Source organism: Octopus sinensis, linkage group LG7 (genome assembly GCF_006345805.1).
Source record: "Octopus sinensis linkage group LG7, ASM634580v1, whole genome shotgun sequence".
In the NCBI taxonomy this organism is placed as follows: Eukaryota; Metazoa; Mollusca; class Cephalopoda; order Octopoda; family Octopodidae; genus Octopus; species Octopus sinensis.
In genome coordinates this window covers 7,046,769-7,182,564 of record NC_043003.1, presented here as the reverse complement: position 1 = coordinate 7,182,564, position 135,796 = coordinate 7,046,769, and the positions used below count along the sequence as shown (strand labels likewise).

The 135,796-nt window shown below is 38.6% G+C and overlaps 3 protein-coding genes across 7 annotated transcripts in view; 2 read left to right on the top strand and 1 right to left on the bottom strand.

The window, feature by feature from the left end:
• LOC115214202 (protein SPT2 homolog) overlaps positions 1-12,950 on the top strand; it is a 22,049-nt gene extending 9,099 nt beyond the window's left edge. For all 3 annotated transcript variants that reach the window (XM_029783304.2, XM_036504481.1, XM_036504482.1), the window contains exons 3-7: positions 4,236-4,608; positions 6,695-7,573; positions 8,758-8,896; positions 11,167-11,244; positions 12,065-12,950. In XM_029783304.2, the coding sequence (XP_029639164.1) occupies positions 4,236-4,608; positions 6,695-7,573; positions 8,758-8,896; positions 11,167-11,244; positions 12,065-12,167 (1,572 nt within the window). In that variant the 3' untranslated portion in view covers positions 12,168-12,950. The remainder of the gene's footprint in view (positions 1-4,235; positions 4,609-6,694; positions 7,574-8,757; positions 8,897-11,166; positions 11,245-12,064) is intronic.
• Positions 12,951-25,148: 12,198 nt separating this feature from the next.
• Positions 25,149-71,477, bottom strand: LOC115214111 (DNA damage-binding protein 1). The gene is made up of 28 exons (XM_029783168.2): positions 71,298-71,477; positions 61,787-61,935; positions 60,809-60,925; positions 59,660-59,802; positions 58,076-58,151; positions 56,957-57,071; positions 56,386-56,483; positions 55,487-55,639; positions 53,279-53,362; positions 52,246-52,362; positions 49,489-49,591; positions 47,731-47,803; positions 46,956-47,064; positions 45,449-45,627; positions 45,132-45,295; positions 44,159-44,266; positions 41,454-41,661; positions 38,471-38,566; positions 37,269-37,507; positions 35,870-36,034; positions 35,132-35,226; positions 34,228-34,398; positions 32,159-32,268; positions 29,975-30,060; positions 29,220-29,303; positions 26,841-26,943; positions 26,493-26,631; positions 25,149-25,815 (listed from the first exon to the last, which is right to left on the bottom strand). Exons 1-28 carry the CDS (start codon positions 71,356-71,358, stop codon positions 25,732-25,734), a joined length of 3,429 nt encoding a protein of 1,142 aa, XP_029639028.1. The 5' UTR covers positions 71,359-71,477; the 3' UTR covers positions 25,149-25,731.
• A 5,326-nt stretch (positions 71,478-76,803) lies between these two features.
• Positions 76,804-113,337, top strand: LOC115214087 (X-ray repair cross-complementing protein 6-like). Of its 3 annotated transcripts, XM_036504479.1 has the most exons (21): positions 76,804-77,078; positions 79,178-79,244; positions 80,654-80,752; positions 86,648-86,722; positions 89,254-89,301; positions 91,670-91,724; positions 92,581-92,674; positions 93,366-93,444; positions 94,574-94,678; positions 95,948-96,027; positions 99,464-99,547; positions 101,335-101,431; positions 101,899-102,013; positions 103,133-103,221; positions 103,975-104,103; positions 104,263-104,371; positions 106,427-106,588; positions 110,534-110,634; positions 111,352-111,444; positions 112,237-112,397; positions 112,430-113,337. In XM_036504479.1, the coding sequence occupies exons 2-20, from the start codon at positions 79,182-79,184 to the stop codon at positions 112,360-112,362; spliced, it is 1,803 nt and encodes a 600-aa protein (XP_036360372.1). In that variant the 5' UTR covers positions 76,804-77,078; positions 79,178-79,181; the 3' UTR covers positions 112,363-112,397; positions 112,430-113,337. The 3 variants fall into 3 exon arrangements, with proteins under 3 accessions (XP_036360372.1, XP_036360371.1, XP_029638998.1); XM_036504478.1 differs by having other exon boundaries at positions 112,237-113,337; XM_029783138.2 differs by having other exon boundaries at positions 79,172-79,244; positions 112,237-113,337.
• The last annotated feature ends 22,459 nt before the right edge of the window (positions 113,338-135,796 follow it).

Genomic DNA, 135,796 nt, shown 5'->3' with positions numbered 1-135,796 from the left:
ACAACAATATATATCTTGTTGAACTATATTATATATATATATATATATATATATACACACGTACGTACATACGTTAGACATTCACATATGTGCGTGTGTGTAATCTGGGCCGTTGTCTGTTTATGGTAAACGGCATCCCTCCTCACATTCAAAGATATCTTCGAACCACCTTAGTAAAATCATTCTCTTTTCTTTTCTTCCCTCCATCAAAAGCCGATCTAGTTCACAAATCACGTAATTTGTTTTAATTTGATGTTATTGTACAATATATATATATGTGTGTGGGTGTATATATATGTATGTATATATGCATATATATATATATATATATATATATATATATATATATATATATATATACATATATAATATATATATATATGTATGTATATAAAAATATATACATATATACACATGGCGGTGCCCCAGCATGGCCACAGCTCGTGAGCTGAAACTAGATAAAAAATTTTTTAAATACATATATATCTATATATACGCATATATAATATATACATATATAAAATATATATATAAAAAGTATGTGTGTATGATAGATACACACACACACACAAATATAAAATTAGTGTACATTTAAACACGTAAGAGGTGCCCTGACAGGTCACCTAACATGTTAGAAGGACCAGTCAAAATCCAAACTATGCTAGGCCACTGGTAGAAAAAGTTCTATAATTTTCCTACCCTGTATATATTTTTCCTTATATAAAAATATATCTATATAAAAGGTGTATATATATATATATATATATATATATTATAATATATATATAAGGTATGTGTGTGTGTGTGTATATATATATATATATATATATGTAAGAAAAAAGCAACAAAAATGTTGCTTATAATCACCCCACATTATCTTATGGCTAATACCATATAGATTTCTGGTGCATCTAAGTTAAGTACCTCATTCATGTGAATTCAACAGAACTCACTTGAATCTTAATTACTTTTACGGAGGCGCATGGCTCAGTGGTTAGAGCGTCGAGCTTACGATCGTGAGGTTGTGAGCTCGAATCCCGGACCGGGCTGCGTGTTGTGTTCTTGAGCAAGACACTTTATTTCACGTTGCTCCAGTTCACTCAGCTGTAGAAATGAGTTGCGACGTCACTGGTGCCAAGCTGTATCGACCTTTGCCTTTCCCTTGGATAACACTGGTGGCGTGGAGAGGGGAGGCTGGTATGCATGGGCGACTACTGGTCTTCCATAAAAACAACCTTGCCCAGACTTGTGCCTCAGAGGGTAACTCTCTAGGTGCAAACCCATGGTCACTCATGACCGAAGGGGGTCTTTACCTTTATATATGTATGTATGTATATATATAAAAGGTGTATGTGTGTGTATATTTATATATATATACACACACAAACGCAGTTAATGAGACATTCTGATATTGCTACCTATAATATACACACACTCACACACACACTTGTGCACACAAGTTGTAGTCCCAACTTGCCTAAAGAATTTGTGTCTGCAGGTGAAACTCAGAGTAGTGAGAGACTGACTCAACCAAAATAAAACATACACAATTATGTATATTATATGTATTATTACTCTTTTACTTGTTTCAGTCATTTGACTGCGGCCATGCCAGGGGGACAAACACACACACACACATATATATATATATATATATATATATATATATATATACGACAGGCTTCTTTCAGTTTCCGTCTACCAAATTCACTCACAAGGCATTGGTCGGCCCGGGGCCATAGCAGAAGGCACTTGCCCAAGGTGCCACGCAGTGGGACTGAACCCGGAACCATGTGGTTGGTTAGCAAGCTACTTACCACACAGCCACTTGTAACTTTTAATCGTATATGTGATTATATATGTATTGTATGTATGTGTTCTGTGTTCAGTCCCACTGTGTGGCACATTGGGCAAGTCTCTTTTACCACAGCCCCAGGCTAGCCAATGCCTTGTGAGTGAATTTGGCTGAAGAAAACTATATGGAAGCCCATCATGTGTGTGTGAGCTCCATCCTTCCTTGACAGCCAGTGTTGGTTTGGTCAATATTCCCATAACTTCAGTAGCTTAACCTAAAGGCAGACAGTGGGAGTACCAGACGTTAAAAAATCTGTAATGGTGTTGATTTATTCAGCTAAAATCTTTCAGGGTGGTGCCCCAGCATGGCCACAGTCCAATGACTGAAAGAAACAAATAATAAAAAGATTTATATGATGGCATATCATTTGCATTTGCATAATTTATGTAAGCACTGGAGGTTTTCTCTTTGTCTCTTCTGGCCAGAATTAACCATTAAGATTAAGAATTTGTTTCTCTCTCTCTCCATTGCAAGTTTAATTCTAATTTGACCCTTTTGTTATCCTTTACTTGTTTCAGTAAATTGGACTGTGGCCATGCTGGGGCACTGCTTTGAAATGTTTTTAGCCAAACAAATCAAGCCCAGTACTTTTTTTTTCTCTAAACCTGGTATCTATTCTGTTGGACTCTTTTTGCCAAACTGTTAAGTTACAAGGGTGTAAACAATCTGACACCAGTTGTAAAGCAGTGGTCAGGGACTAACACACATACACATATACATATATATATATAGAGGAGTAGCTTGCTTACCAACCACATGATTCCAGGTTCAGTCCCACTGCATGACACCTTGGGCGAATGTCTTCTACTATAGCCTTGGGCTGACCAAAGCCTTGTGAGTGGATTTGGTAGACGGAAACTGAAAGAAGCTCATATGTGTGTGTTTGTCCCACCCACCCCTCGCTTGACAACCGATGCTGGTGTGTTTACATCCCCGTAACTTAGCAGTTTGGCAAAAGAGAGCAATAGAATAAGTACTAGGCTTACAAAGAATAAGTCCTGGTGTCAATTTATTCAACTATAGGTGGTGCTTCAGCATGGCTGAAGTCTGAAACAAATAACAGTAATATATATATATATACACACACACACACAACAGCTTTCATCTACCAAATCCACTCACAAGGCTTTGGTCATCTTGGAGCTATATTAGAAAGCACTTGCCCGAGGTGTCAAGCTGTAGGACTGAACCTGCAGCTGTGTGGTTGTGAAGCAAATGCCATACCAAACAGCGATGCCTGCACCTGTTACCATATTTCTGTTTGAATTAATTTTGAAAATAATGAAGGAATTCGGTAAAATAACTTTGTCGCTATTAAATTGGTATTTGGAAGAAATTAACATGGGAGATTCTAATTTAGATCTCTTTAAGACAGGACGCTTGTGTCAAAGAAGTAGAGGCAGTCTCAGGTAGGTAGGTATCAAAAGACTTCACTTTCTTGGCTCACTACATTATCTAAGCAACCAACTTACTGTGTGGCAGGCGACTATGGTCAAACAGGAATTAATTAGTTAAGGTCTTATATTGACAGGTGAGTCATGAGATCATATTTCATTAAAGGAACTGTGCCTCACTGGACATTTCTTCTCAACTTCAGTTTGTCATCACCATTATTTTTGACATCTGATTTCCATGCCAGTAAAAATTGGACAGTTTGACAGAATCAGATGAACTGCAGGCTTATGCCAAGCTCCAGTGTCAATTTAGGCATGGTTTCTATGACTGGATGCCCTTTAGGAAGGGCATCCAACCATTGTTACTGTCAAAGATGATGCTGGAACTCGGCACAGTCCTGCAGCTTGCTAGATCTTGTTAAACCATACAACTTATACTCTTTACTCTTTTACTTGTTTCAGTCATTTGACTGCAGCCATGCTGGAGCACCGCCTTTAATCGAGCAACTCAACCCCAGGACTTATTCTTTGTAAGCCCAGTACTTATTCTATCGGTCTCTTTTGCCGAACCACTAAGTGACGGGGACGTAAACACACCAGCATCGGTTGTCAAGCAATGCTAGGGGGACAAACAAGCATACACGCACACACACATATACATATATATACACATATACGACGAGCTTCTTTCAGTTTCCGTCTACCAAATCCACTCACAAGGCTTTGGTCGGCCCGAGGCTATAGTAGAAGACACTTGCCCAAGATGCCACGCAGTGGTACTGAACCTGGAACCATGTGGTTGGTTAGCAAGCTACTTACCACTCAGCCACTCCTGCACCTATATGTTAGCATGTCCTTATCAAAAAGTACCCATGAACCTCTAGAATTTTTTTCAAGATTTTGAATGCTTAAGAAGCTGCAAATATCAATAATATTATCACTGCTGTCATCACCAGTCTTTTATTTTTCCTTATTTTACATTTTAGCTTCCAATTTCAAAGAAGTATAGTACACAGTGCTCAGCTCCAAAGAAGCTACCCAAACCCAAGGTAGAATCTGATGTTGTAAAGCGGTTAAAGGAGGAGAAAGAGAAAGACTTGATTAATGATCGCATTACAAACAGAATCAAAGAACAGAAACGGTCCGCCGACATGAAGGAATTGAAAAAACACGACAGAGAAAGAGATCGGCTAAAGAAAGAACAGTCGAAAGAAAAGATCCGTTTAGAGAAACAGTCTGACAAGAGTTCCAAACTGAAGACTGTTGATGAGAAGCTTCTGTCACCAAAGATGAAGGAAAAACTAAAAGAGGAACAGTTGAAGGATAAATTGAAAAGAATCAAACTTCAAGAAAAAGAAGGTTGGTTTACTTACTTTTACTTTACTTGTTTCAGTCATTTGACTGCGGCCATGCTGGGGCACCGCCTTTAATCGAGCAACTCGAACCCGGGACTTATTCTTTTGTAAGCACAGTACTTATTCAATCGGTCTCTTTTTGCCGAACCGCTAAGTGACGGGGACATAAACACACCAGCATCGGTTGTCAAGCGATGTGGGGACAAACATAGACACACAAACATACACACATACACACACATATATATATATATATATATATATATATATACACATATATACGACAGGCTTCTTTCAGTTTCCGTCTACCAAATCCACTCACAAGGCTTTGGTCGGCCCAAGGCTATAGTAGAAGACACTTGCCCAAGGTGCCACACAGTGGGACTGAACCCGGAACCATGTGGTTGGTAAACAAGCTACTTACCACACAGCCACTCCTGCGCCTATAGTTAGCTTTTTTTTTTGAAAATTTTATTTTTCTTGACTGTGTTATTAAGAAGTTTGCTTTGGAACCCCATAATTAGGGGTTTGGTCCCTCTGTGTGGACATAAGTTAATATCCTATATTATTCTTGTGAGTTAACCAGTACCATCATCATCATCATCATCGTTTAACGTCTTCCATGCTAGCATGGGTTGGACGGTTCGATTGGGGTCTGGGAAGCCAGGAGGCTGCACCAGGCCCCAATCTGATGCAGCCTGTAAGTAAAATTGATACTGACACTCTCTCTCTCCTCCCACCTTCCTCTCCTCTTCCTTGTCCTACTGAGGTAGCAAAGTACCTCCTCAATGATAATAGGGCTACATCTGTCCCCCTCTAATCTCCTGGATCCATTCCGTCTCTCAGCTGAGAGGTCCTTCTCTTGCAAGCTCATAGGTGCTGGTGCCACATAAAAAAATAACCCAGTACAATCTTTAAAATGGTTGGCATTAGGGCGGGCATCCAGCCATAGAAGCTATGCCAAAACAGACAATTGGAGCCTGCTGTGGCCCTCAAGCAAAACAAGGAAACAGTAACATCATCATCATCATTTAACGTCGCTTTCCACGGTTGGGCGGTTCGACCGGGTTCTGGGAAGCCAGGAGGCTGCACCAGGATCCAGTCTGATCTGGCAGTGTTTCTACAGCTGGGTGCCCTTCCTAACACCAACCACTCCACGAGTGTAGTGGGTGTTTTTTACGTGCCACCGGCACGGGTGCCAGGGGAGTCTGGAATTGGCCACGATCGGTTGGTGCTTTTAACGTGCCACCGGCTCGGAAGCCAGCCAAGGCAGCGCTGGCATCGGCCACGTTCGGATGGTGCTTTTTATGTGCCACCGGCACAGAAGCCAGTCGAGGCGGCGCTGGCATCAGCCACGTTCGGATGGTGCTTTTTATGTGCCACCGGCACAACCCTAACACACACGTATATAGATAGCTACATATACAACAGGCTTCCTTCAGTTTCCATCTACCAAATCCACTCACAAAGCCTTGGACTGTCCAGTACTATAGTAGAAGGCTCTTGCCCCAGATACTATGCACGAACGGATGGTGCTTTTATGTGCCACCGGCACGGTTGCCAGGCGAAGCTGGCAACGGCCACGAACGGATGGTGCTTTTTACGTGTCACCGGCACGGAGGCCAGTCGGGGCGGTGCTGGCAACGACCACGAATGGATGGTGCTTTTTATGTGCCACCGGCACGGGGGCCAGGCGAGGCTGGCAACGGCCACGAATGGATGGTGCTTTTTACGTGTCACCGGCACGGAGGCCAGTCGGGGCGGCGCTGGCAACGGCCACGATCGGATGGTTCGCTTACTTGTCACCGACACTGGTATCACAACCACAATTTCCATTGATGTTGATCGACTTCGATTTTAGTTCTGCTTTCTGATATCTGATTTGATTTGGTTTGATTTGATTTATATATATATATATACACACACACACATACACAACAGACTTTCAGTTTCCACCTACCAAATCCACTCACAGGCTATAGTGAAAGACACTTGCTCAAGGTGCCATGCAGTAGGATTGAACCAGGAAGCAGCCACAGCTGCACCCATTTTCTGAGTTTTAATAAGTAATTTTCTGTTGTTCATTTCAGCTGAATCCAAGAAAGAAACATTCAAAATACCAAAGGGAACAGGAAATTCTAACAGTGAAAAGGGACCAAAAACCTCTCTAAGTAATAATAATAATAATAGCTCAAAAGATTTAAAACCAAATAAGCCAACAGCATCAACAGTTCTTAGTGGGTCCAAATCTGCTTCTGATCCAAGTGCCAGTCGTCCTACCATTTCTAGCAAAACGAAAAAGCCATTTAATTCTAGCGCTGGGGCAGCTCCGCTGAAATTTGATGAGTTAATGAAATTAGCTCTAGAAAAAGCTGCTGACCCAAAGCAAATTCTCAATTCCAATCGTCCCGCTGACCGTCCCATGACACAAGATGAAAAAGACAGATTACAGAGACTGTCTGCAAAGGAATACAAACATACCAAAAGCTCTGACTCTTCTAATTCCCGTAACAATAATTCTTTAAAAAAATCAACACCTGAAATTAAATTAAAAAAGAAAGAAATCTCAGAAAAACCAAATAAATCTCAACGGACTACAAATATAACTTCTGAAAACAAAAGGACTAGTGATTCTGTAATAAACCAGAATAAAAATGTACAAAAGAGCAAAGAAACAGGGACAGATTTTAGCAGTAAGTACAAAGATCTTGAGAGCAAATTGAAGGCTCTGCAAGAAGAAATGAAACAGATGAAGAATGAGAAGAAGAAACAGACCAATCCACCAAGCAAGCCTCAAACTGCCAAACACAAACCAAGCCCTGAAAACCATGGTAACGCTAACAAATACGCAGCTGAGAATAATAACCTTCTCATCTGTCGTCCGGCGGCAAAACCGGAAGAAAAACCAATGTCCACTTGGGACAAAATATACAGTGGAATTCAAAAACAAGATCCTATTAAGAAACCAGGTAACGAATTTCAAATAATTTGTTATTTAAACCTCTTGCTTTTTAGTATGTTGTTTAACCCTTTTGATACCAGCCCGGCTGAAACTGCCACTGGCTCCGTAGTACAAATGTCTTGTTTGCGTAAGTTTCAAATTAAAATCTTCCACCAAACCTAAGTCACAATTTATGTTCCTAGCACTAGCTGAATGGTAACTAAGTTATTTTACTAAATTCTTTGTTATATTTAAAATTAATTGAGAGAAACACAGAGCATCTCAACAGAAATATGGTGACAAAAGGGTTAAAATATATAATTGAGAAACAATTCTTAACCCTTTTGATACTAACCCCGCTGAAACCACCTCTGGCTCTGTAATACAAATGTCTTGTTTTCATAAGTTTTGAATTAAAATCTTCCACCAAACCTTAGTCACAATTTATGTTCCTAACACTAGCTTAATGATAACTAAGTTATTTTACTAAATACTTTGTTATATTTAAAGTAATTGAAAGAAACACAGAGCATCTCAACAGAAATATGGTAACAAAAGGGTTAAAAATGCATTTGTTTCTGTTATTTTGCACTGAATTCTTTTTAGCGTTCAGATTATTCTGTAAAATGTAATCCTTATTTATCCACATTGTTTTGAATTAATCATGGATTATCTCGTAGCTTTGAGAGTTTGATGATGTGATCGTATATTCTTAGAATGACATTGTAGGGTAGGTGTGAGAGACTATATCTGGCCAATTTGCTCGTAAAACAATATTTGGGCCGGATATGGCCCAAATATACAGACATATATAGGCAAAACATAAATATATACAAATGCACGCACACACACACACACACACACACACACAAAACCTCCTGGCGTATGCTTATACAACTAAGTTGTTATTGGCGAAAGAAAGAAAAAAAATAGTTGAAAGGACCAATGAAACAAAACCATTTTCAAATGTGTATCTATCAAAGTAATTGTATTTCTGCATAGAATTTTATTTTGCTCCATTCTAAACAAAATTCTCTGACGAATGGGAATGTGAAACTCTGAGTAACAATTTCTGTGGTATTTTTGCTGCTTTTTAATAAAGCATATTACTCTACCTCTGGTATTTGAGTACTATTTTTCCCACCTTGTTACACATTTAGGTGCTTACTCTAGTATATATATTCTTATTCCTTTTATTTGCTGTTGTTCTAGTAAAACGACGGAGAGTAATCGAAAGTGATGAAGAGGAGGAGGATGACATGGATGGTTTTATTGATGATGAACCAATTGATGATGACTGCCAAAGTGTATCCAAATATATTCGAAGTATCTTTGGCTATGATCGACGAAAGTAAGTACTCAGCACGTCCTTTCTTTTGCTTGTCTTTTAGAATGCTTTTACATATAGAGCACAGTGTCTTGTTTGTTTGTTTGTTCCTTCTCGAGCCATGCCTGGCTCATAAGGGCTGGTTTCCCATTTCCTTGGCGTATAGGTTCCCCACCTGAACAGGACACCGGCTCGTCACAGGTAAGCTGCAAGATGCAGGAGGAAAGAGTGAGAGAAAGTTGTGGCAAAAGAATCAGCAGAAGTTTGCCATTACCTTCTGCCGGAGCCGCATGGAGCTTAGGTGTTTCGATCATAAACACACACATTGCCCGGTCTGAGATTCAAACCAGCGAGTCCACTGCTCTAACCACTAGGCCACTGCTAGTGTCTCGGGTGGCATCTGGTGTGCTGTTGGCAGCCCTGGACAATCCAGATTCATTACAATTCACAGCTCTTGTGTTGGTCTGTACCCACCATCTGCAATTTGTATCTGAGGTGTACAGCCTCTCATCAATAGTACCAATACAGGTAAGAGATGTTGGATCCAAGCATTTGGAAGAAGGATTGGCTCCGAGGAGCAACCCCATTACCTGATTACAAATATCTTGGGTCATACATATCATCATCTGGAAAAGACTTTCTAACTAGAAAGGGTATGGCCTGGTCAGCCTGTAATGACATGCATAAGATCTGGTCATCAAATCTAAGTAGAGACTTCAAACTTGAAATCTTCAAAGCCACAGTCGAACCAATTCTACTATATGGCTCAGAAACCTGGATGTTATCAAAGAAGCTTGAGAGGCAGTTGGATGGAACCTACACTCGCCTCCTTATGAGAGCTCAAAATCTCTTGTGGAAGCGCCATCCAACCAAAATGCAAATATATGGGAAACTACCACCTGTGTCATCTCTTGTGAAAGGTAAGAGAGTCCAGTTTGCTGGACATTGTTGTAGAGCTGAAAAAGAGGTAATTTCTTCTCTTCTCCTCTGGAAGCCATCTACTCGCAATACCAGAGGGCGCACACTCTCCTACCCTGATGTAATCTCCAGGGATACAGGCATCCAGCAACAGGACCTCCATAATGCCATGATGGACCGTGAAGTCTGGCGTAGCATGGTAAATTCCATTGTCTCGACCACGGTCGAACAACGATGATGATGATTACCTGTGGCTCAGTCATGCCACCAACACAGGTACACATCTCCATGCAAAGCAGCAGACTAGTAAGGAGCTGTAGTGTTGATATCAAATTTGTCATCCGGATGCCTTTCTGGTCACTGCCACTGTGGCTGGCACCCTCATTTTTCAGTGCACGGAGTTTCAGTCTCCCTGTGTGGTCACTCCTGCTGCATCACTGACCCTAGTTTTGCACCAGTGTCAGTTACGGTGGACATTGTATAATATCTTGGAGATATAATCATATCTTTTATAAAGTCTTCCTGAAAATTTAAGGTAGGCCCTGGCATATCCTCACTGCCATCCTCCTTCTCTTCCAACTGGGGTAACCATGTATTTCCCCTACAGCAAGACACTTCTCATCACCTGGCCATAAAGCTGCCTCCCTACTTTAATACTACTCCTTGGTTGAGAGGTTTTTTGTCTTGTCTTGTCTTGCAAGTTACATGGCAACCTCTCTAGTGCTGGTGCCACATAAAAAGCACTCAGTGTACTCTGTGTGCAAAACCATTGGCATTAGGAAAGGCATCCAGCTGTAGAAACCAAGCCAAAGCAGGCATTGGACCCTGGTGCAGCCCTCAGGATCACCAGTTCCTATTGAACCATCGAACCCATGCCAGCATGGACTTAGTGTTTTGGTAATGAGTACACTGATGTAAATTATGACCTGTAATCTTTATATATAAAAGAGAGGTTGTGTGTCTGTCTCCTACGATTTAGATTCCTAACTACTCTCACATTTTGCGGTGCAGTTTAACCAAAACCGGGTATCTTATAGTCGTGATTCATATCGAGCCCTTCTGGGTATTAGTGTGCGTCTACGATGAGTCTACGATTTTAAAAATAATTTACCATCATTTTTTTCCATTTTAATGCATTTTTTCGCTATTATATAAGGGAAGTAACTCTCTAAAAATGTCTACGATGAGTCAACGATTTAAAAAGAAATTTACCATAATTTTTTTTTCCATTTTTAATGCATTTTTTGGCTATAACTCTCTAAAAATGCTTATATAGTTATTTCCCTTACAAATCCAAGCAACGCCGGGCGATACTGCTAGTTAAATATATACCAAATTTTATGGTTTGAAAATTGTTCAAATTTAATTTTCCTTAGATTCAAAGACGAAGATATGTCAGATATCGACAAGATGGAAACGACATTTTCACAACAGATGAAAGAAGAGATTAGAAGGTAAGTTTAAGATTTGCAGATCAGTTAATGCATATAAAATCTCATTTGTCGGATTAATTACATGTTGATAATTGCAGTAAATTGTTTTAAAAGGAGGTGCGGCTGTGTGGTAAGAAGGTTGCTTCTCAACCACATGGTTCTGGGTTCAGTCCCACAGCATGGCACCTTAGGCAAATGTCTTCTATTATAACCTCAGGCCAACCTAAGCCTTGATTGGAATTACTAGACACAAAGAAGCCCATTGTGTGTGTGCATATGTATGTATATACATGAGTGGCTGTGTGGTAAGTAGCTTGTTTACCAACCACATGGTTCTGGGTTCAGTCCCACTGCGTGGCACCTTGGGCAAGTGTCTTCTACTATAGCCTCGGGCCGACCAAAGCCTTGTGAGTGGATTTGGTAGACGGAAACTGAAAGAAGCCTGTCGTATATATGTATATATATGCGTGTGTGTGTTTGTGTGTCTGTGTTTGTCCCCCTAGCATTGCTTGACAACCGATGCTGGTGTGTTTATGTCCCCGTTTATGTGTGTGTATACGTATAGATGTATGTACATATACATATGTATATATGCATATATATATATATATAAAGTGTCAACGCACAAAATCATTGGACATTGAGTTACTCTGTTGCTTCCACTAAATATTAATAAAATACATCCACGCACACACACACACATTCATATATAAAACTGACGGTGCTCCAGCATGGCCGCAGTGAAAATGACTGAAACAAGTTAAAAGAAAAAAAAAAGAAAGAATATAATGTGTGTTTGTGTGTTCTTCATGATCTAAGTGTGTCTTCTTTTCTTTGCCAGTGCCAAAATCGGAAGGATGGAAGATCTTGAGGACATCAAGCGGGAACAGGAGGAGTTGATGATGCTTAAGAAACGCAAGGGCAAACCGAAAGGGGTGCGGTGACAGCAGTGAACCATATTCCTGGCTTACATCGTCTACGAGAACTTTTGACATCATCTAAAGCAACGTTTAATGATTAAAAGGAAAACAAATGAAATTACTTCCGACGACCAGCTGAACCCTTTTCCTCAAACTCTTCTGGCATAGCTCTCCGCTTTAGTTTGACATTATATCCTGGATTATCTGAGTGAAGGGCATTATTGGAGCCAGTCTCAGAGATAAGCCACTTCCAGAAGATTTATTTATTGAACTATTTCAGTCACTGTTTACATCGCAGCTGCTGAAAAAGGGTGGGGTTGGATAGGTACGCTCTTTATTGGATAGACTCTATTCTTCTGTTATTTATTATCATGTTGCTATTGGACCGGTTTAAATTTAAATAGCAACACCATTCCCAACGTATCAGATGTTGAAAACGTTATTGTTGTTGTGCTCTTTCAAAGCAAAATAGTCCTTCCTTCATTTCAACTCCCAAAAAAGCTTTATTCCTTGTCTTTTATGTTTTTTGTCCCCCAGTTTAGTCCTTCTTGGAGCAATACTTCCTTTGCTGGCCTCATATGTCTTACGAAAAAATGATACTCCAACAGTTACCATTCTCTCTACTTGTTTGTCCTTCTTTCCATGTTCTCAGGCTCTTTTCTTTAGAATTGTCTCACTTCTCATCTCATTCAGACATTACACAACAACAACTATCTTGTTTTTAATCGCCATAGTTTTTCTGTCTAAATCTCAGGCCATGGGATTGCCACAAGCTTAGAATAAATGAGGTCTTCTATTTATTTAATATATCTGCCCTCGCTCGCCCCCCTCTCTCTCTCCTTCTCCTTCATAGGAACGACTTGGTTAGCTGTTTGCAATGACAATCATTAAATAGTTAATGTAATCACCACTCTGCTACCGGAGTATCAACTGGTCACAAATGGTACCGTACACATTGTTGTTGCAGTCACTAAACAAATACATTGAGATGCTGATCCAACAGCCAACATCCAGATTACTTATGCTTTAACTCAAAGCTAAAACTACTTCAGGTTTGATTGTTTAATCGTTTAGGAAACGAATCTACATAGATACATAAGCTCACCACATGCAGACACTCATCATTCCAAATTCTTCTTTAAAAGGAATCTCTTCCTTTGTTTCACGCCAGAAACTTGTTACATAACATTGCAAAGACTCAAATATTTGTGTATGCGTTGCGTGTGCATATGTATGGTATTATATGCACACACCCACACGTGCACAAGTATGCATCTGTATGTACTTATATTATCTATGTAATGCTGCTTGCCCTCCCATGACCGATTATATGCAGAGCCAAACTGTATTGGTAGGGCCCCAGCAGAATGACTCTAAGCACCACACTGCCCTTGTCTGTCTTGTGTGTAGAAACCCTGCCAAGGCAGGGAGTAGAGCTTGGCACAGTCCCCTCGCTCACCAGCTCCTGTTAAGCTGTCCAACCCATGCCAGCATGGAAAGAAAACAGACGTTGAATGGTGAGGATGTACACGCACATGGCAGTTTTATAAATGTTCTATAAAAGTATATTTTTTCATCAGATCAAACACTAAAACTTTATATGTAAATGTGTATGTGTATGTATATATACATACATACACATACCTTATATGTCAACTGAAAGATGACTTAAATTGTTAGTTATATAGGTTTGAATGTAAAAAGGAAAGACAAATTTACTACCTGTAAGTAGGAACTGTACGTTCATTTATTACTCAAAGTTAAAGCCTTATTGAATCATTCCTTGCTTCAAATGATTAAGCATACATACATACATATATATAGGCACAGGAGTGGCTGTGTGGTAAGTAGCTTGCTAACCAACCACATGGTTCCGGGTTCAGTCCCACTGCATGGCATCTTGGACAAATGTCTTCTACTATAGCCTCGGGCTGACCAAAGCCTTGTGAGTGGATTTGGTAGACGGAAACTGAAAGAAGCCTGTCGTATATATGTGTGTATATATATATATATGTGTGTGTGTGTGTCTGTGTTTACGTCCCCGTTACTTAGCGGTTCGGCAAAACAGACCGATAGAATAAGTACTGGGCTTACAAAGAATAAGTCCCGGGGTCGATTTGCTCGACTAAAGGCGGTGCTCCAGCATGGCCGCAGTCAAATGACTGAAATAAGTAAATGAGTAAATGAATATATATATATATCAAGTATTGTTATTAAATATGCTTTGGATGAAATGCTGTGAGCTAAATATTTTAATCCAGCATATTTAAGATACAATGGCAGGAGGTGTTGGGGTTTGGTGCACATTTTGCTATGGATTAAAATTCACTTTGTGACCACGTCTGTGGTACTTTGGGTGTCAAGTACCACCCCACTGTGTGCTACTTTGAGTCCAGTATCTTCTGTAGCTTCCATTTGACTTTTACCTTGTGGATCTTATTTACTAGATTGAAACTGCACCAAAGCCCACATCATAAATATACACACACACACACATATATATATATATAAATCGATCAATGGAAATTGCAGATGTGTTACCAGTGCCGGTGGCATGTAAGAGAACCTTCCGTTTCGCGACCGTTGCCAGCACCGCCCCGTTTCGTGTCCGTTGCCAGCCTCGCCTGGCCCTTGTGCCGGTGGCACATAAAAAGCACCATCCATTCTTGGCCATTTGCCAGCTCTGTCTGGCACCTGTGCGGGTGGCACGTAAAAAGCACCCACTACACTCACGGAGTGGTTGGCGTTAGGAAGGGCATCCAGCCGTAGAAACACCGCCAGATTTGACTGGGCCTGATGAAGCCTTCTGGCTTCACAGACCCCAGTAGAACCGTCCAACCCATGCTAGCATGGAAAACGGATGCTAAACGACGATGATGATGATGATGATAAATGATGTTATGTGTATACCAATGTAGGTTCTTTGCAGTATTAAAGTCTGCAAAAGAGAGATAACTTTCAAAAAGAACATAACTGCTATGGACTTAGCTATTTGACTGAGATTGATTAGATGCTGGGTGGGGGCAGATAATTAACTAAAGAGCCTCTTAAACATGGCCACAGTCCAATAACTGAAAGTACCTAATATGGGAATAGGGGTAAATGCTTTAACACGTATCCATAACTTTATATGATTCTCTGTCACCAAAACTAAGACCAAAACAAATAGAGTTTATTAAAGATCTCCCATTTATTCGTCTTGTTTTAGTACATGTCTTTAAGCTGTGTGGTTTGAACATTTCATTTCTAGCTCTCTCTCTCTACATGTCTGTGCACATAATCAGTGTGTACAGATGTGACTAAATGGTAAAAGAAGTTGGCCTTACAAACATGAAGCGTTGGGTTCTATCTCACTATGCATATATCTATATATCTATCTATCTATATATATATATATGTAGTATTTTTATATAAGCTTATGGCGATCACCGTGCAATGAGTAAAGAAAATAGTCTAATAAAGGGACACATAAGCCCTCGATGGAAAAAAGGCTTTTCTATCCATATATACACCAGAGTAAGCACATAAATGTTAAACAAGGTGGAAAAAATAGTACTCAAATACCGGAGATAGAGTAATATGCTTTATTAATAAAGCTGCAAAGACATCATAAAAACTGGTATCAAGTATTGTTATTAAATCAGCCTTGGATGAAACGCTGTGAGCTAAACATTTTGATACAGCTTATTCACCTTGGGTGAACATCTTCTGCTTTAGCTTCAGATCATGCACCCCAATTGAGAAGACAGAAACTGCATTGGCATTGGGTAGATAGACTGTACTTGCCATTAATTCAAGAGACCAAACCGTGTCTGATTCTGCTGGAGGATTTCATTAAAAGTAAAGATGTCTATAAAATACTCTACCACTCATGCTGTGATATGTTGAGGTGGCAGTCTTATTAGTCAAACAACTGGAATTCTCATTGTCAAAACTGTCAAAAGACCTATTGTCAAAATAATAGATTTCTAAATGCAGTAGCAGCACGATAAAGCTATAGTATGTTGTCAACTTAATGTGACAGTCCCATAAAAGGGAAGAATGCTACTGTTGTTTAGCCATAGGAAACACCGTTTCCTGTTGGACTTGACACATTTCCGGTGACCTTATGTTTTCAAAGTAGAGACAAATACCTCCACCCAGCAAAATCAGCATCCAGGGACTATTTTTCAGAGTCATTGCTCATCATCAGATCTATTGTCATATAAACACTATATATAGGGCTTTTTGTCTTCTTTTCTGTCTGACATTCCATTGTCATATGTATGAAAAGGGGGTAAAATTCATTCAAATTTCAAAAGCGTTAAACAAACGTAATAAAGATTGTTTGCCAACATAACATGGCATTACTGGTTTAGGACGAATGTTGCTGAAATTTATCCCCAGGGGACATCGTCTCCAGCTGGCTATACAACACAATCTGTGTCTGTGTCCTTATATTTTTAAACAATCTAGCGCCCCCACTCAGCTCAAAATAATATCTGTATCACTCAGCTCAAATAACCCAGAAATCGCAATACACAGTTATTGTTTTGAGCTGATTCCCTTGTTTGAAAATATAAGAACACAGATCGTGTCATATAGCCAGCTGGAGACAATGTCTCCTGGGGCTAAATTACAGCAACATTCGTCCTAAACCAGGACTGCCATGGGATGTTGGCAAACAATATTTACTCCAAAGTACTGTTGTTGAATATCTCTCATTGTGAAATTTAAAAATAGTAATTTTCTAAACAAACGTACAGGAAAATAGGGCTATAAAGAAAATCCCATAAAACACTGCAATAAAAATATTTTTCGTGTAAATTCGAATAACATTGGAAAGGGTTAAAGTAAATATGGAGAAAAAGCAACAAATGAATGCATCTGACTGTCCAATATATATACATATATTCTTGTTTGTCATTTGACTGCGGCCATGCTGGAGCACTGCCTTTAGTTGAGCAAAGTGACCCCAGGACTTATTCTTTGTAAGCCTAGTACTTATTTTATCGGTCTCTTTTGCCAAACCATTAATTACAGGGACATAAACACACCAGCATCAGTTGTCAAGCAATATTGGGGGGGACAAACATACATATATATATATATACACAACAGGCTTCTTTTAGTTTCTGTCTACCAAATCCACTCACAAGGCTTTGGTCAACCCAAGGCTTTAGTAGAAGACACTTGCCCAAGGTGCCATGCAGTGGGACTGAACCCGGAACCATGTGGTTGGTAAGCAAGCTACTTACCACACAGCCACTCCTGCTACATATATATAGGTGTGACTGTGTGGTAAGTTTGCTTTCCAGCCACATGGTTCCAGGTTCAGTCCCACTGCATGGCACCTTGGGCAAGTGTTTTCTACTGTAGCCTCAGGCCAGCCAAAGCCTTGAGTGGATTTTGTAGATAGAAACTGAAAGAAGCCCATAGTATGTATATCTGTGTATATGTTTCCCCCACCACTGCTTGACAACCAGTGCTGGTTTGTTTACATCCCATAACTTAGAAGTTTGGCAAAAGAGTCTGATAGAATAAATACTAGGGTTGATTCCTTTGACCAAAAATTCTTTAAGATGGTGCCCCAGCATGGCCGCAGTCTAATGACTGAAACAAATAAAGAATAATATATATATATATATTTGTTGAATTAAAATCATGAGAGATTCCAAAGTAAAATGTTGTCTATTTTTGGTAGACTCTTTGATAAGTGCTGTTTCTGCTTTGCTTATAAAAAGGCACTGAAGATGGTTAAACTAGTAGAATATTACAAATTTTAAGTTAGATTGTTTTTCCTCTTCCTTAATTCTGAATTCCTATCTCAGAGTGAGGTACTTTCAGTTCTCCCAAAATAAATAAAAAATATGGACTAGGTACATATGCACAATGAAGACAGAATCGGAAGGGCATTGTGATCAGCAGTGTATAACAGCATCGGATGAGCCTGGTTGATACTGATATATGCCAGTAAAGTCTATAATCTTCACTCCTCCTTCTTACTGGTAGGGATCTTAAGCTTCATCAGAAAAGATATTTGTAATAGTGTGTAGACATGTTTCGCGTACATGTTGAAAGCCTTATTAAATTGTGGGATTTGCCTTGAGAAAGTATCTCTTAAAGACACAGAAGGTTAATAACACAAATCTCAGCAGCACTAAAAGGTTTACCTAGCACTGGTGGGGAACTTGCTGGCTCTAGATTGCTTTTTAGGTTATGGATGTCATCTCATCTCAAGCAAATATCAGCTGCTAGTTGATTGAAAGATCAGTGATTTAAAAATTAATGATTACTTGTTGGTAAGGCTGCAAGCTGGCAGAATCATTAGCAGACCAGGCAAATTGCTAGTGACATTTCATCCAAGTTCAAATTCTGTAGAGACCAACTTTGCCTTTCATCGTTTTGGGTCAATAAAATAAATACCAGTTGAGTTCTGGGGTCAATGTAATTGATTAGCCCTTCCCTCCAAAATTTCAAGCCCCGTGCCTATAACAGAGATGATATTATACTTGTTGATAGATACTCTTAAACAAAACTAGAAGTTAGCTTCCTGTCATCTGAGTTTAGGGTCTGACTTTCATTTCTGTTTAAAGCCAAATCACTCCATTTTTATGTCAGCACTGACACCTCTGGAAGCAGCATAATGCTGCAAAATCTCATTCTTGTCCATTACAAATTTGTGGCTTTCTACTTAATTAGGAAATCTGTAATTGCGATTATTCAGACACGAATTTTAACAGCTGATATTTTCTGGAAATAGATTTTTTTTTAGTATCAAGTACAGTGTTCAGTAACTTTCAGCATTTGTCAAAATGGTGGGATTTCAAGACCAGTATCTTTCTGCTAGAAAGCAGTTTTTAGAATTCAGTTAACAAATAACGGGTTTTGTATTTTGGGTGTTCATGTTTAAACAAATTTACAAGGTCAATCAACCGGTTCCAAATATCTATTTTCATTTTTAACCTGCAACTCTTCATTTTCCACTCTCAACCTGAATCTTGATAAAACTCAAAGGGGATTTCTCTTACGAAATAAAATCCATAGGGCAGGTGTGAATCTAGGCATTGGACAGGTATGGCTATGTGGTAAGAAGTTGGCTTCCCAACCACATGGTTCTGGGTGCATTGTGATTGGACACCCTGCTGGAATTTTATTTAATCCTCTTACTTAAGCCTTTCATTCTCTGAGAAGCATGAGCCATCGATAGCTTTTCTCCACTGTACTTCACCCTGGGCTCCGTTCTTGGTTTTGTTTTTGATTTGTCATCAATGCTTCTGTAACATTGCATTTTTTTTTTTTGGTGGGGGGTGCTTTGTTTTTTCAGCTCTTTGTTTCTAGGAGTGTTGACCCCCACACAAATCCATTTTTTTTTTTTACTTCTATGAAGAGAGGGTCCATATTAGTCTAGCTTCTATCCTTCTATCCTCTGACCTGCCCCACACGGGGAAACCTTACCAGGAGGTTGCACTCCACCAGCACAGTTCTCTGCCATTGAGGCATGCAAGCCTCCACATTGCAAGGACTTCATCTTTTGGTGGATAGAAACACAATTCCAATTAAAACCCTTCATCCCCCACCCTCTATGCAAATGTGAAACAGCCTGTGGGTGGCTTAGTGGTTAGGGTATGTAACTTGCATTCATAGGTTTGACTCCCGGTGACACATTGTGTCCTTGAGCAAGACACTTTATTTCTCAATGCTCCAGTCCACTCAGCTGGCAAAAATGAGGTAGTACCTGTATTTCAAAGGGGCCAGCCTTGTCACACACTGTGATTCACTGAATCGCCCTGAGAACTACATTAAGGGTACATGTGTCTGTAGAGTCCTCAGTATGTTAATTTCACGAGCAAGCTGTTCCGTTGATCGGATCAAAGGGAACCCTCTTTGTCGTAACCGAGGGAGTGCCAGTGTCCATTATAACTCACAATGAATTTTTTTTTTGTTAAAAATCAAATATATTTATATATATATGTCTGAATTTATCATATGTAAATTTATATAATGGGATTAGAATGAGAAGGTAGAGAAGTGTTATTGTTAAATAGGGACATGAATCAACAAAATTATTATGGATATAAAAGAAATTGTAGACAAAGATATAATAATGGCTGTACGAAAATCAACTCCAAAATAGGTTCCCACTTGTTACATCTGCATCCACCCCAACCCCAAATTTTTAAATAATCCTAGAATATACAACTTATTAAAAGATTATGTTTGCATGTATCCCAATGTGTGTATGGCACGTAAAAAGCACCAACTACACTCTCGGAGTGGTTGGTGTTAGGAAGGGCATCCATCTGTAGAAACACTGCCAAATCAGATTGGAGCCTGGTGCAGCCATCTGGCGTGCCAGTTCTTAGTCAAACCGTCCAACCCATGCCAGCATGGAAAGCGGACATTAAACGGCAATGATGCTTTTGCAGTACATTGACACAAGTCCTTCCAATTAAGTGCAAGTTTACCCCCATTGGAGAAAGCCATAGATTTACTTTGTTCTGACTTTCTCTTAGCGTTTTTTTTTTTCCCTTGGCAAAGATATTGGGGTGGTTTACCATTGCCTTTCTCAACTGGAAAGGCATTGGCCCACAAGAAACTCATCGACAGGTCTTCTTTTAGTCCTGCTCGATGTCCAATGCAAAAAAAACTTGCAACTCCCAAGTCACTTCTGTCAATTAATAAACACACATATATACACACACACATATATATATATATACACACATATATATATACATACACACATATATATATACACACACACACATATATATACACACACACATATACACACACACATATATATATACATACACAATATATATACACACACACATATATATATACACACACACATATATATATATACACACACACACACACACACACACACACACATATATATATTCACACTCTCCAACACTGACACACATATGTAAATATACATACATACGTGATACATGCACAAGCATTTTCTGTTAAGCAAATGAAATTTTAGCAGCATTTTTCTGTTCCCTGGTACCATATTGGTTACCAGTGCTGACTTTGCGTCACTTTCAGCTGGTCCTGAACAATTTCAATTATATTTGGAATGTGATAGTCTCAAAACCTTGTCAGGTTTTAGCAACTATAAGTGAAAAAAAACAAAAAAAAAACATAAGAAGAAAACATTTAAATATTCCTCATATCATGGTTCTGAAATGCTTTCCCGTGATGGTCTTGTTCTCACCAATTCCTCCAACAGTCTTTTGAAAAATGTCAAATTCCTCACTGTAATAAATACGGTCCATGTCTTTGTGTTTATGTCTTATGAAAGATAAACTTTCAATTGAAAATAAAAGAAAAATATAAAGAAAAATTATTTGTAAACTTCAAAGTTTTTGTTTTTTGGTATAAGTTTTACTAAATGTCTTTCATCATCATCATCATTTAACATCCGTTTTCCATGCTGGCATGGGCTGGATGGTTCGACCAGGGTCTGGGAAACCAAGAGGCTGCACCAGGCTCCAGTCTGATCTGGCAGTGTTTCTACAGCTGGATGCCCTTCCTAATGCCAACCACTCTGTGAGTGTAGTGGGTGTCTTTTACGTGCCACTGGCACAGGTGCCAGGGGAGGCTGGCAACGGCCACAATCAGTTGGTGCTTTTTACATGCCACCGGCACGGAAACCAGTCAAGGTGGCGCTGGCATTAGCCACGTTCGGATGGTGCTTTTTACGTGCCACCAGCACAGGTATCACAACTACAATTTCCAGAATTGTTGGCAGGCTGGGCAAAATGCTTACCAGCATTTCATCCGTCTGCATTTCTGATTTCAAATTCTGACAGGGTTGACTTTGCCTTTCATCCTTTTGGGGTCAATAAAAGAAATACTAGCTGAGCACTGGGGGCAACTGACTTAGCTCCTCCAAAATTGCTGGCCTTGTTCCAAAATTCGAAACCAATATTAATAAAATTTCTCTATGGTCCAAGTTTAGCCCTCTTGCATTAAACCAGCCATATCCAACCAAAATATTCTATTTCATTTCACACTCAAACTGGTCACATCTGGCTTCTCACACCAACCCTACAATGTCATTCTAAACAAAGACCTGCTCAAAATCTCAAACCTACAAGATAATGCGGGATTAATCCAAATCAAAGAGAATAAATAAACATTACATTGTTCAGAGTAATCTGAATGCTAAAGGGATCAACTAGGCCCTTCATCTCTGTAGGCTCAGTAAAACAAGTGCCAAGTACACACTGGGTTGTTTTAATTAACTACACTTAGCCCTATGAGCTAACGAGGTCTTGTCAACATTAAAAAAAAAATTATCATCAACAGCCAGGTGCCCTCGTTATACCCAGGGCTCAGACCCTCCAATTCCCTGTGTTGAGCTGCCATGCAATACAATCAACCAGATTCTTGTTTCCAGTCCATTCTGTGACATTGTCAGTCTACAAACATTTTGATGGCTTCTTCCTCTCTTCCACTCCACATTTCCTATCAAAATAATCTTGATCAGTGACTCATTGCACATTGTATGCCAATAATATAATAGCTCTGTGGACTTGATCCTTGTGTTTGCTACCTTCTCTTTCCAGCATGACTTGGGCACAACAACAAATAGATAGCTAGATGGAAATAGATGTTTACAATGGTCACATTTATTTTAATAAACTCGTCGTGGCAGAGTTGGGTAGTTTACTACCCAACAGAAAAAGAAGAATGATTTTAAAAGTTTGAAAAGGTTCTGAGATAATCCTTAAGTTAGGAGGAAAAGTGCTTAAGGTCCTAAAAAAGATAAATCCCAATCTTGCATTTAGATAATTACCAGAATTGATGTTATTCACAATTAGCCTCTTTTCAGCTGTACATAAGTTGCATGTTTTAGACATTAATACATACAAATAAATGGTTTCTCTGTAAAAGCATAACAATTGCATATAAATAAATTATATTTTAAACCCCATAAACTAAAGGGCCAAAATTCGTCATAAATGACAAGAGTTGAATGGACATGCTCTTTACACCTCATCCCCACTCAACTCTGCTGAGAACTGTATTACATTCAGAGACCAGGAAATAAAGATCACAACGCACACTAAACAATTATTGCCTTGTTTGACAAAGCCCAATGAAAACCAAAAAGAAAGACAAGACATCCTTTGGCAAAGATAACTGAGACATGTAAGACCTCTCAGTTATCTCTACATTTTACATGCGTTAGACACAAGATTCAGGATTTGAACTCAAGACTCAGAGATGTAGCCAAATGCCACAAACCACTTTGTCCAATCTTGTTGCTGTGGAGAAAAGAGAAAAACTAAAAAATGACAAATTTTTTTTTGTTTTAAATAATCACAAAAACAACAACAAATAAATTGAAAGCAATAAAATGAAAACAAAGTTAATTTATTATTGTTGTTGTTGTTGTTATTTTCAATATTTCCTTTTATCTTTAGTTGTTTGTTTCTTACAGTTCAAATTGTAGCATGACAACAAGATACACACTTCTGGATGGTAGTAGGTGGAGTAGCAGAAGTGAGAAGTACTATTTTAATATTTAAAGGGGAGGAAGGGGGCAGGGGGGCACTGGAAGAAAAAAAATTCTTTTAAAAAAATGAAAAGTTAAAGATATACTTTAAAACAACAGAATCCTACTCAAACAAAGATCATTTTATAAACATGGAAGGAGGTAGGCTTGAATAACCTCTGCTGTTTCCAAATACAAATTGACAATAGCAACTTAGTTTCTCATTTGGCAGAAAGGAAGTCAAAGTTTGTGTTTGTCTGTGTGTCCGTTCATGTCTGTGTGTCCGTTCATGTGTGTGTGTGTGTGTGTGTGAGTGATTAAGGGGAGTGGGGATGAGGTAAGAAAAGATTGACGGAGCAAAGTGGGTGATAAACACCCGGAAAAAAAAATGTTAGCTTTGAATGACAAACTCTGATTTACAATATGTTTAATCAATAGAGCAAAAGTGAGAGAGTGTCATAGAATGAAGTAGGAGGACAAAACTAGTTCATTTGACAAGAGAAAGTATTAAATGCTTTTTACAGAAGGACTACACAAAGTGAAGCTGGATGCATTATCTAACTGGTGTGTAGTATTTTAGATTCGTCCGTGTTTTTTTTTTTCTCTTCTTTACAATTTACTGACTTGAAACAAGGGAGGTAATCTAACAGTTAAGGTGGACTGTGGTTAAATGTGCAAACACACACTTATAGGCTAAGCATTAACGTTACATAACTATTACCAGGTGTATGGATGTCTGTGCATGTACACACACACACACACACACACGTGCATAAATGGCAAGGTGATGTGGCCAATGATAATGACTGATATATTTATTAAATAAATGATCCTTATCAAACTAGTTGTCTTACTAGTCCTATAAGTTATTTTACACACACACATATGTATATATATATATATATATATATATATGTATATGCATATATGTATATATATATATAAACCAGAGTAAGCACATAAGTGTGAAACAAGGTGGGGGAAAAGTAGTACTCGAATACCGGAGGTAGAGTAACATGCTTTATTACTAAAGCTGCAAAGACATCACAAAAACTGTTACTCAGAGTTTCACATTCGTAAATATATATATAGCACAAAGTAAGGTAGGGGTTATGAGTGTAACCCACTATGGGATATCATTTATCATATATATTGTTGGTAAAGTACCCAAATTCTTAATACATAAATGTTTTTAATTGCAATGCAATTAATTCATTTATTGTATTAAATGGGTGATGGTAAAAAAATATTTTTACCGGTAATAATTTACGGTAAAAATATTTTTACCGTAAATTTACAATACAAATAAGAAAGTGGAGAAACAAATTCAGTTTGTTCATCAACTTACGGATATTAGAATGTTACTAATATCCGTAAGTTGATGAACAAACTGAATTTGTTTCTCCATTTTCTTATTTGTATTATATATTATATATATTTATGCATATAACCATATTTTGTTCCGTTCTCAACCAAAACTGTCCAACAAACAGAAACATGAAACTCTGACTAACAGTTTTTGTGATGTTTTTGCAGCTTTATTACTGAGGTATACACACACACATACACATCTGCATGTATATAGATGTAGGCTTGTCAATAAAACTTTTGTGTGTGTGTGTGTGTTTGAAGACAGATTGTTCAATGAAGTATAAAGAATGGTGAGGGAGCTTAGCAGAGACGAGAGACGGGGGTGGGGGAGAGGGAGTGAGAGAAGGAATACAAAGACCTACTGCTAGTTTAGACCTCCTACTTCATATCCCTACCTACCAATACTTAAGAGGAGAGCAAATGAGGGACGAAAAGGAAGGGTTTTAAGGTGAAAGAAAGAAACAAGATGAAAAAGAAGACTACTTCAATCCAAAGAAAGAAACAAACAAAAATTAAGCAAGGGAGTGGGGAGGGGGTCTGATTGGGGATGGAGTTAGTTACACTATTTAGTCTTGTGATAAGACTGAGTAACAGTGGTTGATGATGATGATGGTAATGAGGATGATGATGATGAGGATGATGCGGGTTTTGGATGAGGAAAGGGGAGTTGGAAGAAAGAGAAAGAGAGAAATGCTCCTTTTCCTTAAGGCCAAACACTCAGTGAATCCGTGTCAGTTCCTCCACTATCTTGATGAGGTCGTCAGCTGTGGCATCCCTCGACATGCCGCTACCGTCATCAAACTGAAACGGAGAAAAAGAAAAAGAAAAAAAAGAAAAATTAACGTAAAAACCAACCGGATGATATACAGCACAATAAGAAAAAAATTTACTCATGTCAGTGTCACATAAAAGCACTGAGAACATTCTGTGAAGAAGCTGGCATTAGGAAGGGCATCCAGCCATAGAAACCATAAAGCAGACACTGGAGCACAATGCAGTCCCTGGATCCAGAGACTACACCATTGAATCTAGGGGCTGCATCATCCAACTTATTTCTTTACTACCCACAAGGGGCTACACACAGAGGGGACAAACAAGGACAGAGAAACAGATTAAGTCGATTACATCGACCCCAGTGCGTAACTGGTACTTATTTAATCGACCCCGAAAGGATGAACGGCAAAGTCGATCTCAGCGGAATTTGAATAAAGTCGACCTCAGCGGAATTTGAACTCAGAACATAACGGCAGATGAAATACCGCTAAGCATTTCGCCCGGCGTGCTAACGTTTCTGCCAGCTCACCGCCTTAACCCTGCATCATCCAACCCACACCAGTATGGAACATAGATGTTCAAATGATGAGGATGATAAAATCCAGTATATTTGTGAGTTTAATTTAAAGCACAAGCTTTATGAACCTCCATCAGTTCATAAGAAAGAAATTATTGTATCTTGTGAAAATAAGGATATAACTTACTTTAGTATGTGAACTCTGCAGTCCTTGCACCACCTGGTCAATCTTGTCTCGGTCAAGATCAAGAAAACTCTCCATTAGATCTCCATCAATGAAACCTTCGGCTGGTTCTGTTTTCCGTTCTGTGTGAAATGACCTCCATCTGAAAGATCCAGTTAAGGACAAAAACCACACAGACATATCTGCACAAACACCCACACAAAATATAAACAAATAAATATCAAGGCACAGACACGGCTACAAGCATAGGTGTAGCTATAGGTGCAGATGTGGCAGCATGGTTAAGAAGCTTGGTTCCTAACCAGATGGTTTCAGGTTCAGTCCCGTGAGGGGCATGGCTTAAAAGGATACAAAGAATGTTCAATCTTCCCAACACTCTTAATCACTTTGGCCAAATTTTTCTGTACTTCAAGTAGAAAGTTGTAGAAATCTTGAGGCAGCTGCGTCACGAGACCTGGTGAAGAGGAGGAGGAGGCGGCGAAAGAGGAAAAGAAAAGAGAGAGAGAAATGAGAGAAATGTCATGAATACAAACATGGTGACTCTGCAAAAATAAACTGAAAGCCTGAATAAATAAATCGGCAGAAACCATTATACTAAAAGACAACATGCAAACACATACACAGAGGAAGAAAAGAGTAGTTGTAGTAAGAGAGTGTATCGACAGTTATATATTTCTTTATTGCCCACAAGGGGCTAAACACAGAGGGGACAAACAAGGACAGACAAACGGATTAAGTCGATTACATCGACCCCAGTGCGTAACTGGTACTTATTTAATCGACCCCGAAAGGATGAAAGGCAAAGTCGACCTCGGTTGAATCTGAACTCAGAACGTAGCGGCAGACGAAATACCTATTTCTTTACTACCCACAAGGGGCTAAACACAGAGAGGACAAACAAGGACAGACAAATAGATTAAGTCGATTACATCGACCCCAGTGCGTAACTGGTACTTATTTAATCGACCCCGAAAGGATGAAAGGCAACGTCGACCTCGGCGGAATTTGAACTCAGAACGCAGCGGCGGACGAAATACCGCAAAGCATTTCACCCGGCGTGCTAACGTTTCTGCCAGCTCGCCACCTTGTATATATCGACAGTTAACCTTTGATGTCAGCTGCCCGCAAACAATCTCAAACCCTTGAGCAAGTTAATCGCTCAGGTCAGATGGTGGGGGGGGGCATTGCAGTGCATTGCTGCATTCACCATTTGTGGGTATATCCTCAGGTGGGATGGTGAATGGGTGGGAATTCGCAAGAGTCGGGGCGGGGAGATGGGGGTGGGGGAGAAATGGGAGAGAGGTGGTGGAAACATCTGAAAAAGTTTGCTTGCGTTTGAATTGGAGAAGACAGAGGAATGCAAGAAAAGAGTAGGGGAGAGCAGCAAAAGGAGAGTAATGATGCTACAAATGAGAGGAGGAGGACTAAAACTGTCAAATGCTTCTTATTTAGATTTATGTTTAACCCTTTAGCATTTAAACCAGCCATGCCCAGCCAAAATGATCATCCAGTTTTAGGGTCCAACTTCTCACACCTACTCTATAATCATCATCATCATCATCGTTTAACGTTCGCTTTCCATGCTAGCATGGGTTGGACAATTTGACTGAGGACTAGGGAACCAGATGGCTGCACCAGGCTCCAGTCTGCTCTGGCAGAGTTTCTACAGCTGGATGCCCTTCCTAATGCCAACCACTCCGTGAGTGTAGTGGGTGATTTTACGTGCCACCGGCACAAGGGCAAGTCTGGCGGCACTGGCAACAGCCACGCTCAAATGCTGTTTTATACATGCCACCTGCACAGGAGTCAGTCCAGCGGCACTGGCAATGACCTTGCTCGAATGCTTTGTTCACGTGCCACCGACCCAATGCCAGTAAGGCGACGCATAATTCTAATCATAAATAATCACATCATTGAAATCTCAAGGCTCCAAGGCATTGCATAACTAATTAATATCAATATGAATAAATAAACATTACATTTGACAGAGAAATCTGAATGCTAAAGGGTTAAAAATACAAACAACTCCAAAATTTACATTATTTACATTCGACGGATATTTGTCCTCATCTTGTTTGTTGTTAACACAACCTTTTGGCTGATATACCCTCCAGCCTTCATCAAGTGTCTTGGGGAAATTTCAAACCTGGGTTCTCATTCCTAAGGTATTTTTCAATGTTATTACTGCCTGGAATCAAACTAGGAATTTTGGGGTTCGTAGCCTGCACTCTTAACCGCTATGCCATATGCCACGGCGTAGTGGTTAAGAGCATGGGCTACTAACCCCAAGATTCTGAGTTTAATTCCAGGCAGTGACCTGAATAATAACAACATAGAAAAATACCTTAGGAATGAGAATCTAGGTTCTAAATTTCCCCAAGACACCTGATGAAGGATGGAGGGTATATCAGCCGAAACGTGTTAATAACAAACAAGATGAGGACAAATATTCGTCAAATGTGAATAATATAAATAATGTACATAATTCCTCATCTCTTAAATATAGAACTGTATTATCTCCAAAATTTATCATTTATGTATATTTATCCATAAAGTTCTCTTCTAAATTCATAACATTTTGGTTTCTCTAATGGAAAACCATTTTTATTCATACATTTATTCCAATACGATGTGATGCTTTCATAAAGTGATGCTTTATGAAATGGTTGTACTTAAAAAGCATCAATCTTCCATGAAGGAATTGCAACAATGAAGAATGGTAATACTAACCAACAGCACCACTCACAGTACCAAACAACACAGATCCTTGAGTGGGAGTGGAATTTTCCCCAGCATGCTGCATTACCAATGAACCTGAAGGAGCAGAAGAAAACAAGATAACATAAATTCAATCAGAGGCCATCAATTATCTGCAACACAATCATAACATCTGTGAGAAAAAAATGTACATTGTTTATAAAGAGAGACAGGCATAAAATTAGGAATAAAGAAATAACTATGTTTCTTTATTTGCCACACAGGGCTGCACACAGACGGGACAGATTACAAAGTAGAGCTTTTCTTTTTGGGGAGAACAAAAAAAAAGTGGGGTAGGTTTTCGATCAAAAGGGATCGTAATTCATAATAGGGGAAAAAAAAAACACAAAACAATCAATAGGTATCGTGTATCACAGAAATGTCATGATGTAAAGTGCAAAGGGGGAAGCAGATAAGGTTTATCCGTGGAAAGAAAAGCCTATGGAAAAGACCACAGTAACCTCGGTCAATAATGTCACATGTTAACACATTTGTTTGCAAGTAAGTTTTAAATCTGTTTTAAATCTAAGAAAGGTTAAATAAAAAATATGTAAGATAAATATATAAGACAGTTTCAGTTCAATTAAGAGGAAGACAACAAATAATTAGAATGCTCAAATTCTGTACAAACAACGACCAATAATGACATCAATAATACATCAATAATGAAACATATCAACATCTAACTTGTAAAGACTTGGTTAAAACAGAAGAATCTTTCAACTCACCATGTCTAAAAACATTCACAAATTCTCCAAGATGGTAAAGGCCAACTTCCTGTAAATGTTGTCTCTCTTCGTCTGTGGTGGCAGCACTGACAAGAACAACAAAATGAACAGAGATCTGGTTATTTTATCGTTTTTTACTTTGTTTCAGAAACTTTTTTCCATGCTCGCAAAGGTCAGATGGAATTGGTTGATGTCCTTCCTACTACCAACCTTCACCTGTTTCCCTCCTCATACTCCAACCTCTCACCTGGCACATGGCCCCTTTTCTAACTTCTTCTCCTCTCCCTCTCTCAACTAAGACATCCTTGTCTTGTAAGCTATTTTGGCAACCTCACGGGTTCATTTTCCATCTACCAAATTCACTCACAAGGCTTTGGTCATCCCAAGGCTGTAAAAGACACTTATCCAAGGACCCACACACAGCAGGACAGAACCCAGAACCACGTGGTTGGGAAGCAAGCTTCTTAGCACAGAGCCAATCTTGTTCATTTTTTAAATAAAACTGAAATTGTAATAATCTTCACACCAAAACAATCAATTATATTAAACTAAATCTTCAAACTCATGAGAATAATTTGCAAGATACAGAGAAAAGGGCTATAAAATATCTTCACAAGCAATTTGTTGAAAACAGACTGGTATAAAAACAAATAGAAATGTGAAAGAAACAGAAATAATTTATTCTCAAACGCATGATAATGCTAACACAACAGCATGAACAGGATAACCTATCCATATATTGCAGAAAAAAATCGTTACCGGCCAACCATGAGAGTCGAATTCATATCCTTGTGATTACGCGTCAAGTGCTTTACCTTTAAGCTAAACTGCCCAGTAACGAATTGTTCTGCAATTTTAAGATTTATAAATCTAGCTTTATAAGATGCAAACGTTAAATTCAACTTACGATGAAAGTAAACAAAGTTTGCTTTAGAAGCATTGAGACGTATTGAAAGATACAGAAATAGTTTATTCTTAAACACAGGATAATGCCAATACAATATCATGAACAGGATAAACTACCCATATATTGCAAAAAAATTTGTTACCAGCCAGCCGGTAATTGTAATCCTTCATGTCAAATTGTTATAATGCCCACTTCAATATAGCAGTATCGTTTTTAGACCAGTAAAGACACGACTAATCTATCACCATCTACTTTGTACTCTCTGACTGACATCACATTTACAGTCTCATGACTCATGGTTGGCCGAGGACGAGTTTTTCTGCAATATATGGATAGTTTATCCTGTCCGTGCTATTGTATTAGCATTATCCTGCGTTTGAGAATAAAAATTATTTCTGTATCTTTCAATACATCTCAATGCTTCTAAAGCAAACTAAAAATAGAAATTTGTTTCAGTCATTGAACTGGGGCCATGTTAGAGCACTACCTTAAAGGGTTTAGTCAATCACATTAACCCCAGGACTTATTTTACTTTTTTTTTTCCATTCAATGACCCTAGTACTAAAGTGAGATTTGGTGTTGACCTTCTCCCACCCCCGTCTTTTTCTTGCTGCATTTTTAGGAATATGGATTTACTAGGAGAGGATTCCCAGTCCCCTTGCTCCTGTCCCTTTAAGTTGCCTCTTATATCACGCAGGGAATACAGAGACTGCATTCTACCAATCCTCCTGCCAGTAGAAGGGGGAGGGGGTGCTAGTTAACCCATACTTACAGGCACAACCACTCCAGGCCAGAGTAGACCTGGGAACAACAGTGGCTAAGAGAAGGTTCCACACACCTCAAACCCTGAAACCAGGGCCCAACTACCGGATGCACTTTATAGTCATACCCAGGACTTTGAGCTGAGAAATGAATGGAATGCCTGGTGTGTGTCACGCTGTGGCTACCCACTCCTTAAAAAAAAATGGGGGGGGGGGTACGCCCGGGTATATGATATGACATTTTTTTTTAAAGTCTGGTAATCATTCTATCGGTCTTTTTTATCCAAACTGCTAAGTTACAGGGACATAAACAAAATAACACTGGTTGTGAAATGGGGAAGGACACACACACACACACACAATATGTTTCCATGCAGTTTCTGTCTACCAAGTCTGCTCAAGGTGCCGCACAGTGGGACTGAACCCAAAAAATCCCGTGAAGTTACAAATCAAGCATCTTAATCACACACCCCTTTTCCATTTTTGTAGATTATTCTAAGATTCCTGCAAACTTACCTGTCTTTTTGGCATGTAAACAAATTGAAAGAGTTCTCAGCTCCAAGAAAATTCTCATCATCAAGGATCTCAACAGCTGTCATCCAGTTCGGATTAGAATCTCGTGCAATCTGAACAGAAGTAGAAACGATTAAAACCCATTTGATTTCTACTCAAAGATTAATATAAATTAACAGCCTCCTTCAACTTAATGCCTGACACACATATAAATTATTAATCCAGCTAATAAGGGCTTTTGATAGGGAAAAAAAAAATTCTATATTATTGTATACTCTTTACTTTTTTACTTGTTTCAGTCAGTTTGACTGCGGCCATGCTGGAGCACCGCCTTTAGTCGAGCAAATTGACCCCGGGACTTATTCTTTGTAAGCCCAGTACTTATTCTATCGGTCTCTTTTGCCGAACCGCTAAGTGACAGGGACGTAAACACACCAGCATCGGTTGTCAACCAATGCTAGGGGGACAAACACAGACACACAAACATATACACACACACATACATATATATACATATATATATGACAGGCTTCTTTCAGTTTCCGTCTACCAAATCCACTCACAAGGCATTGGTCGGCCCGGGGCTATAGCAGAAGACACTTGCCCAAGATGCCACGCAGTGGGACTGAACTCGGAACCATGTGGTTGGTTAGCAAGCTACTTACCACACAGCCACTCCTGCGCCTGTATGTGTATTATTTGTGAGGAGATATTATTCGTTTGTTCCTCTTGTACATACTTTCAGTGTCAAACTCAATTCTTACTGGCCAAGTAGGTGGAAGAACACGGCATAATGGTTAGGGTGTTGCACTCACAATCGCAAGATCATGGTTTCAATTCCCAGACATCCGGAGCAGTGTTCTTGAGCAAAACATTTCATTTCCTGTTACTCCAGTCTACTCAGCTGTAAACGAGTATAACCCTTTGACGGATTAGCATTCTGTTCAGAGGAAATGTTGTAACCTCAGTCACTTATTCGCCATGGAAACCAGGTTACAAGCCCTAAGGAGTCCTATGGAGTCTCAAGACTGGTTACTAGTAAAATAGTACTTATCATCTCAGCATACTTACTAAACAAAAGCTTCATAAGTTTCATAAGACATCATCATCATCATTTAACATCCGTTTTTCCCTGCTAGCATGGCTTGAATGGTTTGACAGGAGCTGACAAGCCACAGAGCGACACCAGGTTCCAATTGTCTGTTGTGGCAAAGTTTCTATGACTGGATGCTCTTCCTAAACCAAACCACTTTACAGGGTGTATTGGGTACTTTTTGCATGGCACCAGCGTGGGTGCTTTTTGCGCGGCACCAGCACAGGTGCTTTTTGCAAGGCACCAGCGCGGGTGCTTTTTGCACGGCACCAGCGGGGGTGCTTTTTGTGCGGCACCAGCGCGGGTGCTTTTTGCGCGGCACCAGCACGGGTGCTTTTTGCGCAGCACCGGCACGGGTGCTTTTTGCGCAGCACCGGCATGGGTGCTTTTTGCACGGCACCAGCACGGGTGCTTTTTGCACGGCACCAGCATGGGTGCTTTTTGCACGAAACCAGCACGGGTGCTTTTTGCACGGCACCAGCATGTGTGCTTTTTGCACGAAACCAGCACGGGTGCTTTTTGCGCGGCACCAGCGCAGGTGCTTTTTGCACGGCACCAGCACAGGTGCTTTTTGCACGGCACCAGCACAGGTGCTTTTTGCACGGCACCAGCACGGGTGCTTTTTGCGTGGCACCAGCTCAGGTCCTTTTTGCGTGGCACCATGACTTACAGCAATTCCCTGAGAAGTTTCATTATAGTTTTATTGCATCAGACAGTGTTCCCATTTTGTTTTCTATTTATTTTATCATTTAGATAAAGAGAGCAAGTATTGTCCAGGATGCTTTTACAGGGCCTCTGACAATGGTGAGCAGACAGTGGAGAGGAGCCATAGAAACCGAGCCAAAGAAAACACTGGAGGATAATACAGCTCTCGGGTGTCAGATCTGTTGAACAATTCATCCTAAGCCAGCATGCAGCATCACAGTAAATGATGATGGTGATGATGAAAATGTAAAGATTAAAATTAAAAAATACTCACTTCTTCAAAGTTCTCTTCAAGGGGTTTGTAAGCCAACAAAGTTATTGATCGCATCAGATCTCCAACAAGGATGAAGTCCCCCTTTGTTTTTAAATAAAGAGCAATGATATTTGTGAAGTGGCTACATTCAAGGCGAAGTTCTTTCTCTACTGTCCATTCAAATAGACGCACCTAAAGCAAAAAAATGTAAAATATTCAATGGAGATTATTTATATAGGGGGATTGAAAAGTAACTCCCTATCTTAAAATGCTTATAAATGATTTATTAATTGTTTATTAATTTATTAATTATTTATTAACTGTAATTTTTTCTCAAATTTTTTGTGTTCGTTTTTTTCAAGTATGAGAATTTAACCTATAATCATGTTATTCTTGTCGTTCATGAATGGCTGAATGTCCACTTCCCTGGGAGGTGGATGGGTCATCGTGGTCTGCATGAGTGGCCAGCCAGGAGTCCCGATATAAAACCCTGTGACTTCTTTCTTTGGGGTTGGTTAAAGGAACAAGTCTACTGTACCGAACCAAAGACTTTGGAGGAACTTGGAAGGTGAATAGGAGAAGGTATATGTCTTCCATCCCACAAGAGTTCCTGGTTAAATCAGTTGATGCAACTCAAGAAGCTGGCAGCAACATCTGGAGCCCAAATATGGGGTTTTAATTAAAAACACACACTAAAAGCATTCTTCTCACATTCCTTTCTTTGTAAAAATTACAATTAATAAATAATTTATAAGTATTTTAAAATAGGCAGTTAATTGTCAATTATCTTGAAGATGTAAATTATTTTTATAAAAATACAGTTTGAGAATAAGTAACATTGTGAATCGAAATAAAATTTAAAAAAACATACTGCAAAGTTATGATGACTTTTGAGTGAGACAAATATCAAATAGATTTCACTTACTGTACTGTTAATGCTTGCCAATAATTTGCCATTAAATTCAACTAAACTGTAGGCTGCACCTTTGATTTCCTTTTCAGCAACAACAGTCAGTTTACCTGGAAAAAGAGAAACAGAAAATGTATTTATTTACATTTCACACAGCCAGGTGTACATCCATATGTACACACACAATATACAGGCACCATATATATATATATATATATATATATATATATTATATATATATATATATATATATATATATATAGACACACACTTATACACTATCATCATCATCATCATCATCGTTTAGCGTCCGCTTTCCATGCTGGCATGGGTTGGACGATGCAACTGGGGTCTGGGAAGCCAGAAGGCTGCACCAGGCCCAGTCTGATCTGGCAGTGTTTCTACGGCTGGATGCCCTTCCTAACGCCAACCACTCCATGAGTATTATATATATATACATAAGTATATATATATATATATATATATAGACACACACACACTTATACACTATATATATATAGACACACACACACATATATAGACACACATACACTATATACATGCGTGCACACACACACACACATTCTCTTTCGTATATATGTCCACACGCAAGCATTTATTTTTTTAATATAGTTAGAAAAAAAAAAGGTAGTTGTGTAAGAAAGCCACCTGAAAACCTGCCACGGCTTGAAAGAGAGCCAGACACAGCTGGAGAGGCGAGCAGAGAGTGAGAAGGAAATAAACAAGACTTACCATCATTATAATGAAAAATGATGATTCTGCCCTGTTTCGGTTCAGCTTCCTCAGCATTAACCATTGCAGTTCCAACAATGTAGTAGGTATTTGGATCGTCTCCAAGTCTTGCCGAGATTAAACTTGATGCAAACTCATTGGCCATTAGCTGGTGGGCATGATGCACTGAAGAATAGACACGTCATCTTGTTTATAAGGTAGGACAAGGAAGTGGAGGAGAGACAGCAGTAGAGCAATAGCAATGAGTAATGTGTAAAGGGGAAGAGACAGGGAAAAAACAAAATGGAATGCGTAGCTGTTAGAGCCCATGGCTAGATCACAATCCCAGATTTGGCAGCCTTAACCCTTTTTATATCAGCCTGGCTGAAACTGCCTCTGGCTCTGAGTACAAATGTCTTGTTTTCAAAAGTTCTGAATTAAAATCTTCCAACAAACAATTTATGTTCCTAAAACTAGCTTAATGATAACTAGGTTATTTTACTAAATTCTTTGTTATATTTAAAGCTAAATGAATGAAACACAGAGCATATCAACAGAAATATGGTAACAAAAGGGTTAAAATATATAATTGAGAAACAATTCTTAACCCTTTCGTTACCGACCTGGCTGAAACCAGCACTGGCTCTGTAGTACAAATGTCTTGTTTTCATAAGTTTTGAATTAAAATCTTCCACCAAATCATAGTTATCATTAAGCTAGTGTTAGGAACATAAATTGTGACAAATTTATTTTACTAAATTCTTTGTTATATTCAAAATTAATTGAAAGAAACACAGAGCATCTCAACAGAAATATGGTAACAAAAGAGAAATCAATGCTTCACTGATTGCAACTAACATTCAATAAAGAAAAAAAAAACAGAGAAACTGAACTCAGGGCTTGGCTGTGTGGTTCAGAAGCTTGTTTTGCAACCACATGGTTTTGGGTTCAGTCCCACTGTGCAACATCTTAGACAGGTGACTTTACTGTAGCCCCAAACCAATCAATGCCTTATGAGAGAATTTCACAGAAACTGTGTGGAAGCTTAATTTGGCGGGGAACCCAGCATCCACTTGACAACAGATGTTGATTTACTCTTTTACTTGTTTCAGTCATTTGATTGCAGCCATGCTGGAGCACTGCCTTAAAAAAAAGAATTACATTCCCATGCCAGGAATCGAACCCGGGCCGCCTGGGAGTGTGGCCTACTTATTTGTTAATGTACCCATGACATAGCAGTCCAACAAAAGAAGGAGAGGTGTGGTTGCTTTGAAGCAGACATAAAAAGGGGACAGAAAGACAATCAGCTCCTCAAAAGCTTTTTCTCCATGATGCAGTAAATGGGGAAATTGGTGTAAAATGGAAAAGTTGCTACGAGAGAAAAGACAGACTGTGAAACCAAAGGAAATGGATAACGTACCTTCAAATGTATGCTGATCAATAATCAATAATGAATGGACTTCAACTTGGTCGCCGTACATATACTCGGGTATGGCACTTGTGCTACCGGTCATCTGCTTAGTGTTGGTACTGTAAGATGTGTTAGCTGCACGGACACTGGCACTGATACGTGAAAGTCGAGTCCCACTTGCATCTTGGATGTCCATTCTCATAGAAATCACCCCAAATGTTTGAGAGGCCTCTTGGTAAGCAATCCGACTGAAAGTAAACAAATGTCCATGACATCATCACAATGTATCATCATCATCATCATCATCATTTAACGTCCACTTTCCATGCTAGCATGGGTTGGACGATTTGACTAGGGTATGGCGAACCAGACTCCAATCTGATCTGGCAGAGTTTCTACAGCTGGATGCCCTTCCTAACACCAACCACTCTGAGAGTGTAGTGGGTGCTTTTACGTGCATGAGGGCCAGTTTGGTGGTACTGGCAACAGCCACGCTCAAATGGTGCTTTTTATGTGCCACCGGCACAGGAGCCAGTCCAGCGGCACTGGCAACGACCTCACTCGAATGTTTTGTTTTTTTTTAATAATAATAATGACCCCTTTTCTATACTTGCATGGGTCAGACAATTTGCTGAAGTGGATTTTCTACGGCTGACTATAATTCCTGTCCCTAACCCTCGCCTGTTTCCAAACAAGGTAATATTTCCCCCATGGCTGGACATGTTCTCACAAAAACTGAAAATGAATGATACTGGTCGTATGACAGGGACCATCACAAGATATCACGATGAGAAGACACAAACACAGACACACTCACAATCCCTCTCACTCACTCACTCAACAGGTTTTTCTTCTTCTTTTTTTCAGTTTCTGTATATCAAATCCACTCACAAGCCTTGGGTGAGGGCTAGGGCTATAGTCAAGGACACCTGCTGAAGGTGCCACACAGTGGGGTCGCATCCAAAACAATGTGATTAAGAAGCATACTTCTTAACCATACAGCTACACCTGTACCTTTAACTTCACTAATTGAACTTTACTGGCTTCAATTCCTCCCAAACAAAACCAAATTGTTAAGTACTCATCTGGTTAAAAGCTATTTGCTGCCGCATGGGTCAGTTAACCCCATTCTTTGCGGTATGCCTCGATTTGAGAGCTATTGGTTAAACAAGCCGATATAATAAATACCTGAGTTGGTCAGTGGAACTTACCGTGGAGACTCTGAAAGTGCAATTGTCCGTATATGTAGCTTCTGGATTTCATCAATTGTTCCAATAGTCAAAGTGCTATCATTGGCCAGAGCAAGACTGGATTGAATATAAAAGAACACAAAATTAGTCGTATGAAATTGAAGGAATGCAAGCAGTCCCAAAGCTTTTCAAGAAAATAGGATTGGCAGCTAACAGAAACAACAGCAGCATAAACAATCAGTAACAATAGTCACAGATGGCACATTTGTGTGACTGTTGGCCCAAAGATCTATTAAATAAAAAGAAAATAATAACAGACTATTCAGCCTATTGCATCTCCATTTTTAAAAAGTGGTTTAGGATCCAAGCAAAACAAACTGATCAATTAACGTGGTCGATGCCAGTGCCGCTTTGGTTGGCTTCTGTACCGGTGGTACATGACCTGCTGTGCTTGAGGAGACCTATTGAGTCAAGTACATCAAAATAAATATCAAATGGAAATTGTAGTTGTGATAGCTGTGCCGGTGGCACGTAAAAAGCACCATCCGAACGTGGTTGATGCCAGCGCTGCCTTCACTGGCATCGTAAAGGACCAACCAATCGCAGCCACTGCCAGCCTTCCCTGGCACGTAAAAAGCACCCACTACACTCACGGAGTGGTTGGCGTTAGGAAGGGCATCCAGCTGTAGAAACACTGCCAGATCAAAACTGGAGCCTGGTACAGCCTCCTGGCTTCCCAGACCCTGGTCGAACTGTCCAATCCGTGCTAGCACGGAAAACAGACGTTAAACAATGATGATGATGATGAAACTGAATTAGTGATCAAAATGTGTGCTTTGAGCACTGCTTCTATGTACAGCCTCACCAAGATAACCAAGTCACTAATGTTCTTGTTTGCAAGCCAAATGGTTGACAATTTATATCTAATCACCAGTCCTCAGGCAAAAACACTTAATCCTCTTGCTAACTCTACCAGTTACTAAATAGTTTTTATAAGAGGTTATTGTTCAGGATTCAAAGTGAGCAGGATGGGAAAACAAACTGTTGAATTGAAAAGCATCATCTTAGCTCCTTAAGTCATGAAACATCATTTTTTTTAAGTGCCCAAATATAAAGAACATTTAATAAATTGGGTCACCATAAGTCCTTAACTAGAAATTAGCAGTTACTACACATTCCAAAAACTCACTGTTCTCCAACTGAGAAACATGAGGCTTAACCCTTTGGCATCCACATTGTCAAAAGTAACGCTTTTTTATTCATATTGTTTTGAATTAATCCTGCATTATCTCAAATGCTTCTTGATTTCAATGTTTATTTTTAGAATGACATTGTAGGATATGTGTGAGAGGCTGGATCTGTTTGGTTTGGACATAAAATAGGCAGAATACTTGGACCAGATATGGCCTGTTTTCAAATGCTAAAGGGTTAAATATTTTATCACAAAAATCCTATCTTAATTTGGTATATAATGAAAAGCAGTGTCCAAATCTATTTTTACCTTTGCACAGGTGCAAATATATTCATTATAACTCTAAAATGCATTTATTTAAAATTTGAAGCTGACTTTCCTTTAACCCTTTAAGATTTACACCTGCTGTATGAGGCCCAAACATTCTACCTGGTTTCTGTTCAAATTATTCAGATCCTGCCTCTCACACCTACCCTACAATGTCATTCTAAAAAATAAGCAATCATCATCATCATCATCATCATCATTTAACGTCCGCTTTCCATGCTAGCATGGGTTGGACGGTTCAACTGGGGTCTGGGGAGCCCGAAGGCTGCACCAGGCCAGTCAGATCTGGCAGTGTTTCTACAGCTGGATGCCCTTCCTAACGCCAACCACTCCGAGAGTGTAGTGGGTGATTTTATGTGCCACCGACACAGGTGCCAGACGAGGCTGGCGAACGGCCACACTTGGATGGTGTTTTTATGTGCCACCGACACAGGTGCCAGATGAGGCTGGCGAACGGCCACGATCCATCAAAATGTCAAAGCTATGAGATGAAGGAGGATTAATTCAAAACAATGTGAATAAATAAGGATTAATTTTTCAGAGTAATCTGAATGCTAAAGAGTGAAATGGAAGTGATGATAAGGCAAAAGAACTATTTTCTCTTGGGTGATATTTCTCATAGCAGAAGTGCTGTTGTATCTCTGAGCAAAATTCATATTTTACTAGCAGTATCGCCCGGCATTGCTCGGGTTTGTTTTGACCCTTTAGAATTGGAATCTTTGAAAAGTAAAAATTTTGCATTATGTAGCTTGTTATTCTCTTTAAGTGAACATTTTTCTGGTTGAAATACACCGAAAAATGGTGACACAGCAGTCAAAAAATCGTAAAAAATAGGGATTTTCATAGAAAAAAAGCACCTTTTTGATGTAAATAATTTTTGGTGTTAACATGGTCCGATTTGAAATTTTTCTTCTATGGAAGGAAGAGCAAGCCTTCTTCTATCATACTCTCAATTTTGGCCAACTTGCGCCGCAGGGTCTCGGAGGAGATAGTGTTAGTTGAAGGCTACCAAACCTGCCATACACAGACAACTTCAGCTTTATATATAGAAAGATTTGCTTCAGATTGCCTGACCTGCTAGAAATAGCAGTCAAATTTTCCGCAACTCATACCCTATTAACTTAAAACAAGAACACATTAGCTAATGCAGTTGTAGACACACTATACTTGATAAACAAAGGTAGAATAGTCAAAGCTAGAATGCCTCTGATTATAATTTTGCTGATGTGGGGACAAGCCAGTGGTTTTCAACTATGGTTCCCACAACCACTTGCAGCCCTTGAGCATCCTTTCAGCAGCCCCTGTTAGACTTTCCTCTGTAACTATAATGAATTCTATTTTAGTTGACTTGTGTTTTACTTTTTTTTTTTTTTTTGGAGTAACTCGCTAAAAGAATCCAGGTTTTGGATCTGTCCCAGATATTAAAATGGTTAAGAACCATAGGGTTGAAGAATAATAAAAATTGACCACAAATTGACAACTTACCTGTCAGGGTAACCTTCTGAATTTAATGGACACATATGGTTGACTTCTCTTAAGTTGACATTAGAAAATACCAACTTATGATTACTGGAGTAAATAACTGTTGGGCGATCTGAACAGGCAAACACATTTACCGTGGACAGACTTCGAAATGTCCGGAGGCCAGTTGGCTGGGTGCCAAGGGTCACTTTCTTTTTATCACAAAGATACCCTGGAATAAAAATTCACGTCTAAGTGTTTTCATGAGATTATTACAGTTTAGATTATTAAAATCATCTTTCAAGATGAACTGTTTTGAAATATTTACATCTAGGTTAAGGTATCAAGTTGGCAGAATCATTAACACACCTGGCAAAATGCTTAGCAGCATTTCGTCTGTCTTTATGTTCAGAGTTCAAATTCTGCCATGGTCAACTTTACCTTTCATCTTTTCAGGGTCAATGTAATCGACTTAATCCTTCCCCTGAACCTTTGCGCCAAAGTTTCAAACCAATATTTTCATCTAAGTTTGGTTTGGATCCACACAAATGCATATTTTTTTTTTTTTTTTTACTTCCTGAATCTGGAGAAAGGGCAAGGGTCCACAATCACTGCAGGTCCTCCTTGACCAGTGAAATTCATGCCGTTCATGTTCCTTTTAAACCTTTGTAAATCAAATAAGCAGGGAAGGGACTCCAGAGGGTCATATGCTCTCGGAAGGAGTGGGTATAGCAATAATTAGTGCAGGGTACACTGCAAGGGTTGTGGGAGATGAATGGGATGGGAGTACCTGAAAGGTGGTGGCAGCAGGAGTGCAACCATTTCCAAGGAGCATATGCCATCATAGCAGTGACAGAAAAGACAAAGAGAGCAGACAGCATGCTTGTGGGCCTGAGACTGGAGCATACGAGTGGCCCTTTTTCTGAACATGAGCAAGGATGTCTGTGTGTATAGTAGCGAGACCATCCCAGATGAGAGAGCAATATTCAATAGTGAGGGTCACCTGATCTCTGTAGGGTTTGTTTCGTTACACATTATTACAGTATTTAGTACATCTCCCTGACACCATAGTATAGTGTTATCCTCAGATTTATTTTACCAAAAGAATATGATGACAGAGTCAATAGGAACAATAATGGTTTCAAATTTTGGCACAAGGCCAGCAATTGGGGGGGGGGGATAAAGTCAATTACATCAATCTTCATGTGCAACTGGTATTTTATCAACCCTGAAGGATAAAAGGCTAAGTCAACCTCGGTGGTATTCAAATTCGAATGTAAAGTCAGAAGAAAAGCTACAAAGCATTTTGTCTTGCAGACTAACGATTCTGCCAGCTTGCTTCCTTATGGACTCATAATAATGGTCTTAAATTTCAGGACAAGGTCAGCAATTTCAGGGGAGGGTGAAAGTCAATTACATTGACCCCCAGTATTTAATCATCATCGTTTAATGTCCACTTTCCATGCTGGCATGGGTTGGACGTTTGACTGAGGACTGGCGAGCCAGAAGGCCGCACCAGTCTCCAATCTGATCAGGCAGAGTTTCTACAGCTGGATGCCCTTCCTAACGCCAACCACTCCAAGAGCGTAGTGGGTGCTCTTTCCATGCCACTAGCACAAGAGCTGATCAGGCAGTACTGGCATCAGCCACGCTCAAATGGTGCATTTTACGTGCCACCTGCACAGGATCCAGTCCAGCAGCACTGGCAACGACCACGTTCGAATGGTTCTTTTTTTTACGTGCCACTGGCATGGGAGCTGGTACTTATTTTATCAACCCTGAAAGGATGAAAGACAAAGTTGGCCTCAGTAGAATTTGAACTCAGAACATACAGACAGACAAACCTCCACTAAGCATTTCGCCTGGCATGCTACCAAGTCTACCAGCTTGCTGCTTTAGTAAAAGACAGAATAATAATAATCCGTTCTACTGTAGGCACAAGGCCTGAAATTTCGGGGGAAGAGGCCAGTCGATTACATTGACCTCAGTGCTTGACTGGTACTATTTTATTGACCCCTGCAGAATTTGAACTCAGAATGTAAAGACAGAAAACATTCCACTAAGGATTTGCCTGGTGTGCTACTAATTCTTCCAGCTTAGTAAAAGATAAAATAATAATGGTTTCAAATTTTGGCACAAGCCCAGCAATTTCGGAGGAGAGAGTCGAGTTGATTATATCAACCCCAGTACTCAACTGGTACTTATTTTATCGACCCTGGAAAGATGAAAAGCCAAGTAAACCTCGGCAGGATTTGAACTCTGAACAAAAAGACAGACAAAACACCACTAAGCTTTTTGCACAGCATGCTAATGATTCAGTTAGCTCGATACCTGAAGAACTGATAATAATGGCAATGGATCCATCCAATCCAGATTCTTTTTCCCTATTGTTGTGACTGTGTTAACCAATAATCAGCAGCAGCAGCTTGCTTGCAATATTCACCAGTCAATGAATGCAGCAAGGTCCGTAGCCATTTGCATGATATTTGCACCAACATATTAAAATACATTCAAAAAAAAAGATTCTTTTTTTTTTTTGTATGAACAAAGAAGGCAGCAGACATAAATAATTACCAGGATGGCGCTGATGCTGGAAGTTCCATACCAGCAAATGCTGAGGAGTGGAGCAAATGTATGTAGGTGGTGACAATGGTGATAGCTTAGGAGGTAATAATGGTAATCTTGCAGTGGTGACCTAAAACAATGAGAAAACCTGGACATGTCCTTACCAGTTTCTATGTTGAGGTTAAAATAGAACAGAGAACCATCACCAAGAGCGCAAAGAAGATAGTGGATTCCTTCAAATGCTGCTATCAAAATAGACCGAGGAATAATTTCTGAAAACAAAATGAGAAACAGGTAAATGTATTGTGAATAAGGATTTTATGAACATGTGAAAATTTACAGAAGACACACACAAACAAACAAACATTTCATAATGCTAAAACAAATATTTTGACAGCTTGCTTCAGTCACATGGTTTTGGATTCAGTTCCATTGTGTGGAACCATGAACAAGCATGTTCTAATATGGCATTGGTCCAATTAAAGTTTTGTGGTTGGAGGATGTTACTAAACTCCACGATACTCACTCCTTGAGATATTGGCTATTTTTTATGCCATGTCCATGACTTAAATCCAGCAAGAATTATGAACTCTATTAGTTAGTATGAAGAATTAGCTAGTGTAAATTTTAAGTCGTAATTCTCTACGACAAAATGACTTTACTTTCCAATTGTACTATAAATGCTAAATGTACATAAATAAACTAAAGTAGTAATTATTTTCTCTTTCTTTACATTCTTCAACTTGTAAATGAAATTAATTTCTGCAACTATGAAACTGTGTATTATTTTTATAGCAGTTAAAAGAACACAAATTTATTTATCTTCAACATACATGCACACATAAAATGTCTGTTAGCTTTTCAGAGTATATATTTCTCGCTATGGCGTTTATGTAGCTGGAGTCAGGATTTATGTATAATGATAACACTTATAAGTTATAAATGATGTGTTTATCAATATAGATTCCTACTTCAAAAGTAAAATGTATTTATTATCTATTTCCAAACAGGAAACATAAATAAGATAAAAACCATTACAAAAGGAGTGGTACACAAACAAACTCCAAACCGTCTATAAAAATAGTGTTTCCTTGGCAAAATAAAAAAAAAAAAAAGAAAATGAAAGCTTTTACTTACCACCACCTAACATCTCGACATGCAAAGTTTCAAAGGTTGAAAGAAGTAATACTCGAGCGGATATGTCTGTCCACAAGCCAACGGCACACAGTTCAGAATGTGTTGTTCCATCCTTCAAAGGACCAATGTCTAGACAAGCTACTTCATATTCCATCACAGATTTACTAGAACACAAATCAAGATGCAAATGTTGAAAGTTATACAAAATGGTCTTCAATAAAGACTTTTAAAAAATTCAATAAACAACAACAGCCACCGCTGCCGCCAATGACAAAACTTAATTGAAAACGAAGTTTCAATAGAAATGAGCAACTTACCTGATTTGTTTGAGTTCTCCTTGAAGTACTTCTAGATAAAAGAGCTCACTACCGACAGCAACAACACACTGTTTCTGATTACAGCTGCATACGCTTATATTGCGGTTCTCAGGGTGTTTCCACTCCTGTACAAGCCTTTTGCTACTCCCACTAATAAGTCGAACACATGCAGGGGTAACCTGAAATGGCCAAAACAGAAATATAACTTAAAATATAAGCCAATTTTTAAAAGGAATTCTAAGATTTATGTTATTTTAAAAACTAAATAAAACACAACACTTTCCAACCATTGCAAAATGAGACACCTGGCATATATATTAATAGGAAAACCATTGTAGGATCACACCTGTCAATAGATTTCTGGAATACATAAAACAACAATCATCACTTAATGTCCACTCGTCAATTATTTACTTTTGACGGATATAGAACTGTATCCACTAGTCAATGCTTGTATGGGTCAGACAGAATTAGTTGAGACAGATCTTATACAGCTGGGTGCTCTTCCTGTTACCAACCTTTACCCGTTTCCAAACAAGGCTAATATTTTCTCATGGTTGGATACATTCTTCACAGAAGACTGGAAATGTACAACCTCGCTTGTATAACGATGATGCTTCTTTCAACCATCATATGGCGTTAAGACAACGGTACATACAAACACATACATACACAATATACATACACACACCATATATACAAATAAGCAACAAGGATATCCAAGGTAGTGTAGTATAATTGTTTCATGCTACTTCATTTAATTAAACAATGTAAGTATGACATCAGTTTTAAAATGTAGAGCACTCTTCAGCCACATATAGAATTTTTTAATTAAATAGACAATGTTCATTTTTATACTTATTCCATGAACATTGTCTATTTAATGAAAAAAATTCTATATGTAGCTGAAGAGTGCTCTACATTTTAAAACTGATGTAATACTTACATTGTTTAATTAAATGAAGTAGCATGAAACAATTGTACTACTCTACCTTGGATATCCTTGTTGCTTACTTTGATTATAATCACCCCAATTGATTTATATGGATAATACCATACAAAATTCTGGTGCCTTTAACTTAAGTACCATATTCATCTGAATTTAAATTTTGCTGAACTTATATACACATATATATGTGTGTGTGTGTGTGTGTGGCGTTAGGAATGGCATCCAGCCGTAGAAACACTGCCAGATCAGACTGGGCCTGATGCAGCCTTCTGGCCTCACAGACCCCAGTTGAACCGTCCAACCTATGCTAGCATGGAAAGCGGACGCTAAATGATGATGATGATGATGTATATATTATTATACACAGTGGGCTTCTTTTAGTTTCCACCTACTAAATCTACTCACAAAGCTTTGATTAGCCCAAGGTACTGTCCAATGGGACTGAACCTAAAACACATGTGGTTATAATGCAAGCTTCTTAACCACGCGGTGGCTGTGCCTTACTGAAGATATTTTCACAAGATTATACCCTCAACCTAATGAACCAGTCACACTCACCTGAATCAACTGATTATGATCAACATTGCCACAATAGAATGTTTCCTGGTCGCCATCAAAACCGGCCAGTTCTGTTTCTTCAACTTCTTCTCCACTAAACATCAAAACACTGTCAAGAAATAAAAAAAATCATCTCACATTAATCCATTTATTATTTTTTGCAATCGAATCAATGAAAAACCTTTAAGATATTGATGAAGCAGTTGCGGTGTCCTGAAAATAAAGACTATTGATTATAAGCTCAGAGATCAGGGAATCTGAAAGAAAACAATCAAGAACACAAGCAAATGAAACAGGGGTTCCTCTGAGGAAACTCTCAAGTCACATCACTTGACAACAAGCGTAGCTCAAAGATCCGGCTCTCCATGGCAAGCCACTTCTCCAATTTAAAAGCTAACAGTTCCATTACTATGGACATGTGCTAAGAATATCACAGGAAAGAAGCACAGGATGGATACTTCAAGCTGAGCCAACTGGCAGGTGGCCTAGGGGTAGACCAAGAATGAGATCATTGGGTAATGTCCATTGTCTCAGTTGGGAATCCAGCTAGAAAGTGTAATGATGGTTGCTTCTGACAGAAGCCTATGGGGCAGGGAGATGCCTGAGGACTCTACCCCAATGAACATCCCAGAATAGTGGGTAGAGAAATTGAATAATGAATAGATAGATGAAGAAAGTGTTTTACAATTAATAGGGACAGGACTGAGGAAGTTTGCGGTAATTCTCTTTTCTAGTAAGCTAACAGAGGTCAGAAAAAGTTTCAACACAAACTCACCGAGATTGGCCAACAAATGAAATCACTAACATATTATCATGAACTTCTGAATCCACTCTCAAAGGCCAGATACCTGGGGAAAAATACAAATAAGATATTCTTGAAAAAACTTATATGAAATTTTTAAAAAAATGATTCCCTTGAATAATTCAAACAATTAAAATTTGTTTTTTGCTAACATATTCTACATATATTATCTAGAACAGACATTTGACAAGACTGTTCCAAAATTCCCACCTATAAACTTGTTTTATATACTAGCTGACGTACCCGGTAATTCCCGAGAAAGCGAGGCTTATCCCTTGGTTCCGTTCTCATAACTGTTTCACTAATCTAATAACAACAATACAAAGTATGTAGCCCTTAAAACGGTTTTTGTGCTTTTACTGAGAATAGTGAACTATCTTACACAGGATCTTGTTTTTAGGAATTCTCAATAAATTATGAATACCCAAATTGTGAAGTCAGTTATGTAATAACATGAAATTAGTTACCCGATAAAGTAGCCCTTAAAAAGGCTTTAATGCGTTCCCAGATCATATAGAGCATAGGAGGAAATACTAATAAGGTATGTATACTAAAATCGTGAAGCATGTTACGTAATAACCAGATATGAGATTATAACAATTCAAAGTAAATAACTCTGAGTGTGCCAAGAGGTTTCCAGACATGAGTTCTACTCATGTGTCAAGTTTCATCAAAATCGATAAAACAATGTAGGAGTTAGCTAACAACTCCACAAACACAGCCACAGACAGAATTTCCCACCTATGTACTAGATATATATATAAATATAAAATACAGTAATGCTTCAATATTCGAGTTAATCCATTCCTGGAGTCTGCTCATAAAGCAAAAACTCATAAAGCAGAGCAATAATTTCCCATAGTAGCAATGTTATAAATTGAAATTCATTCCTAGAAAAATATTTTACCAATAAAATTTATAATATCTGTAAATAGATGGCAATAAAACAATAATAGAATGAAAAGAATATTTTATGTTAAGTAAAAAGAGTGTCAAGATCATTTATAACAAAAATTATTATTATTATAATCGTATTCTGAATCCCTTTCACTCACACTAGACTCGTGCACCCCATCACTTGTAGATGCATTCGCCAATTCACAAGCACTTGTAGATTTCTTTTTAAAAAACAAGAAGTCTAAAGTTGTTTGTTTACAAAAAGCTTTTTTTTTCTATTTTCTATAAATCTCTCAGTAACACACAGAAGCATTTGTTATAGTAGTAGAAACTTTTGCACTTCATTATAAATTTGGATGTGCTTGAAACATAATACTTGTAAACCTGGGGTCTCGTAAAGCAGGACCTCATAAAGTAAGGTATTACTGTATATCAGTGGTTCTCAAAGTGGGTGATATCACACCTCCTGAGGGCAGTAGAAAGGGGGCATTGAAAAACGTGGGGTGATAATGGGGTAGTGATTCATGTAAAAGCAACAAAATAATGGGTTCATTAGGTTAAGTTTTTGTTTGTGAAATACAGTTGTTTTGAATTTGCATCAGAAAGGGGTCTGAGTTTGTGATGTTTAGTTGGGGTGGGGGTGCTAGGAATGTGGCCTGGGTGTCAAGGGGGTGGCAGCTTGAAAAAGTTTGGAGAACCACTGCTGTATAAGATAGCTACTCTAAATGCTTAGAGTAAGTGTGGGTTTGAAGGTATTAATATATTCTTTCTAGTATAAGCAAAAGGCCTGAAATTTTGGGGAGAGGGGGCAACCAAGTGAAAACATGTTCATACCTTTAATACCGGGAAGGTCGATGCTGGCATGTTCATGGATTCCAATACCGTTCCTTATGATTCGTAAAGATCCTTCTTTATAAGCACCGGAACATGTCACTAACTACATAAACAAACAAAAACAATAATAACATAACTAAACGAAATTCAAAATCAAATATATCAAGATCAAAATCGTAAACACTTTATTTCTTGTATATCATCATTACAACAGAGTGAAATTTAAAGTAACTCTCTCTCTCTCTCTCTCTCTCTCTCTCATATATTTCCCCTTACAATTTAGAATGCAGCCTGACTGCAACTTCAAACTATACATGAATTTTTAATTGAAGATATTTCAGTGCTAAATACCATCTCCAACGTAATCCTTCAATTATTTAACCCTTTCGATACGAACCCGCCTGAAACTGCCTCTGGCTCTGTAGTACAAATATCTCGATTTCAAAAGTTTTGAATTAAAAATCTTCCACCAAACTTTAGTCACAAATTATGTTCCTAACACTAGCTTAATAATAACTAAGTCATTTTACTAAATTCTTTGTTATATTTAAAATTAATTGAGAGAAACACAGAGCATCTCAACAGAAATATGGTAACAAAAGGGTTGAATTATATAATAGAGAAACAATTCTTAACTCTTTCGTTACCAACTCAGCTGAAACCAGCTCTGGCTCTGAGTACAAATGTCTTGTTTTCATAAGTTTTAAATTAAAATCTTCCACCAAAATCTTAGTCACAATTTATGTTCCTAACACTAGCTTAATGATAACTAAGTTATTTTACAAAATTCTTTGTTATATTTAAAATTAATTGAAAGAATCACAGAGCATCTCAACAGAAATCGGGTAACAAAAGGGTTAAAGAGTGGTATCCTTTTTTCAAATAGGTTTCTTAAAACAAATTGTGTATCATACACTGCTGAAATGAGTGCAATGTAATATCAGAGACTGAGTAACTTTGCAAATCTCCATTACATAATGACTTTTATTGACAATAATTCAGTATAAAGCAGTGAGCTGGCAGAAATGTTAGCACGCCAGGTGAAATACTCGGTGGTATTTCGTCTGCTGTTACATTCTGAGTTCAAATTCCCCCCAGGTCAACTTTGCATTTCATCCTTTCGGGGTCGATTAAATAAGTACCAATTACGCACTGGGGTCGATGTAATCAACTTAATCCCTCTGTCTGTCCTTTGTCCCCTCTATGTTTAGCCCCCTGAGGACAATAAAGACATCATCATCATCATCATTTAGCGTCCGCTTTCCATGCTAGCATGGGTAGGATAAAACCTTAGCCCTGCTGTGATATATCTTCTGTGATAAAATGTCAAAGATATGACCGAAACGATTTAAATGGATGTGATTTTTTTAAAGATTAGACTCAATCTTGAGTCAGATTATATATCTGAAATTAATTAATTAATTATGTGATGTTGATCAGACAGTTAGTGAACATTAAAAGTACAGAATTAAAAATTTAACAAACTCATTATCTTAACCCTTTAGCACTCAGATTACTCTGTCAAATGTAAAACATCATCCGAATGTGGCCGATGCCAGTGCCCCCTGACTGGCTCCCTTGCCGGTGGCACATAAAAAGCAATGCCAGGCCCACCTGACTGGATCCTGTGCCGGTGGCACGTAAAAAGCACCCACTACACTCTCAAAGTGGTTGGCGTTAGGAAGGGCATCCAGCTGTAGAAACTTTGCCAGACCAGACTGGAGCCTGAAGCAGCCACTGGCTCTCCAAACCTCAATCAAACCATCCAACCCATGCCAGCATGGAGAATGGACATTAAACGGTTTTGAATTCATCACGCATTATTTCATAGCTTCGACATTTCAATGATGTGATTGTTTATATTTAGAATGACAGGTGTGAGACTGGATCTGGCCAGTTTGAACATAAGGCAGGTAGAATATTTGGGGCCATGTACAACTGGTTTAAATGCTAAAGGGTTAACAGCATCACAAGATAAACTCTATTGAATAAAAGGAGGTGTGGCTGTGTGGTAAGTAGCTTGCTTATGAACCACGTGGTTCCGGGTTCAGTCCCACTATATGGCACCTTGGGCGCGTGTCTTCTACTATAGCCTCAGGCCAACCAAAGCCTTGTGAGTGGATTTGGTAGACGGAAACTGAAAGAAGCCTGTCATATATATATATCACGTGACTGACCAGGCCATCAGATGTTTTACACATCGCTAGTCACAATGACGCCACCCCGCTGGCTAAGCGAGCAAGCCAACAGAAGAGTGAGAGAAAGAGTGGTGAAAGAGTACAGCAGGGATCACCACCTCCTGCCGGAGCATCGTGGTGCTTTTAGGTGTTTCCGCTCAATAAACACTTACAACGCCCGGTCTGGGAATCGAAACCACGATCCTACGACCACGAGTCCGCTGCCCTAACCACTAGGCCATTGCGCCTCCACATATATATATATGTGTGTGTGAATGTGTGTGTATGTGTTTGTGTGTCTGTCTTTTTCCCCCCAACATTGGTTGACAGCCAATGCTGGTGTGTTTACGTCCCCGTAACTTAGTGGTTCGGCAAAAGAGACTGATAGAATAAGTACTAGACTTCCAAAGAATAAGTCCTAGGGTCGATTTCTTAGACTAAAGCCGGTGCTCCAGCATGGCCGCAGTCAAATGACTGAAACAAGTAAGAGAGTAAAAGAGTAAATATCAAAACTAACACAACTGATTTTAACAGAAAGGAGAAGATGGAGAAGTCTTAGAATGTAAATTCTCCTGCTTACCTGACCTTGGCCTTGCCTTTCCAAGTCAACAACACACATGTCGACAATTGGACCTAAATTGGTGAAAGTTTCCATAATTTGAACATAAGAACCATTATCATTTGGGTTGATATTCAACTGTCAACGAAAAGAGAAAATTTCAGAAATTAAAATCAAAATCAACAACAACAATTTATTGTACATATGTATACATACATGTATGTATGTATGTATGTATATATGTATGTGAATGGGGAAGCTTGGTCTGCAATGTTTGCAGTCGTGTATTCTTGTCATTAGCCACCAACGGAGCCGCAAATGCAAAATATAAGTTAGTCCTAGAGCGCACAATGTTCCTGAAGGTCGGCAATGGTCTTCCTCGGTCACGAGTGGACGGCCATCATACATGTATGTACACATGCTTACATATATAAACATAGGTATAATATCTAAATATTGAGTAAGAAGAAAAGACAATAATAATAAAGTACTAGGCACAGGCTGCCATGGCTCCTGAGTTTATCTGATTGGAAGTGTTATCATGTACATTGCTTTGTCTTGGTATAAAAGATGGGCTACAGCAAATATTCTGCTCAATACCACAGATTTGCTTGTCAGTTGATTGACCTTAACCAGTTGAGCATGTCCCTTAGTGGCTGACGATATGTGCATCTCTGATCACAAGCAGAAGTAGTGGGAGAGCATCATAGCCATGTGTTGAGAGGGATTCTTTGGGGTTTGAATAATTCACCTCTGGAAACATGGGTGTTTCGTTCAACGTCCTTAAACAACCCTTATTCAGAGACCTTTTGAGTGGGAGGGGCTACTCAACCTGAAGAAAGTTTTAACTGGGCTCCACCTGCAAGGACATGTGCTGTTTATCTCGATATGAGGTCACTGTCGTGCACATATGGTTGTGATGCATGTGCCTGGTGTACCCTTATCAGATGAGTGGTCATGATGGGTATATGGAGCCTCATATATTTGTACCCCAGTGTCACTTTGATGATGGCATGCATTGCTTTTCTCACTCAATAATAATAATAATACTTACCTTAATTAACTGAGAATCTCCCAACCTGGAACCAATGTATACAACTCCATTATCCAAGTAAGTGATACATTCTGCAATTGTTGTCTAAAAGGAAAGAAAAAAGAAACGAAAGTTTTAGCTGAGAGGTATTAATAATGAACTAAATAGAAAAAAATAACAATATGAATGCTTAATGCATCCAATTAACGTAGTAATTACGAACCATTTTACATTTTGATTAGAACATACAGAAAGTGTGATAAAAAAATATAAAATACGACTTAATGTTTCAAAATTTCCAAATAAAATAAGAATAAAATGAAACTCATTCAGTTTTATATTATTTTGTGCTAAGATCCATTTTTAGTGTTCTCTCTTTCTCTTTTACTCTTTTACTTGTTTCAGTTATTTGACTGCAGCCATGCTGGAGCACCGCCTTTAGTCGAGCAAATCGACCCCGGGACTTCTTTGTAAGCCCAGTACTTATTCTATCAGTCTCTTTTGCCGAACCGCTAAGTGACAGGGACGTGAACACACCAGCATCAGCTGTCAAGCAATGCTAGGGGGACAAACACAGACACACAAACACATACATATATACGACAGGCTTCTTTCAGTTTCCGTCTACCAAATCCACTCACAAGGCATTGGTCGGCCCGAGGCTATAGCAGAAGACACTTGCCCAAGATGCCACGCAGTGGGACTGAACCCGGAACCATGTGGTTGGTTAGCAAGCTACTTACCACACAGCAACTCCTGCAAACGAGCAAATTTGTCAGGAAGATGAGGTAAGACTTTTTAAGAGAGCCAAAATTTTAGAGAATACAACTTCTAAAATTGCAGAAAAAATTTGCTTCCAAAATGGTTTTCGCTTCAGTCCCAGTGTGGCACCTTGTGCAAGTGTCTTCTCCTATGGCACCAGGCCAAACAACGCCAAGTGGACTTGGCAAATGGAAACTGAAAGAATCTCATTATGTGAATGTGTGTGTTTAACAGTCTTCTTTCCTTGGCATCACCTAACAGTTGTATGCAAGTGACACAATGATGCAAGCAATATCCTTCATTTCTCATCTTCAATGACATGTCTGGTTATGGGGAAATATTACCCTACAAGGAAATACACACACACACACATATATATATACAAACAGGCTCTTATACAGATTCTATCAACCAAATTTCACTCGACCCAACAGTAGAAGAGACTTAAGGTGCTGCACTGTGAGACCAAACATGAAACCACAATTACAAAACAAACTCCATATCCTCATGGCCAAGCGTTGCACTTATAGTTCAGGATGATCTAGACATACTTAAACTACGATTACATCACAGCATGTTGGATGTCATCATTATCATCGTTTAACGTCCGCTTTCCATGCTAGCATGGGTTGGACGATTTGACTGAGGACTGGTGAACCAGATGGCTGCACCAGGCTCCAATCTTGATCTGGCAGAGTTTCTACAGATGGATGCCCTTCTTATAATAACTGAACCTATCTTTGTATCAAGTATGATGGTGAAGCTTTTACTAAGAATCTGAGTGTTTAGACAAGCAGTTTCGTCGTTAAGTACCCCAATTCAGAACAATTCCAATGATGCTGAATGAATGAAAGCATGAAGACATAATATTAAGTCTTTTACCCTTTGAATTATTCTTTGGAAGCCTAGTACTTATTCTGTTGGTCTCTTTTGCCGAACCGTTAAGTTACGGGGACGGCAAACACACCAGCATCGATTGTCAAGCGATGTTTGGGGGACAAACAGACACCAAACATACACACACACATATACATATATATGATGGGCTTCTTTCAGTTTCCGTCTACCAAATCCACTCACAAGGCTTTGGTCGGCCCAAGGCTATAATAGAAGACACTTGCCCAAAGTGTCATGCAATGGGACTGAACCCGGAATCATGTGGTTCGTAAGCAAGCTACTTACCACACAGCCACTCCTGCCCATGTTTCAAAAAATAATTGTTTCTAATTTTGGAACCAGACCAGCAATTTGGGGGGAGGGGTGGGGGGTTAATCACATCAATCCCAGTACTGAACAGGTATTTATTTTATTGACCCAGAAAGAATAAAAAGCAAAGTTAACCTCAGTGGGATTTGAACTCAGAATGTAAAGCTGGAAGGAATGCCACAAAGCATTTTGTCCAGCATGCTAACAGAACTGCCAGCTCACCAATTTAAGAAAAACAATCCAGAGTTTTATGCAACTTACCTCACCCAGGAGTTCTACTTTTAAATCTTTTACTACAACTGTGCCATCCATTTTCTCCTCTTTTTCAAGAAACAGCATGAAAAGTCTTCCGGCCATATCACCAAGCAGGTAGCGGGATCCATCCACTTTACCATAGCATGTTAAAGGGCTTTGCTGTGACATTAAAAGAAAAACAGTTATTACGCATAAAAAAATAATTCATTTCCTTATAGTAACAGGAATATAACACTCATCTAAACTTCAAGGTTTAGCTTCTTTAAAACAGATTAATTAACAGGTTAAAATTCTTAATTGCCTGGTTACTATATAGTTTAACCCTTTAGTGTTCAGATTAATTGGTCAAAAGTAATCCTTATTCATTCACATTTAAAAAAAATTATCTGATATTATTTTATTGGTTAAAGATAGGAAAGATGTAATTGCTTATTTTTAGAATGATATTGTAGGGTAGGTGTGAGATGCATAAAATGTGTAAAATATTTGGGCCGGATACAGTCGGTTTAAACACTAAAGGGTTAAGTGTGGTACTTTATACCACTTACAGTTATAATAATAAAATGTCAGAATTAAAAAATAAATATATAATGATAATAAAAAGTAACAACAAAAGAACAAGACCTCGATATTAGAAATAGAAGATTATTTATAAATGTTGTAATTTAGAACAGTAAAAGGTTGTAATTATAGTACTCGGAGTTTCGAATGTCGGAGCTAAGAGTTACGATACATTCTCATCAGCTATTATTGGCAAGACATTATGAAAAGAAAAACCGTCCAATAAAAGGGAAGTTACTCTAATAGGTAGAAAGGAAAAGATAAAAAATACACGCAACCATATTCTCACAATACATAGACATAAACCTCCTGCGTTCACAACGTCTACATACGTACACACTCACTTTTATTGCTGGTGGTGCAATGGGAATAAAATTGTCTCCTTTGTGATATGTGATTGACTCTTGTCCAATAATCAATGCTCCACAAAATGGTTCAGGGACTGTAAGAAAAAAAACGGTTTTTTAAATTATAGCTTTTGGCCAAAAGGACCTATATGTAAATATAGGTCTATCACACAAAAATGGGTTGCAAAACGTAAGGGTATACATTTAAATATTAAACATTGAGTAGGACAAAAATATAATGCAATATATTAAATCAGGCTAAAATTTAGGACACAAAACAGATATGAGCAACCCACCCACACAGGTAAGGAGGCTAGTTGATAGCAATTTCTAGACTGTGTCCCTTTCACAGATTGACACTAAGGTGGATCCTGTACTGTACCATACAGTTACAATAGTATTCAACAGATGAAACCTAATTTTTCCCATATAACTTTCTCATTTTTCATAAACTATGACATAAATATCTTATGAACAATATATGAGCTCACAGCCACCAACAAAGTTATTCAACACCTTCCCTCAAAAAATCCATTTTATCTCTACCGCTTTATACATAAATACTCACTTGCAATAACCATACAGGCTTCTGTTTCTACATTGTCTTGCTTCCATGGTCCTTTCTGAAATTCTTTCTCTTGAAGGCCAATCTGATAAGTTTTTACATGCCTCCCATGTTGGTCCTACAAAAAAACATCAGAAAATCACAAACAATCAAATGTATGCTAAATTGGATTTATTTTTATCTTCACCATCACTATTTTAACACCTGTGCATCTTTGCTGGTGTGGGCCACACAGGATTCCATTTGAGGTACCAATTACTGTTTACAACATTCTTGCCATTTGTATATCCATATTAGTAAACCCAAGACAAAATACACAATGCCTGGCTCCTATACAACAAGAACCAGTTTTGCCCCCACCTCTTTCTCTCATATTTTAACCCCTTATCTCCCAACATAAAGTTGTCCTGCAACAACAGTCACCTTGTCCAATCCTCTGGGCCATCATCATCATCATTTAACGTTCGATTTCCATGCAGGTACAGGTTGGACGGTTCGACCGGGGTCTGGGAAGCCAGGAGGCTGCACCAGGCTCCAGTCTGATCTGGCAGTGTTTCTACAGCTGGATGCCCTTCCTAACGCCAACCACTCCATGAGTGTAGTGGGTGCTTTTTACATGTCACTGGCACAGGTGCCAGGGGAGGCTGGACCACTTGGTCTTAAATTCCCCTTCCTGTAACTTGAGGTTATGCCCTGACACATCTTTACCACTATTTTCTCTCTTTCGCAACTGGAGTAACGACATATCTCCCTACACCAAGACACCTACTCTTGTCTCTCTCTATCATATTTTAATCACTCGTCTCTGGCAGAAAGCTGCCACCACCCTCAATACTACTCCCCCCTCTCAATTAAGGATCAAGTTACTTGATGACTTCACTGATACCAGTGTCACATAGAAAGCACTCTGCACACTCTGTAAAGTGGTTGGCATTAAGAAAGGAATCTAACCACAGAAACTATGCCAAGGCAGACACTGGAGCTTGGTGCAGTCCTCAAGTTTGCCACTTACTCTTGAACTGTCCAATTCATGCCAGCATGGAAAACAGGAATTAAATGATGATGACAATGGGGAATATAATAATGATAACAAACATTAACAACAAACACCAAGAAGCTTACCTGGTAAATAAGAATAATAGTAGGGACCTGGCAGCCATGTAAGAACTGTATGTCTATCACAGTCAGTTCTTCTAAGCTGAAAATAAAGCAGAATTTTAAAAATTAAGAGCCAAATCAGCATAACAACTTTGTTACAGATGAATACATATATATATATATATATATATATATATATATATATATATATATATATATAGGGGGAGAATTCACCAAAAAAGCAAAAGACAAAAACAGGTGGTGTAGACAACAGACAGATGTATTAGTTTAATGCTTGGGAAGTGAAAAAGTCTCTAACGTTTCAAGCCTATGCTCTTCCACAGAAAGAAACAAGGAGAGAAAATAAAGATGTAGTGGCTAGCGATCTATCATGGCAAATGCCAGACAGAGGGGTCACACAGGAGAGCTAGGAAGGGGAGATAATAAAGTAGTGGTGACCCCAAAACGAAGGTGCACGCGCGTATGTGTATAAGAGAGTATGTATGTGTGTGGAAGAGGACTGGTGACCCTGACATGTGCATGTGTGTATGTGTAGGTGTGTGGATGTGGGGCTGGGAAGTGGTCTGTGCTAGTGTGTGCATGGTGGTGTGATGTGATGTGTTTTGTGGTATGGTGGTGTATGGTGTTGTGATGTGTGGTGTGATGTGACTGTGTTGGGAGTGTGGGAGTGCGAGAGTGGGGAAAGTAAGGGTGGGCTGTGGGTGGGGTATGTGGGAGGGGGTGTAAAGGATGGGAAGGATAGGGGTGGGGGTGAGGTTACAAGCGAGGGGTGATGATGAAGGGGGAAGGAGAAGATTGGTTAGGTCTCAAAATGTGGTGTCACTTTGTCACACCACAACCACTGAAGTCGCCAGCAGTAGGTGTAAGACTAACCCCCTCAGTATCAGTTTTCTTTGCTTACATCCCAGTACTCTAGCGGTTCAGCAAAAGAGACCAATAGAATAAGAACCAAACTTAAAAATAAATTCAGGGGTTGATTTGTCTGACTGAACCCTACAAGAGAGTGCTCTAGCATGGCCACAGTCAAATGACTGAAACATTGTAAAAATAGAACTTGACATGCAAATTCGTGAAGTGCATGAGTGGCTGTGTGGTAAGAAGCTTGCTTCCCAACCACATGGCTCCAGGTTCAGTCCCACTGCATGGCACCTTGGATAAGTGTCTCCTACTATATACTCAGGCTGACCAAAGTTTTGTGAGTGGATTTGGCAGACGGAAACTGAAAGAAGCCCAGCATGTGTGTGTGTGTGTGTCCTCCCACCATCACTTGTCAACCGATGTTGGTGTGTTTACATCCCCATAACTTAGTGATTCGGCAAAAGACGCTGATAGAATAAGCACTAGGCTTACAAAGAATAAGACCTGGGGTCGATTTGTTCGACTGAAAGGTGGTGCTCCAGTATGGTTGCAGTCTAATGACTGAAACAAGTAAAAAGAATGAAAGACTATATCTTGAAATACCATGAGCTTAAAACTAGAAGTCCACAAACACAGTCTTTGCTTTAACAATGAGATGCGATCGACAAAAGACAATTCAAATAAGACAACAGAAATGTATTGATAGATGAAAGATCAAAGAATAATCACCGTATATTAAAAGCTTTCAGTTCTCTGTCTTTGTCCAGTGGGATGACCTTCAAAAGGCCATCATAAAGTCTTAAAGCTATCACCTGACAAAGTGGATCAATAATTCCAATGATTCCAGTCTCTGATGGGCGACCGACTCTATCCTGAAACAGAAACACAACAAATCGAATAAAAGACTGCCTGATTCTAACACATTTCATGGGAAACCAAAAGACAACCAACTAGAGTTAGACTGACAGTTTCACTTTCAGACACTGATGTAATTTTGAATAGTCACAACGTTAATCCAATAGCCATGGCAGAGGACTAACCAATCAAACATTTTCAATGGCTTATAGTGAATGGTCTGTGCAACTCCATATCAAATAGTACATAAGCAATGTCTGACTGGAGCACTTTGACAAACAGCACTAGGACACTGCATGTTTGACAAACAGCAGAGCTCTAAAATGTTTGACAAACAACAGTAGGGAACTAAAATGTTTGACAAACAACAGCAGAGCACTGCAATGTTTGACAAACAACAGTAGATTAGCACAATGCCACACTATCTCCCACACACAAATACATCCTTTACATCAATGGGAAAGGTATGACTGTCACAACTTCACATCTCTTCATCCTCATAAATACATTTCATGTAGAAATGTGTAACTGCATGTATATGTTTGGGGGGGGGGGAGACAAAATTTTTACAGTGACTGTTTTATTTCCTTTGACAATACAGAACCAGTCATAAGAATATATATATACTAGCAGTATGATCCAGCAACGCCGGGTCATAGTGCTAGTGCATGCATATACAGCTGCATGCGCACATACACACGAGTACTGTCCAAATCTCCGACCAATCACATACAGCTAGCTGGCATTCGATTGGCGTATCAAGTTTCGGGCATTTTGATTGGGTTTTGGATAGAAAATTCACAAAAAAGTCACTTCTATTGATATTTTAATGGCTTTGCAGAGTGACTGAGGAAATGTAAAGATGTGCACAACCACCCTTGGACGGTTTTGAATGACCATAGAAAGTGCAAGCCCTCTAACTGAAAAATTGTGGATTTGTATAAAGGACATATACACACACACACACACACACACATGCAGACAGACATTTTGCCATTTATATATGTAGAATATATGTCTCACCTGCACTGATCCAAGAGCCTTGGTTATGATGTCAATGTTGTCCCCTTCCTGCTGACATTCCAAGATCATAGCACTGTAGCGTGATGTCAGCAGGAACATGAAGTCTTTCTCTTCACCCTGGAAAACAAAGGACAAATTTATTTTCACAACAATGGAAAGATAATTAAATAGAATTACAAAATTTCAAGGATACTAGCACACATTGTAAATTCCTCTGCCCCCACCTGCACAGCAGGGCAATGTCATTGGAATCTATAAACTACGCAAACTCACAATAATATCATCTTAGTTTTAACAACCACTTTTCTATGTTTGCATGGGTCAGACTGAATTTGTTGAGGTGGATTTTGTATGGCCAGATGCCCGTACTGTTGCCAACCTTCACCTGTTTCCAAGTAGGTAATATTTCACTAAAACCAGACATGGTTTCAAGGAAGATTGGAATTGAACAACACCTCTTGTATGACAGTGACACACATTTACAACTATCACATGGTGTCAAGGCAAGGAGACACTAACACACACATATACAGGGTGGCCCAAAAGTAGCTTTACAGTTATCACATAGGCACCATTAAATTTCTTTTTAAAACATTTTATTACATTTAAATTTCTATCTTACAATTAACTAAATTAGCAAAGAATAATGGTTTCATAATTAAGATCTAAACTGTTGATAAATGAATGCAAAAGAGAGTTGAATACCTGTAAACCTACTTTGGGGCCACCCTATAAATGCACACAAACACAATGGGCTTCTTTCAGTTTCTGTCTACCATAACCATTCACAGGGCTTTGGTTAACCCAGAACTATATACAGTAGAAGACACTAGCCCATGATGCTATGCAGGTGGTACTGTAGCCAAATCCATAGGCTTCAGATGCAAACTCCTTAAATATACAGCAATACCTATCTATAAATAAATGAAATTCAAAGTTCAATGAAACAAAAGTAAAATGTGAAGGACTGTTACTTACTGGTGGACGGAAAAGCTCCAAAACAGCTATCCGACCATAAATACCAACTTCTTTGACTGGACGCAAACCTTCAGGAGTGACAACATATATCTCCATGCGGTTATTTTTGGCAATAATCAGATTAAGGTCACGAGGTGAAGTGAAATTTCCTGCAAGAAGAAGAAAGATTCAGAATTTTAAAATATGCTTATCAGTAAATATTTCTTTGTGAGGTGTTTCTAAAATACACATAAAATACACACCCTGAGCTTAAGCTGCATAATAAGCAAACATATTGCCAAGAGCTCAAAGCTTACAGTTTATGTATATAAGGTCCTGCTTTAGCAAGCAATCCAAGTGGCCTGGAGGTTTCCCTATCTACATACCAGCTTTGAAAGAAATCACATTTAAAATCATTGAAAAAGCAGATAACCACACAGTTCATCATCATTTCAATGTTGAATTTCTCATGCCTGCATGAGTCAGACTTTATTTGACAGAGATTTTCTATGGCCAAATGCCCTTCCTCTAACAAAATAATGTATCCTTATGGCCAGACATGTTTTTGCAGAATATTGCAAATGAATGACACTGCTTATAAGACTGACAATCACTTACAACTGTGCAATGACAAGATAAGGAGACACACACATGTATATAACCACCTTTTATCAATTCAATAATGAAAAATTAAATTATACCATCTAGAAAATTACATATTATAGAAAGATTAAATATAAGATAAAACATAACGATGATTAAGTAATGTGCAAAATAATAAATAAAACATTACCAAATATATACATTTTATTTATTATTTTGCACATTATTTGATCATTGTTATATGTTTTATCTTATATTTAATCTTTTTATAATATGTGATTTTTCTAAATGGTATAATTTAATTTTTCATTATTGAATTGATAAAAGGTGGTTTTTATTCTAATTTATATATATATATATTATATTTTGTGAAATTTGATTTAGTATTTCTAAATTGAATTTTTCCCTGTAAGTTTGGAATAATATTCCCTCATATTATTATATATATATAGTTCAAATTTACAAAGAAAAGACAAGGAACAACAAGCAGGTGTATTAGTTTAACAAATGAGTGGACAAACAAAAGAAGGGCACTCGACATATTTATTGGGAGTCACATGTATGGATCAAAACAGCTTGAAACTCGGAGTACCAACGAATTTGAATCAAACTCTTTTGATACACACACACATGTATATACACATACACACATACATGCCTACACAATGAACTTCCCCAGAGTTTCTGTTTACCATAAAATTCATAGAAGGCTTTGATTGGCTTGGAGCTACAGAAGACATTTATGCAAGGTAGCACACAGTGGGACTGAACCTGTAACTGTTTTTTCCCATTTTTTTTATTGCTTTTCAGTGCCGCCCTCTCTTCGAAAATGTGGGTGGTCATGTACTGTTCTGCTCTGGCCCTCTTTCGCTCCTACTACCCTTGTCTACTCCTCATTCTCCAAGCATAAATTTTCCACCTCCCCTCAGAGTACGTCTTACAAGCTGCAAGGTGACCTCACTAGTGCTGGTACACTCTGTGAAGTGGTTGATGTTAGGAAGGGCATCCTGCCATAGAAACCATGCTAAAGTAGCCCTTCGGTCCATTGGATCCTGGAGGCTAATACAGTTTTGCACCTCTCTTTGAAAAATGCATTTTTTCGGATTCCTGTGTTTTAGATGTCAGAGATTACGATTATGCAAAATCAAAAAAACAAAATTGATGCTTGTTTCTCATAAAATGGTGTATATTTAATTTACATTCAATTATTATTTACGATTATTTAAGGAAAAACACAAGTAAAATGTAAATTCTTTTCACATTAATGTTTTTGTCTGGATTTAATTTCGATTTGCATAAGTTCATCAATTTGCTACGATCTCTTTATAGTAAACAAAATCAAAAATTTAGATGGGGGTGGGAGGGAAGCGGTAGGGGTGAATTTTTTGTTTAATCTTTTTTGTTTGCATATTTATAATCTCCGATATCTAAAATGTAGGAAGCCGAACAAAATTTTTTTTTTAAATGTATTTTTCAAGGAGAGTTGCAAAACTGCATTAGCCCCAGATCCTGTCAAACAGTTCAACCCCTGTCAGCACAGAACATGGACATTAAATGATTGATGACAATGTAATCACTTCTAGTAAGAAATCTTTAGAAGTGTATTAAGTTTATTCCATGAATCATCATCATCATCGTTTAACGTCCGCTTTCCATGCGGGTTGGACGGTTTGACTGAGGATTGGCAAGCCAGAAGGCTGCACCATGCTCCAATCTCATTCTGGCAGAGTTTATACAGCCGGATGCCCTTCCTAATGCCAACCACTCCGAGAGTGTAGTGGATGCCTTTTACGTGCCCCCGGCACGAGGACCAGTCAGGCAGTACTAGCAACAGCCATGCTCAAATGGTGTTTTTTACGTGCCACCTGCACAGGAGCCAGTCCAGTGGCACTGGCAACGACCTCACTCGAATCGTTGCTAACAACCATTCATTTAACCCTTTCGTTACCGTATTTATTTTGAGATGCTCTGTGTTCCTTTCAATTACTTTAAATATGACAAAGAATTTAGTAAAATAACTTAATTATCATTAAGCTAGTGTTAGGAACATAAATTGTGACTAAGGTTTGGTGGGGGATTATAATTCAAAACTTATGAAAACAAGCCGGGTTAGTAATGAAAGGGTTAAATCCTTGTCTCCTCCTTAATTTGACAGGGTTTATTTGGTGATTTTAATACCCACTGCATGCTCTGAATACACAATATTGATTTTTACCAAATCCTTTACTATAGGATGAGTTACTCTCATCTTAGAATAAACACACATGTTGAAACATGGAAAACATGTTTCAAAATAATAACCTAATGAAAAGGCATATTAAAACATTAACGATTACACATGCATGTCTGTATTTGCTAATATTTTTACAGTCATCATTGTTTTTAACAACTCTTGAAGTGATATTAAACTTTCAAGTATATTAAAACAATTTTTATCCATCATGTATACATATGTGTGTATAATATTCTATGTGACATGCTCACAATGAGCAATAATATATAATGATTAAATGTTTTATTTCTAATTACTGCTACCTTATCTATTGACTACTGTATTGCTACTGTGTGCTTAATCTTACTAAAGTTATCAATCAATACAGAGAATCAGATTCAAGTGGATAATTTATTAATTACCTTATAGATAATGCCAAATGTCAAAATGTATATATATAGTCTGTGAATCAGAACACTGAAAATATATAGCACATGTATAAACATACACAGGTGCAGTTGTGGTTGTGTGGATCTCAAGTTCAATCCTACTGCACAGTACTTTGGGTAAGTGTCTGCAACAATAGACCCAAGCTGACCAAAGCCTTGCAAGGGGATTTGCTAGATGGAAACTGAACGAAGCCTGTGTGTGTGTGTTAGTTGTGAATGAGCATCACAATCATACAAGCAATGTCATTTGTTTCCAGATGGGCCATAAGGAAATATTACCTTTGCTTGAAAATAGGTGAGGGTTTGTGACAGGAAGGACATCATCTCGTTAAAGAAAATCTGCTACAACAAATTCCATCTGACCCATGCAAACATGGAAAAGTGGACATTAAAATGCCAACAGCACAGAAAAGCTTCCAGCATTGCTATGGATTTAGAAGGGCTTGCAAAGCTCTGAGTAGCTCCTGCAGCTACAGTATGGGCAAAGCATCTCCGATGTTTATTTCACCTGTTATTTGCAATACAATGCCAACATTAACACACAAGGACATCAAAAATTTAACATTAAAAAAATTATTTATAAATAAAAATTTAAAAGAATTTTTTAAAATTACTTCATGCTCAAAATCTGACCGTGACAAAACATATCAACATGTGGGTGCTAAGGCTCAATAAACCTTTAGCGAGAAAGTCTACACAAATTCAATCAGTATATAAAAAAAAACAATACAAACACCAAAACACCAAATTCTTGATAATGAGACTGTGAAGGTGGAGAAACATCAGATATGGATTTAGAAACAATTCCAAACCAAGTGTAAAAAGATAAGAAAATATAAGATATAAAAAAAAAGATAAAACTTGAACACAGTCGTGTATTTAATGAAATATGTATCAACTTATGTAAAGATATCTACACATATATTTAAAAATATTTCAGTGTTTTTTAAAATTGAAGACATGCAGTTAGCAGTCAGTGATGTAGAGTTTACAAATCTCAACAGAACATGACATACAAGTGCACCCACGTGATGATGATAGCTGTCCACTCATGATTGAGGAAGACCAGATTCCATGCTCACCACAGCACCCTCCTGCTCGACTGGGCATCTGATAGTCACCTCACTGGCAATTGCACAACCTAAACGTTTAGATCCAACAACACTTGCACAGCACCTCACAGACCCTCTCCACCCTACTGAGATGATCCAGAGACAAACCAGGGCAAGATATTCAGTACCAGTGTAGGCCGTAGACTGAGTAATGTGGGAGCACCATGATCTCAAGCGCAAGTAAAAGATCCCCAAAATGTTCGGTTGCATCCCCTACATACCTTTCTTTGTATCAGAGCAACCTCCTCCTAGAGACATGCTTTAACAAAAGCTAAAGTGTGCTTCACACCCAGTGGTCTTCTAGTATGCCAGGCACCAGCCCGGAATTTCTGCCAGTGCCATTGGAAAACAGTCCATAGCCTACTGTTGGGTACTTTGCCCTTCTCTTTATTTTCCAACTCCTCAAAGCAGGAAGCTTTCAAGTGGCCCCTGTTTACAACAAATATAACAGCTGGGATTTCTACTCTGCACTGCCAGATTAGCTCTATGATTTTAAGAAGTCATACAAAACTGCAAGACCATACTAACCCCTCTCCAGTTACACCATCGCGGTACTTACCACCCAACCATCTTGTATTACAAGCGTGACACAGCAAGCTAGGAGTCAATGCCATTGTCAATACAAGTTACAGTCACTCATCTGTTACACTGACCCAATTACTGAGGTATGAGACAATGAGCATGTTTCATGCACTATCTACACCTGATGTTGTCCTCTGACCTCAGTCCTAAAAGCCAGGCTGAATGTTCTTCATGGGTGAAGGCTTCACCTTAACCCTTTTGTTACTGTAGTTATTTTGAGATGTTCTGCGTTTTTTTCAATTAATTTTAAATGTAACAAAGAATTTAGTAAAATAACTTAAGTTATCATTCAGCTAGTGATAGGAACATAAATTGTGACTAAGGTTTGTTGGAAGATTTTAATTCAGAACTTTTGAAAACAAGAGATTTGTACACAGAGCCAGAGCCAGTATTAGCTGGGTTGGTAATGAAAGGGTTAAGAAATCTTAGAGAAATCCTTCACTCGCTTGTGAAGCAAAAGATAGACTCGCTTTCTCATTACCTGCTCTGAAACAAGGTGACAATGCTTAGTGATATCATTCTGCCATAAACTACTTCAAAATTTTTGTTGTCAGAAATAATTTTTGCAAAACTGACTCCACTTGTGAAATTTTTGTTATGCAACATGTATGCATGTATATGAGCGTCACTGCTACCAAAAGGCTTACCATAATTTTCAGAAGTGAAATCTGGAGCAATGGGATTTGAAACATGGACCAGAGAATTGAAACTAGGACCAACGTCTGAAGAGCTGCAATGTGGGTTGAACACAAAAGGAGAGCATGTCAGAAACAAAAGCCAATCATCCTTCTGGTTCCACCAACTTGGAAGAATCATCTTTTCTTTCCTCCTCTTCAGAGCAACTATGGCTCCATTTAACAGTATCCTAATGGGAAAAGCCCCCCCCCCTTCCACTTCACTGCTGGCTTCTGTTAAACCATCCAACCCATGCCAACATGGGTTAGGGTTGCTCTGATACAAAGAAAGGTATGTAGGGAAAACAACCAAACATTTTGGGGATCTTTTACTTGCGCTTGAAATCATGGTGCTCCCACATTCCTCAGCCTGCGACCTACATTGGCACTGAATATCTTGCCCTGGTTTGTCTCTGGATCTATACAAATGGCTAACTTAAAACAAGAACAATTTTTTTTTAAAACAAAATACCTCCAAAAACTACTTTACCAAATTAGAATTTCTAAGTAGTGTGAGGAATCTAGATCAGGTATTGGCAACCTTTTTTGAGAAGTGGACCACATGAGGCATGGACCACACTATTAAAAAAATTCATGGTCATGTTTAAAGTCCCTTGGGCCACAGGTTGACCACAACTGGCCAAGATTAAGTACCAAATTAAGACAGAATGCTTTAGAACCAACATTTTTCGTGGTAATAATAGTTAAAAGGGAACAAAATGGTTTATTGTAAAGAAGGGCAAAAATCTTGCAATTTGCTCCAAAGGTATCCAACTCTAAGTTGGTGAACGTCTGGTCAACAACCGGTCACCTCAGAGCTGACCTGCTGCTGGGCAACAACAGCAACTGCAGTATAGGACTATTAAACCAGAGGGGAGGGGATTAATTTTAACTTCGCCAAAATATTGTAGGGGAGGTGCAATTTATTAACGAGTGTTATTTAATTTATAAAGAAAAGACAATATACACCTCGGTCGGATTTCGAACTCCGAATGTAAAGGGACGTAACCCGGTAGTACCATTCCAGCCACACGACCACCTGCTCAATAAGAGTTCACCTGAACTATATATATATATATATATATGTGTGTGTGAAAGAAAAAGGTATTCAGAATGTTGGATGGTTGTAAAAATATACATTTATTTACATATCACATATTATTTCTAAATATATATTTTTACAACCATCCAGCATTCTGAACACCTTTTTCGTTTATATGTATTAAATCTGTACATCAACCCTAATACTTCTAACATATATATATATCAATTGTTTGTTTGTATTCCACCTGCCTTCGTCTTTTGTTTATTTTCATAAAGCTTCCCGTTATATATATATATATATAAACAGAAAGCATTGAGTAGGGGATTGCATAATCATTTAAAAAGACCCCAGTATTTGACTAGTACATATTCTGTCCTCTCCTCCCCAGCGACGATTCCATTCCGAATAGAATCTGGAATGTGAGATTACTTGTAGTGGTCTATGTTAGTAATATTGATTCAGCTGTCGTCCGCCGAACTTCTTAGATGATATAACGCATGTATTTCGCAATGACACGAAACCATAAATTTGCGGGGAGAGTAGAAACTGGTATTGTTGTTGCTCAGCATGTGTGCGAACCAGGATGAGGACAAGTAACTTAAAATTGAACTCAAAAACGTATTTACTGTTAAGGCATTCTCACCTTCTAGAAAAGTAACAAGATTCCACGCTCTCATTCCTCTCAACTATAAATTTGCAAACGTTTTCATTAAGAAAGCAATTTATCTACTAAATGGCAAGAACTTAAACGTAAAAATATTATCAATCTATGCCCACAAGCCTCAAACTTACTGAACTACTCGCAATAGTAATGATACAAGATATTTTTCTCGACTCCTAGAAATCTGAAAGAAAGCTGCATAAGGAATAATGTTTGTATAAAGAAAAATAATGACTATTTGCTGGTAAATTCCCTCACAACAATAATAATAATACTGAAAATATAAACAGAGTAAAAAGGACAAAATGCAAGGGGCTTATTCAGAATATAAATAAGGGCATTCATTTTCTGTAAATTCGTACCGATAAACACACGTGAGGTAAATTTGAAAAATAAAATTAAAACGTTAGTGGGAAAAGAAAACGAATGAATGAATGGAGATTATGTTTTTTTTTAATATTGTTCGTAACTTTTAATGTATTGGGTTGTGTTTTACTTCTTTCTACTGTAGATGTAAATCAAAATATGATAGACATTATAGATTGCTGAGAGTTTATGTTTTAAACTTCTGCTGTACATATTTATGTACGTACAAAAATCGTACCGCATTTTTTTTTTTATGTTTTTGAAATATCTAATTGTTATCAGAACTTTGCAAGGTGGGGATTTAGTCCTCCTTTAATTTCTGAAATCATCTCGGTAATTTTTGAAGTTATATTTACTTTGAATCAAAACCTACGAACGAAAAAACAAGCAGGACATTTCTATAAATAATATACAGACGTACACAATGGAGGTCATAGCGAAAAATATGTTTACGAGTGGAGATGATCGAATATATTTGAAAAAAAATATACAGTCAACGATCTTCGATATTTATAATAGGAAAATCAGAGTCTGTGTAGTGAGTTAAACATAAATTCCAAACACACCTTTACAAGGTGCAACATCGGGGTTCCAAGAGAGACAACTAAACCCATACATAGATCGAAATTGTTTACAAAATATAAATAACAGGGACGGTTTAATGTTCGCAAAACAAAGAAAAAGTAGTATAATTTTAGTTTTCCGAAACTTAAATCTACATATAAAACGTGTTGAGTGCACGAAAAGGTGCTTGTTAAATAAAACAAATGAATGAACTTCAGTTATTTGTATAGAAATAGTTGTGCAATATAGAAGTTGTTAATAAACATAGTGATCTATTATCTCACCAAGTGCTTGTCTATCTTAATACATAACTCACCAAACTCATACGAAATTTATCTTTAAGACAGAAAAAACAATCTTATTGCCATCATTATTTTGTTTTTCTCTATTATCAGAGTCGAGAAACGGGATCATTTGGCGTTCTTGCTTTTCTCAAAAGTTTTAAAGCAGCTAAAAGGTCTCTATCCGTGGCGGACCTTTTAAGTAAATGAATACAACCTTAAAGTGAAAAAATTAATGAAATCTAGACTTGAATCAAAGCTTACTGACGGGTATGTACAAAAACTTAAGGCTTTCTATTGACATAAAAGTGCACATAACCAAATTTGTTGAGAAAATGCGGTTCCAAGTGTCCTTAGAAATGCATCGTGTTTTTCCCATTGAGAAGATGCACAATATTTACATGCTTCGGCGCGTTTTAATAATTTGAAAATGTGCCATTTCCTGCAAATTGGTATTTTCAAATTAAAAGAACGAAGATCAGGACTGCTTTAAAGGGTAAAAGAACCAAGTGAAATGGTTCTCAACCGGGAATCGAAACCGGTTCATTGGAGTCTCGGTTCATTAGAGATTTTTTACTTCTTTAAATTTAATGAATTGGAAAAATTACGAAATAATAATTAAATATATATATAAATGTAAACAATTTAACGAATTTTGAAATTACAGAAATATAATTAAACAAATGTTAAGAAATAAAACAAAATTAAAGAGAAACATTTTTTTTTTTTGTTTGCAAAATATGGAAAGAATTTAATGAATCTTATCTCTTTTAGCAGTAATTGTTTTCGTATGAATTTAGTGAGTTCTAAGGGCTAGGGGCCAGGGTATTTTGTGGTTAGGAGCAGGAGGGAGCAGCGGGAAATTTATTCAAGACATCATCAAACACAAGAGACACAATCTCACATCTGAACAGAGAAATATCTTAAGAGGTGTGTGCTTGTTTTTTGCTTCTGGAAAATTTGTTGTTGATGCTTTTTCTTACCAGTGACACAGGCATTGACTGCCGTAGGTTTGTGAGCGGTTACCACATAATTGTACGACATGATTGTGGTTCCAGCCTAACTTTTTCTCTCCGACAAAGACAAACGGTTCCGAGCTTTTTACAAAACAAAATCTTAGATGGCGGCTTGGATGGAGGTACGCATGCGCTCTTCGCTTGCGGTCTCCCATTTCGTTGTGTACCGTCTTGAGAAAAATTCCGGTCTCGTCACAATAGCTTTCATTTCTTGATCAGATGTTACAAATGATATATATATGTATATATATATATATATATGCTTTATTTAAAGCAGCAGAAAATTCAACAAAACCTGTTACTCTGAAACTCAGAGTAACAGGTTTTGTTGAATTTTCTGCTACTTTAAATAAAGCATATTACTCTACCACTGGTATTTGAGTACTCTTTTTTCCACCTTGTTTCACATTTGTGTTTACTCCGCTATATATATATATATATATATATATATATTATATATATATATATGTGTGTGGTGTGTGTGTGTGTTAGAAGTATTGGGGGGGTGATGTACAGGTTTAATACGTATGAAAGAAAAAAGGTGTTCAGAATGGTGGATGGTTGTAAAAATATATATTTATTTCTTCATATTAGCGCTTTCAACTACTCCTGTAGTTTCATCAGCATTCTGAACACCTTTTTCTTTCACACACACACACACACGCACGCACACACACACACACACACACACCACACACACACACATACATACATATATATATATATATATATATATATATATATATATACATATGCATATATATATATATATACATATGCATATATATATATATACATATGCATATATATATATATATATATATATATATATATATACACATATGCATAAACATATATCCACACATATATATTAATTAGTCGATATGTTATTACGTTCTGAGTTCAAATTCCGCTGAGGTCGACTTTGCCTTTCATCCCTTCGGGGTCGATAAGTAAAGTACTAGTTATGCACTGGGGTCGATGTAATCGACTTAATCCTTTTGTCTGTCCTTGTTAGTCCCCTCTATGTTTAGCCCCTTGTGACCAATAAACGAACGAATTATCATCATTATTATTATTAATCACTAATCGATACGTATTATTTTGCCATATATTGAATATTGTTATGCCATATGTAATATAGTAATTGGTTTCTTGAAAAGAACTCACACTTATTTAAAGATTTGTTCTTTCTTTGCATTTCTTCTTCCTTTCTTCCACCAACAAATATGACAAACTGATATGTCACGAACCAACAAAGGGGTCTCTATGTAGTCGTTCAACCTGTTGGTAGTAACAGCTAAATCTCCCTCAAATTATACCAATCTGTCTTTACAAAAAAAAAGGAAACCTAATGCGTCCTTTTAAAGACAGAGCCGGACACCATACTTATAGGGAAAAGACGTGGCTGTCACGGATGGAGTGCTTTTGATCATAGATCTGCTCGATCGAGGTTAACCCGGGGCTAAACAACTAACGTTCGAAAACATTGTATAAAGTTAATTTCAGCAACATGAGATGAGGTTAATACTTTTCTAGTAGAAATAGGTAAACGAATAGATTTATTTCAATAAACAGCATAGACTGTAATTAGAAAACATAGAAATGTCATTTATTAGGGAAACTTACAAAAGTTATGAAACATGAGAATTCCGAAACGTATTTCTATCGGATCCATTAACAAATATTTTATAAACATAGTTATTACTGAGAAATATTTTCATTTTCTACAGAGAAACTACTTAGAATTTTCCTTCCTATATATTTACAATTATATTATTATTTCAAACTAGGCCTTATTGGAATGGAACGTACGCCAATCTGAAATGTCTATGGAACTTCTAGTCAATTTCTTCACCCGATATTAATTTGTTTCATGGAAGAAAGTGGACGAAATTGGTTACGTTTATACCTTTTTCAAAGACAATCATATATTAAATGTGCATTGGTTACCATTATAGGGGCCCCGGAGCAATTCACTGCACTGGGCCCTATAGTATTTATTTACTGACATTTAACCACATCATACATAGATCATAATGGGGCCCTCGGTCAACTGCCCAATGTGCTCGTGCCTTGAGATAGCACTTGGTTACAACAGAAAAATTAGCTTGCTCTTAGTTAACTCCAATCCTGCGAAATTCTTGAAAGTTTGACCAATCTCAATTGCAAATATTTTCCTTTCCTTCCCCCACATCACTACGTTTTTAGTTTCTGTTGATACGAACTAATAAAGTTACTTCCAGAATAATACGAAGTGGACGGACCCTTTATCACATAGGGACAGAACTTCTGGTGGAGTGTTCAAATCCACTAGAATTACTTTGGTGCCACTTCAGCATGTGGTCTACCTAGCTGTTTACGCTTGAGCATGCAGTCTAATCCCGACCCTAACTCTATCATTAGCTCGTCTGTCGTTGTTTACATCAAGAACATCACATAGGAGAAAATGGGGCACAGTGTGTCCAGCTGTGACCAATCAGCCTATGATGGAAGACAAGGCTTTTTGTTCTTTGTGTAGTTCAGGCTTCTGGCAGGCAAAGAGAGAAAATTTCAAGTACAAATGCTATTTACTACTGGTATATTTACAGGGTTTTACAGGATTGGTGAAGTGTGCTGCTCTCAGCAACCATCTTAAGCTGTGTGTGTTGTGTAGTAGCTCCGTTAGTGCAGGCACATTGCCTCTGGAGATACACATGCGGAAAGCCTCAGCCAGTGGTGGTTTTCTGTCAGTGCTGCTGAGAGGTGGTGCCAAAAAGAGAGATCGGATTATCCCTTTATAAAGAGTTTTCCATCGTGAGCCTTGTTGTGATCTCGCGCATGGCGAATGGATGCAGGTGAGGTCTTGTTCCAGTCTCGGAGATGGCATTGGCTGCTGCAAGATCTCATCCAATATGGCACTGACTGCTTGTGCCACTACAAGCCCAATGCATGGTTGGAAGGCTGTACCACAGATCAGGCTCCTTGTGGTTTACTGGAACTGAAGGCAAGAAGTTAGCTCTGGACTTGCGTAGTTCGTGTTTTCTTTGTGCCCTTGCACCTCAGTTGCTGCAGCTTGTACTTGCACTTCTCAGGTGTCAGGGTAGATCTCAAAGCTCTTCAGTGAGGTTTTGAATGTATCTTTGAAGCATTTTTCCCCCTCTGCCTTGCATGCTCTTGCCTTCTATCAGTTTGCTGTTTTGAAGAAGTCTTTTGAGTTGTGTCAGGCATTCGAACAAGATATCTAGCCCATCTGACTTGCACTCTCTTCAGCTGTGTGTAAATGCTTGGCAGATCAGCTTGAGAGAGGACCTCTGTAAACTCTAATCCTTATTCTAAACCCTAACCCCTAACCATAAGCACAAACCCTATTCCTAATCTGGATCAGTTCACTTCAAAGTGTAGACCTTGGGTACTGCAGTAACCAACACACTAAAATAGCACCATCACTTTATAAAGTTATTGTTTATTTTATCCTTATAACAGGAAGACAAAGAAGTGGCAGCTGATAAAATAAGCACTAGTCATGTACTCAGCCATTTCAGTCAAAGACATGAGACAGATGGGTTTCATGATATTTGATTTTGGAATTTCTCACTCATAAGTTCGAATCCTGCTTTAGCTGACTTTGTTCTTCCTCCTTATGAGTGTCAATGAAGAAGATATCAATTATGAAAATTATATAGACTACCTCTGTGAAGACACATGGCCCAGTGGTTAGAGCGCAGAGCTTATGATCACGTACTCTATGCTAAAATGTTTTACAACATTCCATGAGACTTTTATGTGCAAAAATTTTAACTTTTCGATTTGTCTGCAACAGCATTCCAAAAGTAGGATTGAAGTTGATTGACTGGAAAAATGTCAGAAGGTTTCATAATAGAGTATAGGGATCCTAAAACCAAGGTACTATGTAAAAAGCATTGATGTGGGTGCTGGTGCCACATAAAAAGCACCCAGTACATTCTGTAAAGTGGTTGGCATTAGGAAGGACATCAAGTTGTGGAAACCAAGCCAAAACAGACAGTGGAACCTGGTGCAGCCCCTGACCTTACCAGTTCCTGCCAAGCTGTCCAACCCATGCCAGCATGGAAATCAGGCAGTAAATATTGATGATGATGATGTAAATAAAAATGTTTGATGTTATTAATATTGTTGAAGATAATTCTGTCCTCTCCACTTATTACTCTTGCTCATTCAACATGTTAAGCTCGACATGACTGCAAATGATAATAACAGTTTTCCTGTCTTTTGTAGAGGCACACTCAATCACATGAGCCATTGTAATAATGCTTCTAACAAATCAACACAATCAATTTCTCCAATTACAGCTACAGGTTCGGCCATGTGATAAGAAGTTTGCTTCTCATCCACAAGGTGGCAGGATCAGTCCCAACGCATGGCATTTGGGGCAAGTTTTTTCTACTGAAGCCAATAGAGAAAGAGCTGGTTTCTTATTGGAATTTCAACATCAACAACAGGGTATTTTTCTATGTATATGTGCAGATTTATACATTTTGTTTCATGTATGTATTCTTGTGCATATACTTATATATTAAGACAAGCTCATATATACTTGAATGACAAACTTCAGGAAAGTTTTACAGATTTTTACAGTTCCAGTAATGGATTGGATCTGTAGTCTTCGAATTGGCTTTCTCCTTTCTGATTTTCAGAAGCCTAATTTCTAAAGATTGGTATTTAGGCAGTGTGTTACATATCCCAGTGCTCCAATAATTACAGGTATAAACCTGAACTTGTGATCTGGATAGAGTAACTTTGGATTTCTCAATAGTTCAGCAAGAGTGTTCTCTTTTTCACTGGTCTTCAGCTTTATGTTAACATCCGCTGGGCAGCTAATTTCCACAACTGTGCAAAGTTTCTCTTCTCTATCCCAAATCATTATATCAGGTCTGTTGTGCTTACATTTTATTGAGGTTTTCACTGAGACATTCCACCTGTACTTCTTTTTATTATGAGTGGCTATGGCTTCTACCATACTGTTGGTTCTTATTTCTTTGTCCTCAGATGTATGTTTATGTATATATGTATGTGTGTGTGTTTATGTATGTACGCATATTGAAATGTTTACTGGTGACATTCGAGGAAACGAAGTTTTAAAAATCATTGGCATCTCATCATACTGAAGTGAAGTATCAAGGGTGGCCCGTGCGGGTGTTTGGTTGTTCCTATACTTTAACCACAAGATCACCCGCAATAACACTGCGTTAGAGGGAAATACAGTATTCTGTAGCAGTGCGTGCCTTTTGACTCATTTTGTATTTTTATTATCCATATACATTTCTAAATTACATTCTTAAAGCAACGAGATATTTTACATAAAATAGAAATGGCCCGAAAGTAGAAAGTATAAAAAATATTCTATTTAATGAATTAAATTTGATATAAATCCATCCCAGCTTCAAGTATGTATTATCTTTCATATTTTTCTTAATAATATTATTATCCCTTTCATTAATAACAGAGACGGAGTAATTGTCTTATTCGCAAAATATAACGACGCTTCGTATATAAGTAAAGTACTATTTATAGAATAGACACCAGACATTTGACTGTCGGAGATATCTATTGAAAAGATCCGGAATATTAAATAAAATATGATTGAAAAGACAGGCAACGAAGTTTGAAAATCAAGTTTTATGTTGAATAATTTGGCGCCATTTTCGTCACACTTCCGTTTCCTCATTCATTACAAATATTGATTCATTCAGACAACTTGCAAGGCGATCTGTCGTTCAGATAATTACGGTAAAAAATTACTTATTCACACTCAATGTTGCTTAATTGTAAAAACATACGATACTATTTAAGAGCATACACACACAAACACGTATATGTATGTTGTTTTTAACTTATATGGGGTTAATTTGTTTTACTTTATTAAATAATCGATTATCGATATTATTACAGTATCGTTTGACGGATACAAGGCTATAGTAGGCATTGTATATGTTTATATCAATATAACGAACAATTAGCAAATATATTGGGGGTTATTCCACAAAGTATGGTCTTGTTTTTGTATATTAATAACATTGATAGAAAGTACGGCGCGGGACACTCTTTGAAGGGACGTTAAAGTTAAACTTTACTTTCTGAGGCAAAGTGGTTCTTAGGACCTCCTGTCCCCTTTATTAAGTTATGATGAAGTCCGAAGTTTGGCAGAACAGGTACAAGTGTGTTATATAGTTTATAAATGTGGTGGCTGCAACAATTTGATATTGCTAATCGTCTTCGCTATTTCATCATTGGTATTTTGGTATAATGAAACTACATTCCACCTCTTTCACCCACCACACGGTTCCGTAGAATATCAGTCATTGTATTGCTTAATACTGGAATCTCACATCTTGGCTCTGCTTCCTTCTAAGTAGGTTTTACTTATACCCGAATGCAAAACATTATTTCTTTCAGCACTTTACATTCTGAGTTCAAATCCCGTCGGCGTCAACTTTACCTTTCATCTCATCGGGGTTGACAAAATAAAGTACCCTTCGAGTACTGGGGCGATGATATCCACTTAACCCTCCCCTCAAAGTTACTTTGTGCCTAAATTAGAAAGCATTACAGCCAAGGTTGTCCCACTATCCCCGACTCGATAAATTATGTGAGATTTACAAAGTTAACTATGGAGGTATTTTGGTTAATCGGTATTTTTCCCCCGACATGAGGCAGTTGAATTTTTATTGAATATTTGGGTACTACTTGAGAACAGAGGTCCCGGTGCGCGTAGTCGCGCATCCGCGCTAGCTAGTCGTGACTATTCGATCCTACAACGACTACATAGCAAAGTAAATAAAACACAAAATAAATATTTTTTGTTAAACAAAGTAAATAACACAAAAACACAAAGTAAGGATCGACTAGTCATGACTAGCTAACGCGAGTGCGCGCACCGGGACCACTGTTCTCAATTAGTACCGAATGTTTGGAATCATAAAGCCCTATACAAAATCAATCATAAAATTCAACGAAGTTTGAATGAAAGTATTACAACAATTCGGCAATTCTCTTAAGGCCGTACGTTTCGATCGACTTTGACCTGGACGTGTCAAAGTAACTCTTAAAATGGTTTGGCGCTATATTCAAATGTATTTTATTGATTTATATGCGACCAACAAACACTGTAACACCTATGGCAGCAGTATCGCCCGGCGTTGCTTGGGTTTGTTTCGACCCTTTAGAATTGGAATTTTTGAAAAGCAGAAATTTTGCATTATGTAGCTTGTTATTCTCTTTAAGTGAACATTTTTTCTGGTTGAAATACACCGAAAAATGGCGACACAGCAGTCAAAAAATCGTAAAAAATAGGGATTTTCATAGAAAAAAAAAGCACCTTTTTGCTGTAAATAATTTTTGGTGCTAACATGGTCCGATTTGAATTTTTTCTTCTACGGAAGGAAGAGCAAGCCTTCTTCTATCATACTCTCAATTTTGGTCAACTTGCACCACAGGGTCTTGGAAAGGATAGTGTTAGTTGAAGGCTACCAAACCTGCCATACACAGACAACTTCAGCTTTATATATATAGAGAGATGGGTTTCTGATTCTGGCACGAGACCACCGATTTTGGGGAGGGGGGGGCAAGCCATCTTTATGTCCTGAGCTTGAATTCTGCTGGGGTTTACTTTACCTTTCATCCTTTCGGGGATCAATAAAATAAGCACCAGTTGAGTACTAGGGCCGATGCAATCAATGTAGCACCCCTCCCCCAACCTGTTGGCCTTGGGCCAAAATTTAAAACCAATATTTACTAGTTGTTATTGTTGTACTATTGTTTAGTCAAAAATAAAATCAACAATTTGGGATAAAATTTATATTGGCTGACTGTTGTATTTATAGACTGAGGAAAATGGACTCTTACAATTTTGGATTCAAAGATGACCTTGAAGACGAAGAGGCTGATGAAGAAAAAGTAAGATATATATTCCAATTTGTCAAAAAATTTTCTTTTCTTCTTAATCAGTGAATGTCAGTGATTTAGTTTTACATTTGTATATTTAGAAGTTTAACCATGTTGCCCTTCAGATATCATCCCTTCCAACATCACTCCTGGATCTGTGATTAAAGGGATTTGAATTTAATCTTCCACCAAAATATTGTTTGTTTATGTACCAAACACCAGCTTAATGATGAGAAAGTTATTTTATTAAGTTCTTTATTTTTTTTTTTTTTGAAATCACTTGAAACAGAGTCTGTGTATTTCACCAGAAATATGGTAACAAAAGGGTTAAAATGATCGTAGTTTATTTCACCAGAAATATGGTAACAAAAAGGTTAAAGTGATCATAGTGTACTTCAATAAGAATATGGTAACAAAAGGGTTAAAGTGAACATAGTGTACTTCAATAAGAATATGGTAACAAAAGGGTTAAAGTGAACATAGTGTATTTCACCAGAAATATGGTAACAAAAGGGTTAAAGTGATCGTAGTTTATTTCAACAAGAATATGGTAACAAAAGGGTTAAAGTGATCAGAATTTATTTCACCAGACATATGGTAACAGAAGGGTTAAAGTGAACATAGTGTATTTCACCAGAAATATGGTAACAAAAGGGTTAAAGTGGTCGTAGTTTATTTCAACAAGAATATGGTAACAAAAGGGTTAAAGTGATCATAATTTATTTCACCAGAAATATGGTAACAAAAGGGTTAAAGTGAACATAGTGTATTTCACCAGAAATATGGTAACAAAAGGGTTAAAGTGATCGTAGTTTATTTCAACAAGAATATGGTAACAAAAGGGTTAAAGTGATCATAATTTATTTCACCAGAAATATGGTAACAAAAGGGTTAAAGTGAACATAGTGTATTTCACCAGAAATATGGTAACAAAAGGGTTAAAGTGAACATAGTGTATTTCATCAGAAATATGGTAACAAAAGGTTCAAACGCTTGTTTAATAAAAATTACTATTTTTTCTTCTTTGTTTGACTTAATGTTGTTCAACATCTTCAGTTGGTCCTTAGGGAGGTTTTTAGTAGAGTCCACTTTTTGGAAACATTCAGATTAAATTCTTCAAGTTCTTTTCCCTTTCTTGCATCAGTCCCAGGAGTTATGGCAGATATCTTAAGGATGTGACCCTTCCTCCTCTGACTAAAAAAATTTTTTTAAATTCATCCATTTCTGAATACATCATATTTGATGGCATATAAGATGTACTTTTTAAAAGAAAATGTCTAAAAACCACCTTGAGATCTGTATGTGAAGTTGGGTTTTCTACAAGCTAATTTTGTTCTTGCTACTATAATTGGAGTGCATCTTTTATGCCATGTAATAGAATAATTAACAACATCATGGTAATTAAATCATTCTCTTTTCAGATTATTTACAATTCTAAAGATGGAATGATCTTTCTGATTGATTGCAACGAAAGCATGTTCTCAGACGATGAGGAGAATTTCTTCACGACATGTATTCAGGTCAGAAATTAATTTGTTCCCTGCAGCTTTTCAAAAAAAATTTTATTGATATCATATGATAAAAAAAAGTGCATGATAGTTGTATTATTAAGTTATGGTTCCTATCTTATAGAAATTATTTTAATATTGTCAGACGCACTAGGTTGAGTTGTTTCCTTTCCAACCACAAGGTTCCGGGTTCAATCTCACTGTGTGGCACCTTGGGTAAGTGTCTTCTACTTTAGCTTTGTGCTGGTCAAAACCTTGCCAGTGGATTTAGTAGATGGAAACTAAAAAAAGGGCCATTGTGTGTGTGTGTGTGTATATATATATATATATACACACATACATTCCTTCTTGTGACACTTGTGAAGACCTGTTGAGGCAAGTGAAAATCAAAATCAAAATCCAAATCAAAATAGATGAACATCAATGGAATTTGTATCTTTGTGGTACCAGTGCCAGTGGCACACAAGAAAGCCATCCGAACGTGGCCGTAGCCAGTACTGCATCGACTGGCCTCCGTGCTGTGGGCATGTAACAAGCACCATCCGATCGTGGCCGTTCGCCAGCCTCATCTGGCACCTGTGTTGGTGGCACATAAAAACACCATCCGAAGACCCGGCAAGACGAGTCAAGCCATAACCCGTGGCCCCTACAGGGACGTAGTCAGTCCACCTGTGCATACCTTCCTTCTTGTGACACTTGTGAAGACCGTTGAGGCAAGTGAAAATCAAAATCAAAACAAATCAAAATAGATGAACATCAATGGAATTTGTATCTTTGTGGTACCAGTGCCGGTGGCACACAAGAAAACTATCCGAACGTGGCCGTAGCCAGTACCACATCGACTGGCCTCCGTGCTGTGGGCACGTAACAAACACCATCCGATCGTTCGCCAGCCTCATCTGGCACCTGTGTCGGTGGCACATAAAAACACCATCCGAAGACCCGGCAAGACTAGTCAGGCCATAACCCGTGGACCCTACCTGGGACGTGCATACCTTCCTTCTTGTGACACTTGTGAAGACCTGTTGAGGCAAGTGAAAGTCAAATCAAAACAAATCAAAATAGATGAACATCAATGGAATTTGTATCTATGTGGTACCAGCCTCATCTGGCACCTGTGTCGGTGGCACATAAAAACACCATCCGAAGACCCGGCAAGACGAGTCAAGCCATAACCCGTGGCCCCTACAGGGACGTAGTCAGTCCACCTGTGCATACCTTCCTTCTTGTGACACTTGTGAAGACCGTTGAGGCAAGTGAAAATCAAAATCAAAACAAATCAAAATAGATGAACATCAATGGAATTTGTATCTTTGTGGTACCAGTGCCGGTGGCACACAAGAAAACTATCCGAACGTGGCCGTAGCCAGTACCACATCGACTGGCCTCCGTGCTGTGGGCACGTAACAAACACCATCCGATCGTTCGCCAGCCTCATCTGGCACCTGTGTCGGTGGCACATAAAAACACCATCCGAAGACCCGGCAAGACTAGTCAGGCCATAACCCGTGGACCCTACCTGGGACGTGCATACCTTCCTTCTTGTGACACTTGTGAAGACCTGTTGAGGCAAGTGAAAGTCAAATCAAAACAAATCAAAATAGATGAACATCAATGGAATTTGTATCTATGTGGTACCAGCCTCATCTGGCACCTGTGTCGGTGGCACATAAAAACACCATCCGAAGACCCGGCAAGACTAGTTAGGCCATAACCCGTGGTCCCTACATGGGACGTAGTCAGTCCACCTGTGCATACCTTCCTTCTTGTGACACTTGTGAAGACCTGTTGAGGAAAGTGAAAATCAAATCAAATCAAAACAAATCAAAATAGATGAAAATCAATGGAATTTGTATCTTTGTGGCACACAAGAAAACCATCCGAACGTGGCTGTAGCCAGTACCGCATCGACTGGCCTCCGTGCTGTGGGCACGTAACAAACACCATCCGATCTTGGCCGTTTGCCAGCCTCATCTGGCACCTGTGTCGGTGGCACATAAAAACACCATCCGAGTGTGGCCGTCTGCCAGCCTCGTCTGGCACTGTGTCGGTGGCACATAAAATCACCCACTACACTCTCGGAGTGGTTGGCGTTAGGAAGGGCATCCAGCTGTAGAAACACTGCCAGATCTGACTGGCCTGGTGCAGCCTTCGGGCTCCTCAGACCCCAGTTGAACTGTCCAACCCATGCTAGCATGGAAAGCGGACGTTAAATGATGATGATGATGATGATGATATTTACATATATATATGTATTTACATATACATGTAGCTGAGTTCCTCTCGAGCATTGGGTCTCATGATGATGATGATCATCGTTTAACATCCATTTTCTATGCCGCATGGGTTTGACGGTTTGACTGAGGACTGGCAAGCCAGGTGGCTGCATTGAGCTCCAATCTGATCTAGCAATGTTTCTACAGCCGGATGCCCTTCCTAACGCCAACCACTCTGAGAGTGCAGTGGATGCTTTTTACGTGCCACCGACACAGATGCCAGGCAGGCATTCCTGGCATCGATCATGTTTGGATAGTGCTTTTTACAAGCCACCGACACTGACATTGGCCAGTTAGATGGTACTGGCATCAGCCACGTTCAGATGGTGCTTTTTATGTGCCACTGGCACGGGAGCCAGTCAGGGGACAGTGCCATCGACCACATTTGGATGATGCATTTTACGTGTCGCTGGCCACAGCTACAGAGTGTTTCGAGTGTTGGGTCTCACGGAAGGAAGATGGCTGAGTTCCTTTTGAGCGTTGGGCCTCACTGAGGCAGTGACCAAGACCTTTGGTATTATGTTGTGCATGAGAAGACTAATCAGTTCAAGCAAAATTGCTGTCAAGGTAGATACCGGTGTCACGCAAATTGGCACTTGTGCTGGTGGCACGTAAAAGCGCCCATTACATTCTCAGAGTAGTTGGCATTAGGAAGGGCATCCAGCCATAGAAAACCATGCCAAATCAGACTGGTGTCAGGTGCAGACTGGTGTCAGGTATGCCAGCACAGTCAAACTGTCCAATCCGTACCAGCATGGACAATGGACATTAAATGATGATTGTGTGTGTGAGTATGCTTGTGTTTCCTTGTTTTGACATCATTATCATCATCGTTTAACATTTGCTTTCCATGCTGGCATGGGTTGGACGATTTGACTGGGGACTGGCGAGCCAGGGAGGCTGCACCAGGCTCCAATCTGATCTGGCAATGTTTTTACAGCTGAGTGCCCTTCCCAACACCAACCACTCTGTGAGTGTAGTTGGTGCTTTTTACACGTCACCAGCATGAAAGCCAGTCAGGCAGTTCTGGCAATGGCCACGCTCAAAAGGTGTTCTTTACGTGCTTGTATGATAATTGTAAAATGGTTCTCACTGTCACTCAAGCACTATCATTCATTTCCAGTATTCTGCAGAAACATGTCTGGTCATGGGGAAATATTAAAACTGGCACTCCATCAGTTATGACAATGAGGGTTCCAGTTGATCCAATCAACGGAACAGCCTGCTCGGGAAATTAACGTACAAAGTGGCTGAGCATTCCACAGATACACGTACCTTTAATGTAGTTCTCTGGGAGATTCAGCATGACACAGAATGTGACACGTTGGCCCCTTGAAATACGGGTACAACTCATTTTTGCCAGCCGATTGGACTGGAGCAATGTGAAATAAAGTGTCTTGCTCAAGGACACAACACGCTGCCGGAAACTAAACTCACAACTTTATGATTATGAATCAGATATCTTAACCACTAAATCATGTGCCATGGGGAAATATTACTTGCTTGGAAAGAGGTGACAGTTGGCAACAGGAAGGGCATCTGGCTGTAGAAAATCTGCCTCAAATAACCTCCTGACCCATGCAAGCATGGAAAAGTGGATGTTAAATGATGATGATAACGATGATGATGATGACGGTGTCCAGGAACATATTATGTAGTGAGTCTTTCCTTTTTAAAATAGGGTGTGATTTGCAGAAACGATAGTTTTATCTTGTTTCAGTCATTAGACTGTGGCCAAGCTGGGGCAGCACCTTGAAGAATATTTGGTCGAATGAACTGACCCTAGTACTTATTGTTTTTTTTTTGTTTTAAGCCTGGTACCTATTCCATTGGTCTCTTTTGCCGAACCACTAAGTTAGGGGTGTGTAAACATACCAACGCTAGTTGTCAAGTGGTGATGGAGAACAAATACAGACACACACACACACATATATACAAATGGGCTTCTTTCAGTTTCTGACTGCCAAATCCACTCACAAGGCTTTTGTCGGCCTGAGGCTATAGTAGAAGACACTTGCCTAAGACTGTGACATTCATAAGGTTTTGGACAGCCCAAGTCTATAGTAGAAGACACTTGTCCAAGTTCTTTTCTTTTCTGCTGTAGGCACATGGCTTGAAATTTTGGGGAGGGGCCAGTCGATTACATCGACCCCAGTACACAACTGGTACTTAATTTATCAACCCTGAAAGGATGAAAGGTAAAGTTGAACTCAGAACGTAAAGACAGTGGGATTGAACCCAGAACCATGTGGTTGGAAAGTAAGCTTCTTACTACACAGCCTCTCTACTTGCTAATTTCCAATTTCCAGCAGGTTGAACAACTATTTAGAAACCCCTTTGTTGGTTCAGTGGGTGGTATGGAGTGCTGTTGAGTTGGCAAGTTCAGAAAAAAATGCAGTTGTGGGTGTGGTAGAAGAAATAAATGTTGGTAAATAAAAAAATGCCAAGCATGTATGTGGCTGTTTTTTTCTCTCTTGGCTGTTATCCAGAATTAATGCTCATCTGTAATAGTAGGAACTCCAGTCTAAATGCCTTTAACTATGTTTTGTTTCTGACTTGTGTAGAGGCTTTTTATAGAATTATCAGTTGTTTGAGGCTGAAATACTTCTTGACTGCTTGTTGCAGGCTTGGCTGTGTAGTTAAGAAGTTTCCCTCTCAACAACTTAGTTTCATGTTCAATTCCATTGCATGGCATCTTGTGCAAATGTCTTTTATACCCCTACACCAACCAAAGCCTTATAATTGGATTTGATAGATGGAAACTAAAAGAAACCTATTCTAAATATATATATATATATAAATTTAAAGTAATAAGGGTGAAAAATTGAATATTAATTTGATTAATATCAATTTAAAACCAGTGGTCTAGCATATAGAAAAATCTGAAGATTCAGAAAAATTATATTATATACATATAAAAGGGATGACCACTAAGTGGACATCCATATGCTGGAAGTTGACCCTCTGTGGTCTTACCACTAAGAAAGGAATGTTCTCCAGAAAATTTAGCAAACGCCAGAACGTAAGCGAGTAAGACAAATGAAAAGATACCAAATATACAGATTAGTCACAGATTAATAATTTGTCTTGCTCGATTACGTTCTGGTGTTTGCTAAATTTACTTGAGAACATTCCTTTCTTAGTAGTAAGACCATATGAGGTCTACTTCTAGCATAATGGATGTCCACTTAGTGCCAAGAGAATAACTCAGAGTGGCACATATTTGAATAATATATACCTATATTCGTCTATATTATTCAAGTATGTGCCACTCTGAGTTATTATCTTGGCTCATTTTTGTTTAAATTGTACATGTTGCTTGTAAGTCATAAAATGCGGTAAGATGCTCTTACCATCATCATCATTACCTTTGTAGTGCACCTGAGCACTGTACACAATGTTTTTATTATTATTATTATCATCATTGTTTAACATCCGCCTTCCATGCTTGCATGAGTGGGATGGTTTCACAAGAGCTGGCCAGGCAGAATCTTGCACCAGACTCCTGTGACAGTTTTGGCAGGATTTTTACAGCTGGATGCCCTTCCTAACACCAAACATATGAGCTTCAATTATTGTTGACTTCAGCATATTTTCACCTTAACCATACCATTTTTTATTTCTATTTCAGTGTGTCCAATCCACATTAAAAAACAAAATTATTCAAAATAATCGTGATCTTGTCGGTGTCGTCTTTTTTGGAACTGTAAGTTAAATTGATCCTAATATCTCAATTTGACCGTTTTATTCATTCTGTGTGTGTGTGTGTGTGTGTGAAACGAAAGACTGGAAAAAGTTATATGTGTGTATATATTTACTTTTATATATATATATATATATAATATATATATATATTATATATATATATATATATATATATATACCGGAGTAAACACATAAATGTGAAACAAGGTGGAAAAAAGAGTACTCAAATACCAGTGGTAGAGTAATATGCTTTATTTTAATTTAAGCAGCAGAAAATTAAACAAAATCTGTTACTCTGAGTTTCTCGTTGCCGTTCATAAGACAGTTTTTGCTAGAATGGAACCGATATATCAATTATTGATATATCGGTTCCATTCTAGCAAAAACTGTCTGATGAACGGCAACGAGAAACTCAGAGTAACAGATTTTGTTGAATTTTCTGCTGCTTAAAATAAAATAAAGTATATATATATATATATATATATTATATATTTATATAATGTATTTTATATAAATATATATGTATATTTACTTTTGACGCTCGGGAAAGTGAGAAAGTCTTTGACATTTCAAACCCACATTCTTCAACAGAAAGGAACAATAAAAAAAAAATAAACAGAGAGAGAATAAAAAAACCTTTGGATTTAGCGGTCAAGCATGACGATATACATATAATATATATATATATATATATATATACATACTTTTAAACAGCTAATTCAACCATCTGATTCTGAAGAATATAAAAAACACATAACATAGTAAAAAAAAATGAAAAAAAACCCCCATAATTTTGGTTGTTTCACCTTGCTTGACAACAGATTCCATTGCTACTTTATGGTTGAGTGGTTGGCAGTCTGTAAGGGATACAACTGCAGGAATAATAAAGTAAAGGGTTAAGGACCAAGGGAACTTGTGATGGGAGTGAAGTTTCTGTGTTGTGAAGGGAGGTGAATTCTCCAAAGGAAATAAGAAATCTTGGCCTACCCTTATTAACTATACCATATTTAATGGCATATTAGATGCACCCCAATTTCAGTAGTGCACAGGGGTGGACTAAGAGTGTTAAGGGCCCTCGGGCATAACTGTTTACCAGGCCCTTTTAAATGTGTGTTTTAGTAGACTTAACATGTAGGAGTGCAGGCTCCTCAGAGCTCCAGGCCCTTGGGTAGTGCCTGATTGACTGACGGCTCAGTCCACTCCTGGTAGTGCATATCCAAGAGAAAAAAGCTTTTAGTTTATTAAAGTATGTAATATTCATATATAGGACCCAGAGTAATTTTTTTGAGATATTTTTTAGGGAAAAAAAGGAATATTTTACCATTTTTTTATGGCATACAAGTCAAATTTTTCAGACCAAAGTTTACGGGTATAAAGGGTAGGCTGGCTTACACCAAGACAACTTTTAGGGGACCAAAAATTGCATGTGAAATGCAAACAGGATTTGAAAAGATAGTGACAACGTTTGAATGTTTACATTATATTCTACGTCGGCTTGTATGCCAGTAAATACAGTGTATACCATTTAGTATACTAATATGATTCTTTCAACATGATATACTGATGTTTAAATTTTTGGAAGCCATACCACATGATAGTAAAATAAAAAGGTGTAAAAAGTGAGGTTGGCACTGGATGGGTGCCTCACAATTCCTTACATAGTTGTGGAAAGGAACATAGTGGGAACAAGAATCTCCGAACAAATAACAATATTTATTTTTCTGTCTGTACAAGCATTACATCTCTGGACAATCGGTAGCCAGGCTGCCTTGGTGTGGAAACAGCAGAGTTGGTTTAATCGCAATTGTGAAGGCATTCTTCACAGATTCACCGAAGTCGTGGATCGCCTTCAGAATTCTAGCCACACACAGCTGGTCAAGTTGCGTCTGGCTCGGTTGGTAGCAGGAGTGAAGAGAGAGAGAATGGCGGTCAAGCCTAGCTGCTGCTGATGACTGTGCATGCACATAAGGGACTTCCAGCAAGGCTTCCGGAAGGCTCTAATCCCTGCGCATGCGTGGATGAAAATCCCAAAATGACGTCTGGAACCAGGTGTCACTACAAAGGAAATATATTAAAAAATATTGACTAATGAATTCAGATCATTGCTACAATTTTTATTATTCTCTAATTTTAATAAATTTTTACCTAAACCCACTCAATTCATTCAAGCTTGCCATTTTCACCTGACATTGAAAGGGTTAAAAAGGCAAAAAATCATTTATCCAACTGCTCTAACGGGTGAGCTGCAATTATTTAGAAACACAGAACTATAACTATTTGAGCATGAAGACATAGATGTGAAGAGGTAAAATATACAGAAAACATTTGTGTCAAAGCCGACAGGAAGCATTGATGCTTCCTAGGGCTAAATAGCGGTGGTGTGATTCCCTTCATGGGACTGTCACGTTAAGTTGACAGTATACAACTGCTCTCTCGTTCCGCCACTGCTTATATCTCTCTGAGATATTTAGAAATTTAATATTTCTATTTCTCTAATGTTTTACTTAAAAACCTTTTTTCTTTTATTCTTAGGAAAAGACCAAAAATACTGACAATTTTGAACATATCTATATTTACCAGGTAAGATATTTATTTAATAAATAAATAACCTCCTCTCTCCCCTCCCTCATAGTAACCCCTTTGTTCCCTAGCATTAAGTCAACCCCCTCCCCAGTTGCTCTCCCAGGGCTTGTCCTGTGAACTGCATGGTGACTTCAATAGTGCAGGTGACATGAAAATAACACCCAATGCATGCTACAAGCTGGTTGGCAGTATCCAGTTGCGAAAACCATGCCAGAGCAGGTGGAGCACAATGCAGTGGATCCTATCAAGCCACCGGCCCCTTGCCAGGTTCAGTCTCATTACATGGCACTGAGGGAAACTGTCTTCTACTATAACCTCAGGCCAACCAAAGCCTAGTGAGTGGGTTCCATCATCATCATTTAACGTCCATTTTTCATGCTAGCATGGGTTGGACGGTTCGACTGGGGTCTGGTAAGCCATGGAGGCTGCATCAGGCTCTGGTCTTATCTGGCAGTGTTTCTACAGCTGGATGCCCTTCCTAACGCCAACCACTCTGTGAGTGTAGTGGGTGTTTTTTACGTGCCACTGGCGCAGGGGCCAGTGCAGACTACCAAATGGCCGCGATCGGCTGGTGCTTTTATGTGTCACCGACACAGACGCCAGTCAGGCAGTGCTGGCATCTGCCATGTTCGGACGGTGCTTTTTATGTGTCACCGGCACGAGTGTCTTAACTACAATTTCCATTTGATTTTTATCTGGCATCTGCCACATTCGGATGGTGCTTTCTATGTGTCACTGGCATGGATTTGTAAATGGAAACTGAAAGGAATCCATTGTATATCATCATCATCAATGTTTTAACCAGTATTTTTCCATGCTGGCATGGGGCAGATTTTCTACACACATATATATACATATATGTGTGTGTTACTGTCTCTTTGCTTTGACATCATGTGATAGCTGTAAATGAGTGTCCCCGTCATGCAAGCAGTGTCATTCATTTCCAATCTTCCATGAAAATATGTTTGGTTGTGGGGAAATATTATCTTAACTAGCAGTATCACCTGGTGTTGCTTGAGTTTGTTTCGACCTTTTAGAATTGGAATTTTTGAAAGGTAAAAATGTTGCATTATGTTTCTTGTTATTCTCTTTAAGTGAACATTTTTCTGGTTGAAATACACCGAAAAATGGCGACACAGCAGTCAAAAAATCGTAAAAAATAGGGATTTTCATTGAAAAAAAGCACCTTTTTGATGTAAATAATTTTTGGTGCTAACATGGTCCGATTTGAATTTTTTCTTCTATGGAAGGAAGAGCAAGCCTTCTTCTATCATACTCTCAATTTTGGTCAACTTGCACCACAGGGTCTTGGAAAGGATAGTGTTAGTTGAAGGCTACCAAACCTGCCATACACAGACAACTTCAGCTTTATATAGAGAGAGATTGGAAACAGCCGAGGGCTGGCAACAAGAAAGGCATCAAGCTGTGGAAAATCATAATTTACTGCCTGTTTTCCATGCTGGCATGGGTCGGATGGTTTGCCAGGAGCTGGGAGACTGGTGCAGTGGCACCAGGCTTCTGTTTTGGCATGGCTTCTCCAGCTGGATGCTCTTCCTAATGCCAACCACTCCGAGCGTGTAATGGCTATTTTCTTTACTCAGCACTAGCATGAATGCTTTTTACATAGTGCTGGCATAGGTGCTTCTTATGTGGTGATGATGATGATGATGTAACAGTCTATAAACAGTATGAAAGACATCGATTCCATCATCATCATCGTTTAACGTCCGCTTTCCATGCTAGCATGGGTTGAACGATTTTGACTGAGGGCTGGCGAACCAGATGGCTGCACCAGGCTCCAATCTTGATCTGGCAGAGTTTCTACAGCTGGATGCCCTTCCTAACGCCAACCACTCCGAGAGTGTAGTGGGTGCTTTTACATACCACCAGCACGGGGCCAGTCAAGCGGTACTGGCAACGACCTCGCTTGAATCTTTTTATACATGCCACCGGCACAGGTGCCAGTAAGGTGACGCTGGTAACAATCACGCTCGAATGGTGCCTTTTACATGCCACTGACATGGAAGCTGGTTAGCCACTCTGGCAACGATGGTGCTCTTAATACCCTACTAGCACGGGGCTCGAGTGCGAGTAATGCGACGCTGGTAACAATCACACTTGAATGGTGTCTTTTAAGTGCCACTGGCACGGAAGCCGGTTAGCCGCTCTGGCAACGATCACGCTCGGGTGGTGCTCTTAGCACCCTACTAGCACGGGCACTCTTAGACATCCATCTTCGGCCAGTCTTTGATTTTATCCTGTTCTGGTTGATAAGACATTCTTAATAAGTTACTGGTTATGTACAGAAATACATTTCTTATTGGTTAACATGGGTCAAACATTGTGATTTCCTTTCCATCCACAGGACTTGGCTCGTCCTAATGCTGAAAGAATTATAAAAATTGAAAATATGCTTACTGGTAAGAAGGCTATGATGGCTTTATTCTTTTTTTATGCTTTTATATCTTTTTAAATCCTATTTTATATCTATTTTTGTAACTATGTTGTCATTCAGTTCTTCTTATTCAATAAGTGTAACATGGCTCATAATTGAGCACATCATGCTATCCCGAAACAAGTAATAAATGAATTGATGATAAATGAGGCTATATGTATAATTTATGTCCTTGTCTTGTACTTTCAATATATGAGTTAGCTTACGTCTTAAGCTTTTGGATTTTAAACCGGCTACATCTGGCCCAAGTACTTTCTACTCTTTTACTTGTTTCAGTCATTTGACTGTGGCCATGCTGGAGCACCGCCTTTTAGTCGAGAATATCGACCCCAGGACTTATTGTTTGTAAGCCTAGTACTTATTCTATCGGTCTCTTTTTGCCGAACCGCTAAGTTACGGGGACATACACACACACATACATATGTCTATATACATATTCATGTATACGACGGGCTTCTTTCAGTTTCCGTCTACCAAATCCACTCACAAGGCTTTGGTCGGCCCGAGACTATAGTAGAAGACACTTGTCCAAGGTGTCACGCAGTGAGACTGAACCCGGAACCATGTGGTTCGTAAGCAAGCTACTTACCACACAGCCACTCCTAGTTCAAGCTGGCCAAATCTAGCCTCCTGAATCTACCCTATATTGTCATTTCTAAAAATAAACAATCCCATCTTTGAAATTGCAAAGCTGCAAGATAATACATGATCAATTTTTTTATAATGTGAATAAATAAGCATTTCATTTGACAGAGAAATCCGAATGATAAAGGGTTAATTATGTTAATATATCTTAATCTCTGGATTGTCTTTGTTTAAAGATGACTGGAAGACGTTCCACGAGGACTATGGTCACAATTCTAATTATCAAATGAGTGATGTATTTTGGCTGTGCTCACTTTTATTCTCAAAATGGTGAGTACTAAATTTTCTTTTACTTTTTTTGTTTTGCTCTTTAGAATAAACTAGCAGTATCGCCCGGCGTTGCTCGGGTTTGTAAGGGAAATAACTCTAAAGCATTTTTAGAGAGTTATAGCCAAAAAAATGCATTAAAAATGGAAAAAAAATGATGGTAAATTTTTTTTTAAATCGTTGACTCATCGTAGACATTTTTAGAGAGTTACTTCCCTTATATAATAGCGAAAAAATTGCATTAAAATGGAAAAAAATTATGGTAAATTATTTTAAAAATCATAGACTCATCGTAGACGCGCGCTAATACCCAGAAGGGTTCGATATGAATCACGACTATAAGATACCCGGTTTTGGTTAAACTGCACTGCAAAATGTGGGAGTAGTTAGGAATCTAAATTGTAGGAGACAGACACACAACTTCTCTTTTATATATAAAGATTTGTATTTGTCATTATTGTGGAAGGATTGCAACCATCCCCCATGTGACTAAAGGTGGACTGACTCATTGTTATACTACAGGAATATAAAACTGTATTCTTGCCAGTTTGTGTCAACAAAAGTTAAAATTGTAAATCAGTACCAAATTATGGGCTTTTTAAAATTTTATTTTATTTATTTATTTTTTTTTAACTAAGCATTTACCTGCTTTCTATAAAAAAAAATCTCATACCTAATTCACATGTATTTTCAGCACTGAAAAACTTGGATTTCAGAGAATCTTGCTTTTCACTAATAAGGATGAACCTCACACGGATAAAACAGAACTTGTTGTAAGTTGGCTCTTCCATATTATCTTTGCTTTCACTCAGGAATTGAGTTCAAATGTCTTCTAAGTTACTGTCAGATATAGACATGGGCATGGCCGTGTGGTTAAGACGTTTGTTTCCCAACCATGGGGTTTTGGGTTCAGTCTCACTGCGGGACAAGTGTCTTTTACCATAGCCCTGGCCAACCAAAGTTGTTGATTTAGATCACAGAAACTGAAAGAAGTCTGTTGTGTGTGTACTGACCCACGACCATCTGACAACTGATATTGGTTTGTTTATGGCCCCCATAAACTGTAAAAAAGACCAATAGAATAAGTACTAGACTTAAAAAAATATCCAAAGTGCTGGTATTGGTTTGTTTGACTAAAACATTTCTTTGACTGTGCCCCAGCATGGCCACAATCTAATGACTGAAGCACAGATCAAAGATACATATACATAAAAAAACACTGCATTTATTTGTGGTGCATGGAGTTTAGCCTCTTCTTCTTGAAAAAACTGCATTGAAAGAAATAATAATGATAATAAGTTGCCCTGATGCAGTACCAGGCATTGGCTGTCATAGCTTCTGATCTTAACTGATTGGAAGTGTCATCATGTACATTGTTTTGTCTTGGTATAAAAGATGGGCTACAGCAAATATTCTGCTCAATACCACAAATTTGCTTGTCAGTTGTTTGACCATAACCTGTTGAGCATGTCCCTTAGTGGCTGATGATATGTGCATCTCTGATCACGAGCAGAAGTTGTGGGGGAGCATCATAGCCATGGGTTGAGAGGAATTATTTGGGGTTTGGATAATTCACTTCTGGAAACCTGGGTGTTTTGTTCATCATCCTTAAACAACCCTTATTCAGGGACCTTTTGAGTGGGATGGGTTACTCGACCAGAAGAAAATTCTAACTGGGCCCCACCTGCAAGGTCATGTGCTGTTTATCTTGATATGAGATCACCATGTCGCGCACATATGGTTGTGATGCATGTGCCTGGTGTACCCTTATCAGACAGGTAGTCATAATGGGTATATAGGGCTTCGTATATTTTACCCCAGTGTCACTTTGGTGGCATGCACTGCTCTCTCACTCAATAATAATAATAATAATAATAATAATAATGTTCTGTTTCATTCCAGCATTGTAGAACTCGTGCCAATGATCTCAATAAAACAGGAATATCTCTGGAGCTGCTGCCCTTACAACCTCCAAATCAGACCTTTGATGTCAGTAAGTTCTACAAGGTAATTATACAACTGTTTAATATTTAATTTAACGAGAGTAAGGCGGTGAGCTGGCAGAATCGTTAGCATGACAGACAAAATGCATAGTGGCATTCTGTCTGTCTTTACACTCTGAGTTCAAATTCCGTTGTGGTCAGTTTTGCCTTTTTCTCCCTTTGCAAGTTGAACACTGGGGTCAATGTGATCAACTTACCCTCACCCCTGAAATTACTGGCCTTGTGCAAAAATTTGAAACTTTGCATTTAATAAGAATAATTAGTTTTCTTTAGTCTCAGGTAAATTTTAATTAATGCAGTTTCACACCTCACCTTGAAAAATGCATTTTTTAAAAAATGTTTTCAGATTTATAGGTGTAGGAGTGGCTGTGTGGTAAGTAGCTTGATTACTGACCACATGGTTCCGGGTTCAGTCCCACTGCGTGGCACCTTGGACAAGTGTCTTCTACTATAGCCTCAGGCCAACCAAAGCCTTGTGAGTGGATTTGGTAGACAGAAATTGAAAAAAGCCCGTCGTATATATTTGTGATTGTATGTGTATATATATATATATATGTATGTGTCTGTGTTTGTTCCCCCAACATCGCTTGACAACTGATGCTGGTGAGTTTACGTCCCCGTAACTTAGCAGTTTGGCAAAAGAAACCGATAGAATAAGTAGTGGGGTTGATATGCTCAACTAAAGGCGGTGCTCCAGCATGGCCGCAGTCAAATGACTGAAACAAGTAAAAGAGTAAAAGAGATTCTTAGGTTTTAGATGTCGGAGATTACAAATATGTAAAAAAAAAACAGATTTTGAAAAATACTCCCCCCCCCCCCCTTAAAATTTAAAACTTTTTTTTGAAATTTTTTTTTTTCTAATCTACATGGGGAAATTCAGGAATTTTAACAACAATATCAAAACAGCAATTTCTACAGTTTAGCCAAATGAACATGGAAAGTGCACTGTACATAGGCTGCTTTAATGAAATTTCCACACTTCAATATATATCATCATCATCGTTGTTGTTGTTTAACGTCAGCTTTCCATGCTGGCATGAGTTAGGCAGTTTGAGGATTGTACATTTAAAATAAAGGGGTATGGGGTATTTAAAATTTTGAAAATGTTTTTTTGCATATTTGTAATTGCCAACAACTAAAACCTAAGAACGCAAAGAAATTTTTCCAAAAAATCGCATGTTTCAAGGTGAGGTGCAAAACTGCATTCGCCCCTGTTGTGGTTATTATCATCTCATTCTCAACTTTTCTTTTGTTTTTCTTCCACTTTTATTAGAATATTTTGTCTATCATTCATGGAGATGAAATTGAACAGTTGCCTGACACAACAGAAAAACTGGAAGGCTTGTTAGAGAGGTGAGTTTATTTTCATTACCCTCTTTTTTAGCTTCTATCATCATCATTTAATATTTATACCTGTGCCGGTGGCATGTAAAAAGCATCATCTGAATGTGGCCGATGCCAGTGCCGCCTTGACTGGCTTCTGTGCTGGTGGCACATAAAAAGCACCATCCGAACGTGTGGCTGATGCCAGTGCTGCCTTGACTGGCTTCTGTGCCAGTGGCACGTAGAAAACACCAACCAATCATGGCCACTGCCAGCCTCCCCTGGCACGTAAAAAGCACCCACTACACTCACAGTGGTTGGCGTTAGGAAAGGCATCCAGCTGTAGAAACACTGCCAGATCAGACTGGAGCCTGGTGCAGCCTCCTGGCTTCCCAGACTCTGGTTGAACTATCCAACCCATGCTAGCATGGAAAGCGGACGTTAAACGATGATGATGATGTGTGGTCATAGATTGGATGGTTCAACAGAATTCTACAAGTCAGAAGACTGCATTGTATTCCAGTCTCTATTATGGCATGGCTTCTAAAACCGCTTTATCCTTCTTAATGCCATTCATCTTCATCATCATTGTCATTTAACATCCATTTTCCATGCTAGCATGGGTTGGATGGTTTGTCAGGAGCTATTCAGCTGAAGAACTTTCCAGGCTCCATGTGTACTATGGCATGGCTTCTATGACTGGATGCCCTTCCTAATGCCAACCACCTTTACAAAGTGTGCTGGGTGCTTTTACATGGCACCGGTATGGGTCTCTTTTTTTACATGGCACCAGCGCCCACAAGATTAGGGATGCTCAGCTGGAGCCAGAAGACCCAGACCCTTGTCATCCCCTCTGTAAATCCCAATGTCTGTAGCTCCTTTCTCACCACTTCATCCCACATCTTCCAACCACTTTACACAATATCAATCATACTAATCCTATCCAGTCCCCTTCCTCTCCCTGCAGAACTGGGTATGCCCTTGTGGCTAAGAATTTCTCTTTGCAACCACATAGTCTTGGGTTCCCTGGGTAGATATCTTCTACCATCATGACTTCAGCTTCACCAATTCTTTATCAGTCAAATTTGGTAAATGCAAACTGTATGGAAACCCTATATGTATATATAGGCACAGGAGTGGCTGTGTGATAAGTAGCTTGCTTACCAACCGCATGGTTCCGGGTTCAGTCCCATTGCATGGTACCTTGGGGATGTGTAGAGGCACATGGCCTAGTGGTTAGAGCAGTGGACTCGCGGTCGAGGGATCGCGGGTTCGAATCTCAGACCGGGCGATGTGTGTGTTTATGAGTGAAACACCTAAGTTCCACGCGGCTCCGGCAGAAGGTAATGGCAAACTTCTGTTGACTCTTTCGCCACAACTTTCTCTCACTCTTTCCTCCTGCATCTTGCAGCTCACCTGCGACTGACCGGCATCCCATCCAGGTGGGGAACCTATATGCCAAGGAAACCGGGAAAACCGGCCCTTATGAGCCAGGCATGGCTCGAGAAGGAATTTTGGAGAAGTGTATTCTACTATAGCCTCGGGCTGACCAAAGCCTTTTTAGTGGATTTGGTAGACAGAAACTGAAAGAAGCTCATTGTGTGTGTGTGTGTATGGTTGGGAAGCAATTTCTTATCCCACGGCTATGCTTGCACTTGTGTGTGTGTGTGTGTGTGTGTGAATTATTGTGTTGAGTCAAACGTTTTGTAATATTTCGGTAACTTGTTTGCTTTATTGGTCAAGCTACAACGAAAGTAGCCTAGCAGTCAAAGTAGAGGCCATTCTATTGCACCATCTGAAGCCACCTTTCGGCCAGTTCTTTGATACCTATTTCTTTACCACCCACAAGGGGCTAAACACAGAGGGGACAAACAAGTACAGACAAACGGATTAAGTTGATTACATCGGCACCAGTGCATAACTGGTACTTAATTTATCGACCCCGAAAGGATGAAAGGTAAAGTCTACCTCGGCGGAATTTGAACTCAGAACGCAGCGGCGGACGAAATACCACAAAGCATTTCAACCGGTGTGCTAATGATTCTGCCAGCTCACTGCCTTCTTTGATGCCACACTGACACTAGTTCTTGTCCTTTGAAGTGAAGAACTTTTTCACCGAAGCTTCCACCTCATCGTCATTGAAGAAGTGTTGCAAGCACAGGAAGGGAGTCATAGTTCAGAACAAGTAATAATTCAAGGGAGCTGGGTCCAGACTATATGTTAGGTGTAACATTAATTTGATTCCCCCTAATTCCTGGAGCTTATTCTGGGTTGTTCCCGCAGTACGAAGTCTTGCGTTGTCTTGCTACACAGGAGCTCACTTTCTCTTTATCAATGTTGGGTATTTTTGCCACACAATGGCATAGATCTGCTCCAGCTGTTCAGGGTACATGCTGGCATCAATGGCTCAGCCATCCGGAACAAACTTGTAGCGAATCACCCTCTCATAATTCAAGCAGACGCAGAGCAGTACCTATTTCTTTACTACCCACAAGGGGCTAAACATAGAAGGGACAAACAAGGACAGACAAACGGATTAAGTCGATTACATCGACCCCGGTGCATAACTGGTACTTAATTTATAGACCCCGAAAGGCAAAGTCAACCTCGGCGGAATTTGAACTCAGAACGTAGCGGCAGACAAAATACTGCTAAGCATTTCACCCGGTGTGCTAACGTTTCTGCCAGCTCGCCGCAGAGCAGTACCTTGTGTTTGAAATGCCCCTGTTTGGCAATAGGTTCCTGGTCCTTGCTTAAATACTGCTTATGCACATTAGGATTACTAAAAATATTTCCCTGAGATTCATACTTGTTCTGAAGAAAGCAAATAAGGTGCTGAAATATTGTAAAACTTTTGTTTCAACACAGTATTATAATCGTACATTGATTTCCCCATGACATGAGACCAATGTTTGGATAGTCTTTGATGGCAAAAAGTTAATGCATTGTGTAAAAAGTGCTTTGTGGTATCAAGCTCCCTATTAAATTTGTTCCCATTATGCCTGGTTACCTTTGCCTTTTGTAGTCCTCTGGCCATTGCTAAAAGAATACCAGAAATCATACTGGCTATCAATATGGTCAACTAAGACCCCTTGAACATGTTGCCCCAGCATGGTCACAGTTCATTTCACATTTGTGTTCCATACTGGCATGGGTCCAGTAGTTTGATAGGAGCTGCACCAGTCCCCATTCTCTGTTTTGGCTTGGTTTCTACAGCTGGATGCCCTTCCTAATGCCAACTGCTTTACAGCATATACTAGGTGCTTTTTACTTGGCACTAACACCTGTGAGGTTGCCAAGCAACTTACGAGACAAAGACGTCTCAACTGGAAGTGGGAGTGGAACCAAGGGAAGTGGGTGTGTACCAGGTGAGGGGTCAGAGTGAGGCCAATAACAGCAATGCAGATGTTTCTTTCAGTTGCCCTGTATGTTTCTCATAATTATGGTTGCTCCAAATATTTTTCAGGGTGAGGTGTAAAGAGCGTCAGAAGAGAGTTCTACGTAGGTTACCCCTACGTATTGGTGATGGTATTGAAGCAACTGTTGGCCTGTGAGTCATTGTATTTCTTAAATTTGTATTCTTTTTTATCATCAACATCATTATTCTTTTATTTATAATGTTTTTATATCATTCTCTATATGTATATTCATGTTATATACATATATATACATATATATATATATATATATATATATATATATATATATATATATATATAAATTAGAAAAAACTATTATTATTTTATTATTTTTCAATTTACTCAATCATCGGTATATTATTGTTATTTTAATTTTAATATTTCTATTATATGTAATTTTCTAGATAATATAATTTAATTTTTCATTTTGAATTGATAAAAGGTGGTTTTTCTAATTTTTATATATATATTATATTTTGTGAAATTTGATTTAGTATTTCTAAATTGAATTTTTCCCTGTAAGTTAGGAATAATATTCCCTCAAATAATTATATATATATATATATATATATATATATGTATATAATCTAATTAGAGGGTGTGTTGACCTCAGGAAGGGATGGTTTCATCCAGAAAATACTGGTTCAATAGTTAATATTTTTAGGGAATAAATTTCCTTAAAATAAGTATACATATAAAAACATAGTTTATATTCATATAAAGGAAAAAAAAAAGAAAATGGTGATTATGAAGTTAATAATTATTAGTGAAGATGATTAATTTACTGTTAATAATAAACAATTATTAACTTCCAAATCTCCATTTTCTTCTTTGATCGGCCATATCTGGTATTTGTTTAGTTTTAGAATGACATTGCAGGGTAGGTGTGATAAGATGGATCTACCCAGTTTGAATGTAAAACAGCCGGAATATTTGAGCCAGGTGTGGCCGGTTTAAACAGTAAGGAGTTAATGCATTTTGGCAATCAATTGGATTCTTCTGAGAATTATTTAGTTGTTTGATTAATCAGGGTGAGATGAAACTGAGAGGAATGTCCATGATTCAGGTAAAATGTTAATATCTCAGCAGAGACACAAGAATAGTTGTGTGGTTAAGAAGCTTGCTTTGCAACCGTGTGGTTTTGGGTTCAGTCCCACTGTGCAGCACCTTGGACAAGTGTCTTCTACAATAGCCTGGGGCTGACCAATGCGTTCTGAGTGAATTTAGTAGATAGAAACTGTGTGGAAGCCTCTGAGTGTGTGTGTGTGTGTCTGTGTATCCTCCACAACCGCTTGACTATCAGTGATGGTTTGTTTACATCCCTGTAACTTAGCAGTTCCACAGAGGAGACCAATACAATAAGTACTGGACTTAAAAATAACTAGTGGGGTCAGTTTGTTGGCTAAACCCTTCAAGGTGATGCTCCAGCATGACTTCAATCCAATGTTGCATCAAATAATTTTATAAAAAGTGTTGCCATATCGAAATTTCTCCAATTTTATTTCTTTTGTTCTCTCTTCCCTCCCTCCCTCTTTTCTTTCTTTCTCTTCCTCACTCTTTTTCTCTTTCCCTCCCCATTTCTCTCTCCCTCCCTCTTTCTCTCTGCCCTCCCTCTCTCCTGTTTTCCTCCCTCTTCCCTCCCTTTTCTCTCTTTCCCCCCTCTCCCTTTCCTCTCCCCACTTCCCCTCCCTCTTTCCCTCTTCTCTCCCTCTTTCTCTCTTCCCCCCTCTTTCCCTCTTCCCTCCCTCTTTCTCTCTACCCTCCTTCTCTCCTGCTTTCCCCCTCTTTCTCTCTTCCCTCCCTCCCTTTTCTCTCTATTCCCCCTCTCCCTTTCCTCTCCCCACTTCCCCTCCCTCCTTTTCTCTCTCTCACACCCACAACATAGGCCAATTGTAATCCTCTTTCTCTCTCATTCTAGTTTCCGATTGAAGCAACGTTGCCAAAAACCTCCGTCTGTTCGTCTTTACAAGAGGGACAACAGTGAAGTGAAGAGTAACAGACAGTTTTATCTACAGGTATTCAATATATGTTAAGACCCAGTCGTACATCAGACTTAATTAAACATGCCTTTAATTACAAGGTGCATTCCATAAGTTTTGAGTCTTTTTTTAGGAGAAGCAGTTGCAACTGTTCTTGATTATTTGAATTTTAATGTGTCATCGTAATACATCTAATAAGCTGACCTGCCACCTTTTGTTATTTTAGATTGAAGGAGACAGTTCTCTCAAAACTTCAGGAATGCACTTTGTATGTATCAGCTTTGTTGTCCATTGACATCAACATCACATTATTTGACCATTTCACAATCATAATGTTTCCTTCTTGAGTCATGTCAGTGTAGACTTTAATAATTGTTTCCTTTTAGTACAAGTCACATACCAATAACTGGTTAATAAACTGCTTCCTTCAATGAACTGAAGCAAAGCAGGCTATCCCAAGATCTAAGAATTATTCACTTAGTACTTTTAAAAATATTCTTCAGGATACTGGTGAAACTCTTATGCCTCAAGACATCAAATATTCCAAGACATATGGCAACAAGACTGCTACATTTGAGAAAGAGGAAGTCACGAAAATTCGCATGTTTGGTGAACCAGGTGAGTTTTGTTACTGAAGAATTGTTTAAGAGGCTGCTTGGCTTTTTGCAGTCATAGACATACATGCTTGTATGCTTGCAGTTTAGATTGTCACAGTTGCCATCCAGTTTCATTCTTTAAATGAAATCATTTCTCATCAGTTACATTAATAATATTCTTAAGAACAGCATGAATGAATGTCACATAATCTTCATTACCCTGTGCCAGTGGCATGTAAAAAGCACCATCCGAATGTGGCCGATGCTAGTATCCCCTGACTGGCTCTCATGCCGGTGGCATGTAAAAGGCACCATCAAAATGTGGCCGATGCTAGTACCTCCTGACTGGCCCCCTCGTGCCAGTGGCACGTAAAAAGCACTATCTGAACATGATTGATGCCAGGCCTGCCTGAATGGCTCCTCTGCTGGTGGCACGTAAAAAGCACCCACTACGCTCTGAGAGTGGTTGGCGTTAGGAAGAGCATCCAGCTGCAGAAACTTGCTAGATCAGATTGGGCCAAGAGGGTGGCTCTGCACACACAAGCAGGGGAACCCAGTTGTGGATGTCAGACAATTTCTGCGGCCACATCACCCCTAACACCAGGCCACCTAACTCCCCAGACTGTAACCCCCCTTGATTATTATGTGTGGGACACAGTTGAGCGAAAGACCAACAAAACTCCTTGTTACACGAAAGATGACCTGCAGGAAAGGATTATGGCAGCATTCACCAACTTAAATGAGGAGACCATTGAGAAGAGTTGCAGGAGATTCTGAAGTCATCTAGAGGCAGTGGATGAAGCCAAAGGCAATTTTATTGAATAAATTTACTCTTTAGTATTTCAAGATATTTTTATGTAATTTTGGTAAATATATCTGTTAAAATGTGATGTCAGTGTTATTGTGTAATATAGAGGACAATCTATTCACCGGACCCTGTATGTATGATAGTTGTCTTTTAGTCTCTGTCTACCAGATCCATTCGCAAGGCCCTGGTTGACCTAAGCTATAGTTGGAGACACTTGCCCAAAGTGCCACACAGTGGGACTGAACCCTAGACCAAATGGTTGGGAAGCAAGCCTCTCAATCGCACATCCACTCTTGTGACTGCTTGCAAAGTAATTTAACCTTCTCTTTATAGGATTCAAACTCCTGGGTTTTCAGCAACAGAAAGATGTGAGAACACATTACCATATTAAACCAACACACTTCATTTATCCTGAAGAGAAGGTCTGTTGTTATTTTTTTTTTTTTTTACCGTTTGATTTTAGTTTTACAATTTTAACAGCTGAAAAGCAAAACTTTTATATACCAACTTGTTTGTGATAAAACTCTATTCTGTTATGGCCCTTTCTCTACACGAGAAGAATATTTCAAATTTATGATTTACAAATTCATTTCTCCTTGTATCATTGCTATCCTCTAGCCCCTGACTCGTGTTCCACCCACACACCCTGTCTCACCGTACTATTGCTATCCATTAGCCCCTGACCTGTATGTTCCTCCCACATGTAACAAGAAAACTTTTCACACACCCTACCCCAACAAACCAATCTACAGACCCCAGTATTTTTTCTTTTGTAAGTCTGTCACTTATTTTATTGTTCCCTTTTGGTGAACTTTGTCTTTGTGTGTATGTTTCCCTAAACATCATGTGATGGTTGTAAATAAGCACCACTGTCATACAAGTGGTGTTGTTTCCAAACGTTTTTTTTTATTATTTTTCTTTTGTTAAACTGTAGAGTGCAACTTGAAAGATAATTTGGGTGGTATATCTAGCAGGTCACTTCACCATTTGACCAATGATATATAATCAATGAATATATATATTATAGCTTGTGGCTGAACTCCTTTCAAATTTCTGTTTTCCCATTTACAATTCTAAATCTTTGTATCTTATAACTTTTCCCTCATCTGTCTCTCTGTGTCCATCCTCCTTTCCATTCTCAGTTTTTTTCTTTTCTTTCTTTTCTCAAAATACAGTCTACAAGTGGCAGCACATGCTTTTTCTCAGCTTTACTTGACCGATGTTTGCAGCGAGGTGTTGTACCAATTTGTGAATATATATCATCTAAAACATCCGCTCCGGAATTTGTTGCCTTACTGCCACAGGTATGCTTTTCTTTTTTGTTTCAATATTTGCAAGAAATTGAATTGTATCTAAAATTCTAACATTTGGAATATTTCACAAATGTTTTATAATAAATTATAAAAGCTTACAATAAATTGTAAACGTATGAGATTTAATGTGATGTATCTTTTATCTTTCAGAAAGAAACTTTTGAGAATGAAATCCAGTCAATGCCACCAGGCTTTCATGTGCTTTACCTTCCTCATGCTGAAGATTTCCGAGAATTAAATGTTGCCCCTACTACAAAAGGTTTGTCAAATTTGTTAGCATCGCTTTTCAAAATGAACAAATCTGTGGGGTTTTTTTATAACATCCCTGGGAGCAACAGGAAAAATATAATTGTTGTTGTCATTGTTTAGCTACAAGATGGTTCTAATTGAGTAGAAATGTGATCAAAGGCATTTTGTTTTCTTTCTCAGTATAGTACACCTCTGACTATATTGGTGATTTAGCTGCTACTTCTTGTAGGTTTGGCATCAGCATAGAGCGTTCCTTAACCCTTTCGTTACCAAACCGCCCGAAAAAAATTTTGGTAAATGTGACCAAACCGCCCGAATTTACCTATTTATATTTAAATGAGAATATCAGAGCAAATCTCTTTAGTACATTCGTGAAAACACGTATTATACTTCGTAAACAGTTCAACTACAGTTTTGTACAAAAATCGAAGTGTAATTTTAATTCCGTGAATTTTGGGAGATTTTTTTCCGAAATTTGTTCCTATTGTGTTTTCAAAATTTGTAATTCTGACAAAAAATGGATACAAATTTCATTATATCAAGCAGCAAGTCAGAATTCAAAGGATTTTCTACTGAAGACCTTCATAAATCTAACTCTATGACTGAAAAAAAAAAGCACGTGGTATTTGATAATGAATCTGATGTTTCATTTTCCGAAAGTGAAAACAGTGAATCCGAGAGCTCCGACAGCGATAAAGAAAATGAATTGGCACCTGAATGGAGTGAAAATTTAAAAACTGTTTCTTTCGGTGATTTTTCTGAAGAAACTGGACCAAGCCAGAGACTTTCCCAGAAGAGTAAGGCCTTAGACTATTTCTTTTGACTTTTTCGAATGAGCCTATTTGAAATCATTACGACGGAAACAAACCGTTACGCTAAATGTAAACAAAACGAAAGAAAGGATAGTTTGTGGTTTCCCATAACCTTAAATGAAATTAAGACTATTTTGCCATAAATATTATTATGGGTATCAGAAAGTTACCCAGAATAACAAATTCTATCGTAAAATTTTGTTGTATACCCAACTGAATATTAGCTAATAACCCATTTTCTATAGCGATGTTCGAACAAAATTTTAATAATTTAATATTTTGTTGAATTTACCTGTATCTACCTGCAATTAGAGTCACTTTGTGACAAAAATTATAGTATAGAATTGGTTGAGAACATTTCATTAAATTATCTTCCAAAAATCAGATTAATATATTGATAAATAAAAAAGTTATAGTTGTTTAATGAAACCAGACTAAATTTATGATTGTTAGAAATTAATTGAAACACATAAGGGGTGTATTTTGGTCAGAAATATAGTAACGAAAGGGTTAAAGACAATTTATTCCTGTTAATTTGACTTTCAATGAATCATCAGGGTTATGAATGGCACCACAATAAATGACTTTATTTTCTATTTTTTCTCCCTTGAAAATAAAATTGTTTGTAATGGTGCCTTCCAGTATTAATCGTTTTGTAGTTAAACCAACCATGTCCAACCCAAGTATTCTACCTGTTTTTCTTTGAAATTCATTAGATCTGGCCTGTCATACCAACCCTGCAATGTCATTCTAAAAGCGAACAATCACAACCTTGAAATCTTGAAGCTACAAGTTAATATGTGATTAATTGAAAACAATGTTGTGGCTGATGCCAGTGCCATCTGACTGGCACCTGTGCCAGTGGCATGTAATATGTGCCATTCCAGCGTGGCCAATGCCAGTACTGCCTGACTGGCTCCTGTGCTTGTGACCCGTAAAAAGCACCATTTGAGTGTGGTTGATACCAGTGCCACCTAACTGGCTCCCATGCCACTTTGCTTCCATCTATCGCTCAGACTGGGATAGCCACTTTGCCTCCGTCAGGTCCAATGCTCGAAAGGAACTCGGCCAGTACTCAGCCACTTACACATAAATTACGCAAGAAGGCTGTTCCATTGATCAGATCAACTGGACCACTTATTGTCATCACCAACAGAAAGAGTTGCCATTTCTATAGTTACCATATTGACTGTTTTTGTTACCTCAACTAAAGATCAGCATTATTGGGTTGTTGTATTTTGTTTTCTTTCCAGCTCAAGACGGACAGATTGATTTGGCCAAGAAACTCATCAAATCCCTTAAAATCAAATACAACTTCACCCACTTCGACAATCCTCCTCTTAAGTACCATTGGATGAATATCGAAAACAGGGTCCTGGACAAGGAATCATCTGAAGAATTTGTTGATAATACATGTAAGTTTATCGTGGAGTTTATTTTATTTTTATATTTTTTATCGAAGCTAGTATGCTCCGTTGGATGTGTAATGTCAGTGTTCATAGTCGACAGAGTGTAAGTACCTTGAGAGAAAAGTTGGACCTAAGAGGCATCAGATGTGTGCAAGAGAGACGATTGCGCTGGTATGGTCATGTGGTGAGAATGGATGAAGATAGGTGTGTGAAAAAGTGCCACACCCTGGCAGTTGAGGGGACCTGTGGAAGAGGTAGACCCAGGAAAACCTGGGTCGAGGTGGTGAAGCACGACCTTCGAACTCTAGGTCTCACCAAGGAAATGACCAGAGACCGAGACCTATGGAAGTATGCTGTGCGTGAGAAGACCCGGCAAGACCAGTGAGAACAATCAAAATCAAACCATATAACAGAAAGCAGGGGTTAAGTGACCCATCCGTTCGTGTTCGCTGTCAGCCTCGTCTGGCACCCGTGCCGGTGATACGTAAAAGCACCATTCGCTCGTGGCCGTTTGCCAGCTCTGCCTGGCCCCCGTGTCGGTGGCACGTAAAAGCATCATCCGTTCGTGTTCGTTGCCAGCCTCGCCTGGCCCCGTGCCAGTGACACGTAAAAGCACCATCCGTTCGTATCCGTTGCCAGCCTCGCCTGGCCCCGTGTCGGTGGCACGTAAAAGCACCATCCGTTCGTGGCCGTTCGCCAGCTCTGTCTGGCACCTGTGCAGGTGGCACGTAAAAAACACCCACTACACTCGCGGAGTGGTTGGCGTTAGGAAGGGCATCCAGCTGTAGAAACACTGCCAGATCAGACTGGGCCTGACGAAGCCTTCCAGCTTCACAGACCCCAGTTGACCCGTCCAACTCATGCTAGCATGGAAAGCGGACGCTAAACGATGATGATGATGATGATTTGTTTCAATCATTAGACGGTGACCATGCTGGAGTGCTGGCTTGAAGAATTTTTAGTAGAATGAATCAGCCCCAAACCATTTTATTTTTTTTTAAGCCTGGTACTTATTCTATCAGTTTTTTTTTTTTTGGCAAACCACATCCGCCTTGAACTGGTTTCAACTGCTTTGCCTCTCTTCTTGGTGGCTTTCTTCAGTTGTTTGGATACCAGACCAATCTACTGCAAGAAATAGTGCACCAAAGTGGATCTGGTCTTTTAGCCCAATTGGTGAAAGTAACTGACATACTCCAGTCTTATGAGATCTCTTTAGTAAAGTACTGTATTTTAACATGTATAAGGCGAAGACATGTTGGGGCAAGTGAAATCGAAATCGAAATTGAACCAATCCTATGACTGGCACCCGGCAGATGCCAGGACCCCTGGACTGGTGGTACGTAAAAAGCACTATCCGAATCGTGGCCGATGCCAGCGCTGCCTCGACTGGCTTCCGTGCTGGTGGCTCGTAAATTGCACCAATCCGACCGTGGCTGTTGCCAGCCTCGCCTGGCACCTGTCCGGGTGGCACATAAAAAGCACCCACTACACTCACGGAGTGGTTGGCGTTAGGAAGGGCATCCAGCTGTAGAAACATTGCCAGATAAGACTGGAGCCTGGTGCAGCCTTCTGGCTTCCCAGATCCCCGGTCGAACCGTCCAACCCATGCTAGCATGGAGAACGGACGTTAAACGATGATGATGATGATGATGAAGGAAACCCCTTAATTTGGAGGAGGGAGGGCTTAAAATTTGGAAAAAAGGTTTTATAAAGGATTATAATCCTACCTATGTATAAGAAACTCCCTTAATTTTTTTCCCTAATTTTTGACAAAAAAAGGTTCCTTATACATCTTAAAATACGGTATATTCTACTAAGTTGGTAAGAAGAATAAGTGGGACTGATATAATAATAGATGGGATGTAGTGATGTTGTTTATGAATATCAACAATAGGGATGGGAGAAACTTGCTGAAGGAGTTGTCATCATCGTTTTAGCAATCACTTTTCAATTCTTGCATGGATTGGACAGAGTTCCCTGAGGCAGGTTTTCTGCACCTGGGTGCCCTTCTTGTCACCAATCCTCATTTGTTTCATAGCAAGTTAATATTTCCCCATGGCATGAGGGTTTTTTTGGGGGGTGGGGGGCGACAAGTGCCTTCTACTACAGCCTCAGGTCAACCAAAGCCTTGTGAGTGGATTTGGTAGATGGAAACTGAAAGAAGCCCGTCGTATATATGTGTGTGTCTGTGTTTGTCCTCCCAACATCGCTTGAAAACCGATGGTGGTGTGTTATTGTCACCATAACTTAGCAGTTCGGCAAAAGAGACTGATAGAATAGATCCTGGGGGTCGATTTGCTAGACTAAAGGCGGTGCTCCAGCATGGCAACAGTCAAATGACTGAAACAAGTAAAAGAGTAGAATATTAGAAGCAAATGGCATTCATTTACAACAATCCTGTGATGTCAAGCCAAGAAGACACAAACACGCACACATGCACCCACACCCACACACAAATAGGGTTTTTTTTACCAGTTTCTGCCTGCCAAATCCATTCAGAAGGCTTTGGTCGACCTGGGGCTGTAGTAAAAAACACTTGCCCAACAAGCTGCACTGTGGGACTGAACCAGAAACTGTCTGGTTGGGAGACAAACTTCTTTTTCATACAGCCACAGCTGTGTCAGATACATTCTCTAATATTTTCTTCCATTTTATAATGTTGTATTTATGTCCTGATCGTTTATTCCTGGATATTTGTATGGGAGACAACTCTGGACATATTCTAGCCTTATTAGACCTCCTTAAATGCAGTATAGGCTTCACGTACTTAATGAATTGGTAGTGGGACAATCTCCTATGAATACATACAATGCAGACATAACTGACAGCATTGTGGTAATGATTGAAACCTTAAGATATGTAAATAGTGTATTGCTTTAGCTGTTCTAGCTCCATTATTGTTTTTACTACTACTACTATTATGCATGGCTCAGTGGTTAGAGCATCGAGCTTACGATTGTGAGTTGTGTTCTTGAGCAAGCCACTTTATTTCACGTTGCTCCAGTTCACTCAGCTGTAGAAATGAGCTGCGACGTCATTGGTGCCGAGCTGTATCAACCTTTGCCTTTCCCTTGGATAACATTGGTGGCGTGGAGAGGGAGAGGCTGGTATGCATGGGCGACTGCTGGTCTTCCATAAAACAACCTTGCTCGGACTTGTGCCTGGGAAGGTAACTTTCTGGGTGCAATCCCATGGTCAGTCATGACTGAAGGGGGTCTCAGCAACTACTACTACTATTTTTCTTTCAGTTTTCTTTCCATTTCTTGCTGAGTGTCTTCCCAACACCTAGGGCAAAGAAACTAACTGTATACATTGGTAGGCCATTAAAATCAACATACCAGATTGTTCACTTATAAAAGTGAAGATTTGCTTAGCATTTTGTCCGGCTTCACGTTCTGAGTTCAAATTCCACCAAGGTCATCTTTGCCTTCCATTATTTCAGGGTCAATAAAACAAGCACCACTTAAAAATTTTGGTTCAATGTAATTGACTTTTTCCCTCTCCCCCCAAAATTGCTGACATTGTGCAAAAATTGGAAACTATTATTATATTATTATTATTATATTATTATCATTGTTATCATCATCATCATCATCGTTGTCGTCATTGTTGTTGTTAAGAAGGCAGAGGGCTGGCAGAACCATTAGGGCACCGAGTGAAATGCTTAGTGGTATTTCACCTGCCATTACACTCTGAGTTCAAATTCCATCTAGGTTGACTTTGCCTTTTATCCTTTCAGGGTCAATAAATTAAGTACCAGTGAAACACTGGGGTTGATGTAATCGGCTTATCTCCCTCCCCCAAGCTGCCCCTGTGCCAAAAATTTGAAATCATCATAGTTATTATTATTATTATCATTATTATTATTATTATTGTTATTATTATTATTATTATCATTATTATTATTATTATCATTATTATTATTATTATTATTAATCATCATTGTTACAGTACCAGACACTAAGGCTATGGATAAGAAAGGTGGAGAGGCAATAAAGAATTTCAAAGAAGCTGTGTTTCCCGAAGACTACAACCCAGACAACAAGAAAAAGGTAAGCGACACTGGGTTCTGTCTGTATGGATTGCTTAGACCCTATCCCAGATCCATGCTCGTTTAATGTCCATTTCCCCTGCTGCCATGGCTCAGTAGAAGTTGGCAAGCCAGAGGATTGCGCCAGCTACAATGTCTGCTTTGACATGGTTTCTACTGCTGGATGCCCTTTGTAACACTGACCATTTCACAGCGTGTAGTCGGTACTTTTTATATGGCACCAGCACCAGTGCAATCACCAAGTAACTTGCAAGGCAAGAGCCTTTCAACTAAGGTGCCAGGTGACGAGAGGTTAACCCTTTCATTACTGTATTTATTTTGAGATGCTCTGTGGTTTTTTTGATTACTTTTAAATATAACAAAGAATTTAGTAAAATAACTTAGTTATCATTAAGCTAGTGTTAGGAACATAAATTGTGACTAAGGTTTGGTGGAAGATTTTAATTTAAAACTTATGAAAATAAGACATTTGTACTACAGAGCCAGAGGTGGTTTCAGCCAGGTTGGTAATGAAAAGGTTAAAGTATGATTTGAGGGACGTGAACAGGTATCTTGCTGAAGAGCAAATACCTGGCTACTCCTCAGAAAAGACAGAAGAAATAACGATAAATTAAAATGTCATTGGTATTTGTGTATTGTCTTCCATTATTCTGTGTGTTATATGTTATTTGAAACTGTTTGTTATAATTTCGTTTTTCTTGCTTTTCTGTGACTGTAGAGAGCTGGAGGCGGCGACACTGCCAAAAAGACAGACTCTAGTAAACATCCACTGACGGACAAAGACTTGAAAGTATATTGGATGGATCAGAAGGTTAGTCTTATCTTCTATCTTTTACTGGTTTCAGTCATTAGGCTGTGGCCATGCTGGGGCAGTGCCTTGAAGAATTTTTAGTCGAATGAATCGACCCTGGTACTTCTATTTCTTTTTTTCTTTTTAAAGTCCAGTACTTATTCTGTCACTCTCTTTTGCCAAGCTGCTAAGTTATTGGGGACATAAACGCATCAACACCAGTTGTGAAGCAGTTGTAGGGAACACAAAAAAAACGCTAAGACACAGACACATAGACATATATATATATATATATATATATGTATATATATGTGTGTGTTATATATTTGTATATACATCATCATCATCATCATCGTTTAACGTTCGCTTTCCATGCTGGCATGGGTTGGATGGTTTGACTGAGGACTGGCGAGCCAGATGGCTGCACCAGGCTCCAATCTTGATCTGGCAGAGTTTCTACAGGTGGATGCCCTTCCTAACACCAACCACTCCGAGTGTGTAGTGGGAGCTTTTACGTGCCACCAGCACGGAGGCCAGATAGCTGCTCTGGCAACAATCACGCTCGGATGGTGCTCTTAATACCCTACTAGCATGGGGCTCGAGAGCCAGTAAGGGGACGCTGGTAACAATCACACTCGAATGGTGCCTTTTAAGTTCCACTGGCAGCACGGAAGCTGGTTAGCCACTCTGTCAATGATCACACTCGTATGGTGCTCTTTGCACCCTGCTAGCACAGACGCCCATCATCGAATTTGATTTTGATTTTTATATAAAAATGTATGTATTGATGTATATTCTTTTTTAATTGAACAGTTGGAGCAACTCAAAGTGGCTGACCTTGACAGACTGATGAAAGAAAATGGTATTAAATGTTCTACGAAGAAAAAGAAAGATTTAATTGATGCTATTAAAAGCCATTATGGTGATAGCAACACATAGGTACCCATCTTTTGCTGACCAATACCCAAATCCACAACAGTCGATTATATACAAAAACCTTCATGTTAAAAGAATTGAAGAAGAAAATATGGATTCACTCGTTGAAATGTCATCAAGATTTTTTGTAATGAGTTGCTATGGAAATGGCAGCTAATATTGCATTTACTGCTGATTAATATAGGATTAGAGGGGATTAGTGTCACAACATTTTGATCTTTGTTTTTGTTAGTCTCACACATACACATCTCATTCTCTCTCTCTCTACACACACACCATATTTGATGGTCTACAAGACACATTTTTTTTTTCCTGTATATGTGTTGCTGGAATCAGGGCATGTCTAGTCTAATATACCCATATGTCTTTTATGCCATCAAATACACCATATACACATGTGTGTGTATATATATATATATACATATATATATATATATGTATACATATTGTGTTTGATGACGTATAAGACACTTTTTTTCCAAGAATTTGTCTCATAAAACTTGCCTTGGGTCCTATGTGCAATGCTGGGTTTCTTTCACATGTTTTAATACACTAAGACCATTTTTCTTTCTGAATATATGTTACTGGAATCAGGGTGAGTCTAATATGCCCATCTTTTATGCCATCAATTACAGTATGGACTTTATTTTTATTCTTGCAGCTTTGCTATTGTTCTGTGAATATTCCCTGTTCATTGAACGACATTTATGTTTTGCATTAACACACCTCTTTTAATAACCAATGCTGGAGCAAACTTATTCGTTTCTCAAATCAAATTTAATCAAGTAAGCCTCCCGTCCTGCAATATCGTCTCATTAGACTATTTGTAGATACATGGTTTTCACTAATTCCATTGTGTCCAGACTCAACTGATGACATCCGGTGAAGTTTCTGGATTCAGTTTTTGACAAGTTGTTCTCTCTTTACTTCATACAGATATTTGTCTCTTTCTATGTATGTATGTATGTGTGTTTAGTTGAAAAATTTTCTTGAAATAAAAATTAACTCTATAATCATCATCATTCATCATTGTTCGACCGTGGTCGAGACAATAGAATTTACCATGTTACGCCAGACCTCACGGTCCATCATGGCATTACGGAGGTCCTGTTGCTGGATGCCTGTATCCCTGGAGATTACATCAGGGTAGGAGAGTGTGCGCCCTCTGGTATTGCGAGTAGATGGCTTCCAGAGGAGAAGAGTAGAAATTACCTCTTTTTCAGCTCTACAACAATGTCCAGCAAACTGGAATCTCATCTTTCACAAGGCATAGGTGTGGCTGTGTGGTAAGGAGTTTGCTTCCCAACCACATGGTTCTGGGTTCAGTTCCTTCTATGGTTCCTCGGGTGAGTGTCTTCTACTATATCCCTGTGTTGACCAAAGCCTTTTGAATGTATTTTGTAGACAGAAACTAAAAGAAACCTGTTATGTATAAACATGTATAAGGAGACCCCTTTCAGTCATGAATGACCATGGGATTGCACCTAGGAAATTACCTTCCGAGGCACAAGTCTGGGCAAGGTTGTTTATGGAAGACTGTCACCTGGGGTAAAGGGTAAGACCCCTTTCAGTCATGAATGACCATGAGCTTGCACCTAGAAAGTTACCCTCTGAGGCACAAGTCCGGGCAAGGTTGTTTGTGAAAGACCAGCAGTCACCCATGCATACCAGTCTCCCTTCTCCATGCCACCGATGTTATCCAAGGGAAAGGCAAAGGGGCCGATACAGCTTGGCACCAATAATGTCACAACTCATTTCTACAGCTGAGTGAACTGGAGCAAAGTGAAATAAAGTGTCTTGCTCAAGAACACAACACGCAACCCGGTCCGGGATTCGAGCTCACAACCTCATGATTTGTGAGCCGATGCTGTAACCACTGAGCCATGTGCCTTCACACACATGTTTATATACATGTTTTGTGTTCCTACCTCCTTGTCCTGACATCATATGATACTTCTAAATGTGTGTCACCTTGTTGCATTCTTCCATGAAAACATATTTGGTCATGAGGAAATATTACCTTATTTGGATATAAGTGAGGGTTGGTGATTGGAAGGGCATCCAGCTATAGAAAAATCTGTCTCAACAAATCCTGTCCAACCTATACTCTTTTCTCTCTTTTACATGTTTCAGTCATTTGACTGCGGCCATGCTGGAGCACCGCCTTTAGTCGAGCAACTCGACCCCGGGACTTATTCTTTTGTAAGCCCAGTACTTATTCTAGCGATCTCTTTTGCCGAACCGCTAGGTGACGGGGACGTAAACACACCAGCATCGGTTGTCAAGCAATGCTAGGAGGACAAACACAGACACATACATACATACATACATACATATATATATATATACATATATACGACAGGCTTCTTTCAGTTTCCGTCTACCAAATCCACTCGCAAGGCATTGGTCGGCCCGTGGCTATAGCAGAAGACACTTGCCCAAGATGCCACGCAGTGGGACTGAACCCGGAACCATGTGGTTGGTTAGCAAGCTACTTACCACACAGCCACATTTTAATGTTCACTATGTGAACATTAAAATTATAATAAAGAAATCTTAGAAAAACAGAATGACCCAAAGCTTTTGGAAGTTTTTATATTGTAAGGACTTTTGCTGTTAAGATTTTCAAACATACATTATTGGGCGATCCATATGGAGGATAACCCCATTACCTGTGTTTGAGAAACTTATCAGTGAAAGCGCTTACACAACATGAAAATTTCCTTCCAAAAGGTGTGTGTCATTCTGTTTTTGCCTAAGATTTTCATTATATTTTAAGAAAATTGTTTTAAAAAATATTGTGGTTCTTTCTAGTATTTTTTTGCAAAGACTTTTAAATAAATAAATACACACACACATATATAAGCGCATAATCTTTAAACATTAAAGACTCTTCCGTTTTTCCTTGTTGGTTGTTTTCTCACCTGGTTACTTGTTATTGTTTTTTTGCATAATTTTGCATAATTTCCAAAAAACATTTTTTGAAATAAATAAATAAATATATCCATACATATATATATATATATATATATAACTGAAGGGTCAAGAAATTGTTAACTATGACAGTGCCTTTCTCAAGCATCTTTGTATTATGAATTCCCAAGATATGGACATTCTATCATATTAAAAGAATTTTTTCATGTGTTAACATTTAAATGCCTCAATAAATATCATTATTAATTGTTCTTGTTTAAATTTGGTTTGTAATTTATTTTAGTTTTGTTGTATTTTGTACATAAATTACTTAGAGAAGGTGAAGTCATGCCTGCATCTTTTCTAAACCTTCCACATCCTAAGATCTTTCCCACGACAAAGCACTGAACTGCGAAATGTTTTAATGGTAGATGCAAATGTTTAAGTTGTAACATTCATTATCATCATCATTTAGTATCTGTTCTCCATTTTCCTGGTATGGGTTGGACGGTTTGACAGGAGCTGACCACCTGCCTGAATTCCATATCTGTTTTGGCATGGTTTTTACAGCCGGATGCCCTCCCTAACGCCAACCACTTTACAGAGAGTGCTGGATGCTTTTATACAGCACCAGCAGTGGAGGCACAATGGCCCAGTGGTTAGGGCAGCGAACTTGCGGTTTGAATTCCCAGACCGGGAGTTGTGCGTGTTTATTGAGCGAAAATACCTAAAAGCTCCACGAGGCTCCGGCAGGGTGTGGTGGCGACCCCTGTTGTACTCTTTCGCTCCATCTTTCTCTCACTCTTTCTTCCTGTTTCTTGTCCCCGACTTCCTACGCAACCACTGAGCCTAAATGCGCATTCATCCATCCGTCGATGCTCTTGGTGTTGGGGGTTGACCTGCTTTCTCTTCTGCGGGTCTTATGAATAGCAAAGGACCACGTTTCGGACTACTCCCACGAAGACCGCTTCGCTCAACAAACAAAGCAGCACCAGCACAGGTGTTTTTATGTGGCACCAAACCACAAGGTTGATTTCATTCACCTGAAGAGAGATGCAGGGGACATACCTGTATGCAAGGACAACCACAGTTTCACTTAGCTTAATGTGTCTTCCCAAGCACAGCAAACCACCAGAAGTTTCAGTTCCTTGTCTTCCTCTGTGGGGCCCAACATCTGAAGATCCTTTCTCACCACTTCATCCCACATCTTCCTGGGTCTGCCCCTGCCACACGATTAGAGATCAGCACCTATTGATGCAACTGTCTTCATTCATTGTTTCGCATTATGCAGGTAAACATTGTCCTTAACACCAATTACTTTACAGGGTGGACTGGGTGCCTTTTCCATGACTGCTTTTTATGTGGCACAAGCACGGGTGCATTTTATTTAATTTGATATACCCTTTCTATGATAAAATATTGGTACTGGTATTATTTGGTGATCACCTTCCCAAAACATCCCCTCATTGGATAGATATACAGGGTGTCCATAAAGTCTCTTTACAATTTTAAAATTTTATTCCAAAGGCAGTTGACGAGATATCTAAACCAGATTTGTTTTATTGTAATAATTGTTTATTAAAGTTTTTTTTAACTGTTATCTAATAGACCTCAATATGGGCACCATTAGTTGCACGAAGCACATCAAAACGGTACTCGATTTCTTGCCATGTTCGCTGTAGGATAGCCTCATCAACGGTGGCAATGGCATTACGAATCCTTTGCTTCAAGTCAGCAATGTCCTGTATCTTTGTTTAATACACGATATCTTTTACATAACCCCATAAGAAGAAGTCCAAGGGAGTGATATCTGGCGAACGCGATGGCCATGGAATTGGCCCATCCCTTCCAATCCATTGTCTGGAAATGTTTGATTGAGGAACTGACGAACATGCCATCCCCAATGTGGTGGTGCACCATCTTGCTGGAAAATGATGGTTGTAAATCAATCAGTTGTGGTGCCACATATTCGGTCATAAGGTCGAGGTAAACATCTGCAGTAATTGTTGCCTCGTTGAAGAAAAATGGACCAATTATTCAATTGCACATGATTCCACACCACACATTCACTTTTGGACTATCCCAATGAAGCTCCCTAGTCACATGGGGGTATTCTGGTCCACAGATTCTCACATTGTGTCTGTTTAATTTCCCCGAAACATGAAAGTTGCCTTGTCACTAAAACAAACTCGCTTGAGGAATGCTTCATTCTCATTTTATAGGGTTCAGTGAATCAGTTCCTTCCATCAACAGAGTGTGTGAAACACAAAAATTTAATATCAGTTAAAAACTTTAATAAACAATTATTAAAATAAAACAAATCTGGTTAAAATATCTCATCAACTGCCTTTGTAATAATTTTTTTAAATTGTAAAGAGACTTTATGGACACCTTGTATTTTGAGCATTCATTGCCATGCTCCGAAGCAGTGTCACCAACTGCATTCATATCCAGCCAAAATATTCTACTTTATGTTCAAACTGGTCGTCTCCAGCCCCAAATATTGTTTTATCTTGAAATCAACCATATCCAACCCAAAATTTTCTACTTGTTTTTATCTTCAAACCAGCTAGATCAGGCCTTTCACACCTACCCTACAATGTCATTCTAAAGACAGTATATAAACAGGTCCATCACCTGGATCTTGAGCATGCAACCTGCAATAAGTATGACCATCTTTTCTTCTTCTCAGCTACTCCTACCCACCCTTATATAAATGTGGGGTAGATACGTATCTTCTCTGTAGCAAGACACCTCTGCTTCCCTCTGGATAAAACCAGTCATCAAATACTCTTCCTTGCTTAGTTGACCTTTTTTTTTTTACTCTTTTTCTTGTAAGTTACTTGGCAATTTCACAACTGCTGGCGGCAAGGAAAAAAATGGTTGATGTTAGGAAGGGTACCCGGCTATGGATGGAAGCACTCCGTCGGTTACGACGACGAGGGTTCCGGTTGATCCGAATCAACGGAACAGCCTGCTCGTGAAATTAACGTGTAAGTGGCTGAGCACTCCACAGACACGTGTACCCTTAACGTAGTTCTCGGAGATATTCAGCGTGACACAGAGAGTGACAAGGCTGGCCCTTTGAAATACAGGTACAACAGAAACGGGAAGTAAGAGTGAGAGAAAGTTGTGGTGAAAGAGTACAGCAGGGATCACCACCATCCCCTGTCGGAGCCTCGTGGAGCTTTAGGTGTTGTCACTCAATAAACACTCACAACGCCCGGTCTGGGAATCGAAACCGCGATCCTATGACCACGAGTCCGCTGCCCTAACCACTGGGCCATTGCGCCTCCACACCCAGCTATAGAAACCATGTCAAAACTGAGACTGGAGCTCATTGCAGCCCGACAGCTTGCTTGATCCTGTTAACCCCCCCCCACCTTTGCTAGCATGGGAAATAGATGTTGGATGATGAAACTTATTCAAATATGACATGAAGAGAAAAAAAAGTTTCATTCTAAATTTATTTACCTTTTCCAGCCTTATTTACTTCACATTTCAAATATACATACATATAGGCGTAGGAGTGGTTGTGTGGTAAGTTGCTTGCTTATGAACCACATGGTTCTGGGTTCAGTCCCACTGCGTAGCATCTTGGGCAAGTGTCTTCTAATATAACCTCGGGCCGACCAAAGCCTTGTGAGTGGATTTGGTAGACGGAAACTAAAAGAAGCCCGTCGTATATATGTATATATATATATATACATATGTATGTGTGTGTATATGTTTGTGTGTCTGTGTTTGTTTCCCCCCCTCCAACATCGCTTGACAACCGGTGCTGGTGTGTTTACGTCCCCATAACTTAGCGGTTCGGCAAAAGGAGACCGATAAAATAAGTACTAGGCTTACAAAGAATAAGTCCTGGGGTCGATTTGCTCGACTAAAAAGGCAGTGCTCCAGCATGGCCACAGTCAAATGACTGAAACAAGCAAAAGAGTAAAAGAGTAAAGAGTTGGTGTATAGTTTTCAAGGAAGGAATAAATGACACAAAACATACATTTAAATTATTTATTGATATTTAAAACTTGAAATTTTACAATATCATGATATATATGTATATATATATACATACATATAATATATTACATGCACATAAATGTATATAAACGTGTGTGTATATGCATATATATATATATATATATATATATACATATATATATTAAATATTTGGTATATGAGCTTTTGAATACTCAGTGATGAATTAGCTGATAAGACCTCAGCTAGAAACTCCAAAATAACGATTATAACATTTTAAGGTTATAAACTTTAAGTTTAGATCTATTTGTTAAAAAAAAATCCAAAAAACCCTTTAAATACTGGAGTTATAAATAGAAAGATGGATTTGACATTATGAAGTTTCACAGCCTTTACATGTAAAACAGGAAATCAAGCAAGCTACTAGAAAATAAATTCCAACTAAGCTGCTTTTCTCTTAAAATGAAACAATGTGAAGCACAAACTCATTTGGTTTGGCCCCTGTTTATCTTTTGCATACATCGAAAAAATTTACAACAATAGTGAAGATTTCTCTCTGAGGTGATTGATTGTGTGATATTAATGCTTTTCTCAATAACATTATCAGCTGAAGTGAGTTTGCTTCAACCAATAATTAAAACTGGTTTGTGGACTAAGATTACCTTGTACTTTTATAGCACTTGCCACAAGCAGGGGCATAGCTAATAGGGGACAAAGGGAGCTACAGCTCCCACTCTGCACATTTTTCAAAACCGGTGCCTTCAATAATTTTTTAAAAATTCTTCAGCTACCTACATCGTTAGCTGTAAATTTCATACATAATGACATCGTTACTGAAACACGAAATTAATGAATGTAGAATACAATTACGTATAACTAATAAAATATTTTGTGTAATATAAAAGAAATGAGTAAGAAATTGTTTGGTATGTGTCACGGCACCTTTTTTTTGTTTTTTTTTAATGTGCTTGCTGCCCCTAACTTTAGAACCTGGCTATGCCACTGGCCACAAGTATGAGAATGATATTTTTCATGTTCGTGGAAATTAAACATATTTATAGAGAACGAAGAGAACAATGGGAAGTTATAATGTTCATGCCTCTCACAATAGCATCAGCAAAATAAGGGAAATAATTCATCACAGCACAAATAATTGCAGTCAACTCAAATTTATATTGCAGGCTCAACACAACAGATATAACAATAAGATCTTTTCTTTCTTTTTGTTTTTGGTCATTTAGAATGGAGATGGTATTCCCTTCATCATTATTCTGTAGTACATGCCATGTTTCTACACTAAAAAAAAATATCTGACATTTTTTACCATCAAAGTCACTATAATAACAACTGGAAGCGTCATTTTGGAGTATTAAAAAAAATGCCTTAATGATGAAAGTTTTTCTTAAAAAAAAATTTTCTGATGTAATTTAAGAACTTTTGATTAAAAACAAATTAAATACATATTAAGAGCAAATTCACTGAACTAGTTTTATTTCTGTGCTATTAAAATTGCTATTAAGATGTTTTCTTTTTTTTCCCTCCATATAAAAACAGGTTTGATAAGAAAATGTCATAAACAGGGAGGCATTAATTCAAAAGCTTCTATATTTTGTTGATAATGTTACTGTGTTGTTAACCAATAAGTTTTACACACTTCGCATATACTACTACATACATGGTGGCCATGTAAGGAATATCTGCTCCCTTGGGGCTAGTTGCTTTCCAATACTTTGAATCCTGAGCTGAAATCTTGAAGCTGTTTACATAGGAGAAGCATAACTCAATCAAGGGACATGAAGTTCCAAAACTGGAGTTTCTTTTTCTTTAGCATTTAAACCGGAAATATCCAGCCCCAAATATTCTACTTTATGTTCAAACTGGTCATATCCAGCCCCAAATATTGTTTCATCTTCAAATCAGCCATATCCAACCCAAACATTCTACTTGTTTTTATCTTCAAACTAGCCATATCAGGCCTTTCACACCTACCCTACAATGTCATTCTAAAGACAAACACATAGAATTAATTCAAAACCATGTTCGTCATTGCGGTGCTCTGTCGGTTATGACGATGAGGGTTCCAGTTGATCTGATCAACAGAACAGCCTGCTTGTGAAATTAATGTGCAAGTGGCTGAGCACTCCACAGACACGTGTACCCTTAATGTAGTTCTTGGGGAGATTCAGCATGACACAGAGTGTGACAAGGTTGGCCCCTTTGAAATACAGGTACAACAGAAACAGGAAGAAAGAGTGAGAGAAAGTTGTGGTGAAAGAATACAGCAGGTTTCACCACCACCCCTTGGCAGAGCCTTGTGGAGCTTTATATGTTTTCGTTCAATAAGCACTCACAAGACCCGGTCTGGGAATTGCCCTAACCACTGGGCCATTGCGCCTCAAAACCATGTTAATAAATAAGCATTGAATTGGACAGAGAAACCTGGCTAAAGAGTTACACATACACACACAGGTATTTAATGTATAATGGGTGCAGAAGGGACCTTGTGGCAAAGTAGTTTGAGTTGCAATTTCATGGGTCTAGGTTTTATTCCACCACATGGCACCCTGAATAAGTATATTCTACCAAAGCCTCTCAGTGAAATGGAGTAGATAGAAGTCTGTTGGATCAACAGTTGCTGTTTTGGGGTAGCACATTTAACTCCTCACTCAGTTTGATACCACCTCCTGGTCCTTAATCCTTTAGTGTTTAAACTGACCCCATCTGGCCTGGATATTCTGTTTTATATTCAGTCCAGTCTCTCACACCTACCTTGCAATATTTTTTGAAATCATGTCACCAAAGTCTGATAGCTATAAGATAATGCATAATTAATTCAAAACAAGGGAAATGAATAAGTATTACATTTGACAAAATAATCTCTGAATACCAAAGGGCAAAGTTCCTTTGGTGGGATTCACTCTGATGCAAGAATTCTAAGGATAACGCAATTTACCTCCTTTTGCAGTGTCAGAGGCCTGGTAGCAATAACCAAGTCCTCAGACTAAGCCATCATCTATTGGCATGTTTGAAATGTTTTCTTTTGCAACTAAGTATTTGCCTTATTTTTGGAGGAATTCTGTTTTTACAGCAGAGAGTCCTTTCTAATTCTCAACTGGCATTCTAGGTTACAAAGACAAGTGTTCCAGGTCATCCAGTCAATGGAACAGTCCACTTGTGAAATTAATATGCAAGTGGTTGAGCACTCCACAGACATGTACACAATGTTGTTCTCAGAGAGCCTCAATTAGGCACTACTTATTTTTGCCAGCTGAGTGGATGTGAAATAAAGTGTCTTGCTCAGGGACACAACATACAGCTGGGAATTGAACTCACAGCCATATAATTATGAGCTAAAAACCGTAACCACTGACCCACATGCCTTCACTTATCTGGCACTCTGAACTCAACATGCAAGGGGTTGAGCACTCCATGTCCTATTTTTGAATGAATTGCATTTTTACTTTTCCTTATGCTTAACCTTTCCTTATTGAACACCTTACCAGAACACAACAGAGGGGCTGTGATATAGTTTGAACTCTCAACAACAAATCTTGTTAGCCAGAATCTAAACTTCATAGCCTTCGTTATTGTTTATTGAAAAGAAAACAGAAATTACTTTGGATACTTATTTGGTGAAAACTGGAAGAATGCTAAGCAATGTCAATTCCAGGGAATGTAGAAATGTGTGGCTTGTAATTCAGAAATGAAATTAATTAGTCCAGCATCCAATTGTTTGTATCTGTGCATTTAGCAGAAAATCAAATACAATTAACATCAATTATCCAGTTATGCAATTGAGGCTGTATTTAATTAAAAGTCATCTATGTACCATACTTAATGTATGTACACTGTTTATAGGCCAGTTACTGTAGTATTTGTCCTGAGATAACAACTCTTATAAATGTCTCTTGATATTGTGTTTTTAAGAGATGTTATCTCTGGACAAATACTACAGCAACTGGCCTACAAACAGTTTATATACATTAAGTATGATAGACAGATGACTATTTTAACATCAATATATTTAACAGTCACATACATGTGCAAATGTTTATAAGGTAAATTACAGATTATTTACATCAACAGAGCTTTTTGATTGAAGAAATTAAGTGTACAGAAATAAGATAAGCAGAAATCAAGTCTACAAATAATTTTTTTTGTCTAGACCAAGGCTTTAGGATATGATCAACTACAATCCCAGTGAATTACTGGTATTTAACATCATTTGGGAAAAAATGAAAGAAAAATTTGATATTGGTGAGATTAACACCCAGAACTGTTAGTTTCACACAACTTGAAGGAAAAGTATATATATATATATATAAGCCCAGAGCAATATCATGGCAATATATCGGGAAGAATCCATTTGACCCTTAAACGGCAGGAAGGAGTTGCATGAACGTGTGCCAAATGGAGCAAAAACAAAAAAAGAGAATATTTTTTTAAGGATAAATTTTATACTTATTTTCATAAGTAAAAATGCTATAATAATAATTGTTAGTCTCTCACAATAAAATTTACAATCTCTACTGAAAAGTTCTGTAAAATATTCATGTCCTTATAAAATATTCATGGATACATGGCCGTATCCATGTAAAGTTTTTGAAACAGCAATTGATGATGTCTGCTGTTCTCTAATGAAACATCAATTGATGACGTCCACCGTTTAAGGGTTGAGCAAAGAAAGGAAACACACATCAAGATATCTTCAAGATAACACATTCAGCAATAGAAAAAGATACACAAAATGTTATAACATGGCAGCAGAAAAAAAAAAGCCAAAAAATTTTTGATGAATAATGTGGATGGAAATGATATAAAAATGTGAAAAAGCAAGAAATGCAATGCATGAAGAATATATTTCCTTAATTCATTTAATGAAGATGAGTGGTTGGCGTTAGGAAGGGCATCCAGCTGTAGAAACACTGCCAGATCAGATTGGAACCTGGTGCAGCCTCCTGGCTCTCCAGATCTCAGTCAAACCATCCAACCCATGCCAGCATGGAAACCAGACGTTAAACAATGACGATGATGAAAAGGAAAATACATTGGGTTGTCAGATAAATTTGTTCTTTTTCTTTTTTCCATTTATTTAAAATCCTCATTTTCTATCAAGAATTTTAACAAATCAGTCTATAATATCAATTGCAACGTGGAAGGTGTTTATAAGCCATTTAAGAAACACAAAAACCGTTAGATTCACTTCAACATTTAAATTTAATTTGTCAAAATATTTTCGTCGCTTTGAGACAGCAACCTGTTCACTGACAAAATTCTGTGCTGCATCTGAAAAATTCTTAAATGGCTTATAAACACCTTCCACACTGCAATTGTTTTCGTTCCAGCACACGATCTCAGATCAGGTCACTTGCCATGCAAGTACATCTCTGTAAGTCTATATGTTCTCCTTCATTATTCATGTCTTCTTGCCAATATTCTACAAGTTTATGTCTTAATGGTAAAAATCACTGGTTTTGTTAAATCTGTTGACGACAAGTGAAGAAGAAAAGGTAAAAAATGGAATTCATCTGACATTCCAATTCTGCTGCTGATTGTGACTCTTGATATATTAATCGTTAAAATGTGAATGAATGGAGTCATATTATCCCATTAAAAAAGCGACCGGCTTCCTTGTTGAGGAATCTTTTTAATGTAATGATTCATGGAATGATTGTACAAATATACAACAAAGTTTAAGAAAATCTACTCTTGCCAAACTGGATATTAATGTGGCACGTAAAAAGCACCATCCAAACGTGGCCTATGCCAGTGCCACCTTGACTGGCTTCAGTACCGGTGGCACGTAAAAAGCACCAACCGATCACGGTCGTTGCCAGTCTCCTCTGGCCCCTTTGCCTGTGGTATGTAAAAAGCATCCACTACACTCTTGGAGTGGTTGGTGTTAGGAAGGGCATCCAGCTGTAGAAATACTACCAGATCAGACTGGAGCCTGGTGCAGCCTCCTGGCTTCCCAGACCCCGGTCGAATCATCTAACCCATGCTAGCATGGAAAACGGACAATGATGATGACGATGATGATGATGATGCAAGATGAAAATTTGTGTGAAGAGAGGAATAAAATTCCATCTTCTATCAATCACTTCATTATACGTAAGAAAGAACTTGATCCACAGGATAAACCTGCTCCCAACACAAAAACCCAACTGAATTGAGCAGATAAAATTACCAGAATTTTTTTTTTTTTTTGTATATAAAACAGGATATCTGCTCCTGTCTTTCTATCATACTTTCATATCCCTTAATATATACACCCCACTCAGTTGAGGGAGTCTTGCAAGTACTTGATGGCCTCACCAGTGCTGGTGTCATGAAAAAAGCAGCCAAAATATTCTGTAAAAAGGTTTTTTGTTAGGAAGGGCACCTGGCCATAGGAACCATTCCAAAGCTGACATTGTAGCTCAGCACAGCCATGTGGCTCATTTCTTAGTCCCTGGGGAATCATCCAACCCATATCAACATGGAAAATGCAACATTAAATGACGATGATGATGATGGTGATGATGATGATAGACATGTGATGTCTAGAATTTTCTGATAAAAATGGTTTCCATAAAAATTTGAGGACATAATGTATGATTAGCAACTGTTTAATGAGATGATAAAAATGTGAAGCAATTAAAGAATGCCAGCTGAGTAGAGACAAAGAATTACCTGTGCTAAGAGTCTCCATGCTAAATTTATCAAATTCTCTTTTTACTCTTTACTCTTTTTACTTGTTTCAGTCATTTGACTGCGGCCATGCTGGAGCACCACCTTTAATCGAGCAAATCGACCCCGGGACTTATTCTTTGTAAGCCCAGTACTTATTCTATCGGTCTCTTTTGCCGAACCGCTAAGTGATGGTGACGTAAACACACCAGCATCAGTTGTCAAGCAATGCTAGGGGGACAAACACAGACACACATACACATATATATATATATACATACATACGACAGGCTTCTTTCAGTTTCCGTCTACCAAATCCACTCACAAGGCATTGGTCAGCCCGGGGCTATAGCAGAAGACACTTGCCCAAGATGCCACGCAGTGGGACTGAACTCGGAACCATGTGGTTGGTTAGCAAGCTACATACCACACAGCCACTCCTGCGTCTACAATAGCGATAGATTCATAAAACGAATGAAAATAACTGAGTCCAATCCAAATGGCAACTTGGTGCCTGGCATGAATAAGACTACCGAAATCTGCAATATGAAAAGAGTTCCAAAGGATAACCATATCACATTGCCCACTGCATGGGTCAACAAAGGACACATTTGGATCTAAGGTAGAGGGGTCCATTCTAATGCTGTTTCCATCCAATGCCAGTTTAATTAATGGTAAGCCTGAGCCTGCATCATATTCTGGGAAGTGTTGGGTAGGTGCACAAAGGATGCAGGTTTTGGGAAGCTGAAGTGGGTCCAGGAGGGAACAACTATTAGTAATTGGGAAATGGTATGTATAATGATGGCTGCTTCTGAGAGGTTTCTGGGGGGGGGGGGGTGTCAAAAGACTCTGGCTCCACAATCCACCCTGGAATAGAGGGTGGAGAAGAAGGATGGAAAATAACAGCAGACATTTGCATTACTTGCTACAAATATTGAAGTAGCAGAAGATAAGTCAAATCAGCAAATGAAACAAGAAATGGTTGGCTTAAGAATAAAAGTCTACGAAGAAGAATGTAAAATTAAACATTGCAACTAACGGGTGATGAGATACCTTTAAAGGAGCATTCTGTATTCATGGCTCATTGATAAAAAAAAAGGAAACATAGAAATAAAGCAGCAGAGTACAATATTTTTCTGCGACATCAACAGCACGTAGAATAGAACTCATAGCATCTGTTATGTGGTATTCCTTGTGTATAAGTTGTTGTTTGTGCCTTCTCGAGCCATTCCTGGCTCATAAGGGCCGGTTTCCCGGTTTCCTTGGCGTATAGGTTCCCCACCTGGACGGGACGCTGGTCTGTCGCAGGTGAGCTGCAAGATGCAGGAGGAAAGAGTGAGAGAAAGTTGTGGCGAAAGAGTCAGCAGAAGTTCGCTATTACCTTCTGCCGGAGCCGCATGGAGCTTAGGTGTTTCGCTCATAGACATACACATCGCTCGGTCTGAGATTCGAACTCACGATCCCTCGACCGCGAGTCTGCTGCTCTAACCACTAGGCCATGTACCTCCACTCATTGTGTATAAGTCAATGAAATCACAACATTTCCCTCGAATGGGATACTGGTCCATTGCAGAGTGACTGATTTACAGCCAAGTAGACAGCAGCAATGTGGAATGAAGTGTTCTGCTTAAAAATGCAATGCACTGCTTCGTCCAGGGGTCAAAACTGCAATCTGGCAATCATTAGTGCAGTACCCAAACCATTATGCCATGCTGATGGAGGAAACTGGCATGCAGTTTTTGACCACAGTGTCCTTACGATTCCACTGTTAGTTGAGAGCCAGACATATATGTGAGTTGCCAAAATTAAAAACAAATTTTTTCAGGACAATAAACCAGTGCCGTGGGACAGGATATAAATTAATAACAGCAATAAAAGACTACAGAGAAATGGAATGCATTGGAATAGAAGAGGATACAGATTGAAAAGAAATTGACTGTAACATCAGAATGTGAAAGAAAGAGGGATAAATGAACTGAAACTGTGATGTCAATTCTATAAAACCTAGTTAACCCTCTTGTTTCTATATTTCTGTTGAGATGTTCTGTGATTCTTTCAATTAATGTTAAATATAACAAAGAATTTAGTAAAATAACTTAGTTATCATTTAGCTAGTGTTAGGAACAGTTTGGTGGAAGATTTTAATTGAAAACTTATGAAAACAAGACATTTGTACTCAGAGCCAGAGCTGGTTTCAGCCGGGTTGGTAATGAAAGGGTTAATGAGTGGGTAGACAAGGGTAAAAAAAGGGTCTGTAAAAGTTAATTTCCTCAGCTTTTTTCTTTAAAACAAAGCATTGACAGAACCTTTTGTAATTGTTTGATTTCTTCATACATACAATGAGGGAGGAAATAAAACTAAAATATATGAACTCCTGCTGGAAAGGAGAAGGGAACAACTGCTGCAGTGAGAGTAACAGGAGATCCAAGAAAAGGGGTTTCATTTTCACACTTTTATCTTGAGGCGTAAGACAGCGATCGGAGCAAGAAAGTAAAAAATACAGATTGTTGAACGAGGATGGAAGCAAGTTAAAAGACTTGGATTGGAAATAAATTGGATGAAGTGAAACTTACATGTATTTGTGTGCATGTGTAGGTGCATGTGAGCATGTGTTTGTACATGTGTGTATATACAAATGTGCATTTGTGCATCTGTGTACATGTATACATGTGTGCATGCATTTCTTATGTAGTTGCACATGTGGCAATTTATCATTTAGTTTTCTGGTTTTTAATGGCTTCTTCCAGCAACATATCTTTTTTTCATGTAAACATGAAGGACTGCAAATATGTGGCTGGTGACATCTATCTACAAATCTTAGAATTTTTTATCTAATTAAAAAATGTGAAGCAAAATGCATTATCTCCCTTTCACTCTCACTGCCACATTCTTTTCACACTCAAATGAACTACCCACCCACCCACCATTTCTGTTCCTCTATCCTATTCCCCCTCTCCCATTTTCACCTTGTACTTAGAGAGTACACCTTCATCATCATCAGATGTGGAAGCCATATGTTAGCCATATCAGCAAGACACCCATCCCTGTCCCTTTCTCATACTTTCACATCCTTCAATACTATACCCTCACTCAGTTCAGCGGAGTTCTTGTCTTGTGAGTACTTAGTGACCTCACTAGTGCTGCTGTCACATAAAATGCACCCAATACAGTGGTTGGCATTGAGAAGGGCATCCAGCTATAGAAACTATACCAAAGCAGACATTGCCATTTGGTGCAGTCCCCTGGCTCATCAGTTCCTGTTGAACCAACCAACCCATACTAGCATAGAAAAGGGAACACTAAATGATGATGATGAGTGTGTGTGTGAAGATGCATGACCTAATGGTTAGGAGTTGCACTCACAATTGCTAGATTGTGGTTTCAGTCCTTGGACTAAGCGATGCATTATATTCTTGAGCAAAACACTTCACTTCACGCTTCTCTAGTCCACTCAGCTGTAAATGGGTACAACCTATAATGGATTAGCCTTCTGATCAGGGGAAATATTGGCCTGCTTGCCCAGCCAGTGAAGTGGCATCATTCAAAAGCTAAAATGATGCAAAGTGCATTGTGACCAGCGATGTATAACGACATCTGAGAATCTGGTCAATCACATGACGTATACATATTGTCACGGTGAGATATATTTAAAGCAGCTGTAGTTCTCCTGTAGAATGAAGGACAGGAAAAGATTTACAGCATGGACACAAGAATAGTTCCTGTAATTGAAAGAATGTTGGTAATAGTGAAGTGTGATATGAATCAGGAACTTGATACAAAGCAGGAAAAGGTTCTTCATATAATGATCAGAAGTAACCATATTCTGTACAAAATAATTCTACAATAATTCTAACAAAAGACCATAAATCTCCTTTGCCACAGACTGACAGAATGAATTTGGTGGAATATTGGTTCAACGAGTTGAGATTATGAGAATAATTACATCATACATCCATGGTGTGGTCATGTACTACGGATGGATGAGGAATGAGGAGAGCTGTGTGAAGAATTGCCATTCCCAAACAGTGTAAGGAATCCGGGGTAGAGGGAGACCCAAGAAAACATGGGATGAGGTGGTGAAGCATGACCTTCGAACATTGGGCCACACAGAAGCAATGACAAAAAACCGAGACCTCTGGAGATATGCTGTGACTGAGAAGACCTAGCAAATAAAGTGAGATTACAGCTGTAACCTACACCAGAGTCGTATAACTGGCCCACTCAAAAGTACCTTTGATCGTAGGGTGACTTCCATGCTTGAGGAGACCTACTGAGTCAAGTACATCAAAATCAAATGGAAATTGTAGTTGTGATCCCCGTGCCAGTGGCACGTAAAAAGCACCATCCGAACAGGGCCAATGCCAGCATTGTCTTGACTGACTTCTGTGCTGGTGGCACGTAAAAAGCACCAACTGATCGTGGCCATTGCCAGCTCCCTCTGGCCCGTGCCGGTGGCATGTAAAAAGCACCCACTACACTCACGGAGTGGTTGGCGTTAGGAAGGGCATCCAGCTGTAGAAACACTGCCAGATCAGACTGGAGCCTGATGCAGCCTCCTGGCTTTCTAGACCCCAGTCGAACCGTCCAACCCATGCCAGCATGGAAAACAGATGTTAAACGATGATGATGATGATGATGATGATGATGATAGTATCAGGATGAATATGAAATACATAAATTGTTCATGCATTTTTACAGACAATTAATTACCAATATAATTGAAGTTAATTCTATAGATACATTAATTAATGTCTGAGCCAATCACATTGGCTACAAAAAGATTTTAAAAAATTGTTTTTGTCTTAAGCTACAATCTTTCTCTGACCAATCAAAAATACTCAAAAACAGCCATGAATTGTGTACCACCTGATAGCAGACGTAAAAGAAGCCGGCTGAAGATCACCTAGTGGTGGACATTTCAAGATGACCTGAAGGCGGTCAACGTTACATGGAATGGATATGCAAGAGCAGCGACTGGCTGGACACAGTTTAGGAAGCTTGCTGTCCAATGGGGTGAGCAGTACAAGAGGACCAAAAGCTTAAAAGCTTCATGTAAATGAAAATTGATACAAAATTATGACCACGATTTTTACAAACAATTAAACAATTAAAAAGGTGGATGTAATGACCTTCACTAAAATTACTTCATCCATAAGGGGTCAGGAAGGTTATGAAACTTAATTACTTAGGATATTTATTGCTCAAAACTGTAAATATAAATACACACTTGACAAACAGGCACAAGAAATGGCATAAATTCTATGTTGAAGATAGAAAACAGATATGATGAGATTAAAGGCATTGCCTTCTGGAAAAGCATGGAACCATTAGTGGTAAGCCCTTTTCTCCTCATATTTGCTTTCCTTTGTTTAGCATATTTTTTGACCATGAGTATAGACAGAGATTTCTTTGATTCAGGATTTTACTGTCACGTCTCAACCGCATGGTTTTGATTTCAGTTCTACTGCATGGCACCTTAGGCAAATGTCATTTACTATAGTGTTCAGGTCAACTAAAGCCCTGTGAGTAGCTTTAGTAGGTGGAAACTAAAAGAATCCCATTGTATGTATATATATATATATATATGTGTGTGTGTATATGTTTTTGTCTCCTTGTCTTGACATTATCTGATTGCTGTAAATGAGTGTTGCTGTCATACAAGCAGTGCCATACATTTCTAATATTCTGCAGAAACAATATCTGATCATGGGAAAATATTACCACGCTTGGGGAAAGTTAGAGTTGATATTTATGAGGTACTGATTTACAACCAGATTAAATTCTCAAACCTCTGTTATTGCCTACCCGATAGGTAATGTAGATTCATGATTAGGGTAATCAATGAAATTGTGATAGTGTAACTTTATATTGAGAGAGTAGAGAGCACCATCCGAACGTGATCGTTGCCAGTGCAGCCAACTTGGCTTCTGTGCCAGTGACATGTAAAAGGGCACCATTTAATCATGATCGTTACCAACGTCGACTTACTGGCACCTGTGCTGGTGGCATGTGTAAAAAGATTCGAGCGAGGTCATTGCCAGTACTGCCTGACTGGCCCCCGTGCTGGTGGCACGTAAAGAGCAACCACTACACTCTGCTGCAGCCCCCCAGTTCAACAGTTTTCAGTCAAACCATCCAACCCATGCCAGCATCGAAAGCGGACGTTAAACAATGATGATGATGATGAAGATGCCCATCCAGTCTTTAGGTGCCTCTTATGAAGTATCTGGACTCAGTGCACCCATTGTAAAACCAGGATACACATGGCATTAATAAAAGAACACTACTTTTAAAAAGCAGTTGACTGAATCTAAAGAACTCAAAACATAAAGACAGATGAAATACCGATATTATGTGTGCTGTTATTATTATCATTATCATTATTTAAAAAAGTTGGATTTGGCTCCATGTGAGTTAAAGTTTTGCAGGCTGCTAAGAGAAACCTGGCTCTTTCAGGCTCAGATTACTGAATGAAGGAATACAGGAAGTCCAAAATGGCTACTAGAAGAATGGGCTGCTATTGGTGTGTATGTGTGTATATGTGTGTGTATATATATATATAGTTAATACAAACAAGAAAGCACAAAAAGAAACACAACAACGCGAGGACGTGGAACAAATATAGTATTATTGACGCTCAGGAAAGAAGGAGGGTTTAACGTTTCGAGCGGAGCTCTTTGTCGGAAACATAGGAGAAGGAAAGATCCAGAGAAGGGAAGACAGAGGAAAAAAAATCGACAACGGTACACACGCAGTCACATTTATATATATATATATATATATATATATATATACATACAATATTTTAATCTTCGGATTCTTTTTAATATGCTGGGCCACTGGTTTTAATTGACTAATATCAATTTCTACCCTTATTAAATTTTATATATATATATATATATATATATATATATATATACACACACACTTATGTATATGAGTATAGGTAATTAAAAAATTAAAAAGTAATGCTAGACAATTGAACTAGCTATATTACAGTGGCTAGTGCAGCAATTTACTCCTTAGTATCTTAGTCTGCTTTAATTTTGGCTTTTGTTTGTTTGATCATGTGTGTGTGTGTGTGTGTGTTGTCTCAGAATCCATTAAGTCTTCAAATTGTGTATCTAAAGGAAATCAGCTCAGAGAGGCATTCATCATCCCTCAAGTGTTTATCAGCCACTGAAACCACTCATCAACCTTGCACGACTGCAATGGCTTGGAATACGTTATTCCATACGCAGAGTATCTACTTAAAGGGCAATCTGAAGTTAAGGGTGTTGGTCGCTGTTGCTAACAGCTACAAACAACGGCCCTCTTAGCTCGTTGGCTGCTACCCCTTTGGACCCAGCGCTTCATGAGAGACAGATTGGTGGCAACACAGGAGTGCTATCTCTTTCTCTCTTTACTCTCTCTTTTTACTCTTTTACTTGTTTCAATCATTTGACCGCGGCCATGCTGGAACACCGCCTTTAGTCAAGCAAATCGACCCCAGGACTTATTCTTTGTAAGCCTAGTACTTATTCTATCGGTATCTTTTGCCGAACCGCTAAGTTACGGGGATGTAAACACATCAGCATCGATTGTCAAGCGATGTTGTGGGGACAAACACAGACACACAAACATACATATATATATATATATATATACATACATATATACACACATATATACGACAGGTTTCTTTCAGTTTCCGTCTACCAAATCCACTCACAAGGCTTTGGTTGACTCGAGGCTATAGTAGAAGACACTTGATCAAGGTGCCACGCAGTGGGACTGAACCTGGAACCATGTGGTTGGTCAGCAAGCTACTTAACACACAGCCACTCCTCCGCTCTCATTCACCTTTGAAAAGGAATTAGTTAAAAGAGTTAACTTTAGGACTGTCAGATAAATTTGCTTTTAGGGTTTTTCAGGGTGTTTTACATTCATTTATTTTAATCCTTTCCAATGTTATTTGAATTTACATGAAAAATATTTTTATCGCAGTACTTCATGGGCTTTTTTAGCTCTATTCGTCCTCTAATTCTTTTGTTTATCATTTTTGAAATTTGAAAAAAATTTCATCTCTTTTTCACATGTATGACAACGGAGAACCAAGTAGAAAAAAAAAATGAATGAATTCATCTGAGAACCCAATATATAATATCATCTGCAAGTCTGAGTGTGAATATGTATTTAACCCTTTCGTTACCGCATTTCTGTTGAGATGCTCTGTGTTTCTTTCAATTGATTTTAAATATAACAAAGAATTTAGTAAAATAACTTAGTTATCATTAAGCTAGTGTTAGGAACATAAATGGTGACTAAAGTTTGGAGGAAGATTTTAATTCAAAACTTATGAAAACAAGACATTTGTACTCAGAGCTAGAGCTGGTTTCAGCCGGGCTGGTAACGAAAGGGTTAAATGAGTGAATTTGCATTTATATGTGTGAATCTGTATTTGCCCACAACACCTAAAGCTGTAATTGATTCTTTAAACCAGCCATATCCGACCCAAATATCCTACACGTTTTATGTTCAAAGTGGTCACATTCAGCCTCTCATATCTACCGTACTATATTATTCTCAAAGTAAACAGTAACATCATCAAAATCTCAAAGTTACACAATGTGTATAATTAATTTAAAACAATGTGAATAAATAAGCATTACATTTGAAAGACTAATATGAATGCAAAAGGGGTTTTAAAGATATAAAAATAAAATGCAACAACAACAACAAAAAAACTGCATATAACACAGAGAAAAAAAACACCAGTAACAATTGATCAAATCAACAATTAATTAAAATGTTAAATTTTTAAAAAATCAATTTCTAGGGTTTAGAGAAATTATTCTACATACAAATAATATTTACATTGTTTTGCTCTGTGTGTGTATACAGAGGAATGGTGTTTAATGAATGTGAGTATAAGCAAGGCAAATATTTAGATTGTACTGTTACAAGTTAATGTGGTACATCAATGTTGATGAAGCGATACAAAAATTTATCATAAAAGAACAAAATAATGATTTCTTTTCAACATATGCATTTATCATACCCCAGATATATATTGAATGAAGAATGGTGGAATTAGGGTGAGTGATTCTCCAAGGGTGGTTATTTAAATCCAGCCAGTAAATTCTTGGGAATTCTTTTGGTTCAATATCATATTTTCTGCAATTATGATTTCTCACTTAAGCATAAAGCCACAATTTGAAGAAGATGGGAGTGAGATTTTGGTAGATTATTGTCTTTTTCTTGGCAGTATTTATACCACAGTGAGGTGAAAAATTCTTCAATTTGGAATTGAAACTGATGTGAAGTGTTGGGTTATCAGAAGGTTACCTTTAGGTCTACAAGGTTCGTTATTTGCTACAATAATGATTATGATGATGATGATGATGATTTGTTACAGAGGCACGAAGTCTCAAATATATCGACAAGAAGATATTGTAAGTCATAACATACCAAAAATACATAATGTAGAAGGAATTAAAAGATCTCTCCTACTAAGAATGAAAACAAAACCGATTTCACTTGTTAAAAACTTAGCACCACACAAGGGTTCCTGCTAACATACTGACAATAATATGTGTGTTTCAGACTAGGCACCAATGTTTGTAAGGGAGTGGTTATAGATATGTATTTCACCAACCCTCAAAGGATTGAAAGACAAAGCCCACATTAAGTTGGGTTCGGAAAAGGGGACACGAACTAAACACTGTAATGTCTACACTGACATTTAACTACCTCAGCTATCTTCTTTCATACCATGATGACAATGATTGCTTTCTTAATTAGGCACAGGGCTAATTAATAGGAAAGAGGAGGTACAGGCAACTGCATCAACTATATATATATATATATTATATATTATATATATATATATATATGT

Coding starts and splice junctions, on each gene's coding strand:
- LOC115214087 (XM_036504479.1), top strand. CDS start 79,182: ATGGACTCTTACAATTTTGGATTCAAAGATGACCTTGAAGACGAAGAG. Junction 106,589..110,533: donor AGAATTTGTTGATAATACAT/GTAAGTTTATCG, acceptor TCATTGTTACAG/TACCAGACACTAAGGCTATG. Junction 110,635..111,351: donor ACCCAGACAACAAGAAAAAG/GTAAGCGACACT, acceptor CTGTGACTGTAG/AGAGCTGGAGGCGGCGACAC.
- LOC115214111 (XM_029783168.2), bottom strand. CDS start 71,358: ATGTCGTACAATTATGTGGTAACCGCTCACAAACCTACGGCAGTCAAT. Junction 32,269..34,227: donor TTGAAGAGAACTTTGAAGAA/GTGAGTATTTTT, acceptor ACTTCTGTTCAG/ATTGCACGAGATTCTAATCC. Junction 26,944..29,219: donor TACTGTGAGTGGTGCTGTTG/GTTAGTATTACC, acceptor CCTCTTCACCAG/GTCTCGTGACGCAGCTGCCT.